The sequence below is a fragment of the Lygodium microphyllum genome, chromosome 12 (assembly GCF_053477565.2).
Source record: "Lygodium microphyllum isolate KBCC chromosome 12, Lygodium_microphyllum_v1.1.10, whole genome shotgun sequence".
Taxonomy (NCBI): Eukaryota; Viridiplantae; Streptophyta; class Polypodiopsida; order Schizaeales; family Lygodiaceae; genus Lygodium; species Lygodium microphyllum.
This window is the reverse complement of record NC_141146.1, coordinates 61,044,768-61,188,946: the sequence shown is the minus strand read 5'-3', so window position 1 is coordinate 61,188,946 and position 144,179 is coordinate 61,044,768. Positions and strand designations below refer to the sequence as shown.

The following is a 144,179-nucleotide window of genomic DNA, read 5'->3' as shown; positions in this document are numbered from 1 at the left end:
GGAGTATGATCCCAAAGTCTCAATGCGTATGTAGCTGCTCAAGACATAAACTGCTCCAAATACATGTAAGTGCTCCAATAGCATGCAACTGTCAAAGGTCAAGCAAGCATGTAAAATGCTCCCACTGGCACAAAAGGCGTACAAAGCGAGCTCAGAAGCTCAAATAACCCAAGAGAAAGCACCAGTGATAAGTGACCCTGTCAATGCATCAAGCGCATCCAAGAGAGCATGACATACATGAAGCACCGGTCGTATTAACCATGAAGCAATACATAAGCCCAAATAAGCTCTCGGTCAACTCTATGACATCCAAATAGCAACCAAGATCAGTGATCAAGTAAGCCGGGAATGCTCAAATACATCCAAATCCAAGCTCCAAATGTCGGTATGGCATACACGAACCAAATAGCATATGTCACGAACCAAAGCATGTAATGCAAAAGCCTAACTGTCAAGCAGAGACATGAGGCATAGGCGGTCCACGAGCATGCCAAGTTGGTCCAAATGCCAGTGAAGACGGAGCTAATGCGAAGCTCAAAAGCATCCCATAATCTCATACATATGCTCCAAGCCGTCCCCAAATGTCAGAGACATCATGCCAAAGCTCAAAGCATACATCCGGTATCGGTAGGTAAGTGCCAAAGCATGTAAAGTACCTTCAGCCCACTGTTATTCCAGCATGTATTTACTGTTCTAAACAGTAGATTTCAGCCCCAAATTCAAGCCAAAATCATGGTCAAACCAAATGCATACATCCCCAATACATCCGGGTAGGAAGTAGACCGCATACGGGCATCAAATAAGGTAACCGGAGTAGAGTATAAGCATCAAATGCCAATGCCAAGTGTGGCTACCCTGTTTCCAGCACTGTATAACAGTAAATACCAGTCCCAAATCAGCCAATATTTCAAGCCAAAATCATGGCATAATCATGTGCATACATTCCCAAGGCACTAGGCATCATGTAGACCGCATACGGGCATCAAATAGCACAACCGGAATGGAGTATAAGCAACAAATGCTAATGCCAATGGTGCTGCCCTGTTTCCAGCCTGTTATGACAGTTTATGACAGTCCCAAATCTGAAGAAATCAGCCCCGAATGATCAAGACCAATGCCCAAAGCTTGAATGACATCAAACATGAAGTCTATAGCCCTCTTGATCAAGGTAGAGAGCAAGAAGCAATGGCCAAGTGTGGAGCTGAAGTAGATGAGTGCTCACAGCCTGGAAAAAAATGATGCAATCTGCCCTGTTGGTGCTAAACTTGCTGCTACTCCACATGGACTGAAAAGGGGGTAATGGGGGGCTCAAGAAGGGCCTATCAAAGGCCTATGACAAGCCTCTTTGAGCCTTGATAGGTGTAAGGCACAATATGAGGGGAATAAGCTTCAAGGGTTTGAAGCCATGGCTGCCCTTGCTATTTCCAACCTCTAGACTGAAATAAAACCCTGAAAGAATGATCAAATACCTTAGTATCAATGCCTTGAAGGTGCCTCAATAGGCTGGGAAGGTGCTCGGGAAGCTGGGGAGTGACGGGAGCTTGGGGAGATCGGATATGGCTGCCGGGATGGAGACCCAATGCGTGAAGTGAGTCGATGCGAAGGTCGAGAAGCACCGAGTCGAGCTTGAGCAAGAGAATGCCAAGCTCTGATACTAGTTGAAAGGTGAGAAGGATCGAAGCTTGCACGTGAGCTATGGCGGGAGAGCAAGAGCAAGAAAAGAGAGAGATAAGAAATGGGAACTCCAACAGTCACAATGTGTGACCGGGCCTTCCTTTATTCAAACTGTCACTAAAAGAATAAAGAATAAAGTGACGTGACGGGCGCCCACCACCTGCAGTGTGCAGTGGCGGGTACTGTCAGTGTAGTAATACACGGGGCGGCACTATCAGTGTAGTAATACACGGGGAGGCACTGTCAGTGTAGTAATACACGGGGCGGCACGGCGGATGCGCCTTTACCCCCAACAACAAGGAGCGATTCACCTGGCTCTTGTTAAAACCTTGAGACTGCATGAATGTATCAAACTTATGATACCATTTTGAGGTCCCTGTTTCAGTCTATACAAACTCTTGTTCAGTTTATACACCATCTTCTCTTTCCTCTTTGCCACAAAAGCCTTAGGTTGTTGCATGTAGATGTCCTCATGTATATCACTATGTAAGAAAGTAGTCTTTCCATCCACCTGCATGAGTTTCATATCCTTGGATGCAACCAAGCCCAATATGGTTCTCAAAGTAGTCATTTTGACTGCAAAATACAAGATTTCATCAAAGTCAATTCCATGTTCTTGCTTGTGCCCCTTTGCAACAAGTCGTGCTTTGTACTTTAGCAAGGAACTAGAAGTGACTTTCATCTTATAAACCCACTTGCATGGTATAATCTTTTTCCCTTTAGGCAAATGCACCAAGTTCCAAGTACCATTCTTCTCAAGAGATTCCATCTTTGAGAGAATAGCCTTATACCACTTATTGCTGTCATGTTTGCCCAATGATTCCTTGAAACATGACAGTTCACCACAATTAGCCAACATGACATAGTCAGCAATATACTAAGTATCAAGGACAAACCTATCAGGTGGCCTTGAAGGTTGGGTTCAGCTACAAATCAAAGATTTAGCATTTGTGGAATGTGGATCGTGCAAATGTGCATTTACAGCTTGTTGTCCTAAAATTTCAACATGTTGTCCTAACTATGTGCTATCTTGTTGAGATTGTGAAACATCATGGGAAACACCTTTCTGACGATTTTCAACATGATTCCCTGCATTTTGAGAATCATTTACAGTAGGTATTTATTGCTATCCAATGGGCATTCTCTGTTGTCCTACATGTATATCTTCTCTGAATACAACCCTTCTGACCTCCTTTTGTCTTTTTGGACTATTTACACATGTGGTTTTCATGGAAGATAACATCATTGCTACGTGCTACTTTTCTTTTCTCGGGATCCTATAATCTATATTCCATTTTATCCTCATCACCATATCATAGGAAAATGCATTTATAGGACTTTGGCTCAAGCTTGCTACATTATTCCTTGAGGATATGCATAAATACCTCATTGGCAAACACTCTTATGAGCATACAAAGTGGCTTGCCTGAGCACACTTCTTGAGGGACTCCCCCCCCCCCCCGCCCAAAAAAAAAAAAAACTTGTTTAGATTGATTGATCAAGTGAATGTTCGTCATAATAGCCTTTGCCCAAAAACCATGGGGTAATGCAGCATGAGACAGCTTGGTGCCCAAAAACCATGGGGTAATGCAGCATGAGACAGCATAGTGCAGACCTTATCCTGAACGGTCTTATTTATACACTCTACAACTCCGTTTTGGGGCAGATTATAAGAAACAATGAGCTCCCTCTTTATCCCTTTATTGTCACAAAAGTCCTAAAAGCCTTTTGACACATATTCTCTACCATTGTTAGAGTGAAGACATAAGTGTCTTACCAATCATATTTTCAGCCGAATGCCAATAATTTCTTGAACTTATCCAAAGCCAATCATATTTTCAGCGAATGCCAATCATACACCCATGCTTTGCATGTAGCATCATCAACAAAAGTGATCAAGTACTTCTTTTCCCTAGAGACAACCCTAGCATTCAATATACATCTGAATGTACGAAATCTAAAGGAGAAGATTTCAATAAAAGAGGCTTTTTATGTGATATTTGAGCATGTTTACCATAGATGTAATGATCACAATGGTCAAAATCAGCATACTCAAACACAGCAAATAACCTAAATGAGAAAGCACTTTCATTCGAGTTTGACTCATGTGTCCCAACTCACCATGCCACAAAGAAACACTTGGCTGCTTGGTAATGACAACAACACAGTCACGCATGCTAGATACATGCAATGGATATAAGGTATCACTCTTAGAACCTCCAACAACAATGACCCTAGATCCATTACATATTTTCCATTTTCCATCCCCAAAAGTTGTATTATAGCCATCATCATCTAGCTGCCTGTGCTTATCAAGCTCTTATTGAGCTAGGGTACATGCCTCCCATGATGGAGGGTAAACACTAAACCATGCTGAAATTCCTCTTGCACACTATCAATGCTTGCAATATCACATGCATAGTGGTCCCCCAAGCAAAAAATACCATGTTTGCCACCACTGTAGTCAGTGAACCACTCACAGTGGGGTGTAACATGAAATGAAGCACTTGAATCCAAGATCCAAGTATACATGTCATCATCAAAATTTGCTACCAGAGAGTGTGGACTAAAGGAAGAAGTAAAGAGGATATCACCACTAATGTTACTCTCATGGCTAACTACATTGACTTCATCTTGACATTGCTCTTCTTCGTAGGTTGGCTATCCTTCTTCTCATCCTTATTGTCATCAGTCTTCTTACCCTTGGCTTTCTCTTTCTTCCACTTATAGTAATCATGCTTAAAAGTGATTTCTTGCCACAATGATGGCACTCTACATCTTTCCCATGAGACTTTTTGCATCCTTTATTTTCAAAATTGCCTTTCTATTGAGACCTGCCTCTAGTATGCAATGCACTAGAAGACATGTTGCATGCATTGTTCTATCATTTCAACTCTTTAATAAGCAAAAAGCTCTTCATATTAGAGTATAGCAACAATGCATTAGAGTTACTCATGGCTGTCCTGAATATATCCCAACTTTCAAGCAAAGTGCATAGTAAGAAAGTGGCCCTGAACTCATCATCAATATTAAACTTCAAAGCAACTAATATGCAAAAAGCAATATGTTGCATGCATTGTTCTGTCAATTTAGTTCTTCTAGCAAAAAGCTCTTCATATTAGAGTATAGCAACAATGCATTAGAGTTACTCATGGCTATCTTGAATGTACCCCAACTTTCAAGCAAAGTGCATAGCAAGAAAGTGGCCTTGAACTCATCAATATTAAACTTCAAAGCAACTAGATGGCTAAAAACAAGTTTAACTCATTGAGGTGTACATACATGGCTATACCCTCCATGTAGAGATCCATATACTTCTCTCACTAATAAACCTTGCTAGCAACATTCTTTTGAGCATACAACTCCTCAAGTCTCATCCACATAGTATAGGCAAAATCCAACTTCTCTATGTTGAACAACAAAGAGTCTACAAATTGAAAGCTCAATCGTAGAGCATGCAAGCTCATCTAGATTATCCCAATCCTCTGGCTCTATGTATGTTGGTCATATCCCCTTCGTCTTAATGGGCTTCACTTGTTTCTTTTGCACCAAGACATTGTAGCACTGCGTCTACCATGTGGCAAAGCTATGTGCACCCTTAAGCTTCTTGATATACAAAAAGTTGCTACTATCATTGCCATCAGCCATGATTGTAGCCCAAAATGACTTTAGTGAGATACAAAATCGAATTAGTGAGATGTTTCCAAAATCTTGACTTTGGTAGAACTAATTATTAATCATATTCCAGCATAACTAAGGCATTTGAGATCAGTAGCACAGTAACTGACAGCTCTATGCATAAACTATCTACATATAGGACCTGATGTTCATAGTGTATATCATCAAAATGTCTGCACAAACTGATCCATTTTAGGCCAAGGATAAGACACAAAGCATATGCAATCACTTCTGACGCATATGCTATTATGTCAATACCAAATCAATACCGTATTACTTTACTGGAAGAAGCATAAAACTCAACCAAGTTCTCTCACAAGTATAATACTTGCAACTTGCAAATTTTTTATACAGCCAAAGACAATGTTGGCAAGCTCCAAACCAAGCTCAAAACATCCCCAAGGTCATCTCCAAATGTTCAACATTCATGGTATACATGATTACAACATTAGCAACACCTGAGAGATAGCCCAAATGCATTACACATAGCATAAACCTCTATCAAGTGCCTTCAACCCTGTGTATCACAACCCATAAATCTCTGTCAAAACTTAGAAATGAAGTGCTTGAATCAGCCTAGAGACATCTCACAGTATGAGCATGACATTTCCAAAGTATCTAGCATCAAACATAGCCATTTGGGCAACAAATGAGCATAACCAAGGACCATGAAGCATCAAAACAAGGGGTTGCGCAGTTTTACATAGTTTGTAGACTATTCTTCATAGTCTACAAATGAAGATATGGTAGTCAATCTCAATACCAACTGTCAATAGTCGATGTTGAGGTTCATTGCCACTAATTAAGGGTATAATGAAGAAGGATAAGCCACGATTGAACTGGAGTAGAAGTGGGAGAGGATTGATCCAACAAGAAAGGGATTTGGGTAGCTACCATGAATTTACACATGCTGTTCTTGGGGTTTGGGAAGTAACAAGTAGTGGCCTATAAGCCTCAAACAAGGCTATATGAAGGTTAAGATAAGCCTAGACCAAGTCTAGAGCAAGCCCCCATTGCAAGCCAAGGGATAAAGGGCTGCAAGTCTTCATGTGTAGAACTAAGGTGAAAACTAACTTATAGACTAAGCTGAAAGCTCACTGTCCTAAGCTCAACATGAGCTCAAGGAAGTCTTGCAAAGCATTCACAAAGCTGGGGAAACGGAACTCCTAGTCCAACTCTAATACCAATTTGAAGTGCACGGATCAATAAGGCTACAATGGAGTTGTCAATGTCAATGTAGGTAGAGAGAGAGAGAGAGAGAGAGAGAGAGATAGATAGATAGATAGATAGATAGATAGAGAGAGAGAGAGAGAGAGAGATAGATAGATAGAGAGAGAGAGAGAGAGAGAGAGAGAGAGAGAGAGAGAGAGAGAGAGAGAGAGAGAGAGAGAGACGCAGAGATAGTATGTGGGTACAATGATAATGTACCAGTTGGGTTTTTCAGATAGGTATATGAATATGGTACAACCCCGAAGGGTACATTCATACCCAGTGTGGGTGCAAGCATGGTGGCCTTGAGTGATTGTGATTACATTCAGAGAAAATTTAGAACCTAAGATAACACCATTTTAGGGGGCCAAATGTGTGACTATGCTACAACATAGGAATTGATGGTTAGGTCTCCCTCGTTTCACCCGCTTAATTGAAGTTAATAGTGGCTAAATTTTTTAGGACATGCACCACCTTGTCATTGCATTGTTGTACAAGCATGTGCTCAAATGACCAATGCTGACAAAGTCCATGCTGATGCACTTCTATTTATCTATGGTATGTCTAAGGGTTGTAGTTTTCATTGCATTTTTATTCTTTTAGCTTTAGTGCACTAATAAGATAGGCAATCTTTGACATAACGGAGTACATCTTGCTTTAATCCTTGCCAAAGGTAACTCTTTCTTACCACACTTATGCTTTTTGCATGGCTCGAGTGACATGCTATTGGATTATCATGAGCTTCTCGCAAAATTAACCTCCTTAGTTCTAGATCCTTGGGAATGGTAAGTTTATGATTAAGATGCAAGTATCCATCATGAAGAAGATAGTTCTTGAAATTGGGCTTTTCTTTTTGAGACAAATCTTGTGAGAGTAGGGAAGATGCTATCTTTGATTTGATTATGAAGGGTAGCTTACTTTACAACGTTTATCATGAGATCATTGGTCATGGAGATTATATTAAGAAAAGTCTTTCATGTAAGGGTGTTCGCCACTACATTCTTCTTGCTTGGCCACCCAGTACTTAATCTCAAAGTCATACTCTTTAATTTTTTAAATCCATCTCCTCTATCTCATTTTAAGGCTTCCTTAGATGAAGTTTTTGTAGTTACTAATTAAAACTTTTGAACAAGAAGATAATGTCACCATAGCTAATGTTAACCTAGGCACAAGAAAAAGTGGAAAAGTGCAAGCCAGCAGAGCCATTTAGGTGGCCCAGAAGGAAATCTGACACAATGGAAGAAGTAGGAAGAGAAATGATCGAAAGTGCAAGGGCAACCTTAAAAGCTAAGGCAAAGGCAAAAGCACATTTTTAAATGCAAGGTACCCTAAAACTTTTTGTAAAAGAGCACCAGGCTTCCTCCTGTGTAAATTGTAAAAGTAGATAGGTAGTAGGAAGGTAGGAGGACAATGGGAAAGAGGGCCTAGGCCACTGCCGGCGGCGGCCATGTAAAAAAGGGGATCAGGGGATGACCGCCCAAAAGGGATTTAGGGTTTTGTATATAAACTCGAAAAGTGAATGAGGAGCTCATTCTTTGGTGTATGGCAAAGTGGACTCATCTTCTTCTCTCCTTCTCTTCTCTTATTGCTTGCTTGCATGTGCTTGAGAGAGGTAGTGTGAGTGTGTGAGGGTAAGGGATCTTGGAGGTGAAGCTCTTCATCATCTCCTCTGATCTTCTCTTCTCTTCTCTTCTTTTGTCTCGCACAAGCGACTATGGAAGATGGAGCTTGGAGGTGGAGGCTTGAGGATGCTTGAGCTTGCATCTCAAATCGTGGAGCTATCAATGTGCTTGAGAGAGGAGGCAACACATTTGGGTATCAAGGTAAGCTCACTACACCCCGATAGGATCAAATGTGTGTTGGCTAGGTGAGAGATAGCCATAAGTGTTCGCTTGAAACCCTTGAACAATAAGCGGTTCATGGGTCTTGGTGGTTGAGTGTGAGCTTGCCTCTATATTTTGGTTCTATTTTTCGGGACCAATGGATTCAAGCTTGAGCACTTGCACACCTCAAATCGAGCGACGAAGCAAGGGTTTCATCCTCGAACCAAAGCTCGAGATAGGTAGGAGGTTTTGGGTTTTTAATCTTTGTAACAAGTAATTATTTTGGTTTTTTGATGATTAGGCAAGTAGTAGGAATCATTTCAATATTTTGCTCTCGATTTTTGTTACATTAAGAGTAGGATAGGACTAAGAAGTTGAATGAAAAAACTTTAGAGTTTCTATTGTGAAACAAGTCCAAACAGGGAAAAAAATGGGGAAAAAGAGTGCCTAGAGGTGTTAGAATCGCACGGGGAGTGATCGAAAGATCAAGGTTGAGTCCAGCAAGGGTTTAAGACCTTGAGAAGCAAAGGGAGACCTCATTTTCAAGTTGAGAGAGAGAGAGAGAGAGAGAGAGAGAGAGAGAGAGAGAGAGAGAGAGAGAGAGAGAGAGAGAGAGAGAGAGAGAGAGAGAGAGAGAGAGAGAGAGAGAGAGAGAGAGAGAGAGAGAGAGAGAGAGAGAGAGAGAGAGAGAGAGAGAGAGAGAGAGAGCGCTTGTGAAAGACTTGGAGCTTTCGACGAATCAATTGTTGGGCAGCCATGAGTTTTTTACTTGGATCAGGTGTGTAGAAACCTTTCTGTGTATCTGTAACCCTTGGATTTTGGAGAATCTTACTTCTGGGCATGGCCAAAATCTTTGCCGTGAAGTAATTTCCATTGCCATTGTTTGCATTTCGACGGAATCGGACATGGTCCGTAGGGGTCCAATTCCCAAAATCAAATGCCTAGACACCCTACACTTGTCCAATTTTGAGAATCGGATGGCCAACCAATTTGACCTATTCGATAGGACTTAGTAAAATTGGACACTCGGACACCCCAACAATCTAACCATTGCCACACGTCCGATCTTGAGGATCGAACACTCAGATGTATGACCTCTTGAGACATTTAACGGAGAGAGCATGCCCATCTTGTTGCATGTCACGACTAGCGCGCAAACAAAGTAGGTCGGTATATCATTTCTTGGACCCAGCCTCAATAAAAAAGAAAAGCTGGAGGTGAAGGAGGAAGAAAGTGGCGCAAAGGTCACGCTAAAAACCAAGAGTGCCATGACGCTACTTGCCGAAAAAATGGTGACAGGCATAAAAGCAGAAACATCAGCTCTAAAGACGGCCAAAAAGGGAAATGCAAAGGTCGGCAGGGAATACCCCAACCTGAAGCACCAACTTGAGGCCATTGAAAAGGTCAAGGAGTGGGTGAAAGAAGCTTAGGTACAACTAAAGGATGCTCAGCCCATATTGGATAATGAGATCAATGATCTCTCAAGCGTAAGCACACCAGCCTCTCCTCCATGACCAAAGTCGAGGGACACAGTCGTACCACAATGAATGTTGCCAGCGATCGATTCAAGTGCTTCCACCTTTAGCCATTGCTGTATACACAGTCCCAGGACTGTCAAAACAGGGCAACACTTGACATTTACTGTTTGATGCTTCTTGGCATTGCTTGTTTGATGCCTATTGATGCCCGGTAATGCCCGGATGTTGTGGGATGCTATGTCTATGCTTTGGGACTGATTTGGAGTAAATTTGGGCATCGATTGAGCTTCATTTAATAGTAAATATCCTGATGTAGTATAGTAGGCTGAAGCTCATTTACTTGGTGTATGCATTGGTTCTTGGATACGAGATGCTTATTGGAGATTCGCATGATCATACCGATGTATTTGGAGATTGTCAAATGCTTCCTTTTTGGTTCCGGAATACTTTTGAGCTTGGATTAGGCTCTGACTTGGTTGTCATTTACTGGCATTTGGCTTCAGTTAGCATGCTTTGGACCGGTTTATGCCTATTGTCACTGCTTGACATTTAGGCTTCTTGCATTTATGCTTTGGTCAGATATGGATGCCACTTGGTTTGCCCATGCTTGACAGTCACTTGGAGCTTTGTCTTCAGATGTATTTGAGCATTTTGAACCTACTAGGCATTACATTTGGTTGTCAGTTACATGCTATTTGAGTGCTTTCAAGCTTATGCTTTACGGGTCTGAGATAGCTTGGGATTTATACTCCGATGTACCCTACTGGGATTTGGCATGTCTGATGCTATGTACTCGATGTATTAGAGTGTTGCTTGCTCTATTTGCATCTGACTTTACTTCCAATGGGAGCCTCTTGGTATATTCGGATGTACACAGAGTCTTACTTACACTTGAACTTGAGCTTGTGGGACAGTTACATGCATTTGCTCTCTTGAGAGCTTTATGTCTACAGTTAGTCTGGAGTGGGCTAATTTGATATGCCTATTGGGGTAGGCACCCATCTCTGTCACAGGTTTGTCAGTTTTGTATGCATCTTGGATGGTTATGCATTGAGCTTCTTGCTCTATCAATTGTGTTTGTGCTTGGTCTCTTCTCTTACCCTGAGACCCATTATATGCATGACTTCTAGACCTATGAGATGTCTCTTGCCTAACAGGATATTGGTTTGACAGTTCTTGGTATCTTTTTGCCCCTTGACACTCACTATTGGATGTATCTTGCTAACTGGCAATTGCAATGACATATGTATCAGTGATTGCTTCACTTTGGGACAGTTTTACATACTATCGTAATTTATCCCAACAAGTTGAAATCTGCAGATTTTTAGCACTTCTATGAGGGTAATGCTTACTGTTTGATGTTATCTTGGTCATATTTGATGGATAGGTGGTTCTCTTGGTAATATCCACTCTTTCAACTAGTTTTAACATTGGTTTTAGTGCAATTTTTGCTAATTACAGCAACCTGCAATTTTGCATTTTTGCTTTGATTTGGGACAGTATGGTTGGTCATCTCAAAGCCATAGCTCTCTTTAACATTGCCAAGTTGGATGGTACCAACTATGCGTATTGGAAGTCCTAGATATGGCAGGTTTTGGTACAGAAGTTGCAGATTAAACCCTTGTGTTTCAAGGGTGTTAAACCCGAGGATATGGATGATGACGTTTGGATGGAAGTTGATGAACTATGCAAGTCTACCATTATCTTGTCACTCTCAGAAGAGGTCCATCATAATGTTGTTGAAGATGAGAATCAGAGTTCATGGGACTTATGGAAGAAAATTCATGAGCTTTATACGTAGCAGAGTCCTGCATCACAGATGTATTGACTGAAGCAGTTAATGAATATTCGCATGAAGGAGGAGACATCCATATCATCTCATTTTAGTCAGTTTCATGCTATCATGAAGAATCTATTATCACAGCGTATTGAGTTCGAAGACAACTTGCACCCGTTGTTTTTGCTTGGCACCTTGCCTAAATCATTGGATGTCTTTCGTACTGCCATACGCACAAACAAGCTTGATGGGTTGAACATCAAATATGTTGAGAGTGCTTTATTGACTGAGGAAATCAACAGGAGAAACAATGATGGTTCCCGCTCTTCACATGCATTGACCGTTCGAGGTGGTAGACATGGCAGGCATGATAATGATCATAAGGGCAGGGACTCTGAGAAGTCCAGGTCCAAGTCACATGGTCGTAGTAAGTCCCGTGGATAGAAGTTTGATCTTACCTGTCATTATTGTGAAAAAGTAGGACATATTAGGCTGCAGTGCCATAAGATGCGCAATGATAAGTGCAAGGAAAAGGGAAAAGAGAAAGTGCAAGAAAAGTCTTCTGAGTGTAGTATTGTACCTGCAAAGTCCAGTGTGAAGATAGAAGAGGTTAATGTCATGCATGCCACTGATTCAGATGAAGATTACATACTTTTAGCTTCTTCATTTGATGCCTTACAGGCTTCTAAGATACATTCTATATATGCGTAGTATTGACTTTGATGAAGTCTTTTCACATGTGGTCAAGATGACCACCCTACGCTTAGTCTTTGCCTTGGTTGCACATCTTGACCTGGACTTGTACCAAATGGATGTCAAGATGGCTTTTTTACATGGAGACTTGCATGATGAGATTTACATAGAGCAGCCTAAGGGCTTTGCCGACCCTAGTAGGGAATATCTAGTGTGTAAGCTAAAGAAGAGTTTATATGGCTTGAAGCATGCACCTAGGGAATGGTACCATAAGTTTGATGCATTTATGCAATCACAGGGCTACAGCCGCCGCAGTGCTATGGATCCGTGCTTGTACACGAAGAAAGCTCGTGACGGTTCTTTACTAATTTTGGTACTCTATGTGGATGACATGCTTTTAGCAGGGACAGCTCATGAGGAGCTAGATGCTCTTAAGGCTCACCTCAAGAATAGCTTTGAGATGAAAGATCTAGGATAGGCCTCTCATATACTTGGTATGTGCATTACGCACGATAGATCTCAGACTACTCTATCTATCTCCCAGAGGGAGTATATTCATAAAGTCCTTGAGCGGATGTTAATCCTATTGGTTATCCATTACCTTCTCATGTGAAGGTTTCACAAGCTGATTGTTTGCAGAAAAGGGTCGAGATGGCCAAGATTCCCTATGCATTAGCCATGGGCAATCTTATGTATGCCATGATAGCCACCTGTCCAGATATTGCCTTTGCAGTCGGGATTGTGGCACGTTATATGGCTACATCTGGCAAGAAACATTGGGATGCCATGAAGTACTTGAAGGGCACAACACATATGTGTATTTGCTATGGCAGCTAGGATATAGGAGTCGTGGGTACACTAACTCTGATTATGCAAGACATGTAGATAGTAGGAAGTCCACTTCTGGCTATGTGTTCACTAATGTTGGAGGGGCTATCTCTTGGATGTCCAGGGCGTAGAAGTGTACAACCCTTTCTACTACAGAGGCCGAGTATATTGCAACCACAGAGGCTAATTGGTTAGGCCGTTTGATTGCAGACCTTGGTATAACAGATGCTATGCTTACACTACATTCAGATTCTATGAGTGCCATTGAGTTGGCCAAGAATCCAGTCTTCCCTGCGAAGACGAAACATATTGAGGTGAGATATCACTTCATTCGTGAGGTCATTGAGGATAGGTATGTTACCCTTGTCAAGATTTCGACTGAGCAAAATCATGCAGACGTGCTCACGAAGAGCCTCACTATAGAGCGCTTTGCCTTCCTTAGGAGATTGATGGGCGTTGGATGAGATGACGTCTTTTTCCTCATCCTGTTGTATTGTCTTTTCTTTTTCTCTCTCACTGGGGCAGATTTGCCTTTAAGTAGGAGGTTGTTGGGGGTAAAGGCACCTCTGCCTAGCTGCCCGTGTATTACTACACTTTACTACACTGACAATACCTGCCACTGCACATTGCAGGTGGCGGGCACCCGTCACAGTCACTTATTCTTTATTCTTTTAGTGACTGCTTGAATAAAGGAAGGCTTAGCCACACATTGTGGTTGTTGGAGTTCCCATGTTTGAGTTTTGCTCTCTCTTGCTCTTGCTCTCTATTCGCCATAGCTCTCACTGCTAAGCTTCTTCCTCCTGGGTTCTACTTCCCTTTCACTTATTTACATCACTAGATTAAGCTTATATTCCTATTTTTTATAATATTATCACAATGTTAATGGTTCAATTATGCATATATATGAGATATCACAGTACATATACATTCATATCCCCCCTCTCCCCCTTCTTCACACATATTTTATAATTACATCTTGATGTGTTAGTACTTTTATGCACACATGAGCAAACCACGAACGCATCCACTTATATTTGCACATTACTCTCTCTCTTCCTCATTTGATTAGGCTTACATATGGATTGAGGTTATGCATTTATTTACAATAGACTCTTGCAAGCAATTGCTTCACAATCTTCGTAAAATATAGCTCCATATTGCTTCATTACTTATAGCTATTATTCCTTTCAAGAATTCTTCATTTTAAACTCCAAACTTCAACAATCAAATATTTTAATATACCGATATAGTTCACATTGTATTGCATGAAGCTATTATAAAAACTACAAAAAAATACTAAATTCACAAATTGCAAGTTAGTGAACTACTATGCGCAAAGCAAAAGAATATATTTGTTGCAAATGTATCAATCCAACTATCCATTGGTGGAGGGTAAAATGGGTGTTCTCTAACAAACTCCTAGACTCCCTTATGAAAACTTGTTAGCTCAATCAAATATAGAAGCATGTGTTCCAAGAGGATGGTATTGAATAGATTTTTCTCAGTCAAATAGAGAAGCATGTGTTTGAAGTGGATAGTATCCATGGGATTTTCTTGAAATGTAAATGGATATGTAAAGGAGTTAGGTGGGTTACATTGTATCTTCTTTATGCTATTATCCACAAATAGTATCACTATAGGGCTAAAGTGTGGCCAATCAATATCATGAATTTTTTTTAGAAATTGTGGTTTCACCCAGGCTCCATATTGAATAATGAGTTACGAGAATAAATGCACTTGAGGCATAACTGTTCTACGATTTGCCATATTCTCTTTAGAAGAAGACTTAAAAAGTGTGGCGTATTCTAAAGAATACATGTGGAATTACTTACTAGAATCTGGATCCGTATGTCTCTTCTACCTTTTTTCTTTGAGTATTTTTGGTATAATGCCTTCTCATTGGAGGGGAAATCACCTTTAGGTAGTCGAAGAAGATGGGATATCTCTAGTACACCTTCTCATTCCATTGCTGCTCAATCTGGTGATCCTTATATATAAGCTACTCCTTCTTCAAGTGCACCTAAACTGTGCATTTCCCTGGCAAAGTTTGCAATATCCCCTTCTCCAATTACCCACACATGAACCTACCATTCTGATTTCTATTACATATAGAGAACACATCGACAAGATACCATTGCAAATATACTTCTATTATAGAAGGATATTAAGTTATGTTTGTAGAGAAATCTCCATGTCGCTAACTTGCATGACTTCTGGGACTTAATATCATCATTTGGTTCGAAATTCTATTTATCTTCTATGTGAACGAGAAGAACAAATCTTTTCCTCATTGAGAGAGAGAGAGAGAGAGAGAGAGAGAGAGAGAGAGAGAGAGAGAGAGAGAGAGAGAGCTTTGAATCACAACTTTCCTCCATCTTCTCTCTAAGGCAAAAAAAAAATCACAACTTACCTCCATCTCTTTGAGGGGACTTATGTAAATTTTTTTGGTTGGGAAGGGGTTGCTAATAACTCTATGTTCAGGGAAAAAAAGTTTTAGGGAGGACTTGTGAAAAAAAAAATTCATGAGAAAAAATTGCCAGCAACCCTCTGTTCGGTGATTTTTTTTTTCACAAATTCCCTTGAAGAAATGATGGAGGAGAGTTGTGGAAAAAAATTTCATCTCAAAAAGGGGTTGCAAGCAACCCTCTTCTCGATAAGTTGCTATAGGAACCCCCTTTCGACAAAAAAAAAAAGTCAAAGTAAGTCACGTAATCTCTCTCTCTCTCTCTCTCTCTCTCTCTCTCTCTCTCTCTCTCATTTATCTCGCTTTCTTATTCTCTCATTCGTCTCTATCTCTCTCCCCCCTCTTTTTATATTTTTATTTAGTAATTAACTTAAAAATAGTTAGTAATTATATTATTAACTAAGTAATAAATTAAGTAGTGCATGTGTATATGCACCTCTCTCTCTATGTGTATGTGTATGGGTTTGTACATGGCCCTTATCTTCATTTCTCACTATGTCTCTCTCTCTCTCTTTAGAGTCATTAGGACTCAATAGATATTTTATATATATATATATATATATATATATATATATATATATATATATATATAATCATTTTTGGATGTAAGAGAAGAGGAGAGGAAAGTTTTAAAATAATGTTTGATGAGAGAGAATAGAAAAAATACTTACTAGCTAGGAAGGTTTAATTATGTATATATTTATGATATATTTTAATATGAGACATATTAGTAGATTGAGACTTTTTGAATGAACTATATTGAAATGTTTAAACCTTATAAACTAAAAGCATTCCTTTCTTTTGGGATTTTTTTTCTCTTAATATGAAAAACTAATAATTAACATAATGTATAATGGCTATTGTCTTTTGCATTGTGTATTTGAAAAAATAAAGACCTTATCAAATATTTAAAAAAGTTTTATATTATTAAAATTATAGTCAAGATGTGACTTTTTTGTTTAATTGTACTTAGGCCAATAACTTTTAAATAGAGGAAGTTGATCGAGAGAGAGAGAGAGAGAGAGAGAGTGTGTGTGTGTGTGTGTGTGTGTGTGTGTGTTAATAAAAATCCAAAGCTATTAATGTGTAGGAAAGGCCCAAATGTAGCATTGTAATAGAAAGTTAAAAGATTTTTTTAAAGTCACACACACACACACACAAAGGTCCAAAGCTTATAATATAGAAGAAGTCCAAAGATAGTATTGTGGTTTTATAGGAGAGAGTTGCAATAAATTTTTAAAGCCATAAGAGAGAGAAAGAGAGAGAAAGAGAGAGAGAGAGAGAGAGAGAGAGAGAGAGAGATTTTGTGTGTGTTTTGATAAAAATTCAAAGCATTAATGTGTTAAGAAAGACCGAAATATAATATTGTAGTGTAGAGAGAGAGAGAGAGAGAGAGAGAGAGAGAGAGAGAGAGAGAGAGTGTGTGTGTGTATAAAGATCCAAGGCTATTAATATAGGAGCGGGTCTAATCTTACTACTATATTATTTTCGCAATAGGTTCGAAAAGCCGGCCCGAATCTCCAGAGGGCTTCCCGAACCTACCCCCTTTTCCGAACCTTCTTTTTTCAATCAAAACCCCTTTCCTCCCCCCTTTCTCACATATAATCTTTCATTTTCTCTTTCCTCTCCCTTTTTTCATTAAAGCCCCTCCCCTCCTCACCTCCCTTTTTAAAATTAAAACCCCATTCTCTCTCTCTCGCTTATAATCTCTATCTTTCTTTTTCCTCTTCCCTTTTTAATTAAATTCCTTCCCCCCTCTCTCTCTCTCTCTCATTCATAAGGCCTAGGTTCTCTCTCTCTCTCTCTCTCTCTCTCTCTCTCTCTCTCAAAGTGTGAAAAACTATATTTAAAAAGATTTAAATTGAAAAAGTTTTTTAAAATATTATTTATTTTAAAAAACTTTTTCAATTTAAATCTTTTTAAATATAGTTTTTCACACTTTGAGAGAGAGAGAGAGAGAGAAGAAGAAGAAGAAGACGAAGGGGAAGCAAGAGAAAAGAGAATAGTCTTTTTTAATTAAATATTTTTATTCACCCCCTCCCCCCTCTCTCTCATATATAGGGCCTAGGTCTCTCTCTCTCTCTCTCTCTCTCTCTCTCTCAAAGAGTTATATTAATTTTTTAATTAAATATTTTTATAAGATTTTTTAATTTAAAGTTTTTTTGATATAGTTTTTCACACACTTTAAGAGGGAGATAAAATAAGAAGAAGAAGGAGAAGCATTAAAAAAAGAAGAAGATGAAAGAGAAAAAGACGAAGAGAAAGGGAAAGAGAAAAGAGAATAGTTTTTTTAATTAAACATTTTAATATAGTTTTTTACTTAGAAATAGAGACACATAGAGGAAATATATCATTTGAAAGATAGAGAAAACCTAGGCCTTGAGAAGAAGAAGAAAAAAAATTATAAAAAGAAAAAGACAGAGAGAGGAAGGGTGAAAGTGGAAAGAGAATAGTCTTTTTTTAATTAAACATTTTTATTCTCCCCCTCCCCCCCTCTCATGTGTAGGGCCTAGGTTTTCTCTCTCTCTCTAAAATAGATTAAACTTTTTAATTTAAATTTTTAATTAAATATTTTAAAAAAATTAATTTAAAGTTTTTAAATATAATTTTTCACACACTATGAGAAGAAGAAGAAGAAGAAGGATTTAAAAGAAGAAGAAGAAGAAGAAAGAGAAAAAGACGGAGAGAGGGGGAAAGAGAAAAGGGAATAGTCTTTTTTATATTAAACCTTTTTTTGTAGGGAAGGGCCTAGGGGGGAGAGAGACAGAGAGAAAAGAATAAGAAGAAGAGAGAATTTGAACACAAAAAGAGAATTATAAAGAGGAAAAATAAAATTTAAAAAAAAGAAAATAAAAAAAGTTAAGAGAGAATAAAAAAAGAAAACAAGAGAATAGAGAAATAAAAGAGATGAGAGGGGGAGAGAGAGAAGATAAGCGGGGATAGAGAAAGAGAGAGAAAAAGAAGAAGAAAGATGAAAAGAGAAAGAGAGATGAGAAAAAAGAGAAAAGTCTTTTTTAAATTTAAATATTTTTTGGGGAGAGAGAGAGAGAGAGAGAGAGAGAGAATGTAAAATTTAAAAGAGAGAATGAGAGAAGAAAAAAATAAAAATTGAGAGAAAGGGGACAAGAAGAAAAGGGGGTAGAGAGAGAGAGAGAGAGAGAGGAGAATAAGAGAGAGAATTACATATAGGGAAAAGATAAAATTTACATACTTGAATTTGGGGGAGGGGAAAGAAAGTGAAAGAAGAATAAGAATAAGGAGAGAGAGAGAGAGAGAGAGAGAGAGAGAGAGAGAGAGAGAGAGAGAGAGAGAGAGAGAGAGAATATAAAATTTAAAAAGAGAGAATAAAAAATAGAGAGAGAGAGAGAGAATAAAATTTTTAAAAAGAGAATGAAGAGAGAGAGAGAGAGAAGAAAAAAAAAGAGAGGGAGAGAGAAGGAAAAGAGAGGAGAGAGGGGATAGAATAAAAGGAGAGAGAGAGAGAGAGAGAGAGAGAAGAAAAGTGGGGAGAGAAAAAAGGAGAGAGAGAGAGGACACCATGAGAGGAGAAAAACAAACTAAAATAGAAGGCAGAGAAAGAGAGAGAGAGAGATAGAGAGAGAAAATTAGACATAAGGAACTTTTGGGGAGGGGGTAGAGAGTAAACAAAATATTAGAAACTGAGAGGGAAAAGGAGAGAGAAAGATAAGAAATAGATTGTTGAGTAAAGTTGACGTGCGACAGCATGGCAACTTCGCTTGCCACTTCAGGTAGCAAAGCGGCCTAGCATTCCGTGCGCGCGAAGCGTGCGTGAAATGCTAGTGTGGTATTATAGGAGAGAGTGCGAGAAATTTTTGAAGCCAAGAGAGTGCTAGAAATTTTTGAAGCCAACCTTTGCTTCAAAAATTTCTAACACTCTCTCCTATAATACTACAATGCTACTTTTGGGCCTCTCTTACATTAATTTGAAAAAAGTACCTCTCTATCCAAACTACTTTTCACATTTCTTTCTTTTCTCTCTTATCAATGATTTTTAAAAATACACCTCTTTCTTGTCTCTCATTAATAATTGTTTTTATCTCATCTCTCTCTCTCTCTCATTCAAAAGTTATTTTTCTCTCTCTCCTCTTGCTCTTCTTCATTGAGTCCTAATACCCTTCCAATTGAAAGTCCTTACATTCAAAGTATCTAGAATGTATTTTTTATTTTAAAGACTAGGCAAAACTTTGATGAATTACTTTGACAAGGTAGATTAGAGTTCAATATATGTCTTTAGTTTTATAATATATACTAGACAAACCTACCTTGATTTGTCTCTCTATGTGTATGTGAGTATGTATGCATGCATACATGTGTGTGTCTCATTGAGAACTTGTTTCTATATCTCTCACTTATTTAAGAACTGTTATTATTAAAAATATATAATTTTCTCATTTTCTCTCATTAATATATATACATATATTTGTGTGCATGTATTTGTGTATATATTGAAAGTCCTAATCCACACACACACACACACACACACACACACGATGAGTTCAAAGAAGTATAACTATATTTTATAGCACGTGAATATTAATATTACAACAACATGATGTCAAGTTAGCAAAGACATGCATAATGAGAGATCAAGATGATGGTCTCTCTCTCTCTCTCTCTCTCTCTCTCTCTCTCTCTCATTAAGCATATTGATTGAGCATAAAATTTATACTTATTTTCACCAATATCCCTTCTTGCCACCACAATAAATAATTCACAAATGTGTAAGCTTCAATAATAAACTTTTATTTTTTAACCAATGTTTAATGAGGTTACTAGAGCCATGCATAAAGAAAAATGTTTAGTAAGTATTTGGAATGGATATAAATATATAGACATGTTTGTACACCAATCCATGCTTACCGAAGAGAACTTACATCTCATATTTGGAAAGAGAAAAAAAATTTCAACGTCGCCTATAGTATGACTAGCAAAGCAAAGACTGTGCTAATTCTTATAGCAAATGCATTTTGTTTTGTTGAGAAAATACAAACATACATTGCTTGGTTAGCTATCATCTTATGATAATCTTTTACTATTATTGTCTATCAATTTGTGGAACAATAGTACACTTGCCAGAGATCAATGTAATATAAATCTAGATCCGGATTGCTTGTAAAATTATTTTGTATTGTAAATGAGAGAGAGTAGAGTAGAGTAGTTTATTATCGTCCACGAAAGGCCAAATTATAACCCGTGGGATCTTTCCAGATATACAATGATTCTCCTCCCCATAGTATGAAAAGGTAGCTGCAATGGAAGAATGATCTATGCAGTGTGGTTCTCCTAAAAGAGTAACATGCGGGTGATAAGAGGCCTTAACTTTGATATAGGAGTAGTGGTTAGAAACTGGTGAGGTGGCCCCTATAAAGGCATATCAAAGTCAGCCCGTATGTGTGCATATGCTGGGCATGTCATAATCATGTGCTCCTCTGATTCTACACTTTGTAGTCCACACAGCTTACATAACCTTGTCTCTCTTGCCTATCCACTCCATGCACCTATCTCGATCAATACAATGTGTGATTGAGTTCGAAATCATGCAATACTCCGTTAAGATACCACTAAGAGTGGGTTGGCTATGTATGGCTGCGTGTGTGCCTCTGCCTGCATGTAGGATTCCCAACATGAAGGATAGATATGCATATTGTGATAAGCAAGTTTGTCATTTGCTCCCTTGCTTTGATGTTTTGCTTGATACACTCATAAGAGGTCTGATTGAAATGTGTCCATGCATATATCTTCGGATGCCATATCTAGATATCTATCCACTCCCCACCCTTTAAACCATTTTCGCATATCCAATCCTGTTGAAAGCACTTTCACTTTTTATGTTTTTTGAGGCGTGTGCTAACGTCTCATACCCATTTGGGGAGCCTGTTGCCATCCATTTGATGTACTTGGGTGGCATATCTCAATACTGGGATCATAGCATATACCTCAATTGGCCAACGATCGATTTTCAAAAGCATAAGTAAATATGTTGTGGTGCTTTTGATGCCCAAATGTCTACGAATAAAAGCTTTTTGCAGCTTCTCAATGTTATTCCATGCACACACACACACATAGAGAGAGAGAGAGAGAGAGAGAGAGAGAGAGAGAGAGAGAGAGAACTATTTGTTGCGACACATGCTATAATCTAATGTAAAATAAGTTTTGTCAAACCTAGAGTACTCACACAAATAGCTGTCTTGCAAATGAGAGAGAGAGAGAGAGAGAGAGAGAGAGAGAGAGAGAGAGAGAGAGAGAGAGAGAGAGAGAGAGAGAGAGAGAGAGAGAGAGAGAGAGAGAGAGAGAGAGCTCTATATATTAGTAAAGAGAGCTATTCGTTGCAACACATATCACAATCCAATGTAATACAAGTTCTATCAATTTGGAGTTGTACAAATGTTTTCATATTGCAAATATGAGAGAGAGAGAGAGAGAGAGAGAGAGAGAGAGAGAGAGAGAGAGAGAGAGAGAGAGAGAGAGAGAGAGAGAGAGAGAGAGAGAGAGAGAGCTCTATATATTAGTAAAGAGAGCTATTCGTTGCAACAACACATATCAAAATCCAATGTAATACAAGTTCTATCAATTTGGAGTTGTACAAATGTTTTCATATTGCAAATATGAGAGAGAGAGAGAGAGAGAGAGAGAGAGAGAGAGAGAGAGAGAGAGTATATTAACGTCTCTAAAAGGCCAATGTGGCCTATGAGACCAAAGCAGTACATACAATGATGGTGTGTTACTCATCTAGAATGAGAAAAAGATGAAAAACATGCCTATAAGACTGAAAAAGAATGAAATAGTGTCCTATAAAAGGGAAACAGGTTAGTGATCTGAAAGTGAGAGTAGAGAAAAGGAAAACTCTCCATCAATGATATGTTTGTTCTCTAGGGAGGTGTATCTCTACATGGCTGAGGCGTCTTGGTATCTGTCTCCTGTGGCGCTCAATGATGGCTTTAATTTGTCTGTGGTGTGGATGTCTAGGCCTTCGTCCGGGTGGACGTGGGTGCCTAGACTAGCTAAGTGCCACTGCTCTATCCAAAGGGACACCTACAAAAGATGAGGTCCAATGATGATGTACTCATGTAAGCTGTGTGGCAGTAGTACTGGTATCTGCCATACTCTGTCATGTATCAGTGAAAAAGTCAGTGACTACTCTCTATCTATGTGAGTCAAGCTGTGGGGGCCTCCTACTCCATAGAATTGTTGCTCTGCGCCTCTGGAGCTCCAAGAGGAAAAATCCCAAGCATCTCTGATCCTCAAACTGCATGATCCATCTCAGGGGTCCAAAGCCCTCTCGAAACAGACAGTGGTATCTACCTCGTATGTCATAATATACAGAGCATCGGCAGATGTAGTGTTCCTTTGTCTCTAGCTCTCTGTTGCATAGTGGGCATATGCGTTCTTCTATCTGTATACCCTCCCATCTGCCTGTCTCAATCCTCAGGTGGTGGGATGAGGTGCGGATCTGACCAATAACTGTGCGTAGTCCATGAGGCAGCTGTGTATCCATGTAATAGGGTTGGGTGATGAAACCATCCTCAGATACCTGAAGGAAGTGGGTTTGGTAGTGTGCCATCCTCGTGCCATGGGGGGAGGGGGGTCGGATCCAGGTCTTCTCCGTATTTACTTCAGTATGTCTGCTCTGATCACATGGTTTAGCTCTGATCGGCTTAGGTTAAGTGTAGGGCAATCCAAGCTATAGTCAAAGGGGGGTAGTCTGTCAATTTGCAACCCATGTAGACTCATCCATGTACTCATTTGAGCATACCAATAGTGTCTGTCACCGTCTGCTACTAGTTGTCTAGAAGAGGCCAGGGCTAGCCGTGGGTATCTGTCTTGGGGGAGCTCCCATAGTCTATGTATGAAAGTCACTGCCTGGACCAAGGCCTCAGCCACCATGGGTGATGCTCCCAACTCAGCTCTAATAATCTCGTGGGGTCGAGCTCTTCGCTCGTATCATACGTGAGATCATCATGACCAGTGGTCTTTCCATATGCTCCCATCCGTCATAATATTCCTTCTCTGGTCCATCCTGGTCTCCCAAAGGTTGTCTCCTCGTGTGAAAGAGACTCGGACCCCAAATAGCTGCCCCATATAGGAGTGTGGCTGTAACCAGGGTGTCAAAAAGCCACAATTTGGTGCGTGGCTCATGAAATTGTATGTGAGCACATTGCCTCTCCAATGCACCTAAGGCTACATATGCTTTTGCCAAACGAGCCTCTGATGTCTCTCTCCAAGAGAACTGTGGTCCCTTCAATGTGAACCCCAAATAGACATACTGCCTAACCATCTCCACTGGCTCTCCATCAAAAGTAAACTGGTGCTCAACTCTTGTCACCCAAGCAACTGAAGTGTTAAATACCATAACTTTAGTTTTCCCAAGGTTCACCTTAAGATCTCTATATCTGCAAAAGGCTGATAATGCATCCAAGTGTCTATTTAGTCCCTCAGGTGAGTCAGATATAAGTACAATATCATCGACATAAAGCAGTAATGGTATCAGCACTCCAGCTAGGCTGGCTCTAGCCCCACTAGTCCTATCCACATATTCTAAAATTTCATCTATATACAGCCCAAATAGTGTCGGTGAAAGTGGATAGCCTTGTTTCACCCCAATGGTGCTATTGACTGTATCTGAGATGCCCTCAGGTGTCGTACTCTGCCTGTCACCATCTCATACAAGGCATAGATACTCCACTGTATCTCTACGGGCACATCGATGTTTTGCATTCTTCTCATGAGTCTAACACGTGGCATTGTGTCAAAGGCCTTGGGGAAGTCCACAAGACAGCAATAGATCTTTTTCTTGAATGCCTTGCCTTCTTCGATGATTGCCCTCAATGTAAAGATATGGTCTAGAGTTGTATATCCCCTCCTGAAGCCAGCCTAGTCTTTTGATCTCAGGCCATGCATCTCGGCCCATTCACTCAATGCTTGTTCCACGATAGAGCCATATATATTGGCCAGCATGATAGTTCGGTAGTTACTAGGTAGCGTGGGGTCTCCACTCTTAAAGAGCGGCACAATAATATGGTCTGACCAACAGGTTGGAAATCCCTCACAAACTGCCCTATTAAAGATGTGAGCCAGCGTTGGTGCCATAATATCACAGGCATGCGTGAAGTATTCAACCACTAAACCATCATGATCTTGGGCTCTTCCATTTTTTAGTTTCCATATGGCATTCCTCACTTTTTTTTCTGTGAAAAATCTGCAATTTGCTGGTCTTGAGGTTGAGGGGAGTGGCATAGGCTCTTGGCCAAGAATATCATAGAGTGTGCAAGCATATCCATGCCAATCATCCGTCTAGTAATTTGTAGGGGTGGCTGGTTCTCGTGCATCTTTTTCCATGCTCTCTTGCTGTCCTGCCCCAAGAACATGGAATACATTTATGTTTCTCGTCTACTCAGGTATTCCCGCTTCTTTTTGTGTACCAACTGTTTGAAGAGTGTCCGAGCATGCTTAGGTGTACATATGCCAAGTGCCATCTCTCGCTGAAAACGTGCTTGTGTCTCTTTGCACTCATCATCATACCAACCATTCTGTGGGGCATTACCTCGTGGAGGTTTATCTGACGGTATAGTGTGTGGGAAAGCGTATGCTGCTGAAGTGTGTATTATCTCAGCCAACTGTCGTGTAAACTCATCCAGAGAGGCCTGTGTGTCTAGCTCCCTCAATGTATCTCGCACAATAGTGCTGTATATGTGTGAGGTTGCTTTCACAAAATTAGTGTGTGGTAATTTTGGTATGTGTGACTGTGCTTCATGTATATGCCCATATTGCATTGTGAAAGCTAGAATAGCATGGTCTGCTACTACTAATCCAATTGGTTTGTCTGAGATTTCAAAGCTTTTTATGTCAGGTAGCAAGTTGGGTGATCCAATCAAATAGTCCACTGTGCTTGACCCTTTCTTGTTATTCCAACATGTGAAGCCATTAGATCTTGGCCACTGTGGTAGCCCATTAAGGATGGCCAAACCATGTGCACTTCCCAATGCCAGTAGGCGTGTTCCATATTCTGTTATCTCTCTATATTGGGCTCATCTAACTAATCCCACTTCATCTAATGCAATATCTCTGAATATCTCATCACTAGTGTCAAAGAAAGCAGATTGGTTGTTTCCTGTGCATGCATTAAAGTCTCCTGCTAGTAGAACATCACCAATTCTCATGTATCCTATTATGTCCTCGTATAGTGATGTATACGGGGATGCCTCTTTAGGGAGCAAACTTAGAGTATACAGGGGGAAAATAGCATATGGCAATATATATGTCTTGAGTTCAGCTTGTACGTAGCCTGATCCACATGTATCTTGTTTCTACATCTCTATGTACCACTTGGACTGTATCTCGGAGCTCTTCCCTAAATAGAATTGCCACACCTCCTGATCCCCTCGTCCCTCCAGGCCGCCTAGGCTGAGGGCGATATACACTTTCCCATCTATATCCATATACATCAGGTAGACGATTGTCTTTACATTGATGTGTCTCAGTATACATAGCAATGTCTATTCCTTTGAAAGTATCCTCAAAATAACCTACATCTATCTTAAGGGAGCCATTGCAATTCCACAGTGTGAACTTCAAGGTCTTATAGGCAGCGCACCGTCATGCTGTCCTTTTCTCTGTGATGATGACTCTTCCATCTTTGTATACAGCCCATTTACCTGCTTTCCGTGCCTCTAGAACACGTGGCGTATTTTCCCTCATGTGGGCTAATTGGGCTGGGGTGAGGTCTTCATCTAGGTAGATATTTTCTCCTTTGAGAGCGATCCTCTTGGAGAGGAAGGCTCTCTTCTTTTCCAAGTCTCCAAATTTCAAGATGAGGACTTTTGTTTTTGTGTCAGCTTTCCCGACTCGCCAAGCCCCAATGATGGGTACATTTGTAGCCCCAATTTTGGTGGCAAGAGCTGTAGCATTTTCAATTGGGGAGCTTTTCTCATCTAGTCCAACCACTCTTACGTGGAGTGTGCGTGCCCGTCTTTTTGCCTCTTCTTCCAAGGTGGCATTCATAACTTCCACTTTGTTGCCATGCATTTCTTTGTTCTTTTTTGCCACATCTATCCATTCTGCATTTTCTTTGACGGTATTCTTAACATTCTCCATTTTCTTTTGGGTGCCTTCCACCACACTTGCATAGGTGTGTATATCCTTTTTTAAAACATCCATTTCTTTTTGTAGTTCTGGTGTGGTTTGTGATTCCTTTTGTGCGTCCAATTTCTTTTTGCATTCCTCTAGTTCTTCTTGTAGATTAGAGATCATTGAGTCTTTCTCTGCCATGTGTGCATCCAATGTTTGTTGCATCTCCTTTTTTAGTTCTTCCATCATTTCAGCTTGAACCCACTCTTGTATATCCTTTTCCATTTCCTTCCTCATGGTACGTATTTCAGCACGGAGTATGGTCAACATCTCCTCATATAGTGTTTCATTAATTTTGTGGGATGTCTTCCCATATCTACTCGACCTTGGAGAGACATTCCAATCTCGGGTTTTACGCCCATAGGTTTTGTATCTCGTGTTCTTTTGCGATGTATGAAACATTGTCTCCATGGTTGGTTTTGTGATTCCTTCATTGTCAGTTTCTTCCATCATGATTATAGTATGTGCTATAGCATAAAACTATTTACAATCTGAGTGGAGTAGTAAACCAGTAACATAAACTATCACTCTAGCATGAACTGTCAGTATATCATAAACTGTCAATGTGATTGCATCATAAGATATGACCGTAGCATGAACTATCAATGTAGCATAAAACTATCAATCTCACATAAAACTGTCACTGTAGCATGAAATGTTAATGTGCGTCAGTCTGAAATCATGCAGGTCTCCAATCCACATAGCATGCAAGGTTCACATCAGTTTGAGTACATCTGCAATCTCAGTACATTCACAGTGTCTGCATTCATGTCAGTTTGAGAGAGTCTACAGATTTCTTATACAGTCACAATCACGACCCAAAACTGTCCCATTAGTAATTACGTATCTCTGCAGATACTGCTCACAAGACCCACCAATGTTTATTGCAGGTACATCACGTCACTATTCATTTAGTGCTCATTCGTCATCACTGCTGCCACAGTACATTCGTCACTGGTGACACAGCACTCATTCGTCAGAGCATTACTGTCTTGCATCACGCTTGCATTACTGATGACCTGTCTTGCATCAGACTTGACAACTCGTCACACCAGAGCATACCCGTCATGTTAGAGCATCACACAGCAGCCGTCACGTCAGCATCACACGTCATGCTAGGCACACCTCCGTCATGTCAGTGTCACACAGAAACCATCACGTGTGTCAGCATTCGATCGTCACACGCCTGTTAGCATTCGTCCGTCACACGCCCGTCAGCACACGCTCACCGTCAGCATTCGTCAGCACACGCCCGTTAGCATTCGTCAGCACACGCCCATCACACGCCCTTCAACATTCGCGCGTGGATTGGGGGTATGCACACGTGGATTGTGGAGAGAGAGAGAGAGAGAGAGAGAGAGAGAGAGAGAGAGAGAGAGAGAGAGAGAGAGAGAGAGAGAGAGAGAGAGAGAGAGAGAGAGAGAGAGAGAGAGAGAGAGAGAGAGAGAGAGAGAATGAGCTACTTAGAGAGAGAGAGAGAGAGAGAGAGAGAGAGAGAGAGAGAGAGAGAGAGAGAGAGAGAGTGTGTGTGTGTGTGTGTGTGTGTGTGTGGGGGGGGGTGGGTGAAGGTAATGATGGCGGTGGTAGTGGTAGAGTTAGCAACGGCTGCGATGGTGGTGGTAGAAGAAGTGAAAGTGGAGATGGGTACATCTAAGGCTGGAATAAGTGAACTATGCAGATAAGAATAAAGGGGTTGCCCAAAAAAACTCACTCAAAAAACTCGCTCCTTGCTATTCCCGGAGAACGAGCAACTTACCTCCCATAGTGGCTTTCTCCTTCGCCCACTCCTGCACCTTGACCTTGGAGAAGATTTTGTGCACACCAAAGAGTTCATCCAACTGTTGCCTGTTGGTCTCCACTATATTGGAGTTGTCATCCACAAAGACTTACATGGCAAAATGGCCTTTTGTTGGCAACCTGAGTGTTTGCTGTTGGACAAGCCACTCTATGCAGTGGATCATATGATCGGTAACTAAAGCAAAAAGCAATGGGACCAAGGGGTACCCCTATTGTATGGGGTAAGTGAGCAATTTACATATACTTGGGCAATGGCATCGGTGAGTAGTGCCCTCACCATTTTAGCACATTGATGACCAAAACCAATTAGCTCTAGATTTTTTTAAAATAAAGTGCCAACTTACCTGGTTATAAGCCTTATCAAAGTCCATGTTCCATAGCATAGTCTTTTGCTGCTCGCTATTATCCTGTCCGTCCGCATCATTGTGAGGCCGGTTACACACCGGGCTATGGACGGCGGACAGGAGGTGCAAGCTGTTCAATTCTCGTCAGTTTCACAAGTCACTTTTTGGAGAGAGTGTTGTCGTCTTGTAGAGTGGGCGCGCCCGAATTTCGGGACGGGGAAGATCCCCCGCCCAGAAGTGTCCGCCACCCACAAAAATCGGGCCCAATGGCCTTTTGACACGTAGGGCAGCAGATGCCTCTTTTTCCACCCACAGCCCGGTGTGTATCCGGCCTGTTAATCCAGCCTTTAGGTAACACCAGCCCCGAATAAGCAAAAGATTGCTGCGTCAAGAATGTGCCACGTGGTAAGGAGGCTACACACACAGAGAGGCTTGGCCATCTGGTTCCCAGTCAGTGCAGGTGGCAATGGAGCTGCTCCTCAGCAGCAGCTTCTCGGCCCAGGCTTTGTACGCTCCAAGCATCGACTGCAGCAGCAGCAGCAGCAGCCTCAGCGTCGCCCCTTCCTGCACAGACTTGCCGACGTTTCTCCCCCTCAGGAAGCTCCCTCTTGCGTCTTCCCCCCGTAAGTTTGTTTTCCTCTCCACGCTCTTGCTTCGTGATCAAACATCGCAGGTGCTTCAAATCCATCTCCCTTCATTTGCAACTAGCGTGCAGTTTTCAGCACATTAAGCACAGTTTTCTCATAAAATTCTTGTCATATATCTTCCCAATTAGCATGCACTTGAACTGTTTATCGCCATGGCTGATTTCACTTGTCAATCCTAGCTTGGCCTCTTTTGGCAAGTCCTCTCGCAGACCTTTGCCTTCCCTACAGGATCGATATTTCTGATATTAGAATTGCAAGATCCCTCATAATACAATAATCTGTAATGTGGAGCATGGACTTACTTGTTTGCTCTCCTGCAAATGTCATCGCTCCAGTTTTGTACGATGTATTGACCGACACAACGCACTGGAGCACAAACATATTTAATTGCTATTTTGCAAAAGTAACTGCACGATTATCATATTACCATTCATTCTCGCTTGTTGATACAATAATTTGGAGCACCAAATCATTTGTTTGCTCTTCTGCAAAAGTATCTGCACAATGATGTATTGACTGATACAACAAACTGGAGCATGAACTCATGTGGTTGCCTTTGTGCAAAAATAACTGCACCTTTGTGTTATGTATCGATGGTTGCCTCGGAGCTACTTTGTAAACTCTATCTTTAGTTTTTAAAGAAGCCATGCTTAGAAAATTTCTCCATGTGTCTCTATGCTGTTTGAAGGATCACTTGCAATTACGATCCTCTCGGTTTTTAACAGACAGCCAATTGAAGAGAAGATTTCTCCTGAGAGGCATTGCAGTGGGTAGCTTCGTAACCTTTGCTACAACTGTTGTGGAGGCACCTACTCACGGGTTACAAGGTTTGGTTTATTTCTAACATCTTGAAATTTTTGGCTCACACAGGATTCATACTATCCATCACCAGTAATTGATGTATGCTTGTGACTAGGCATGGAAATGCTACCATATAAGCCAGATGGTTATGAATATTGGAAATGGAAGGGCCATAAAATTCACTATGTTGTACAAGGGGAAGGGCGACCTCTGATCCTCATACATGGTTTTGGAGCATCTGCTTTCCATTGGAGGTAAGACTCCGGCAGAATTGAAGAATGCTATGGTTCCTGATTGATTGTGGCAGGTGCTTGATTTGTCACAAGTCATAGTACCATTTTGTCATGATATGTTTTCTAGTAGGTGCTCAAAAACGTTGCTCATATGTGCGAGACAATCCAAGGCTACACTTTTGACTAAAGAGAGGGTGAGAGGCCTATCTTAAAGACCTCAAGGCTCACAGCCTGTGTGGATTGTACACACTCTTATGCTTCGGTATATGAATTCTATTTTCTGACCTATTTTCTCTGAGTTCATCTGTTCTTGTTCTTCTGCTCAGTTCACTGTGTAAACAACAGCTTCATTGTCTTGCTTCTGTTGCTTTATTTCTTACCCACATTCTATCACTAGTCCAAGTCTCTTGGTTCAGGTACTTCTGTGGTGTCTGACTGCTGTTTCAGGTCTTCTCTATCCTGCCTGACTGCTCCCCAGGTTATCAAATAGTTGCATTTCTTTCTGTTGTTCATATTTGGCTGGCTGGGCACAAGCATACAGTTGCTGGCTGGCCTGTTTGAACCTTTCCATGTGCTGCTATACCCTGCATTTTAAGACCTATGCATTCATCTCGATCAGCCCTTCATCTTCACTCAGCAACAGTTGTCGTGGTCTTTTTATGCAGTCACTTTGACATTTATGCAGTCATTTCCATCTTGCATACAGTCATCAACTTGTTGACCTATCAGCTTGTGTTTTCACATGTGGTGGTATTTCCAGCCTGATTTATTCCTAAGGGAAGGATCACACGTGTTGGTTGTTGTGCCTAAACTCACTACAATCACTTTACTTTCTGTTCCTCTTTCTTGCCTTGGTTTGAACTGGTATGCCTCGCTTGACCTATTGAACTTATTAACCATAAGTGCCCCAAGTATTATCTCTAAAACTCTTACTTATCTTCTCTTCATATCATCGATCTATGGATACTCTATGCTGTAACATCGATGACAAGCTTAATGGCCTCAACTATGTAACTTGGCAGTGATGAAAGCTTGGTTTGTGCAAAAGTGCCTTTGGCAATAGGTATTTTGTTTCAAGCTCTACCTTTTGTCCCTGATGACCCTCTCTTCTTCCACCTAGTTGGGACGAAGTTGACTTTGAGAAAGTAGTCATAGACTGGGACATAGATGATGCTGAAGTGTACTCGCTGCTCAATGATCCTTCCTTGTATTTCAAAGAAAGTCTGACTTGGAGTTACCTCATATGGAGTCTCTCTCAATGTATGATCGAAGCTCATGCACGAGGCTCCACCGACCATACAGGTTGTTACTGTCTACAACAATTCTGCAGACTACTATGCATTTGGAATCCATTGAGATGATTTAGTCATTCATCCTTTGTAACTGACACAAATCTAGGATCAACTTCTCAACTACAATCACCTAGTTGGTTGCCCACAACTTGTATGGATTGTACACATTCTCATGCTTTGGTATATGGATTCCATTTCTTGAGTTCATTATCTTTGAGTTCTTATGTTTAGTTCACATTGTATACAACAACCTCATTTTGTGGAGACCGTTAGGTTGTTGTGGGGACTTTCCCTACCAATTGCCTCTGGAATTTGATGATGTGATGAATGTCTTACAAGCTAAGATATCTACCTGTAAGGCAAGCATCTACCACTCCAGTCAATGTTCAACACATGACATCTATGTTACTGGAGCATGGATCTACTTTGAGATTATAGGAGAGGTTGCGATCTCATTATAGTGGCTCTCACAAGAGAGCCTTTGTTGTTTTAGAGAAGAGTGACATGAAGAAAAAGAAGAAGGGACAATGCTACTTCTGTGGAAAGAAGGGGCACCTTAGTCCTTTGTAACGTTTGCAAGAAGCTAGTGGTGTTGACAAGGCGAAAAAAGAAAAACAGTAAGGAATCCTTTGACTTTTTATCATCCTTAGATTTTGATATAGATTTTGGTCATGTAATGATGGCTGTGGTGACCATGGAATTAGTATTTTAGCCTTAGTGATACTATCATCCTTGACGACTCTATATTGTGTCATGAGGACATGAAATTTATTGCTTTGCTTAGCATTTGATTAAAAGTTTATTAAATGTGCTAATGTGACTTTCACACGTGAGGTGCATGTTAATTATTTCACAATGTGGGACCCAATACTTTGAGATATCATTTGATATTAAAGGCAAAAGTTGTAATAAGTTAGGCCTGACATGTACTAGGTGGCACTAGGTGTTAAAACTTAGGCTAGAACATGTGAGGTGCATGTCAATTATTTTACAATGTGGGACCAAGGACTTCGAGATATCGGTTGATATCGAAGGCAAAAGTTGTAATAAGTTAGGCCTGACAAGTACCAGGTGGTACCGGGTGTTAGAACTTAGCCTAGAACATTTAATTTGCCATTAGTATCAATGGTGACACTAGGGAATTGACATTGATTAATTAACGCTGGTTTCGGGCTAATGAGTGCCTAGAATCACTTGGGTGATAAATTGGCCTAGTCAATTTTATTATTGACTAGTTAGATTATTTTTCTAAGCACATAAATAATCATTTAATTATGGGTTGCACAATGTTGGGAATTCAGTTTACAAGGCTGCCACTTGACAAAACCTACCAATGCAAGTTTGGGAAAGCTGAATTGGGCTTGAAGGGAGAAGGAAATCTCATGTTTGTATTTTGGAGTTGTCGGGAAGAGAGGTTGGGCTGTTGCTGCCTGCTTTTGGGCCATTCCTTAGCTTTTGGAAATCATTTTGGTGAAGGCAGTGGCATATTCCTGACGAAGGGGAATTGCCGATTGTGGTTGATGATGATGTACTTTCTTTTGAAGATTACAGTCTCTGATGCTCCCTTTGCTCTTGGCGAATCCATTTGGGGTTGGAAAACAGAGTTAACAGCCCAATTTCACCAAATTCTTGCGACAAATCTTTGAGTTTTGTCTCTCTACAGCATTCTCTCTCTTTCTCTAGCATTTTTCCAGTTTTACTCCAAGTTTTACAGCAATCCAATGTTGGGGGTAAAGGCATCCATGCCTACACTGCCCTATATTTACTTCACATTGTGACCACACACTTGTACATTGCGGGTGGCAAGCACCTATCACTGTTATTATTCCTTATTCTTTCATTGACTATTGAATAAGGGAAGGCTGGTTACACATTGGACTATTGGAGTTTCCATATATGGTGTCTCTCTCTCTCTCTCTCTCGCTCTCTTGCTCCATCTAGTAGTTCTTGCTTTGCTCTTGCTTTTGCTTTTGTGCTTCCACTCGGGCTCTACTTTTCAAGAAGTATTAGAGTGGGCATTTGAGGAGCTTCTTCATCCTTTGCTATAGCTTGAATTCAAAGCTTCAGCTTAAGATTTCATGGCAACCTATGTTTCTTCCTCCTGAGGTATGCATCGAGTCTTCCCTTGTCTTGTCTTGTCCAGCTTGTTCCAGCTTGCTCCTAGCTTATTGAGTAGCTTGCTAGGGCTTAGTTGACCCTTGTTGAGTGCTTGTTGAGCTGAGAAGCAGCCATTCTATCCAATTTGAGTGGATATAGAATATATTATAGAAGTTGTGGATAGCTATAGTAGTTTGTTGGCCATAACTTTTGCATACGATAGTGGATTCAAGTGCTCTATAGCTAGAAATGAAGAGCACGACAAGAGCTATAGATCTGAGCACTCATAGAATTCATTTTGTGCAGTTTTTAGTTCTGTGTTTTACATAGAATAGAACAATTCTGGGTTGGACAGCAAGCATTTGGTTGGTTTATGCTCTATTGATGCTTATGGGAAATGTTTGAAATGCTTAAATGATTGCATTGACATTCACAAAAGGCTTTTGGGCTGATTAAAGCTTGATTAGCTTAGTCATTGAAGTGTTTATTGCTGTAATACTAGTTTAGGCAGTAAGCATGCAACAATGAGCTTCATTAACTTGATTAGCTCAGTCTCATTGAAGTGCTTATTGCTGTAATACTAGTTTAGGCAGTAAGTATGCAACAATGAGCTTCATGCCTTGAATGCCTATTGTGCGTATATTGTATTTTGGGTATGCTACATATCTACGGCGATGTTTGGCATTGATGTATAAGCCTAGATATGGTTATAATATGCTTTGGCACTTGGATTTGAGCTACATTTGATGTACTTGGACTTTGGTGAGTTGCTTTGAGTTTCCGTGTTTACTCACTTATAAGTATTGAAGCTTCACTAGACACTTATGCTCCCAGATGTATTTGTGATGTGCTTGAGCTTCTTGGATGCTTTGATGTATATGACTTGAGCTTTGCTGCTCACTTTGCATTCTGGATTCGCTTCCACTGGGAGATGCTTGTACTTACTCAGTAGAGTTTGGTTCTTTGAGATGGTGGGACTCTTGGTTCATGTATATGCTCTCTGGTATGCTATTGGATGTAATTACTCCCATGTGTGGGCTGATTTGATTCTATATGCTTTGAACACTGGCATTTACCTGTGTCTAGTAGTTTGCTAGTGATGTATATGCTTATGGGATATATGCATAGTTACCAGGAATGGGGAACAGGAATGGGAATGGCCCATGGGACCCCCTGGAACGGGGGGGATGCCCAAAGTTAGGGAATGGGAAGAGAGGGAATGACGTATATATATATACAGACAGACAGACAGACAGACAGATACATACATACATACATACATACAGACAGACAGACAGACGCGCGCACACACACACACACACACACACAGAAAATCAACACTTAAGTCTTAGAATCTAGAGAGAGATATCATATCAACCATAATTCGTGAAATTTGAGACATAATAATCAAGTTTCAACAATAATAAAGATTAAAAACATTGTAATCAGCAATGGATTATCGCATTCATGATTCAACATTGTAATCAACAATGTTGCATAAGTCCAATAAGTGTGCATTGCAAAGACACAAAATATGCACTAAACTTTAAAGTCTAAATATCCAAGTTACAAGAGCTCCAATTTCCCAGTCAATACTCTAAAGTTCCAAAAGGCTGTCCGCTAAGTGCTCTGATTCATGGAAGATGGCTCCACTGTGCTTGAATGTTCATCCTGCTGAACAACACCATTACCATCACCATCACCATCGTTGTCATCTTTTTCCCAATGTATAAAAGAATTAGCCTTTGCAACTGATGTACGAGCTAGCATGCTAAGATTGGAGCTCACATAAACTAGGTCATTAGTCTTCATTCTACCCAGACGATTTCTCTTCTTTGAGTGAATGTGATTGAATGAGCTCCATAGTGCTAGCAGATTAGTCAGCTCATGGTTGAGTCTGGACTTGTGGTTCAGTAGGTTGGGCACAGAGACATTTTAGGCATTTTATTTGCCATTGTTTATTGTGGATTGACATTATTTGCAGCCAGTCGGCCAACATTTAATGCCGGCCGACCTGTCATATTTTAAGCATTTATTTTGGCCTATTTATTGTCAGCCTCCCTTCTCCACATTCATTCATTCATCACTGGATAGTTTTTGGAGAGAGGGAGCAAGTGCCAGTGCCTTCACAGCTGGTGACTCACATTGTATCTGTACTGCCTCATGTCTTGGTATATGGATTCCATTTCCGGAGCATACATCTGAGTTCTCATGTGTATTGTGTTATCTCTTTCTTTTCTTTTGTCTTGTGTTCATAGTTTATTTCAGCGCATGTTTATGCTTCCATTGCTGCACCACTACTGACATGGTATCAGATTTCAGGATTTGTGTTTCTATTGTGTTTTCTTGTTGATTTCAGGACTGTTTTCCCTCTTGCTGATCAGGCGGATGCTGCTCCTACTAGGCGCCCTATTTTACCTACGTTTTTTGCTGATGTCAGCATCCATACAGTTTGCGCATCTGTTTCAGCCTGTGTTTTGATGTTTCAGCATTTCCTCCTGATTGGGCGCTTACATTATCAGGCCGTTTTTGATAGTTTTGACTGATTTTTAGACTTCTTACGCAGCTTTTGTCTTATTTTGATTAGATTTTGGGTTAAACTGTATGTGAACTCTTGTTTTTTGCAGTCTGTGCTCGTGGTTTGGCTGTGTTCCCTCTCCAATTACTTTCTTTTCTCTACTTCTTTTCTAAATCCTCTATAGATGGCTGCTCCATGCACATCCGCTGATGATACGTTACATGGAGATTCCCATGAGGCTCTTGCAGCTTTAGAGAGGGGTTCGGAGACGAAGAAGTCGAAGGCCCAGTGTTACCACTGTGGCAAGAAAGGTCATTTAAGGAAGGACTGCAAAGAGTTAGTGGTTTCTAGGAAGAAAAAGGAGCAGAAGACGAAGTGGGATGCGGACTCCTCCGACGGGTCATCATGTGCCTCAAATTCTGATTCCGATCCTTTGGCCCAAGCGAAGTCCAAGGCGCGGACGGGATTCTCTTCTTCGGATCGTGGGAAGGGCTTCATGGCCCCTTCCTTAGCTGCTTTCTAGTGATGGTGATGCGGTCATCCCTCACGACTCTCCAGTACTAGAGAGGAAGTGTGAGAGGGTGGAGAGATGGGGCAACTGTGCCTCATCTATATTTCTATACAAATGCACAGGATCTAGAGAGGGACATCCCTGACACATTGATCGAAGTCTAGCAGGTACGAATCCTGGAGCTAGGATTGACATTCAGGTTCATGATGGGTTGGTTTCTTGACAGAGAGCAAGTGGCTTTCTTTTAGAGCTCACATGAGGGGACACTTTGGCGATTTGGCCAAAGGCAGGGAATCCATGGTCATTTATATGCTACGGCATTGGTGACAGGATGGTCACATGTGCTACTTCAGCAGCATTGTTAATAGACATTGAGAGCTGCTATGATCTTCTCTATCTTCAGGAGCTGGTACGACCGACATCGACATCAAGTTCTCTCCGAGGCACCTTGGTGGTGGTTTGCGCACCCACTACTTGGGCATCCATGGTTCTACTATGATGGACATTGTTGTGTGTACTATGATGTGGCCTTATCATTGTATATTGTATTGTATCAAATCAACTATGATCCGAGAGAGGGTGTTAGCAAATTAGCCAGCTCATTGTTGAGTTTGGACTTGTGGTTCAGCAGGCTTGGCACAAAGACATATTAGGCATTTTATTTGCCATTGTTTATGGTGGATTGGCATTATTTGCAGCCAGTTGGCCAACATTTAATGCTGGTTGACATGTCATATTTTAGGCTTTTATTTTGGCCTATTTATTGTCTGTCTCCCTCCTCCACATTCATTCGTTCATCACTGGATAGTTCTTGGGGAGGTAGTAGGTTCCAGTGCCTCCATAGACGGTGATTCACATTGTATTTGTACTGTCTCATGTCTTGGTATATGGATTCCATTTCCCGAGCATACATCTGAGTTCTTATCTGTATTGTGTTATCTCTTTCTTTTCTTTTGTCTTGTGTTCAGCAGTTTATTTCAGCACACCATTTGGGTGGTGCGATTCACCTCATCCCAAAAATCTCTATCAGAGACATATGCATTACATGACACAGTAGTAGCAGTGGTAGCCCTAGTCCAATTTTCATACTCATTAGTAGCAAATATTTCCCTAATTGCACCTTTGTAATAATGCAATTGACTAAGCATAAGAAAGTTATATGCAAATCGTGTATTCGAGTATTTAAGAAGTTCTTTTGTCACTTCTCTTGCGAAACTCAGCATGCAAGTACTGATGATTACATATAAATGTGATAATCTTGTTGCCTTTCGCATCAAGAGATGCAATTCATGGCAAGTCCCCAATATCCTTCAATAAGTTATTAAAGCAATGTGCCATGCATGGACTAAAGGTGATACGTGGATACATTGCCATTAAAATGTTTATTGCTGCCCTATTTGTAGGTTCACCATCTGCCATAAATTGCACTATGTTTTCTGCCCCAATAGCCTGCATTGCCTTGCATCACTCGGATGCCAATACATCTGTACTCTTTCCAGTCTCTGAAGCATCATGACTACCAATGAAGTACACATCCCCACAAGAATATGCGACAACACCATGTATGGACCTATGGGATGTCACTCTGTCCATCTGCTATCAATGTCACTCCATTTCTTGCCCACATTGATTGCGAATATTTGCTGTTGCGATCTCTATGGTTGCTTTCTCCTTATGAAGTAATGTAGTCTTGATAGTTTTAAATGAAGGGGGCTTATATGTGGGTCCATACTTTGCAATCTTTGTCACCATGTTTAGAAAATAAGGTGGCCTGATTGATTTGAATGCAATATGGTCATGGTAAAAAAAGGGTGCCACTGCTATATCTATTTCCTCTTTTTTCTGTGGTTTCCATGAAGTGTGCAATGAACTCTGTCTAACACCACGACCTGCTGTCACTGATGGCCCACAAGAAGGCTGTGTAGCCACTAATCCTAGTGGGCTTTTGCATGAAGCACCATGCCCTACTAGCCTTGGAGTCCATGTTATTGGATCTACTGCTATATTTGGCGTCCTCGTGGCATGTGAATTCCCCATAGAAGGTGTAGAGTGAATCACAGCATGTAGGCGCGGATCCAGACGTACGACAGCACGTACGACAGCACGCAGGCGCAAACATGACAACAAGTTCCAATTTCTGCAATGCTGGAGTTTTAGACCACCAATGTCTATGATTGAGGTGTCAGGAGGGAGTGCCATGAGGTCAGGAAGATATCTCTAGAAGGAAGCGTAAGCTAAAATGGACTAGTTGAAGAGATCAAGAGGCTCCAAGGTGGGTAGGTGGAATCTGGCTACGAAGTCATGAGCTGACACTGAGTTGAACTCAAGTTGAGAGAGGAGCTGAGTTGAGCTTAGTTTGCTCGACTGAGCTCTGATACCATGTTGAAAATGCATGGATCTAGAGCATGCCTATGGTGGATGGAATACAAAGACAATGTTTATGATAACATAGATTAGATAGACCAATTGTTACTCAAGTGAATTAGGTTATTAGATGGAAGCTTGGACTCATAAACACAATCTTGAGTATGACACTGACTATGATTGAAAGGACAAAGTACAATTGTATTCCATCATTGAATGATAAGAAGGTACATCACTTTATAGGCTCATGATAGTTCTCTTTTTTTCCATTGTGCATATGGGATTCAGGACATCTCTTCCTAGAGCATACATCATTTGTCATTTCTCAACAACCCCCTTTGAGAGATAAGAAGAATCTTTCTTAGGATTTGAAGGGTTAAGGGCATTTACAATGCTTTATTTTCGCATGAGCCAAGCGTAGAAGTTCGGGTTGTACTCCATATTAGCATAGTGGTCCATGCCAAAAGGGCAAATGCCTATTTGAGTGATGTAGGTGAGGACATTCATTAGAAAATCACCGGAGTCTATTTTGCCGGCAATGTGTAACTCCTCTGTCAAAATGCAATCTAAGTAGGGGTGAGTCATGATGTGCTTTTTTAGGGGTTGGTTGCAAATGGTGGTCAACACCCTATAGGAGGTTGGGGCTGCGTAAGTTGGGTTGTATTCCGAGGTCTTGATTGTATGTCTTTGCTCAGGGTTGGTTATGATTTGGTAGCCCTCCTGCTCCCATTGAAGTTGGAGAGCATATCATTTTCGTAAGAAAGAGGAGCCATTGTTAGCAAGCTATTTCAACTCCTCAATTTTCTGATCGGTGGCAAGGACCGTGTCCTTGTCGTAAGATGTAATGAGGCGTTGCTTGTGTGCTTGTTCGCAGGAAATCTCAGTGACAATGAGTTTCTTAGCTGCTTGGGAAGCTTTAACGAACACAAATTCCGATTCTTCCCATGAGCAAGGTAGCATGTGTACCTCTGTTGCTAAAGGCTCGTCTAAAAGACCTAGGTCTAATCGGTCATAACTTTTAGCAAGTGTGGTAAATGTGGCATCCAAGCGCCGAAGGCAAATAATCAAGTCATCCCCCGTGTTTTCAGCTAAGTTTGAGGCCAAGGTAAGAATCGATTGTCGTTCATAGGAGGGTTTAAGGTGTGCCGAAGGCTGGGGTACCCGTATCCATGCATTGCCCTCGTAATAGCTTTGCATTTGCAATAAGGTCTTGGGGACCCATTGTGGCTTGACCGTTCGTTGGTGCAGTTTCTTCTTTGCCTTTTAGGTTTCGAGTATGAGTCCCTAGGCTTGCAAGGTCGTGTTTATATACTTCCAGGTGGCAATCCTTGATGTTTAGGCATCCAATTGAACTGTGGCTAGGGGCCTTAGCTTTGATCTTGGCGGTATGGTGGCGGTGTGGCTTGGTGGGTTGTGACAAGTCACGACCCCTCTCCTTAGGCTTGGTAGCGGGTTTCTCTACCAGTGGCTTTGTAGGCTTTGATGGAGCCGTGCTGCCCTTGCTGAAAGCCATGACTATTCGTACATTGCCAATAGCAAGGTGAATATGCTGAGACTCGTAGTCGACATTATTACCATGTGCTTGCTTTTTAAACGAGCATCCTAACAGTGATTCGTTTCGGGCATCTTTTGTATTTGGCAACACATAAAAAATTACGGATATGCTTTCAGACTCGATAGAGGTTGCGACTTTACACTTTCTTGAAAGTTCATATGATCGGCTCCCAAATGGGCTAAGTTTAGGGTTGGTGGATTGTAGTTGTGGGCGGCCAATTTGAGTCCAATGATTGTGAGTTAAGATATTAAAATCAGCTCCCTTATCGATCAATGCATCGAAGGTATGTTTGTTGGGCAGTGACCGTTATGCGTAGGTAAGCAGGTGCTACTGCCTCTTCATTCTTCTCATCAATTTCCGTTATTGTGGCAACTCAGACCTTCACAAGGGACTCTAGCATGGGAGGCTCATGCATTGGATGTGTGGGGGGGTAGTAGTTCTTTATGTGGCTATCGTTGAAGAAGCCTATGCCCTCTCTATCTAGGGTCTCGAGCTCTACATTGCCAATTTGGCTGATAGTGCGGACTTGGAGCCCTAATCCCCCTAAACTTCATCTTTTGTTTGTCAAACCAGCTCTTGCGTCGTGTCTTTTCGCAAATCAGCACATGGGTGGCTAGAAGTCGAGTCTTTGATAAGCATTCTTGCTCGATTAGGCACTCCATCCATGCCTCCTTTCCATCCCATCTCTTGGATGGCTACTCTCAGGAACAAAGAACTCTACAGGTAGAATGGCTTTAGTCTCGTAGGTTAACTTGAAGGGAGTGTCCTACCACTATTTTATAGGCTGTTCGATAGGCCCATAAGGCTGCCATTAGTTTGTTGTCCTGGTTGCTGTGCGAGGCAGCGACTACTTTGGTCACGACGTTCACTAAGATCTTATTAGTAGACTTGGCCTAGCCATTTCCTTTGAGGGTAGTAGGGTGAGGATTTTCGATGGATGATCAAAAAGGTCGACAAGAGGTGAGCAATCACTTCATTAATGAAGTTGTGCCTTGATCACTAACTAGTTCAATGGAGGAGAGGATGGTCACCTAAACTGTAAATCAGTTGCAACAGTTAGAAACAGGTCAAATCAATAGAGGGAAAGTCAAAATGCTGACCTGAGACAATATAAAACAGCAGCAGGAACAATGATCATGCAATCTTATACCATGTCAGAAATGGATCTAGTGATGGAAGCATGGAAAAAACTTCTATAATAGACTACTGAACACAAGAGACAAAGGAAAGAGAAACATTGCAAAAGAAAATAACATTGCACAAAGAACTTAGAAGCATAGAGATGCTCAAGGAATCCATATACCAAGATATGAGATAGTACAGAACCAATGTGAGTCAGTGGCTGTGAAGGCATTGGCACTTGCTCCTCTCCCTCCCCCAAAACCTGTGAGATGATGAATGACAAATAATGCATGATACCAATTGTGGTAGAGGAGTGCCTGAAATAAATAGGAAAAATTAATGCCATAAATGATGTCACATCAGCCAACATTAAATGTTAGTGGGCCAGTTATAAATGTCATAAACACCATCAAAATGACAAGTAAAAAATGCCTAAAATATCTAGAATGTGCCCAACCCTCTTTGGTATGCATAGACTCAACCATGAATTGACATATCTGCTAACACTCTCTCTCATGTCATGGGTGGTATGATACAATAGAATATACAATGATAATGGCCCATCATAGTATAGACAACAGAGACAACCAGAGTAGAACCATGGAGACCCAAGCAGTGGGTGCGCAAGCCACCACCAAGATGCCTCGAAGAGAACTTGATGTTAATGTCGATTGTATCAGATCCTAAAAAAAGAGAAGAATCAAGTAGCTCTCAATCTTTGTCAATAATGTTTCGCAGTAGCATATAAGAGCGTCTTGTCAAAAATGCCTCTCAACATACGTGACCATGGATTCCCCGCCACCTTTGGCCAAACCGCCAAAGTGTTCTCTCATGTGAGCTCAGACTAGGAGCCAATCTCTCTCATCGTCAAAGAATCAGCTCATCATGAACCTGGATGTCAATCCTAGCTTCAAGATTTAAAGCTGGCAATGGAGAGTTGTGAGGGATGATCACATCATTTGTATTGGCAACTTGGAAGGGAGGCCCTTGTAGCCATCACGAGGGCTACATAGCTGGGTCCTAAACCTGGACCTGGAGATGAGGAAGACTCCATGAGAAAGTCGTTACCCTTTGGCATTGTCTACGCATGCGCTTGTCATAAAGTTGTTATGTCCTGCAATCCTTTTGGAGGTGTCCCTTCTTGTTACAACAATAGCACGGAAACTTCTTCAGCTGCAGTATGGCACCCCTCTTTGAAACGGAAACATCTCAAGCACCAAGAGATAGCATCCTCATAGAAACCTGAAGTTGAACACAAGTCTCCAACATAAGACTTGTAGAAGAGGAAATAATGTTGACATGCTGATCATCAGGAAAAGATGTCGAAGGATACATGACGAGGGAGATACAAAGAAGATGAAGAAAGACATGGGATCTTTAGGGAGAAAAGTATGCAAAAAATACAGACTCACAAGGATTACACGAGTTCAAAGCAGTAAAGAAAGCACATAGAGTAAAGGTCAACTATAACTAGGCTGTAGTGATGAGAATACAACCAACGAATGCACATGAACCCTCTCTAAAGTTGAGCAGTGTATCACAAAAGGAAAATATAGATCGAACACAACCAAAAAGTAGTGTGAAATTGTTGCCCAAACCTACACAAAAGCGAAAAGGAAAAATGGATATGCTAATAAAAAAAACATAGACGATAGCTACATTAGATGCAATCCTCTTGTAGGAAAAAAGGTCGCCTCAGCCAACTGTCCCCAAAACGCAATTAAAAGAAGATTAGAAATAGGTCCCCATCCTTGAAACAGTGAGCCAATCTTGCTCACTATCAAAGAACTAGCTCATCATGAACTTTGATGTCAATCCCAACTCTAGGATTTGAACCTGCCAGACTTTCGTCGATGTGTCAGGGAAACCCCTCTTAGGAACCTGTGCACTTGTAAACTTGTATAGATGAGGTGTACCAACCCCATCTCACCACCCTCTCACACTTTCTCTCTAGCAATGGAGTTGTGATGGATGACCGCATATTCTGTACTAGTAACCTGGAAGGGAGGCCCTTGCAGCCATTGTTGGGGCCGCATAGCTGGAACCTAAACTTGGACCTACAAATGAGGAAGACTTGCCAAGAGAGTTGTCACCCTTCGGCACCATTCTTGCCTGCACTTGCTATAAAGCTGCTAATGTCCTGCAGTCCTTCCAAAGGTATCCCTTCTTGCTACAATAAAAGTGCAGAAACTTATCCTTCTTCCAAAGTATGGCACCTCTCTCTAAAACGGGAACTTCTAAAGCACCAAGAGATAGCATCCTCATAGAAACTTGAAGCTGAACACAAGTCTCCAACGTAACACTTGTAGATGAGGAAATAATGTTGGCATGCTAACCATCATGAGGAGATGCTAGAGGAGCCATGATGAGGGAGATACAAAGAAGATGAAGAAAGACACGGGATCTTGAGGGAGAAAAGTATGCCAAAAATACAAACTCACAAGGATTGCACTAGTTCACAGTTGTAAAGAAAGCACATAGAGAAAAGATCAATAGTAACCAAAGTGTAGTGATGAGAACATGACAACCGAATGCACATGAATTATCTCTAAAGTTGAGCAGTGTATCACAAAATGAAAATATAGACCAAACACAACCAAAAAATAGCCTAAAACCTGTTGCCCAGCCCTGCATAGAAGCAAAAAGGCAAAATGGAGATGCTGATCAAGAAAACGCAGACAACAACTACATTGAATGCAGTCATCTTGCAAGAAACAGGTTGCCTCAGCCTGCTGTCCCCAAAACGCAAGAAAAGAGGGTTGGAAATATGTCCCCACCCTTGAGATAGTCACAAATCTGTAAACTCATAGGATAAACAGAAAAACGTCGAGAAAATAGCAGAAAAAATAGGCTGAAAATTAGGAGAGGATGGTTGCCCAGACTATAAATCAGTTGCAGTAGTCAGATCAAGTCAATCAGTAGAGGAAAAGTCAAAATGTAGACCTGAGACAGTGTAAAACAGCAGCAAGAACTATGATCTTGCAATCTGATACCTTGTAGTGGATGTAGTGATGGAAGCATGGAAAACTACCATAATAGGCTGGTGATGAACACAAGAGACAAAGGAAAGAGGAACACTGCAAAAGAAAAGAACATTGCACAAAGAAATCAGAAGCAAAGAGATACTCCGGAAATGGAATCCATATACTAAGATATGAGACAATACAAAACCAATGTGAGTCATTGGTCGTGAAGGCACTAGTGTGAAGAAAACTGCTAGGGTTTGTACTGAGGAAACACAAAGTGTACGACCACAACAGAAACACAAAGAGATAGACACAGGCACAGAAAGCAAAACTCAAACTCAGAAACTCAAAGACAAACAGAAGAAGGGAGAGAAGAACACAACTCTGAAGTGAATGAATACTATGCATGCATGTAAGAGTGTACAGATGCTCAAGGGTAGAACACAAGGGTAGAACAAAGTGTCAGAGATTGACGTCGACTGGAGACGGATCCCAAGTTTGTGACCAACAGTCGGGGTGTAGGATGGAGAGGATGCAGCAAACACAGGTATCAAGATGACTTGGAGCACAAACGCAAGCTGGAGAGGTGTCGAAGAGGGCTGGTAGCTGTTGCTTGATGTGGAGGAGCTATTGCCTGATGGAAGAAGCTGTGACTTGGAAAGATGACACCAAACGCAAGCTGTAGATGCAGTCGCTAGTTGCCGCTAGGTGTTGAAGAGGTCCAAACACAATTGTAGGTCGCTTGATGAGGGAGATGGGCTGCCAGTTGTTGCCTACACACTAGAGAAGCAAACGCAACAGTAGTAGGTGTGGTAGCAATCATTGGTCTTGACAGCCACGTGTGTGGGAACTGATGGCTGAAATTTGCACTCAAGGGTGAGAAACTTGCACAGATGGGAATAAGACTGAATGGGGGCAGCTTGTCTATTTATAGATGTTAAAGGGTGCCCCAAAGAATTAGGGTTTTTGGGGACCACTAAAACTCTCTCGGACCACTCCCCTTTTTAGGGTTTTTCATTAATTAAGTGTGTTTTGAGGCCGTTTAAGAATGCTAATCAGCTGAAAAGCGTGTTTCAGCTCAAAAACTAGCACCTGCTCCTCTCCCTCCATCGGAACCTATCAAATGATGAATGATAGATGATGCATGATACCATGTGTGGTGGAGGAGTACCTGAAATAAGTGGTGGAGGAGTTGCTGCTAGGTGTTGAAAAGGTCCAAATACAATTGTAGGTCGCTTGATGAGGGAGATGGGCTGCCAGTTGTTGCCTACACATTAGAGAAGCAAACGCAACAGTAGTAGGTGTGGTAGCAATCATTGGGCTTGACAGCCACGTGTGTGGGGACTGATGGCTGAAATTTGCACTCAAGGGTGAGAAACTTGCACAGATGGGAATAAGACTGAATGGGGGCAGCTTGTCTATTTATAGATGTTAAAGGGTGCCCCAAAGAATTAGGGTTTTTGGGGGCCACTAAAACTCTCTCGGACCGCTCCCCTTTTTAGGATTTTTCATTAATTAAGTGTGTTTTGAGGCCGTTTAAGAATGCTAATCAGCTGAAAAGCGTGTTTTAGCTCAAGAACTAGCACCTGCTCCTCTCCCTCCATCGGAACCTGTCAAATGATGAATGATAGATGATGCATGATACCATGTGTGGTGGAGGAGTACTTGAAATAAGTACGTTAAAATAACGCCATAAATGATGTAAGATTGGCGAGCATTAAATGGTGGTTGGCCAATAATATATGTCATAAACACCATCAAAATGACAAGTAAAAAATGCCCAAAATATCTAGAATGTGCCCAGCCCTCTCTGGCATGCACAGATTCAACCATGAACTGACATATCTGTTAAGACCCTCTCTTAGATCATAGGTGATATGATACAATAGAATATACGATGATAATGGCCGATCATAGTACACACAACAAGGACTGCTAAAGTAGAACCATGGATACCCAAGTAGTGGGTCCGCAAGCCACCACCAAGGTGCCTTAGAGAGCATGGTGTCGATGTCGATTATATTAGCTCTTGAAAATAGAGAAGAATCATAGTAACTCTTAATATTTGTCAACAATGTCTCGCAATAGTATACAAGACCATCTTGTTAAAAATGCCTTTGAACATATGTGACCATGGAATTTGTGCCTTATGGCCATATTGCCGAAGTGTCCTCTTATGTAAGCTCAGACTAGTGCTAATCCCATTCACTGCCAAGGAACCAACTCATCATGAACTTAGGGCTAGATCTCAATGCCAGCTCCAGGATTTGAACTTGTTAGACTTTGGTCGATGCGTCAAGGAAACCCCTCTCTAGAACGTGTACACGTGTATACTTGTATAGATGTGGTGTACCGATCCCATCTCACCACCCTCTCACACTCCCTCTCTGGTACTGTACCACCCTCTTTGGAGAGTTGTGAGGGATGACCGCATCATTTGTACAAGTAACCTTGAAGGGAGGCCCTTGCAGCCATCGTCGGGGCCACATAGCTAGAGCCTAAACCTGGACCTAGGGATGAGGAAGACTTGCCAAGAGAGTCATTACCCTTCGGCACTGTCTGTGCCTGCGCTTGCTATAAATTTGCTAATGTCCTACTTTGCTTCCGAAGGTATCCCTTCTTGCTACAATAATAGTGCGGAATCTTCTCCTTCTTCCACGATATGGCACCCCTCTCTGAAACGGGAACATCTAAAGCACCAAGAGGTAGCATCCTCACAAAAACCTGAAGCTTAACACAACAAGTCTCCAACATAACACTTGTAGGTGAGGAAATAATGTTGGCATGTTACCATCAGGAGGAGATGCAGGAGGAGCCATGATGAGGGAGATACAAAGAAGATGAAGAAAGACACGGGATCTTGAGGGAGAAAAGTATGCAAAAAATATAGACTCACAAGGATTGCACGAGTTCAAAGCAGTAACGAAAGCACATAGAGAAAGATCAACAGTAACCAAATTATAGTGATGAGAACACGACAACTGGATGCATTTGAACCCTCTCTAAAGCTGAGTAGTGTATCACGAAAGGAAAATACAGACCAAACACAACTGAAAATAGCCTAAAACCTGTCTCCCAATGTTGCACAAAAGCAAAAAGACAAAACGGAGATGCTGACCAAGAAAACAGTAGCTACATTAAATGCAGTTGTCCTGCAAGAAAATAGGTCGCCTCAACCGTTGTCCCCAAAACACAAGAAAAAGAGGGTTAGAAACAGGTCCCTAGCCCTGAAACATCCCATAAATCTGTGAACGCAAAGGGTAGACAGCAAAATGCTGAGAAAACAACAGAAAAAACAGGCTGAAAATTACTAGAGGATGGTCTCAAGGCTGTAAATCCGTCGCAGCAGTTAGAAACATGTCAAATCAGCAGAGGAAAAGTCAAAATGTAGACCTGAGACAATGTAAAACAACAACAAGAACTATGAGCTTGCAATTTGATACCATGTTAGAAGTGGATGTAGTGACGGAAGGGTGGAAAATTGTAGTAATAGATTGCTGAACACAAGAGAAAAAGGAAAAAGAAACACTGCAAAAGAAAAAAACACTCCACAAAGAACTTAGAAGCAAAGAGATACTTGGGAAATGGAATCCATATACCAAGATATAAGACAATACAGAACCATGTGAGTCACCTGTTGTGAAAGCACTAGCACTAGCACCTGCTCCTCTCCCTCACCAGAACTTGTCAAATAATGAATGATGGATGATGCATGATACCATCTGTGGTGGAGGAGCGCCTGAAATAAATAGGCAAAAATAATGCCATAAATGATGTTAGGTGGGTGGTGAGCATTAAATGCTGGTTGGCCAGCAATAAATACCATCAAAATGACAAGTAAACAATGCCCAAAATATCTAGAATGTGCCCAACCCTCTCTAGCATGCACGGATTCAACCATGAACTGACATATTTGCTAATAGCTTTCACTCGGGCTCTCATGAATTGACATATGTGGTAATAGCTTTCACTCGGGCTCTCATGAATTGACATATGTGGTAATAGCTTTCACTCGGGCTCGATCTTTCATCCAACCATTGGAGGTGGATCTTTGTAGAACCCTAATTTACAGCCACCTTGGGAAGGGTGTTGAGATTTGAAGGCTCTAGAAATGAATTTTTAGATCTAAAATCAGTGTATTTCAAGAGGGTTCAAGATGCTAATCAATCAACATTGAATTTGGAGCTAATTTATTTCCCAAGGAGCCTAGGTCAATTTCCTAGCAATCAAATCAAGGGGCGAATTGATTTGAAGGCTTGGTGGTCATGTATGGCAGCAAGAGGCACTTGGATTAGTGGAGGAGGTTGAAGAATCTCAGTTGTAACCCAGCCATTCGCAATACAAGTTAAAGAAGTACCACAAGGGGTGCCAAGTTTTTGGGCCAATAGGCTGTTTAATGTCCAAGACAAGATTAAGTGGTAACATTTGCATTTTTAGTTTATGTGAATTTTAGACTTGCTATAATTAGTGTTAAATTAGGTTATTTACCACCCTATCTGAGAAGGAAGGCTGTTTTCAATTGTGAGAGAGGGTGGTGGAGGTAGGGCATGCTAGCTTGATCCATATGCAGGTGCTATGAAGATATGGTAGGGTTTTCTCAGAGAAAACAAAAAGTGTATGTTTACAACTTAAACACAATAACTTAGACAAAAAATGCAAAAAGGCAAAGTAGAGAAGAAAGGTGATTTGGAAGTAAAGAATGAATGCTGTAAATAAATGAATGCGTGAAGAAGCTGCTCAAAGGCAGAGTTTCCTAAAAACCAATGACTCCAGAGAGTGGGCTGAGGGAGTAGTTGGAGAGTGACGCCCACTAGAGAGAGATTCTGAGGGCTGTAATGACCCATTGGAGCAGGCAGGCAGCAAAATGCAATCTGTAAGGTGTGTGTTGGGCTGATAGAGACCTCAAGGAACAAGGTGGCAACAATATGAGCAGACCTGGGCCAATATGCAGCTGTGCTAACACTCAAGGCTAATCAGGGCGGCAGCTAGGAAGAGCAGGTCTGATGCTGAAAACTGTTGCGGAGTCTATCCAGATTGAGCAGAGGGTGCAGTAGGAGCTGAAAATGCTGGAAAAACAGGTGGCAGTGATGGTGCAGCAGGTGATGTCAACATATGGACTGTAAACACAGCTGTGTAGAACCTCCAAAGGGCAGGGCAGCATTAATATACAGGTCACCTGGGGCTGGAGAGAGTGGCAGCAGTCAAATGAGGGCTGGACAGCCATGTGATGAAGTGGGCTGATGGTTGGAATGAATGGGATGACTTGTAAAACAAGGGATGCAAGTGACCTAGCGCACACTCTATTTATAAATGAGGAACCAACCAAAAATAGGGGAGTTTGGTTATGGGACACTGAAACACGTTGGATGCATTTGAGTTTTGGGGCTGTTTAATGAGCTAATGAAGGTGTAATGTGCGATGTGCCTTTTTTAGCGGTGTAGCAGGCCCTAATTGTGGCTTTCTACATGCATCAATGAAGTCTAGCACACTCAAATCTTGGAGCAGGTTTGCCTTTCAGGTTGATGATGCAAAGTGAGATATAGAGCAATCTTTGGTCCTTGTCTGATCCCACATGAGGGGACACTTTGGCAATTTGGTTGAAGGTGGAGAATCCATGGATAACATTTCTACATTTGGAGGTTATTGAGCCCTGTTCACACGATCTGTCTGATGCAGTGTTAATGGTCCAAAGACTTGTGAGTGGTGGCAGTCTAGAGTAGCAAACACATATAAATTTGCCACGTGGTAGCTAGTGACAGGCTGGAAAGTCCAAATAGCAGGAGTAGATAGTCATACAGCAGTAAATGCAGGGTGGACAGCAATGGATAGCAATTGCCAACAGTTGGGGAGGGCTGGACAGCAGGTGCCAATAGTAAACATCAGGTAACAACAACTTGAACTGTGATATTCTCCATGTGGGGTGTGGACGACAGAATTTTGGCATCAACAATCTTCAAAGATGAGATTAATGCTGGGTAATGGGCAGCATGCCTATTTATAGATGAATGGTTCCTCCCGAATTAGGGTTTAGCTTATGGGACATAGACACTCTCTTGGATTGCATTTCTTTTTAATAAAAGTTTGGTAATTTTGAGTTTTGGGGCTGTCAATAAGAGCTAATGAAGTTTAGAATGCATTTTTAGCTCAACAAGGCCAAGTAGCTTGATAATGACTTGATACAGACACCTGTTCTCGGAAAATTAGAACCCAAATTGATCTAAGGCATTGTAAAGGCATATGTCCAACAGATTGAGTGGTAAACTGATGGCTCCATGCGAACCAAAGAAAAGTACAATCATTGCGTTCTAACTCCACCTTGGTAGAAAAGATCTCCAAGGCTATTTAGAGGTGATGACTTGGTCAAGACATTTGCTACATTTACATATTTATAGAAAGTTTGGGCCTTTCCAAGTGGGTTTGTGCTTATGGGACATAGAAACTCTCTAGGATCACGTTTCTTTTAAATAAACTAGGTTTCTTCATTAATTAAGCAAGTTTTGGGGGGACTATTTAAGTAAAGCTAATGCATTTTTAGCTCAACATCCCCTCTCAGGCCCAACAACGGTGCAACGAGAAAAATCTTTTACCCCAAGGCCTCCCACTCCAAAGTAGCTAGAGCATTGGACAAAGGGTGCACGTGGTTGTCCAGTGGCCTACTAAGACTACAGAGGTGATAGTTATCTTACCAAGGGAGCCCAAGTGATCATCCCAGAGAGGATAGGGCATCAGACAAAGAGTGCACGTCGGCTGCCCAGTGGCTTACCAAGCCCTACAAAGGCTGATGGAATCAGCTATGGACTTCTCTTTTATTTTTTTCGTTTTGAATTTGGGAATTTGATAGGTTTAGTATTAAGTGTGGATTCAAATTAGTTATTTGACCTATTGAGTATCTGTTCCCTAAACGGAAGGATGATAAAGGATGGTCAGACCCAAGACCCTAAAAAAACAAGCAAACTATCGCTACCATTACTGGGTGTTAGTGAAGAAGGAAAATGGCTATGGGTATGGCAAATATGTGAAGCAAGCAAGACAAGCAAGCAAGCTAAGGAAAAACTGCCTTGGAGACTGCTATGGGTAATGCCACGAATATGGTGGTTCCAGAGTCGACCACTCCAAAAGACCGAAAAGGGATAAATGTGCATAGATGTATGTTTATGTGAATAGAATGCCAATGCATGGGGTAATGCAAAGGGCGAGATGTCATGCCCACACGAGATGCAATGCAACGGTGCCACTTGGATAGTTCTCTTGCAGGGGAATTGTTGACTTGCCCAAGCGCCCTTTTACAATCAGGTCATCCTGACAGTGCGGATGAAGTTACAAATGTCCATAATACAATAAATGATAAATGTCTTAAAAACTGTAAGTACCATCATTGTCATATCAAGAGTAGAAGCCGCCCCCTCTCAAACTGGAAGGAAAAGTAAGAGGGAAGCACCCTCTCCCTTCAAGTTAAAGAAGTGGGGGAGGGTGTACCCAAACCGATCCTGGGTAACAGGTACTAAAGAACCGGCTGGTTGAATGCTTGGTCAAAATATCTGCAAAGTTGTTGGATGTAGGCACAAACTCTAGGCGGATGGTGCCTAGCTCAACCTGCTCTCTGGAAAAATGGAAGTGGGCTCCCACATGCCGCATCTGTGGTGTAATGATCGGATTCCTCGCCAGTGCAATGGCACTCTGGTTGTCACAGTAGACAACGGTGGGAGAGTCGCATGGGAAATGAAGTGTTGTCAGTAAACTCCTCAGGTAGATGGCCTCGGCGGTGCCATCGAAGAGTTCGGTACTCAGCCTCAGTCGTGGAAGCCGCAACTCTCTCTTGCTTACGGCTTGACCAAGAAATGGGAAACGTGCCCAATGTAAAGAGTTACTCGCCATGAGAATGCCGGGTGTCGAGATCTCTTGTCCAATCAAAATCAGTGTACCCCTGCAAACATAAACGAGAACCATATGCCAGGCCATAAGAATAAGTACAACGTAAATAACGCAACACACGAAGACATGCAATGCAATGTGACATCCTAGGTGTTGTGAAATACTAACTGAGTAAGCTAAATCTGGCCTAGTGTGAATTAGTCAAAGAAGTTTCCCTACAACAGAGCGATAGGTGTGTGCATCGAAGGACTGTCCGAGGGTATTCTTTGACAAGTGGACAGTAGAATCAAGAGGCGTGGCCACTGGATGTGTCTGATCCGAAGTGTACTGTTCCACTAGCTGAAGTGCATACTTCTGCTGTGACAAAAAAATGCATCCCTTGAAATGAACCCTCCATCCCAAAAAAAATAAGACAACAAACCAAGGTCTGTCATCTCAAAAGTAGCATTAAGCTTTGCCTTGATGTCTGCTAGGGCAGTAGAATCTAAGCCTATGATGAGTAAGTCGTCAACATATAGCAGGATATAGTTGACCCCCTCTACAATAGATCAAACATATAAGTTCAGTCATAAGGGGTAGAATGGTATCCATGAGTTCGTAAGAACTCATTTATCCTATGGAACCAAGATCGTGGTGCTTGCTTCAATCCATAAAGAGCTTTCTGCAGCGGAATACCTTATCCCTCGGGTTCCTTGAAGGAAAGCCCAGTGGCTGCTTTACATAGACTTCCTCCTCCAAATAACCATTCAAGAAGGCACTCTTGACATCCATCTGATATATCGGCCAACCATGATCAGTGGCTTGTGCGAGAAGCAATAGGAAAGATGTCAACTGTGCAGTAGCAGCAAAGGTCTTTTCATAATTAATGCCATGCTTCTATCGAAACCCTTGCACAACAAGGCGAGTCTTATACTTATCTAAAGTCCCATTAGCTTTTAGCTCGGTTATGAGAATCCACTTTGTCTTGATGACTTTCTTGTGGCTTGGGGGATACACCAATATCCAAGTCTCATTTCTGTCAATACTCTCTAGCTCCTTCTCCATGGCCTCTCGCCATTGAGGGTGATGAAGAGCGTCCTGCCATATATCCGGCTTAGAATGCACTATATAATTAGCTGTAAATAGCGACGTAAATAAAGCATGAGAAGCAAACCAAGCAGATCTTCTAGGTTCCTCCAGAGTGGAATCCGATGGTAGGATCCCCGAATCCCGCATGGTCTGCTGGTACCAGCGAGGTAACGGGTCTCGTGGAGGGGGCTTGGGAGATGAAGAATGTACAAGAATGTCAGAAGCGGGAAGTAGACTAGGCTCAGTATGCACGATCTCCGATGATATGGAAGGAAAAATAGGATCGGTATCCTGTGCAAAGGATTGCACGATATTCCTCTCGTCAAAAAGGATGTCCCTCCTAACAATCCCCTTGTTTGTCCGAGGATCAAACAAACAATAGGCTTTTGCTTTGGAGGAATATCTGACAAAAATAAGGAGATCAGCTCGGGGAGTGAGCTTTTCTATCTTATCATAAGGTGTGTGTGTGTAGGCACGACACCTAAAGACTCCAAAGTGGGAAATGACAGGTTAAGAGCAAAAAAGTGCTTCATACGGGGTCTTTTGAAGAAGAGCCATAGTCGGGCATTGGTTGAGGATGTACACCGAAGTGTTAATAACCTCGACCCAAAAGCCAAAAAATGTCTCATACGGGGTCTTCCGAAGAAGAGTCGCAGTCGGGCACTGGTTGAGGATGTACACCGAAGTGTTACTAACCTCGATCCAAAGGCGCTCAGGAAGCTTTTCTATGAACAACATAGAGTGTGCCATTTCTATGATTATCCGGTTCCTACGCTCTACGACTCCATTCTGAGAGGGGGAGTTAGTAGAGGTGAGCTGCCGAGAGATGCAATGCTTCAATAGAAACTCAAAAAACTCGTGAGAGATAAACTCACCACCGCTATTACTCCTCATGCAACCAATACGATGACCAATTTGGTTATGAACCAACAATACCCATGCAGAAAAATATGTGAAAGCATTTGACTTATGCTTGAGAAAGTACATCCACATGTATCTAGAATGATCATCCACTATCAAAAAGAAGTACAGTGTACCATTTAAGGCGGCAGTGGATGTCAGCCCACAAAGATCAACATGAATCAATCTAAGAGACTCCTCAGTACGATGTGTAGACTGTTGAGGGAATGGGGTACAGCGTTGCTTTTCGAGCTAACAAGCTTTATAGACATTGCAAGCTAGTTTTAGGCAGGGAAGGCCCTCAACTAGCTAACGATGGGATAATTTATAAAGAGAGTCATAACCAAGATGCCCTAAGTAAAAGTGCCAAAGGCGCTTATTGTTCATAGGCTCCCAAGATGTGGCTAATGCTTGAAAGTTGTGGAACATTGAGTTCTCGGTTGTCGGCTCGGGGTTATAAAGTGAGTCATGTGGTAAAGGCCATTAGGCTGTGCCTCATTGCGAGCAATCACTAAACCTGTCTGAAAGTCAAAGATATCGACTGTGGTCACTGTAAAGAAAGCTACTGAACAGATAACAAGTTCACCCCAAGTTGGGGGACATGGTAAACATTGTCCAGTGAAGTAAGATCCGGACCCTTGTCAGTGGCAAAAGTGATACTACCTTGAGTTTGAATCTTGATCGAGGAGTTGTTTCCTACGTAGACCCGCCCAGTTGCAAGGGCTCAGGTGGGAAAAATGTTCTCTATAGGAGTCATACGATGTGTAGCTCCACTGTCCATGATTCAAACAGGAGCTGAAGTGCTCGGTTGTGACGAGTGGGCCTCTGCGGTAACCTTGTCGGGAGGCAACTCACAGATGTGGATGAGACTTGCATCTGATGTCTCTATGGAGACGATATGGGCCTCTACAGACCAGTCAGACAATCCCTCTGGAGTTGAGAATGTTGTCGATTGAGATGGCTAATTGGTGGCAGTATGAGTCTGACCTTTAAACTGCCCCTTGCCATCACCTTGCCTCCCCTGCTGGGGGTTACTCGACTGAGGGGCCGGGGTCTAAGATTTAGATTTGGGTGATGTGACTCTGGCCTTTGAGCAACACTTCTCGTCAAAATGACGAGCCTTTTGACAAAATGTTGACAGTATCTATTCTTTTTGGGTACAGTCTGCCACCCTTGTTTGAGTTGTGATTGGGAGTTTCCTTGTGATTCCCTAGATTGATTTTGAGTGGAGGTTTGATTTTGTTTGCCCTTCTCTTGTTGCCACTTGTGAGAATGAGCAATAAGAGCCCCCTTTGAGAAAGAGTTCATATGAAATTGATCGAACAACTGTGCGTAACACAACAACTAACACTCAAATTTGTAGAAAGTAGGCATGGTATGCTTTAAAACTATACCTTCCACAAAATTGATGTATTTCTTGGGAAGTTTGTTAAAAAACAATGTGACTTGATCATCAGAGAACTTGGGACCTTGTAGTGGAGAATTTGGCAAGAAGTTGTTGATACTCAGCCAACTTGATTTTCAAGTAATCCCGATTAGTGATTTTAAAGAGTTGGAGCTCATAGTCAAGATTTATATGACGGGTCCTATCCCGAGCTGCATAGCGGTCAATCAAGTATGCCCATCGCTTTGACGCTAAGTCAAAATGCTGAAGCTGAGAATGAAACTTAGGCAATAAGCCCTGCATGAGCTCGACAATAGTGGAGGCATTTCTAGCCTTCCATGAGCGGACAACCTTGTATGGAACAAGTGCAGGATCGGGTTGGGATTCCAACCCTTGCACAAGATCCCATAGGTTATGGGAATCAAGGACATGTCTCATCAAGTTCGACCAAGTGGTAAAGTTTGACCTGTTAAAACGAGTCTTATCATTGAAAGCATGCTTGGTAAAAGATAAGCTGAAACCATGAGGTGTCGGGAAAGTGGGATAAGATGGAGGTGGAGGGTAAGATAGTGGTGGTGGATGTGTGATAGGAAGAATGAGGGAAAAAAGATGGGTAGGCAGAAATAGGCTGGGAGTGTCTAGTGAGCGCCGATTGATATGGAGGCATTGGAACATGAATGTTTCCATAAGGTGCCGTTGGAGGTGGAGGAACTGGGACATGAAAGCCCTGTCCAAAGCGTGGTTGGGGCTTAGTAGAATGACTAGAAGGTCCACTAGGTAATGCTATAGAACCAAGCTGTGGTACCAACTGATCTACACTCGGGAGAGACTAGGGGGGATATCCAGGCTGCAATGATCCCGAAAGTGGTGAGAAGTAGGTGGAAGACAACCCGATGGAGGAAAGGATGAGGTCCTAAAGGCTGTGTCTATGTTTCCATAACCCCTGGTGTGGTGTGATGTGCAACATAGAGGTGTTTGATAGGGGAATATAAATGGTGTAAAAGGAAGTGGTAAAGCAACGGAAGAATGTGGTGGGATGGGTGGTTTTTGAATTTGTGATGTGAAAGGTGTAGATGTATTTTGTTCATTTTTACCATTTAATGATTGAAAATGAAATGATGATGATAATGATGCACCATGCAATGTAGAAATAGGAACACCATATTCATTCTGATTTTGAGAAGTAAATTGAAAAGAAGGAAGGTTAGAAGAAGATGTACTTGACTTTTTCTTATATTCCTCACCACGTGTGTTAACATACAAGAATTGGTCCTGAAGAGAACCTTTTCCGTAGTCAACTGATTGTACTCTATTTTCCTCATGATTTCTACCAGTATATTGCAAAGCAAACGAGGTAAAAGACGAAGGAACAAAATATGAATCTAAAGTACCTTGCATCGGAGTGGATGAAAAGGATGAAAGAATGGAACATACTCCGGATCTCTTTCTCCAACAGGGGGGCCCATCCCTAATGGAGGTCTTGTGCAATATCATCAGATTTATGCGCAACATCTAAAGAGAGAAATTCATGCATACCTTCATTGAGTAGCTTCTTTTGAAAGGCAATCCTTCGATTGAGCTCCTCAAATCTTCTTTCATCTATAGTCCATGATCACATGATATTCTTCAGTGGAAAGCTTGTATAGCCTTTCTTCCGTGTTGTTAGAAGTGTCTTCCACCATGTCGGAACATTGTGGAGCAAGCTGTTCTGCCCACTCTTGCTTGGTTCTTGGCATAGGTTGTTTTGGAGACTGAATTGGTGTTGATGTGTTCGAAGTCATTTGAACCTATTGTTGTTCTTTCTTCTTGCGGAGAGCTTTTAGATCAAAGGCCTAGGTTTCTCAGAGAGTACCAAGCTTTGATACCATGTGAAGAAACTCTCTTACACAGAAACACAAATAACAATCGTACGATTGTTATTTGTGTTTTTGTGTCATTGTATTTCTTTACAAGATTGGTTTCCTAATTTAATTGGTTATTTTACAAGTTTATAGGCGCCTAAGCCTTGATTTCTGGGCAGCCAGTTTCGGTTGACCTACTTCTCATAGGTCATTCCAAATTTTTGTCTATAAAGGGGAGGGGTGCGGAAAGGGGGGATCTGGCCACACACATGTACTTGCAGATTCTTGGTGTGAAGAGGAGCTTGTGGAGAGTGTGAGCGAGTGCTCAACCGGTGTACTCCTTGATTCTGATAGTGGATACTTGTTCCTATTTACTTGTCTTTTTGTTTCATGTCTATATGTTGTGTGTTGTTTTCTTTCATTTTTTTCTGCCTTGTATTGCTTTTCTAAGATGGTATAAAATGTTCAGGTTGCTTGAAGGAGTTGTTCCCTAGATTGTGATGGGGATGATGTTTCTTAGTTTTCTTGGTTGGCTGTGTGACATGTATATCTGCATGCAACCTGTGTTTCATGTCTTGAGGCTTGCAGTTAGTAGGTGGCATTGTGATTTGACATGCCTTGGGGAATCCACTAGTGTTAGCAGTTGCAGGTTTGATGTTTTTGTTCATAGGCAGATGGTGTGATCTTTTTTTCTTTGGAGTTGGTTGTGATGGTTCACTTGCAGTTTATTGTGATGTTTTTTTAACTATGCAATTGGTTGGTGTGGTTGTGCTCTATTGGAGGAATGTTGGTGTCACAACAAGCTATCCATGGAGTTTGTGGCTAAAACTGGGGAATGGCAGCTAGTTTGAGTAAATCTTGACTTCAGAGAGGGTTTTTGCCATTGGACTTCTTCTTCATGGTGCTTTCCTACCAAGGTGCATCTAGCAAGAGTGCACGTTGTTGGAGTATTGATGGTGTATGTTGGGTATTCTTGTTCTTTGGCTGCTCACTTATGCTGTGAGAAAGGGTATTGAAGTGGTCATTTAGCAGGTTATGGGTGCCCAAGCCCAAATCCAGGGGTGGCTTACTTTTGAGTTTTGGCTGATTGAAATGGTGCTACGAGCAATGATTCTCTTGGGAATCTTTGGGACATTACCCATGCACATCATTGGAATGGAAGGTATTAAATGGACCCTCCATGAATTGGGTTTTAGCTTCTGCAGCCATCCCATTTGGAGATGCCTTGTGGTGCGAGGGGAAAGCTAGAGTTCGGTGAGTGATTAACTGTGGGCAATACTAAGAAATAGGAAGGTTGCAGCTTCCTAAGTTGTGGATACATCTCCATTGACTGCACATGAAATGATGGTTTGAGAGATGATTCTTACGGGAGCATGGGAAGAATGGCCATCAGGATGTAGCCCATGCATGTGCTCAGAATCGGGAGACATCAAACACATGCTTTCGATGAATGGGGTTTGCAGCAATTTCATTCAGATATGCTTCATGAGAAACAATCAGGGGAAAGATAGGGTTGCAGGAGTGTGGAAGTGTTTGTGGTGAGAGAGAGCATTACTGAGAGGAGTTTTGGAGAAATAAAACCAACACTCCAACCCCTTCAAGCTGCATGCCAGGAAGCTTACTGCCAGCTCATGCATACATGTTTGCAACCATCACTGCAATTGCATTTGGCAACCATAGGCTGCATGCCAAAGGACCATTTATGCAAGTATGTGACACTATTGAATTGGGCAGTGTGCCAAGTTGAGCGATGTGCTGATGGCGATGGTGAGCACTAGTACCATGCACTCAATTCTCCTATTTTTCAGCATAACTTAACCAAACAAAGTTAAATTTAAACTCCATTGTCGTGCTTGGTGAAGGCTTTCTGCCATGACCGTGGAGTTGCAGTACCTTGAGGCCCCTTTCATTGATGCAACTATAAGGAGATTGAACATGGCTGCTTTGAAGGCATCAGTTTGCAGCAACTAATAATCATTCCAAGCATGAGTACTGGACGAGTATCCACTTCCCTTGCTAGTAGCCTCCAATACCACCCTATTCAAGAGGAAAGTGAACCCTCAGGTTTTGGACCATCATGATCTTGTGACCTTCGAGTGTTTTGTGCAAGGTGTTAGCAGATTAGTCAGCTCAAGGGTGAGTCTGTGCTGCAAAGGCTGTGGCCTTTTCATAGTATTTTTCCTGGCATTTTCTGGTGCCCTTTTTAGGGCTAGGGAGTGTTAAATGCTGGCCGACTGCATTTATTGCTCCCCCCATTTTATGCCTATATATTGCTAGGGCTCCTCCTCTTCTTTTGTACTTCAGCCATCATTTGTGGATTCTTCTAAGGAGAGAGGAGCCGGTGCCAAGGTACCCACACAGCCAGTGACTCATTGTTGTATGCTGCTGTCTTGTGTTCGATATGGATTTCGTTTCCCGGGCATACATTTGAGTTCTCATCTATATTTGTGTTTATTCTTGTCTTGTGTTTCAGCAGTTTATTTCAGCATGTTGTTTATGCTTCCATTGCTGCACCACTTCTGACATGATATCAGTTTTCAGGTTTTGTATTTTTGCTGTATTTTATTGCTGTTTTCAGGTCTGATTTACCCCTTTGCTGCCCTAGCGACTACTGCCAACCTGATTGCACCAGATTTTGGCTTTCATACTTTGCGTTTTGATCAGCATATGCATCGCCTGCCTGTCCAACTCCTCTTGCTACCTGTGTTTTCCTCATCAGGCTGCTAGCGACAGTTCCCTACACCTGTTTAGGCAGTATGCAGCCTGCGTTTTGCTATTTACACCACGATTTTGGGCTGGGCGAGTGGCAGAACAGACCGTTTTTGCTGTTTATAGCAGATTTCCACTGCTTTTTTGACTTTGTGCACCAGATTTTGGCTTATTTTGATCAGTTTTTGGGTTATACTGTATATGAACTCTTGCTTTTTGCAGTCTGTGCTCGTGGTTTGGCTGTGTTCCTTCTCCCAATCCCTTCTTTTCTCTACTTCTTTTCTAAATCCTCTCTAGATGGCTCCTCCATGCACATCCATTGATGACAAGCTCCATGGACCTGATTATTACACGTGGAGTGCGGTGATGAAGGCTTGGTTTATTCAAAAGCGGTTATGGTGCATGGTTAACGGAGCTACGGCACGTCCTCGACAATCTTCTCCTGTTCCATCTGATTTTGATGAAGATAACCATGAGGAGGCTGTGCTTACATGGGATTCGGATGATGCCCGTGCTTATTCTCGGCGTTACTTCGGTGTATTTCCAAAGAAGTCCTATCAGCAGTCACCTCCTGAATGAGAGCTTCAAATGTATGGTCGAAGTTACAGTTGATGTATGAGGCTCCTTTCACCATGCGGGTCGTTACTCTCTATGGCCAGCTCGAGCAAAACTGAAGTTTGAATCCAAAGATATGACTCAATCCTTCCTACTTCGTGTTACCCAACTCCAGGACCAACTTTGTACTATGTAATCTGCCCTATCAGAGACACATCTTGTTGGTACGGTACTCTACAAGCTTCCTTGAGAATTTGATGGAGTGGGAAATGCTTTACGGGCGCAGGCATCTGCGACTCCTGTCAGTTTTCTTCACATGTCCCCCATGCTACTTCAGCATGAGGCTACTTTGCGACTACAGGGGAGGCTTTCGTCACATTATGGAGGTTCAGATGGGGCTTTTGCAGCTTCAGAGAGGGGTTCGTAGACGAAGAAGTTGAAGGCCCAGTGTTATCACTGTGGCAAGAAATGTCATTTAAGGAAGGATTGCAAAGAGTTAGCGGCTTCCAGGAAGAACTAGGAGCAGAAGACGATGCGGGATGCAGCCTCCTCCGATGAGTCATTTGCTTGAGATTCTGATCCCCATTCTCCCACCAAGGGGAAGTCCAAGGCGTGGAAGGGATCCTCTTCTTCGGATCGTGGGGAGGGCTTAGTGGCCCTTTCCTCAGTTGCTTTCTAGTGGTGGTGATGCGGACATCCCTCACGACTCTCCAGTGCTAGAGAGGGAGTGTGAGAGCGTGGTGAGATGGGGCAGTCGTGCCTCATCTATATGTCTATACAGATGCAGACAATCTAGAGAGGGACATCTTTGACGCATCGACCGAAGTCTGGCAGGTACACATCTTGGAGCTAGGATTGCCATCCAGGTTCATGATGGATTGGTTACTGGACAGAGAGCGGGAGGCTTTCGTCTGGAGCCCATATGAGGGGATGCTTTGGCGGTTTTGGCCGAAGGCGGGGATTCCATGGTCACATGTTCAGAGACATGTTTGGCAGATTGGTCTTGTATGTCCTGAGTGACATAGGTGGCATAACACAGAGAGCTGCTATGATTCTTCTCTATTTTCAGGTGGTGGTGTTATGCTCGACATCGACGTCAGATACTCTCCGAGGCATCTTGGTGGTGGGCTAGCCACTCATTGCTTGGATATCCATGGTTCTTCTGGTGGTTCTATGTTGTATAGTTTATGATACTCCATCATTGTACTATTGTATTGTATCAGATCACTCCTGATCTGAGAGAGGGTGTTAGCAGATTAGTCAGCTGAAGGGTGAGTCTGTGCTGCAGAGGCTGTGGCCTTTTTATAGTAATTTTTCTTACATTTTTTGGTGCCCTTTTTAGGGCTAGGGAGCATTTAATGCTGGTCGACGAGATTAAATGCTCGCCGACTGCATTTATTGCTCCCCCCATTTTATGCCTATATATTGCTAGGGCTCCTCCTCGTCTTCTGTACTTCAGCCATCATTTGTGGGTTCTTCTGAGGAGAGGAGCCGGTGTCAAGGTACCCACACAGCTAGTGTTTCACTATTGTATGCTGCTGTCTCGTGTTCGATATGGATTCGGTTTCCCGTGCATACATCTGAGTTCTCATCTGTATTTGTGTTTATTCTTGTCTTGTGTTTCAGCAGTTTATTTCAGCATGTTGTTTATGCTTCCATTGCTGCAACACTTCTGACATGGTAACAGTTTTCAGGTTTTGTGTCTTTGCTGTATTTTATTGCTGTTTTCAGGACTGGTTTACCCCTCTGCTGCCCTAGCGACTGCTGTCAACCTGATTGCACCAGATTTTGGCTTTCATACTTTGCGTTTTAATCAGTATATGCATCGCCTGCCTGTCCAACACCTCTTGCTGCCTGTGTTTTCCTCATCAGGCTGCTGGCGACAGTTCCCTACACCTGTTTAGGCAGTATGCAGCCTACGTTTTGCTATTTACAGCATGATTTTGGGCTGGGCGATTGACAGAATAGACGGTTTTTGCTGTTTCTAGCAGATTTCCACTGTTTTTTTGACTTTGTGCAACAGATTTTGGCTTATTTTGATCATTTTTTGGGTTATACTATATGTGAACTCTGGCTTTTTGCAGTCCGTGCTTGTGGTTTGGCTGTGTTCCTTCTCCCAATCCCTTCTTTTCTCTACTTCTTTTCTTAATCCTCTCCAGATGGCTCCTCCATGCACATCCACTGATGACAAGCTCTATGGACCTAATTATTACATGCGGAGTACGGTGATGAAGGCTCGGTTTATTCAGAAGCGGTTATGGTACCCTTGGTTAACTGAGCTATGGCACGTCCTCGACAACCTTCTCCTATTCCATCTGATTTTGATGAAGACAACCATGAGGAGATTGTGCTTACATGGGATTCAGATGATGCTCGTGCTTATTCGGCGTTACTTCGGTGTATTTCCAAAGAAGTCCTATTGGTGGTCACCTCCTGTACGATAGCTTCAGATGTATGGTCGAAGTTGCAGTTGATGTACGAGGCTTCTTTCACCATGCGGGCTGTTACTCTCTATGGCCAGCTCTAGCAAAACTGATCTTTGAATCCAAAGATACGATTCAATCCTTCCTACTTCGTATTACCCAACTCCAGGACCAACTTTGTACTATGGAGTGTGCCCTATCAGAGGCACATCTTGTTGGTACGGTACTCTACAAGCTTCCTTCGAGAATTTGATGGAGTGGCGAATGCTTTACGGGCGCAAACATCTAGGACTCATGTCGGTTTTCTTCACATGTCCTCCATGCTACTTGAGCACGAGGCTACTTTGCGACTACAGGGGAGGCTTTTGTCACATTATGGAGGTTCAGGTGAGGATTTTGGAGCTTCAGAGAGGGGTTTGCAGATGAAGAAGTCGAAGGCCCAGTGTTATCACTGTGGCAAGAAAGGTCATTTAAGGAAGGACTGCAAAGAGTTAGTGACTTCCAAGAAGAACTAGGAGCAGAAGAGGAAGCGGGATGCGACCTCCTCCGACGAGTCATCTGCTTCAGATCCTGATCCTGATCCTGATCCTCCCGCCAAGGTGAAGTCCAAGGGGCGGAAGGGATCCTTTTCTTTGGATCGTGGGAAGGGCTTAGTGCCCCCTTCCTCAGTTGCTCTCTAGTGGTGGTGATGCGGACATCCCTCACAACTCTCCAGTGCCAGAGAGGGAGTGTGAGGGGGTGGTGAGATGTGGCAGCCGTGCCTCATCTATATGTCTATACAGATGCACACGATCCAGAGAGGGAAATGCCTGACGTATTGACCGAAGTCTGGGATGTATAAATCTTGGAGCTAGGATTGCCATCCAGGTCATGATGGACTGGTTACTTGTCAGAGAGCGGGAGGCTTTCGTCTGGAGCCCAGATGAGGGGACACTTCGGCAGTTTTGGCCGAAGGCGGGGATTCCATGTTCACATGTTCAGAGACATGTTTGGCAGATTGGTCTTGTATGTCCTGAGTGACATAGGTGGCATAACACAGAGAGCTGCTATGATTCTTCTCTATTTTCAGGTGGTGGTGTTATGCTCGACATCGACGTCAGATACTCTCCGAGGCATCTTGGTGGTGGGCTAGCCACTCATTGCTTGGATATCCATGGCTCTTCTAGTGGTTCTATGTTGTATAGTTTATGATACTCCATCATTGTACTATTGTATTGTATCAGATCACTCCTGATCTGAGAGAGGGTGTTAGCAGATTAGTCAGCTGAAGGGTGAGTCTGTGCTGCAGAGGCTGTGGCCTTTTTATAGTAATTTTTCTTACATTTTTTGGTGCCCTTTTTAGGGCTAGGGAGCATTTAATGCTGGCCGACGAGATTAAATGCTCGCCGACTGCATTTATTGCTCCCCCCATTTTATGCCTATATATTGCTAGGGCTCCTCCTCGTCTTCTGTACTTCAGCCATCATTTGTGGGTTCTTCTGAGGAGAGGAGCCGGTGTCAAGGTACCCACACAGCTAGTGTTTCACTATTGTATGCTGCTGTCTCGTGTTCGATATGGATTCGGTTTCCCGTGCATACATCTGAGTTCTCATCTGTATTTGTGTTTATTCTTGTCTTGTGTTTCAGCAGTTTATTTCAGCATGTTGTTTTGCTTCCATTGCTGCACCTCTTTTGACATGGTATTAGTTTTCAGGTTTTGTTTTTCTGCTGTGTTTTGTTGCTGTTTTCAGCAGTGATTTACCCCTCTGCTGCCCTAGCGACTGTTGTCAACCTGATTGCACCAAATTTTGGCTTTCATACTCTGCTTTTTGATCAGCATATGCATTGCCTGCCTGTCCAACACCTCTTGCTGCCTGTGTTTTCCTCCTCAGGCTGCTGGCGACAGTTCCCTATACCTATTTAGGCAGTGTGCAGCCTGTGTTTTGCTATTTACAGCACGATTTTGGGCTGGGCTACTGGCAGAATAGACGGTTTTTGCTGTTTCTAGCAGATTTCCACTGTTTTTTTGACTTTGTGCAACAGATTTTGGCTTATTTTGATCAGTTTTTGGGTTATATTGTATATGAACTCTTGCTTTTTGCAGTCTGTGCTCGTGGTTTGGTTGTGTTCCTTCTCCCAATCCCTTCTTTTCTCTACTTCTTTTCTAAATCCTCTCCAGATGGCTCCTTGATGTACATCCACTCATGACAAGCTCCATGGACTTGATTATTACACGTGGAGTGCGGTGATGAAGGCTTGGTTTATTTAGAAGCGGTTATGGTATGTGGTTAATGGAGCGATGGCACGTCCTTGACAACCTTCTTCGGTTCCATCTGATTTTGATGAAGACAACCATGAGGAGGCTGTGCTTACATGGGATTCGGATGATGCCCATGCTTGTTCGGCATTACTTTGGTGTATTTTCAAAGAAGTCCTACGGGCGGTCGCCTCTTGTACAATAGCTTCAGATGTATGGTTGAAGTTACAGTTGATGTACGAGGCACCTTCCACCATGTGGGCCGTTACTCTCTATGGCCAGCTCCAGCAAAACTGAAGTTTGAATCCAAAGATACGATTCAATCCTTTGTACTTCGTGTTACCCAACTCCAAGACCAACTTCGTACTATGCAGTCTGCCCTATCAGAGGCACATCTTGTTGGTACGGTACTCTACAAGCTTCCTTGGGAATTTGATGGAGTGGGGAATGCTTTACGGGCGCAGACATCTACGACTCCTATCAGTTTTCTTTACATGTTCTCCATGCTACTTCAGCATGAGGCTACTTTGCGACTATAGGGGAGGCTTTCGTCACATTATGGAGGTTCAGGTGAGGCTTTTGCAGCTTCAGAGAGGGGTTCGCAGACGAAGAAGTCGAAGGCCTAGTGTTATCACTGTGGCAAGAAATGTCATTTAAGGATGGATTGCAAAGAGTTAGCGGCTTCTAGGAAGAACCAAGAGCAGAAGACGAAGCGGGATGTGGCCTCCTCCGACGAGTCATGTGCTTGAGATTTTGATCCCGATCCTCCCACCAAGGGGAAGTCCAAGGCGCGGAAGGGATCCTCTTCTTCGGATCGTGGGGAGGGCTTAGTGGTCCCTTCCTCAATTGCTTTCTAGTGGTGGTGATGCGGACATCCCTCACGACTCTCTAGTGCCAGAGAGGGAGTGTGAGAGGGTGGTGAGATGGGGCAGCCGTGCCTCATCTATATGTCTATACAGATGCAAACAATCCAGAGAGGAACATCTTTGACGCATCGACCAAAGTCTGGCAGGTACACATCCTGGAGCTTGGATTGCCATCCAGGTTCATGATGGACTGGTTACTTGACAGAGAGTGGGAGGTTTTCGTCTGGAGCCCAGATGAGGGGACGCTTTGGCAGTTTTGGCCGAAGGCGGGGATTCCATGGTCACATGTTTAGAGACATGTTTGGCAGATTGGTCTTGTATGTCCTGAGTGACATAGGTGACATAACACAGAGAGCTGCTAGGATTCTTCTCTATTTTCAGGGGGTGGCGTTATGCTCGACATCGACGTCAGATACTCTCCGAGGCATCTTGGTGGTGGGCTGGCCACTCACTGCTTGGATATCCATGGTTCTTCTGGTGGTTCTATGTTGTATAGTTTATGATACTCCATCATTGTACTATTGTATTGTATCAGATCACCCCTGATCTGAGAGAGGGTGTTAGCAGATTAGTCAGCTGAAGGGTGAGTCTGTGTTGCAGAGGCTGTGGCCTTTTTATAGTAATTTTTCTTGCATTTTCTGGTGCCCTTTTTAGGGCTAGGGAGCATTTAATGCTGGCCGAGTGCATTTATTGCTCCCCCCATTTTATGCCTATATATTGCTAGGGCTACTCCTCATCTTCTGTACTTCAGCCATTATTTGTGGATCCTTCTGAGGAGAGGAGCTGGTGCCAAGGTACCCACACAGCTAGTGTTTCACTATTGTATGCTGCTGTTTCGTGTTCGATATGGATTCCGTTTCCCGGGCATACATCTGAGTTCTCATTTGTATTTGTGTTTATTCTTGTCTTGTGTTTCAGCAGTTTATTTCAGCATGTTGTTTATGCTTCCATTGCTGCACCACTTCTGACACAAGGCACATGGTAGAGAGCAAGTTTTTGTGCTGATACCAATGAGATGTTTGTATAGATCCAACTTGCCTACATGACATGACACAAACCATTCAAGCATAGAAAGAAACATAGTATAGGCATGGACATGAAACTCAGCTCCCAACCATATTGCTAGATTCACCTAGTAGCCATAGAGCTAAATACGTTCATCCCCTAGAGCTGGCACAAGACAACCTATTGGACCAAGCTCCCATTGCAAGGCCGGATAGCATGTCATCAGTTCATAGTGTTTCAATGTATGGATTGAGATGCCCAAGAGCCTAGATTCCAAGTGGGTGGTCACACCCATTGTGGTACAAAAAGCCCTTGATTCCTTTATATTGGACTACATGACCATCCTAGCCTTTAGGGCATGCTCATACTACAAGACTGCTTAAACGTCCTAGAGTTAGGGTGCATTCACACATACCAACCTAACAGTCACCGGTCAATGACCAATGGTGCAGGTGCCCATCCAAGATGTCCAAATGTGTAACATTATTCCTCATTATCTCTGAAGTCCATTGTTATGTTTGGATTTTCTGTAGAAAGCAAGCTGTTTTAATCATAACCGTAAGTGCTGTTTCTTTCCTTCATGTTTGCTTTTACTGTTGAAATTTTATTGAGAGAAGAACAAATTGATAGTTGATCTAGTCATCATTGCTAATATTGGTTGGGTTGTTTCATCAAGGTCCAACTGTGTGAAAAAATTAAGAAAAGGAAGATGAAACACTCTTGTCATTGAACCAGATCTTCTGGCAACCCTTAAGAACACACTTTTAGACTGTTTGATTTATAAACCAACAAGGTTGTCTTGATTCAGCTACTTGTCAAGTATTGCTACAACATCCAACTCAACAAGAATCCTTCTCATTACTAGTGTGAGAGAATTACAGATCATTAGAAATGACCCTTGCTTCAATGGTACATGTCACTTCTGATGTGGATTGCTTGAGCTTACTTGAGACTGCTGAGCTTACTTGATTCACTTGTAGCACATTTTATGTGCCTTTGTTTTAAGCCAGCCTTCTGGTTTGATATGATTGAGCTTATTGGTTTGAAAAACTCGTCGTGATTCCATCTCTCTTAAATAATTGACAGATCATGATGTATCCAGTATGCATTATGGGTATCAATTTTCTCATGATGTTTCCAGTACTTTTAAGATCATGAACATTTTTGATATAGTCATTGTTATCATCCTACAATTTGGCTTCTGATTGTTTATGAGTGTTTTGCCATTGGCAGATACAATATTCCCCAGCTTGCCAAGAAGTTCAAGGTTTATGCCATGGATCTTCTAGGATTTGGATGGAGTGATAAAGCATTGATTGACTACAGTCCCACTGTTTGGAAAGATCAAGTTGCAGACTTCATCAGGGATGTGGTCAAAGATAAGGCTGTTCTTGTGGGAAATAGGTGAGATATGAGATTAACTGAAAATTTTTTAAACGATCTTGAAAGGAAAGTACATTAACAATAACAAACTTGTAAAGGAAACTAAATTGTAATGAAGGAGAAGTTGAAACCAGCCTTCAACATTTGAAAGGGCAGTAACTAACAAAGTGTCACATACAACATTTTAGGACTACTGAATCAGAAAGCAAAGAGAACACAATGAAACTAGATTGCTACTGTTCAAAGACACCCAACACCAGATTGGACCCCAAACCTTAACACCCCTTACAGTGTTTAATCTATTGAAGAAGCTTGATAACAAAGAATAACAGGCAAGCTGTCCCTTACTGTTAGTTTTTCAGCACTGCATACTGGTGAATATCTCTCATTCTTGACCAAAATTTTCCTTAGGCCTCACTGTTCTACTTTTGCAAGAGAATCAAAAGTCACTTAACATGCAGCCTGGATCTTACCATATTCACCTCAATGCCAATCCTATTCACATCACTGCCTATTCTATTCACCTCAATGCCAATCCTTGCTCTTTCCAGGACAAAAAATTCCCTTCTGCAGTAGTTCATCAGCTAGAAGAGAGAGGATCCATTCCATCAGCCAATGGCGTGTCCGCTTAGAACACCAATGTGTCTTTCGGGATCAGCAATGTGATCAATAGATTAGTAAATGCGATGATAATCCCTAATTGTCAGAGTCCTGGGTCAAACTGCCAAAAATGGCAGCAATGAAGAAAACATCAGCCCTTTCTTTTTCCAGAAAATCAACAGCTCTTTTTGTTGGCCAAAAAAAAAAAAAACTGATATCTGTTGATTTTTTAAAATGAAGCCAGTTTAACAGTAAAAGAAATCTCTCATTTTCATTTGAAAAAATGAAACTATGTTAAGAAGTAAAAGAAACTTTTCTCTATTTAAAAAACAGGGAGATATTTCCATGTGGCTGGCTGTGGGATCTGCTTTTGTTTTGCACAGCTTTTCCATTGCTTTGACAGCTTTTTAATTACAATGCAATGTATGACTGAATTCATCGAACATATTATTATTGTTTGAACAATAAAAACTGCTGTGTTCAGAGATTAAGGGCCAAGTTCATGAGCATGAGGTATTGTTCTCTTTGTACAGAAGTTGCAATGTGCATTTTGTGAACTTATATGAAATCCCCCTAACTCACACCTCTCTGTGACTAGGAGCAAGCACGGTGGACTATCTCCTAGGGCTCTTATCCCTCATTCCTGACATACAGTCTTTCAGAGTGTCCCCTTGTCCACTAGCACCGGCAGCCGACCATGCCTACCTACAAACATGATGTGATCCCTCTAGCGAGTAGCCACTCGAGATTCCCTAGATACCACTTCACTAGATTGACAATGAGTGCTTACTTGGATCATCTCTATTGGAGCTTGTAGGAGATGGATTCCCACATACCCCTGGTGGATTTTACAGCACAACTTGTCGGAGCACTTCACATCTCAACTGCCATGTATTTCCTCCACACACACACACACCCCCATTTCAGCCCTCTAGGCAAGAATGTCCCATAGAATAGGTGGTAATGACGCGGAGTGCAAGGAAACTCGTCTTTGTCTCCAACAAGATGAAGCACGAGGACCTACACACATAACTAGACATGCTCCATCTTTCGCCACCTAGAGCGATGGAAAAAGAAGGCATTTCTATCGAGATTGGAGCATGAGTTTTACTAGCTATTCTTGGGACAGGATAGCAAGGAGGCATGGAAGGCATTCTAGGAGCCTCAAGCCCATACATCCATCACTTCCCTAGACATGTGGCATGCATATGCTACCTCACCATATCAAGTACATGGGCAACCCCCATTGCCTTGACCACCAGAGGATAGACCTACATCATCTATCTTTTTCAATATAGAGAGGGTTTGCGACACCATTGATAGACTCTAGAATGTGTTGGGGTTAAAGGCGCCTCCGCCTAGCCGCCCGTGTATTACTACACTGACAGTCACCGCCACTGCACACTACAGGTGGCGGGCGCCCGTCACCGTCACTTTATTCTTTATTCTTTTAGTGACAATTTGAATAAAGGAAGGTCCGGTCACACATTGTGATTGTTGGAGTTCCAATTTCTTGTCTCTCTCTTTCTTGCTCTTGCTCTTCCGCCATAGCTCTCGCGTGCAAGCTTCCATCCGTCTCACCTTTCAATTGGTATTAGAGCTCGGCTTCCTGACTCTTGAGCTTGGCTCGTGGCATTCTTAGCTTCCCATCGACTCCCCACTCGCATTGGGTCTCCTTCCCGGCAGCCATAGCTCATTCTCTTGAGCTCCCATCACTCCTTGGCTTCCCGAGCTTCTTCCCGGCCTATTGAGGCACCATCAGGGCATTGACATTGAACTATTGCTTTATTATTTCAGAGATTTATTTCAGTCCACATGTCTAGGTAAACAGGGCAGTCATCATTGAAGCTTCCAATCTTCATATCTCTTTGCCACTGGTTGTGGGTTGCTAGAGGCTTGTTCCAAGGCCTCTTTGGCTCATGTTTGAGCCCTCCAATCTCTCCAGACCTGCTACGTGGACCAGTAGGAGCAGCAGCATCATCACGCTGATTTGCGCTTGATTCTGGACAGATCTCATTTAGCCATACACTAGTTACAGGGGCTCTAGCTCCAGCTTGGCATTAAGCACTTGTTTGGGCTCCATTTCAGGCTTTTTGCACATGTATTTATACTTGGCATTGATCCTTTGAGATTAGGCATTGGTTTGGTGGTTGAAAACAGTGTTTCAGGATTGTTATAAACAGTCTACAGACATTTGGTGCTAGTGCTACATTCACAGTTTATGCCTATGCTTGTTTGGGCATGACTACATAACCGGTTTGATGTCTATTGCATCCCGATTAATTAGGGGATTGAAGTTACATGTCATGCTATGATTTTGGCCTGATTGTGGGGCTGGAAATACACAGTTTATAACAGTAAATGCATGCTGAATACTCTTGGGCTGAATCTATCTTTCATGCTTTGACATATGCCTATTGGTTCCGGGTGCATGTCTTGGGTTATGCTATGATGTGAGCTTATTTCAGCCCGCACTTATTGATATCGGTTTATGCTTGACAGTGGTCAGTGCTTTGACAGTTATATGCTCTTTAGGTACATGCTTACCTGACACCTACAGCTTGATGCATTTGTCTTGGCATAGTATACCATGTACTTGTTGAGATTTAGTGCTCTTTGAAGACACGGCTTGGATTCTCATTTGCTATTTCAGAATTTTGTATTGGATGTCATTTTGGTTGTCAGAGATCTTTATTGGGATGTATATCTTGCTCATGGATGCTACCTATAGTTGCTTTGTAGCCGTCGTGCTCTTGGGATGCCATTGAGGCATTGTCTTGGTTACCTGTCTTTGGTACTTTGACTTGGTTTGATTGAGCTGTTGAGCTCGTTTATCCGCCTTTTGTGCCGGTGGGAGCATCTTGTATGCTTGACCGACATTGAGCAGGAGGTTTATGCTATTTGAGCATTTTGCAGATACTTGAGACTTTGGGATCTCTTACACTTAAATGTTGCATGGTTCATACACTCATATCTTAGAGTTGCTTTTGACCTGAGCTTGGGCTTTGCACTCTTGTGTAGTCAGGTCTTGCCAGTGTTATGTATACTTTGCCCTACTGTCCAGGGGGTATGCCTACTCACTGACGGATACTTTGGTGACATGTCTGGGTGTTTGCTCAGGGTCTTGATGACTGTTTGGTGCTGATTTATGCCTGTTTATGACTGGTCATGTCTTGGCTGTTATTTATTGACTTGGTGCAGTGATTTGGTCAGCAATTGACTCTCACAGTACCTTGCTGTCATTTATTACAGCAAGCATATAACGCCGGACTGACATGGATTTTTCATGCTGAAATATTCTGAAATGATGTACTTTCACTAGTACTTGGTGGACAACAGCTTTGGTTATACTTTTCTCGCCATTTTCTCTCGATTTTGGTGATTTTTTGGACATTTTCTGTAGTAAACAGCAAGCAGTTTTGAACTGTCTGCAGTCTTCTAGCCTGCATTATGGCGAGTTTGTTCATTGATCATGCTATTTTCAACATCACTAAGCTTGATGGTACGAATTACTCTTATTGGAAGAGCCAGATTTGGCAGGTGTTGGTGCAGAAATCGCAAACCAAACCATTGAGGATGAGCGGATAGCCGCCTGGAACTATGCCAGATGAGGAATGGTTTGAGCTTGATGAGTTATGCAAGTCCACTATTGTATTATCTCTCATAGAACAGGTTCATTACAATGTATTTGAGGAAGAACAGAGTGCATGGCAGTTGTGAGATAAAATCAAGAATCTCTATGACAAGAAAAGTCCAACGAGTCAAATGTATTGACTGAAGCAGCTTATGGATCTGCGCATGAAGAAGAATGTGACTCTGTCTGCTCACTTGAGCCAGTTCCATGCTATACTCAAAAACTTGACTTTGCAGGACATCACTTTTGTAGAGGATGTCACTCATTTTTTCTTACTTGGTACTCTTAATGAGTCATGGGATGTATTTCGCACTGCATTATGTGTCTCTGTTGCTATCTTGAAATTATCTAATGTTGAGAGTGTTCTTTTGTAGGAAGAGGTTAACCGTAAGAATTTGGATGCCTCTCGTGTGTTGCATGCTATGACAGTTAGAGGCAGGAATGATGGATATGGAAAGCATGGTAGTGGCAGTGGTTGTGGATGGGATTCTCAGAAATCTCGGTCCAAGTCTCGTGAGAAGTCACGTAGCAAATCCTGTTGCAGGAATGCAGATGTTACTTGTGACCATTGTGGAAAAAAGGGCCATATTAGGCCACAATGCCATGAACTGCGCAATGAAAGGCGCAAAGATAAGGGAAAAGACAAAGTGCAGGATAAGTCTTTTGATCACAGCATAGTGCCTGTAAAGTCCAGTGTTAAAATTGAAGAGATCAATGTTATGCAGCTTGAGGATGTTGATGATGATTATATCCTTGTAGCTTCTTCTAGCGCTTTGTAGATGACGGAGATACACTCTATGTATGCACAGTGTTGGCTCTTGGACTCAGTGCGTCCTTTTATGTGACACCTTGCCGAGAGTGGTTTCATTTATACCGTACTGTTTCGGGCTCTGTGCGCTTGGGTGATGACAGGTTTCTTGATATTGTGGGCATTGGTGATGTTAGGCTGCAGTTTCCTTCTGGCAGCAGTTTTATTATACAGGATGTAAGTCATGTACCTGCTTTGACACGCAGTCTCATGTTAGTGGGACAGCTTGATGACGCAGGTTATCATGTATCTTTTGGAGACTTTGCATGGAAGATCACTCGTGGCAGACTTGTGATTGCGAGAGGTGCCAAGGCTGACAGTCTCTATCCCTTGATTGTATCCGTTTTTTTCCTTGATCATGTTTTGTCTGTGGGTTCTATTCCACATGTATGTCTTTGGCATGCCCGTTTGGGCCATATGTCTTTGAAGGGAATGAAAATACTTTCTAGTTTGCAGTACTTACCGCCCCTTGATTATGCATGTTTTGATTCATGTGAGCATTGTCTTTATGCCAGGCAGACTAGGTCTATGCATAAGAAGTTTGGTAGGCCACGTATGAGTGAGCCCTTGGCATTGGTACATTTGGATGTCTGTGGACCCATGCCTTGTCAGTCTATGGGTGATGCAAAGTATTTTGTTATTTTCATAGATGATTTTTCACGAAAAGTTTGGGCTTATTTCATTAAGCTGAAATCCGATGTCTTGGCTGTGTTTCAGAGATGGCTTGCATTGGTTGAGAACCAGTCTGGGTATAGGCTAAAATGCCTAAGGACAGATAATGGGGGTGAGTATGTCTCACGTGCTTTTGAGCAGTTATGTGATGAGAGGGGTATTAAGCGTCAGTTGACCGCCCCCTACATTTCCCCCAAGAATGGTTTGGCTGAGCGGATGAATAGAACCATCCAAGAGCGTATACGTAGTATGCTTAGCCATACAGGCCTATCACAGAGCTTTTGGGCTGAGGCAATTAGTACAGCTGTGCATATCATAAACAGATCACCTTCTAGTGGTTGGATTTCCAGGTAGCAGAGAAGGTATGGACTGGAAAACCTCCCTCTTATGCGCATTTCCGTGTCTTTGGATGTGAGGCATTTTGCCATGTGCCCAGGAACAAGAGAAGTAAGCTGGATCCTAAGAGTGTAAAATGCATTTTCCTTGGTTATGGGGATGCAGGCGAGATGGGTTATCATCTCTGGGATCCGCAGGCGTGGAAAGTCATCCGCAATCATGATGTAGTCTTCCATGAAGACAAGATGCATAGGTAGCTTGAGAGAGTTGTTGAGATCCGCAGGGTCATATTTCAGGAGGAGCTGAGAGCTTCTGCACAGCCAGTTAGACAGCCTACAGCTGTAGTAGATGCTCATGGTTAGGGTGTTGGACAGGCAGTTGGGCAGAGAGCAGAGCCTACCGTGAGATGGTCTGCTAGAGACAGACGTCCACCTGATAGATTTCAGCCCTTGATGCATTATATCTTGGTTACAGATGCAGGAGAGCCTTTCACTTATGATGAGGCTATGCGCAGGGGTGACAGTCACTCTTGGGAGAGGGCTATGCAGTCTGAGATAGACTCCTTGCATATGAATGAGACCTAGAATTTGGTTTCCTTGCCTAAGGGCAAGAAGGCTTTGCCATACAAGTGGGTGTACAAGCTGAAAAGTACCCGTGGACACCCCAAGCCGGCATACAAGGCTAAATTGGTAGCAAAGGGTTTTAAGTAGGAGCATGGTGTGGACTTTAATGAGGTATTTTCTCCTGTGGTTAAGATGACCACCCTACGCTTAGTCTTGACTTTGGTTGCTTAGCTTGACTTGGATTTATACCAGATGGATGTCAAGACAGCTTTCTTACATGGGGACTTGCATGATGAGATTTATATGGAGCAGCCTAAGGGCTTTGCAGAACTTGGCAGGGAGCACCTAGTGTGCAAATTGAAGAAAAGTCTTTATGGCTTAAAGCAGGCACCTAGGGAGTGGTATCATAAGTTTGATGTCTTTATGCAGTCACAGGGCTACAACAGGAGTGCTATGGATCCGTGTCTTTACATGAAGAAAGCTCGTGATGGTTCTTTATTGGTTTTGGTATTCTATGTGGATGATATGTTGATAGCAGGGAAAGCTTATGATGAGCTAGATGCTCTTAAGGCTCAGCTCAAGAAGAGCTTTGAGATGAAAGATTTGGGATAGGCCTCTCACATACTTGGTATGCGTATTAGAGGCGACAGGCATCAGGGACTCCTCTACTTGTCACAGAGGGAGTACATTCATAAAGTCCTTGAGCACTTCCGAATGCAGGACGTAAAGCCTATTGGCTGTCCATTGTCTTCTTATGTGAAGGTATCACAGGCTGATTGTCCGCAAACAGATGAGCAGAGAGCCGAGATGGCCAAGATTCCCTGTGCATCAGCAGTGGGCAGTCTTATGTATGCCATGATAGCCACTCGTCCAGATATTGCCTTTGCAGTTGGTGTTGTGGCACGCTATATGGCTACACTTGGCAAGAAGCATTGGGATACCGTGAAGGGTATCATGAGGTATCTGAAGGGCATTGCAGATATGTGCATATGCTATGGCAGCCAGGATATAGGAGTCGTGGGGTACATTGACTATGATTATGCAGGACATACAGATAGTAGGAGTCCACTTCCGGCTATGTATTCACCTATGCTGGAGGTGCTGTTTCTTGGATGTCCAGGGTGTAGAAATGCACGGCCCTTTCTACTACAGAGGCCGAGTATGTTGCAGCCACTGAGGCTTGCAAGGAGGCCATTTGGTTGGGTCGTTTGGTTGCTGACCTTGGTACTGATGCTATCCCTACACTGCATTTGGATTCTATGAGTGCTATTCAGTTAGCCAAGAATCTGGTCTTCCATGCGAAGACGAAACACATTGAGGTGAGGTATTGCTTTATATGTGGGGTCGTTGAGGACAAGTCTGTTAACCTTGTCAAGATCTCGACTGACCAGAATCCTGTAGATCTGCTCATGAAAAGCCTCTCTACAGAGCGCTTTGCCTTCCTCAGGAGGTTGATGGGCGTGGGATGAGATAACGTCTTTCCTCATCCTGTTGTACATGTGTACATGTTGTAGTGTCTTTTTTCTTTTTTCTTTTCTCTTTTCACTCCTCACTAGGGCAGATTCGCCTTTAAGTGGGAGGTTGTTGGAGGTAAAGGCGCCTCCGCCTAGCTGCCCATGTATTACTACACTGACAGTCACTGCCACTGCACACTACAGGTGGCGGGCGCCCATCATCGTCACTTTATTCTTTATTCTTTTAGTGACAGTTTGAATAAAGGAAGGCCCAGTCACACATTGTGACTGTTGGAGTTCCCATTTCTTGTCTCTCTCTTTCTTGCTCTTGCTCTCCTGCCATAGCTCTCGCGTGCAAGCTTTGATCTATCTCACCTTTTAGAATGTCTGGGCAATAGAGCATCTATCACATGCTAGAGATATCCTAGCACCCGTTCCAGCCCACCTTTTTAGCAGGGCCTTGTGTGAAGGCTTCTGCTACATCATTGGGCATTCGAATTGGCACTAGTAGCATTGGTGACGGTGGTTACGATGACTTAGTTCGAATACACTAAGAATATTTCAGGGTTAGGATAGCCAGAGAAAGAGGCACATTGTTTTGAAGGACATAGTCTTGGAGAGAGAAGTGTTAAATGAATGAGTTTTGGAGAGAGTAGTGAAACTTGCTCGTGTTGTGTGTGTGTGTGTGTGAGAGAGAGAGAGAGAGAGAGAGAGAGAGAGAGAGAGAGAGAGAGAGAGAGAGATCTCTGTGAGTATTGAGTTGCGATTGTTAGTAAAGTCGAAAGAGAGGCAACCGGAGGCACATGGTAGCTCGAGGGAGAGAGACGAATAAGATGAAGTAGATGATGATGGACGAAGATGAAGCAGATGATGATGAACAAATTGTTTGTTAAACCGACGAATTGTCTGTTAGACTTGACAGACTGTCCATGGACATGTGGACTATCGGCACTTTCCAAAAACGATTGCATGGCACTAGGAGGTGTTGGGAATAAAGGGTCACCGTGCCTTTCATTGTGTTCAGGTGTGAACACACCCTTACACTTTGTACTTTATATATATATTCAAAACCTAAAATGTGGTACACTTAGTTATTGTACTGAATACTCATTGTGTCGTGCTCACTTAGTCATTTTGGGCAGAGGCTGTTATGACAGCCGTATGCTTGATTAGTCGATCACCAAATAGGTCTTTGGGAGGGGGAGTTCCCCAAGAAGTGTGGTCGGGCAAGCCACCTTCGTATGCACACTTGAAAGTGTTTGGCTGCGAGGCATTTGTGCACATATGCAAGGAAGAATGGAGCAAACTTGAGCCAAAGTCTTGTAAATGTATTTTCCTAGGATATGGTGATGAAGGTGAAATGGGGTGTAGATTATGGGATCTTGAGAAAAGAAAAGTAGTACGCAGCAATGATCCCATCTTTTGGGAAGATCGCATGCACAAACAGCCCGAAAGAACAGAGGAGGTCCGAAGGGTTATATTCCGGGAGGATGTACCAATAGGACAGCAAAAAATGCTAGTTAAACAACAGCAAATACCCGCTGAAAATGTCCCTGAAAATGCAGGGAATAATGCTATAAATAATTAGCAAGATCTTGCCCATGATGTCCCACAAATTCAGCAAGAACATGTGCACCTGGAACAACCTGAACCGGTTATACAACAAGCTGTACCTGTAGAACAGTAAGCTGTTAATGCAGATTTACAGGCTGAACAGCTAGCAAATATTGACCACTAGGTCCCTAGGTCGACTAGAGTGCAAAAACAGCCAAGTAGATTTGTTCCTAGAGTAAATTATGTGACTGATTATGTCATGTTAATAGATTGTGGTGAATTGTCATGCTCTTAGGAAGCAATGGATGGACATGATAGTAAGAAATGGCAAAAAGTAATGCTATCAGAAATGGAATCTCTCATGAAGAATGGCACTTGGGATTTGGTACACTTGCCAAAGGGACAAAAAGTGCTACCCTGCAAATGGGTTCACAAAATGAAAGTCACTTCTGGTTCTTTGCCCAAGTACAAGGCACGCTTGGTTGCTAAAGGGTATAAGCAAGAACATGAACATGGATTTGATTTTGATGAAATCTTTTCTCTTGTAGTCAAAATGACTACTTTGTGAACCATCTTGGGCTTGGTTGAATCTGAGGACATGGAACTCGTACAGATGAATGTAAAAACTGCCTTCTTACGTAGTGATCTGCATGAGGAAATCTATATGTAGCAGCCGGACGGTTTTGTTGCAAAGGGAAAAGAGCACATGGTATGTAAACTCAACAAAAGTTTGTATGGGCTGAAGTAGGCACCATGGGAACGGTATCACAAATTTGATACATTCATGCAATCTTAGGGATTTCACGTTCTCAAGTTGATCACTGCTTATATACTAAGAAGGCAGCAGAGGGCAACCTTATTCTCTTGGTATTGTATGTGGATGACATACTAATTGCAGGCAAGGATGTTCATGCCTTGGACTCCTTGAAGCAGAGTCTATACAATAGCTTTGATATGAAAGATCCTGGTGAGGCAAATCACATTCTTGGCATGCATATACTCAAAGATAGATCAAAGGGTCTTCTTTGTTTGTCACACCAGAAGTATATTACGAAAGTTCTGCAACGCTTCAATATGGAGGGGGGAAAAGCTATTAGTGTACCATTGCCTCCATATGTGAAACTTGGTGCAGACGACAACCCTACATCGTTGCATTGTCTACTACAGAGGTAGAATAACTGGCTATCACCGAGGCATGCAAAGAGGCTTTATGACTTTCACGTCTTGTGAGAGAGCTTGGGATTACAGAGGTTTCTATCCTCCATTTTGACAGTTAGAGTGGTATCATGCTAGCATAGAATCCTGCCTTTGATGCAAAGACAAAGCACATACAGGTGAAGTATTACTTCATCAGGGGTTTACTTGACAGCAAAGGCATCGAGCTTGTCAAGGTACATTACATATGATAATCCTACAGACCTTCTCACGAAAGGTCTCCCAGCTGAGCGGTTTGCTCATTGCCGCCAGATGATGGGGGTTGGATAGTATATGTGTCTTTCAGCTTTGTACATACATTGGCTTAGCTGATTCTTTCCTCTACCTTCAGGCACGTTGCCTTTAGATGGGAGGTCGTTGGGAATAAAGAGTCACCATGCCTTTTATTGAGTTCAGGTGTGAACGCACCCTTACACTTACTTTATATGTATTCAAAACCTAAAATGTGGTACACTTGGTCATTGTACCGAATACTCATTGTGTTGTGCTCATTCTCTCACTCTATTGCTCTCAACTCCCTTTACTCTTAGCTCAGCTCACAATCTCTCACTCTATTGCTCTCAACTCCCTTTACTCTTAGCTCAGCTTGCGACCATATCTTCGCAACAGGAGGGACGATTTGATTGAATGACGGGCTTATGTGGCATCTATGATGCTCTTGGTTGTTAACTTGTTCTTCTTGATCGTGAATGTGTCCTTCTTGTAAGTGGCATGCCTTGTTTTTTTGACTTTATCTTTTCTTTAGTCTTTTTTTAAAAAGGTAGGCATTGATTGAAAGTCAAATCACTTCAAGGTGTCTTATTTAAGATTGAAGTCAACCCCTTAAGCTACCCCCCGGCCTATTGCCCACCAAAAAAGAGCACTAAATACATAGTTATTTTTTCACTTTTGCAGACTGTCTCTAGTATGATCTGCTCTCCTCTTAGGTGCTCTTTGGTCTCCAATTTTCCAGCTCTCTCTTATTTTTTCAAATCTTCTTAACTTTTCTCTACTAATATCATGTTTTCTTGCGGTGTCTCTTCCTTTGATGCACCCGCTTTTATTGAACTCTAGCATATGGAGAATGCTTGTCCGATGTCTCTCGAATCCGAATACACGCATGTGCAGGATCCTAAAGTTTTTTTTTTAAAAGTCCGAAGGAAATTTGTCCATTGTGGTGATTCTTCAAGTTCAAGTAAAGAAAATGTAGCGATAGTTAGTTGATGTACTTCCCATTTTCCATTTGTGCCGGTAGCCATGAGAAAATTGCTCTTCAATTTCAACTTGATCTCTTTAAAGGAAAGAAGAAGGAATGCGATGAGACAAACATTGACTCATGGTTGACCAAATGGATGGCGCATTTTGATTTGTATAAGTTCGATGGTGCTCAACGCATCAGACATATACAAATCATGTTACAAGGGAAGGAGTATACTTGGTGGGCGAGCTTATGCCCTAAGCTGGCAACTTTGGCTAATTTTCAATCTATTTTTTGGAAACGTTTGTGACTGATGATCGGATTGAAAATTTCCAGATATTATCTGAGCTTGACATGGGGAAGAAGAGCTTAGATGCATACGCTCAGGAATTTAAAGATTTATTGCATAAAATGAAGTCCTTGGATGATCCTCAAGCACTGCTCTATATGTAATATCTTTTTGGATTGCCGCCAGACTATCAAAATGAGGTGCTTTGCAATCCTCTCCACTCACTTGAGGATGTCTACATGTATGCTAAGAACTTTGATAATACTTTGGCTGCAAGTAGGGGCAGCTAGTTGACTGGGGTTGCTATCGAGCTACCTCAATATTTAAGTCGAAGAAGTTATCTACCCTGGCAACAACTCGTTAGCCGAATTTGGAGTTGCATGAGAAAAAAGCGGCAAGGATTACTCGAAGGGCCATTGTTTTGCCTGCCATTAAACATGCCATTTTTGTGGTGATTGCGAGTGTTCCCATAACAAAAAGTGAAAGTTTACTTTTAAGACTTCGATAAATACTCTCGAGACTCCAGGTATTTCTTTTAAAATTTTATTCGAAGAATGTTTTGTTAATGTTAACAATAGCAATAGTAGTCCCATTAATAAAACTGTTTTGGGCATGTATGATGTTTTAAAGGTTAGGGTGCGTATAAATGGCCAAGATATCATAGTTCTATTTGATAATGGTTCTACTCATAATTTTATTTCTTCTTGCTTTATGTAGAGATTGCGACTCCACATGGTACCGTTGATTGAGTTTATTGTGTCCGATATAGAAGGGTCCTATGGTAGATCACTGGGATTGGATGGTGCTAGACTTTGATCTTTTGATCCAACTGTCCATTAGATCATGGATTTTTGACTTATGAGCATTGACGATGTCGATACCATTCTTGGTATGTGTTCTTTGAAAAATATTCATTGTATATTGATTAAAAAAATCATGTTCTTTCTTTTGAGCTTGACGGTTGTTTCCATGTGATCTAGGGCTGTTTACCCTCCAGGATTACAGAAAATAATATATATATGATTCAGCAATGGAGTTTAGTCAATGTTTTTTCGATCCAATTGTTATTACGTACATTTTTTTGTTGAAAAAGTTCAACCAATTGATTATCAATGTAATTTAATTTCTTTTAATAATAACCTTAATATAAATTCAATTAGAAATAAATATTTAGATCCGATGTCACATGATTATGTGACGCCTGTCCGTCTAAGTCATTAAATGGGTATCTGCCGTCTCACGTAGCCTTATACCATAGGATTGAAACTTGGCTTGCTGGTAGCCATACTGTCTCTTGGCAATCTTATGGGTTTAGCCCGAAAGAGGAGGATGAGATAGCCAGGTAGCTTCACGACTATTTAACTTGAGCAAGCCTCCATCAAAATTAATCTAAGGTTCCGACGCCATTAGATACAAATAGCTCCGGAGGATGTCCTGAAAACTGTGTTTTGAACGCTGTATATATACTATCAGTTTTTGGTCCTATCTTTTGGATTAACCGATGCTTCCATAACTTTTCAATAGATGATGAATGATTTATTTCCTTCGTATCTTCAAAAGTAAATAGTTGTTTTTTTTGACGACATCCTTATTCATAGTAAGTCATTGGAGGAGGATGGCAAACACTTGTATATTGTCTTACATCTCTTAAGACGAGCACATTTGTTTTCCAAACTATCTAAGTGTAAAATTTTTCGCATGGAGCTGTTATACCTTTGTCATGTTATCTTGATTGATGGTATTCGGATTGATTCTAAAAAGATATGAGTAGTGCTCGATTGGCCTATTCCAGGGACCATAAGGCAAGCAAAATCTTTTTAATATTTATGGGTTTTTTTCAAAAATTCATCAAGGACTATATTTATATTGTTAAACCCTTGATACATTTGCTCAAGTGTATCTAAAGCAAGAAGAAGCACATTAGTCTACTGGTTGTTTGGACTAGTGATTTTGATCAATGTTTTCAAACATTGATGTTTTCAAACATTAAAAGGACTTGTTAGTATTGCCCCGATCTTGTAGATTATCAATCCGAATAAACCTTTTGAGGTTCATATGGACGTTAGGGATTATTCTTTAGGTGTTGTCCTTTATTAGGATGACCGACCTCTTGCTTTTGAGAGTCATAAGCTTGCCGATGCTAAACACGTTAAACCACCCAAGAGAAGGCATTGTTGGCAGCCACCCACACGCTCAAAGTATGGCGTCATTATTTGTATGGTGTCGAGTTTATTAGTTGGATGGTACACCACTCAATCACTGAAATATCTATGTGATCAGCCTAATCTTTGTGGCCGCAAGGCGAGATGGGTGGAACTTTTGGAAGAGTTTGACTTCGAAATTTGCTATAGGAAGGGGACTGATTTTTATCTTTCTCATAAAGAGTATTGCAAAATCGATCTTCACTTCAGTAAGATCTGGCAACTAGTTTAAGAGAGATCTAGTTGCCCTAAAAGCTTAGGTGGTCTGGACGCTTGAAGGTTGGCTATTGGGAGAAAGACGGTGGAAAAGTATTTCATTTGCAATGGATTACTTTTTAAACAAGGCAAAGTGTGTGTGTCCGATGATCAGGATATTCACAATTCCATTTGATACGAGTGCCATGATGTGTCAAGTACTTGACACCCTGCCATACATTGGACTTTGGCCTTGGCCACCAATTATTTTTATTGGCTGTATGTTAAGACTATGGTTTAAGTCTTATGTGAGTGAGTGCTTGCAATGTGAGCTTAACAAAGTTGAATGACACAGACAGGTGGGGACGTTGTATCCTTTATAAGTCCCTGATAGAAAATGGAGTAGCATATCTATGGATTTTGTAGTAGGATTACCCCATACGAATCTAGGTCATGATGCAATCTAGGTTGTGGTCGGACGATTGATGAAAATGACTTGATTCATTTCTACAAACACGATCGTGAATAGCCATGAATTGGTTGGTCTCTTTGTTGAACAACTTTATAGGCTTTATGGTTTGTCCAATGGCATAGTTAGTGATTAGGATCCTAGTTTATTGGCCATTTCTAGCAAAAAATCTTTCAAAAAGTGGAAACTCGATTGTCCATGTTGTTCTAGGAACATTAAGAAACCGATGGGCAGACCAAACGAACAAATCAAACCATGGAGGATATGCTTCGTACATATGTCTCCTGCAGACAATGTGATTGGGAGCATTATCTTTATCAGCATTTGGCTTTTGGTTATAACCCCTTTATGCTTATGTACAGTTATGAGCCGAAACCACCAATCGCCACAAAGCTTAGGGGGTTGAAAATGCAGTCCGTAGTTAACTTTTTGCAAGATATGTAGAAGATGTTGATGATTGCTAGGAAAAGTGTTAAAACACGATCATGCCATGTTTTATGCTAACCAACATCGTACTCCTTGGGAGCTTCAGAAAGATACCTGGGTAGTCGATAGTCGACTTTTTGCAAGATATGCAGTAGATATTGACGATTGTTAGGAAAAGTATTAAAATAGCCTAGGATTATGCCACATTTTATACTAACCAACATTGTACTCCTAGGGAGGTTCAGAAAGGTATGTGGGTTTACCTTAAAGTCCCAAAGGATTCTGATTCAATGACTACCGGCAAGTGCTATAAATTGTCTTTGAGGTATTGCGGTTCTTTTCAAATTACCAAGAAGATAAGGAGCGTATCCTATGGGTTGGACTTCCTTCGGAAATCCAAGTCACCATGTGTTCCACATAAGTTGTTTGAAAGAACGATTGGGACAAGGTAAGCATATTGTTGATTGAGCAAGTCTTGCGGCTTGAGGATACTGCTCGTTATGTTGCACTTGAATCCGAATTGGTTCTTGACCTTGGACTAAATGATCTTGTTAGACATTTTATTTGGAGTATTTAGTCACGTGGAAAAACTGCCCAGAAGCAAAGACTACTTGGGAGTTAGTACGTTCATTGAAGAGTCATTTTTCTCAATTCATTCTTGAGGATAGCAATCATTTATAAGGGGAAAAGTGTTATATCCTTGGACATCTTGGGGCTCAATCATGTCTTGCACCTTGAAACTACATACTACATAAAATATTAATAGTGGGTATATCATGATAATAAACATGGCATGGTATTCATATATTACTCTTTCCACATGTTCTTTTGAAAGCCATTGATTACTCAAGCATGTGATTGCATTTAGATGTTTGATAGTGATGTACATATGGGTTGTGTCCCATCCATTAAGCCTCGTAGTGGCTTAGTGCGAATGCACTAAGGACACTTTAGGGTTAGGATAGTTGAGTTCTATAAATAGGAACTCCTAGGCTCGAGGGTGAGCTTGTTTGGCTCTACCGCAAGGAGGTGAGTTTGATGTCTAGTCTCTTTTATGGTGGGTTTGGCTTGTGTCGTGTCTCGTGTGCAAGTTGGATCCTCAGGAGGATGTTTCAGCTTCCTTGCTAGTTGGTTGGCTAATACTATAGTAGCAATCTTGAAAGCTAGAGACCCCATGGTTCTTACGAACTATAGGATGGTCATGGTTGGCTATGTGCTAGCCAAGATTTATGGATTGATACTAGAGCACGAGTCGAGCAAATGGGCAGAGAAGCACCAAATTGGGTACATGGACGTGTAGTGTTTAGGAGGGGCTATTCCACTCTTGATCATATCCTCACACTTCAAGCTAGTTTTTATGATAGTCAGTTTTCATGCTTCTGGTAGTTAGTTGCATACTTATGGGTTCGAGTCTTGATTGTCCCAGTCATCCATTGGATTGTGGTAGGTGTTAGGGCTCATATTGTGTGATCTGTTTAGTACTTTTATACCTTAGTACTTATATGCATGTAGACTTTCAGGATCAGCATGTGTAAAGCCACTTTATATTTCATATGATGTTCAATTGAAGTTCAGGAGCTTGTCGTATGATTCAAGAAGTTGTAGCCTTTCAGATTTTGTGTAATTAGGAATGCGAAATCTTTCAGGACAGGGCCAAAATATAGTCGTTGATGTTTTGCTCTATCTACCAATGTTAGTCTCCTGAATATTAATGATGTCTAATTCAAGTTATTTAATCAGGAATGGTCGAGATGAAAGTAAACTATGTATTATTTTTCAAGACAAGAATTCTGTATTAATGAATAAAATATGTATGAATATTGTTCTGGAATATTAAATGGCGAAAAGGATCATGAATTGATGCAGGAAGTTATCTGTAGTAATAGGGTATTTTTAGGTAGTCTAGTGTTTTTTTTGTGTTCTTGTTGTGGTCTTGAGAGGCCATAATATCTTTGTAGTTTTCCCTTATGGAGAAGGCTCTTGAGACAGATGGTATTACGGTTGCGAAGGTCTATCTCAGCATGAAAGGTATCAATGTTATTGATGCAACTTAGTTTATGAAAGGTAACTTTTGTCTCAAGAATCCCTCCATGGAGAAGGGCAAGGAGAAAGTTAAAGAATTGGCTATTTCCATGGTAGCTGAATCTCCAAAGATGCTTTTAGTAAAGGAAAAGAATGCGATAAGAAACTTCAAGCTTGGAGAGAAGAGTGTTAAGTTTGACATTTTGTTTAGTAAGAGAGGTTCTTAAAAAGTTGTCTTTTACTAGACAATTTGATACTTCCTTTGGAGGTGAAGATTATACAGAAAAATATAAAAATTAGGATGGTTAAAATGCATCTGAAGGATGCTGCTTTAAATTGGTGGCTCAAAGTTTTTCAAGAGAGAAAGGAACCTAAGTCTTGGAAAGAGTTTAAGGAGATGTCCAACAGGAAGTTTCTGCCTTCATCCTTTGAAGCTAATGTGCAGTAAGAATGGGATGAGCTAAAGCAAAGCTGTGGAGGCAATGTTGAAACATATATCAACAGGTTTATAGCTGTTTCTTTTAAATTTACATCTCTTAATAAAGTTTCTTCCTGTATGGAGATGAGAAAGTTTATCCATGGATTATATTCAACAGTACGGGGAGCTGTCAAGATGGCAAAGCCTGATACTTTAGAAGTAGCCCAAGATGCGGCCTTAGAAGCTGAAGGACTACATATGACATGGATGCTTGGTAAAGCCTCAAAAGAAGATGCGCAAAGAAAGAAGACCAAGATGTTTGACCTAAAGAAGTTAGATAAACAAGAATCAAAGTATAAGGATGGAGGTAGACCATCTCTGCCATCCAACAAGAAGCTAACATATTAGTCACTAGTAGAATATACAAGAGAAGGATGATGTTTCTCTTGTAGAGAAAAAAAACATATGGCTAGTTAATGTCCTAATAAGGCAAAGAAGGGAAACCAGCCCCAAAAGACACCTCAAGCAAAATTGCACCTAAGAAATCCTTTCAATAGGATGAAACTCTGTCAGAGAAAATAAAGCTTTTTATGACTTGGGGTGAGATTGCTAATTAACTTGTTTTCATTCATTTTGATATAGGGGCTATATATCATTATATCCATTCTCGGATTGTTGAAGCTCTACATCTACCAAAGGAGAAGTTTTGAACACTAGAATTGTCAAGTGCTGCTTTTCAAGGAATGGAGTGTGAAGTTATCCCATTCTGGGAAAACTACAAATTGAGATAGGAGATTATGTAGATCATGAGAGTTTTGTCATGGCAGATCTTGGTCATTGTGATATTGTATTAGGAATACCTTAGCATAGAACAATAGATCCAACCGTTGATTGGAATCAAAATAAATTTAGATTTCTTTTCAAGGGTAAAAATGTATCTTTTGATGTGGGAGTAGAAGGAAACTCTATTTCCATTTTATTTCATGTACATATTTGTAAAGCAATGAAAAAGTTTATTTCTTCGTACTTTATTTTTGTTAAAGATTCTAATAAAGAGTCTAGAATTGAAGAGTCTATCTCAGATATGAACAAGGATCAAATGAGTTTCTTAAAGGAGTATGAAGATTGTTTTGCAGATACTTTATCTGACGAGTTACCACCAGAGAGGCGAGAAGATCATCACATTTGATTTCATTCATAGAAGCTCATCTTCAAATAGGCTACTCTATTGTGTGAGTCCAACACAACAAGAGGAGATTATGAAGCAAGTGAATGAGCTCTTGGAGAAGGGTCTAATAAGACCCAATTCCTTACCTTTTTGCTCTCTAGTCCTCTTAGTGTAGAAGAAAGATGAATCTTGGTGCATGTGTGTGGACTACAAGTCCCTCAACAAAATTACAATTCGGAATAGGTTTCCCATTTCAAGAATTAATGATGTCATGGATAGATTGGATGGATCCAAAGTATTTAGACGGATTGACTTGAAGAGCGGCTACTATTAGATAAGGATTGGTCCTAAAGATATTTATAAAACAATATTCAGCACAACTTTTGGTTTGCTTGAGTTTCTTGTTTTAACAGTTGGTCTCACCAATGCTCTTGCAACTGTTAATAGAATGATGAAAATAATCTTTAGAGTACATTAAAAGTTTACATGTACTTTCTTTGATGATATTTTGCTTCATTTAAAAGATAAAGAAGAGCATAAGCAATACTTGAAAATAGTATTTCAAGATTTCTGTAAATAGAAACTTTATGTGAATGGCAAAAATAATGAATTTTTTCTAAAAAAGATTCACTACTTGGACAATATTATATCCAAAGATGGGATTTGGATGGAATCAAAGTCAAGGCTACTGTAGAATGACCACAATTGACTAGTGTTTATAAAGTTCGAAGTTTCTTGGGATTATACTTTTATTACAAGAGATTCATTAAATGGTTTACAGTAGTTGTTAGACCATTGCGTGATTTAACCAAGAAAGCAGTAACATTCCAATGGACCAAATGAGAGAAGAAAGCTTTTGAAGCTCTAAAGTTCTATATGAGCAAAGAACTTGTTTTGATTATATCTAATTTGTTGATTTTTTTTTTATTTTTTTTTGTGGAATTTGATGCTTTAGGAGATTACATTGGTGCAGTCTTAAACCAGGAAGGGCATGCAGTTGCTTATGTAAGCAGAAGTTTGTAAAATGTAGAAAATAGTACTACTACCTACGAAAAGCAATTAATGGCCATCATTCAAGCCTTAAAAATTTAGAGATACTATATTTTGGGTGGAGAATTTCTCATTAAGACAAACCATGACAATCTCAGACATTTTCTTAACCAACTTAACCTTTTTGAGAAGCATAATCGATGGGCCAACTATTTAGCTTAATTTAACTTTCAAATACTACATATTCCTAGGAAGCAAAACAAGGTAGTTGATGCCTTGTCAAGAAGACCTTAGATTCATATGGTGTCCATGATTCATCATATAGATTTCACTAGTATGAGGGATGTGTGCTTTTGATAAATATTTTAAAATCATATAGGAGAGTTTATAACTTGGTAAAACGGTAAACTTTTATGTTATTAAAGATGGATTTCTTTTGATGGGGAATAAGTTATGTGTTATTAAAGATTTTAGGCCTAAAGTAATGAAAGAATATTATGTGGCTCCTTAGATGGCTCATCGTGGTATTTTGGACACAATCAAGGCACTTGAAATGTATTTCTTTTGGCCAAGTCTTTGACGAGACATTGAGCAATCTATCAAAGAATGTCTTGTGTGCCAAAAGATTAAGTTTGATTGCCAAAAGCGTGCAGGTCTTTTGCAACTATTATCAATTTTGAGCCAACCTTGGAAAACATTGCTATGGATTTTATTTTTGGCTTGCCAAAATCAACAAATGGCAATGATGGTATATAGACTATTATTAATAGGTTTAGTAAATTGGTTCATTTCATTCTAGTCAAGAAGACTATCAAGTTTCAAATATATGGCTAGAATATTCATTCAACAAATCTTTAAGTATCATGGGTTACCACAATCCATCGTGGGTGATGGAGATCCACGAACCACTAGTCTCTTTTGATGAGTTTTTTTTGAAAGTTTAGATACAAAGCTTATATTTTTTCTTCTTATTATCCTCAAATAGATGGTCAAAGTGAGATTTCATAATATTGGATATGTTGAAGTGCTATTGCCATGAAGCCATCTAACAATGGAAAAAGTATTTACCTTTGGTAGAATATGCCTATAACAACACAATTTATGCTTTTACAGGTAAAGCTGCTAGAGTTGGATATTTCCTGGACAGGTAGGAGCAGTAGAAGCTGCTGGTTCACAAGCGACAGGTGTGGGTGGAGTGCCATGTAAGAGTTGACGCGGCACAGTCGTCCAGCTGTAGTAGTCAGCTAGTTCACAACACTCAGATAGTAGTGGGTTGCATTAAGGCTGCATTTAATGCAACTCACTTGCATTATTTTTTCATGTTTTTCTTGGCCTATTTATAGGCCTTGATTTCAGTATTCTTTCTCAATTGGTTCTCATAGATTTCAGGCTGTAGACCATAGAGATTGCTCTTGGGGTTGACTGAGACTAAGATCTTCGAGATGGAGACATATGTAGATATTCTCTGTGCACTTGTGTATATCTCTGCATCCTTATACAACATTTCTCATTGCAGATTTTCTGCATTTCACTGTCTCTTTCTCTCGCTCTTTTCTCTCTGTTTACTCTTTGTCTTGGTCATTCGCTTGCGCATTGCTTCGCTCTGACAAAAGCATCATTTGAGATCATATATGAAGAATCACTCTTATTTTCTATTCTCAAAACAAAGGAGGAGATATTCCATATTGATGAGTTTGTGTGTGATATGGATACAGCTTTCACCCAAGTTAGACAAGCTATTCAAAAATCTCAAGAAAAACAAAAGAAAGCAATAGATAAGCATCGAAGGAATTGATTTTACAAGAAAGAGGTTGGGTGTGGTTGAAATTTGACAAAGCTCATCTAAGAAGCTCTAACTGGGATATAACAAACCTTTTGTATATCAATTGTTACCAAGATATATTGGCTCAATGATTCCAAATTAATTTGATACTCATATACTTTAAAAGGCGATTTGTATTATTTAAGTGTTTCAAGATATGATTAAATGTTCATCTTTCTATTAAAGGGTTGCCAATGGCCAGGATGCCTTATAATTATACTTAGGTCGTCATTGATGAGATGCCTAGGAGAAATTAAAAGTTTAGTTGGGCGGTCAGATTGACCAGAAAGCTCAAATGACTAAGACTTTTACATTCGGATAGTTACATTGACTAAAAGCCTATATAATGAGTGATTTTAGAAAGTGAAATTAGATACTCATGATCGAGGAAACAAACCATGAACCGGTGAACCTATATAATGAAGCTCTCCAGAAGCTAAATTTGGCGACTTCTAAAATTTAGGAGGTTACTATTTTGAAAGTTGCTCAAATGGAAATTTTGTTCACGTCAAAGACTACGGAATTTGACGAGGAATAATTTTATCTTCAGCAGCTATCTTAAATTCTTAACCATTTGAGAGATTTTTAGAGTTTAAGGTTTGAAAGCTTCTTTCTCTAGAAAAGTGACATGTGGCATCTAAAAGAGGATACATGCCATTAAGTGTTTCTACACATGTCATTTTCAGCAAACACTTGTTATTTGTAGCCTCTTCTTTCACTTTTGAGCACCCAAAACCCACACCTATATATTGGAGGTTTCTCTTTTCATTTGGAATAAGCTCTCATATTGAAATTTCAGCCATATGCTTTAATTTTCAGAATTGTAGCAAATCAATCGTTTTGTATATAGTTCAGGCACCTGGTGCCCGTGGTTTGTTTCAATAAATTCTTGTAAAGGGGAAGGGGCCTGAACGTGGTGTCGAATCTTCTCTCTCTCTCCTCTAATTTTCATAGTGATAATTGATCGAGTTGGTTAAGTTCAACGTATTGTCATTCTCATATTCTTCCCCATGCTTATACGCAGGAGGACAAAGTTGATGCCACGAATTATTTGTTGTGGAGTTTTATGGTTGGCAACCTTCTTGTGGCGAAGGACTTGTGGGACTATGTCATAGGTGAGTTTGTAGTGACCAGGAGGTACTACACGTTCGACACCTCAATGTGATGTTCGAGAACAGGCTACTGGGGCTGGTGCTGGTGTTGGTGCTACCGAGGATCAGAGGAAATGGGATTCAAAGGATGTGAAAGCACTTTCTTTGACTGCTTTGTCAGTAAAAAGGACAATTATCCCACACATTCGGTCTTGTAGGACCTCAAAATTAACATGGGATATACTTTGAGTGTATATTTGTAGCACACAATGAGGCTAGAATATCCTATCTCTGTAGAGAGTTGACCAATGTGAACATGGATGAGAGTGATAGCATAACAGATCACCTTACTCACATAGACGATTTGCATGAGAAGTTACTTAATGTTGATGAGGTCATTCAGGATGCTAAATTACATTGAACTCTCTTCGAAAGGCATATCTTGGTTTCCACACCTCTTTGATATTGTCTTTTTGGTTTTGGGGGGGGGGGGGGGGGGGGCGAGATATAGTAGCTCCTTACATTTGTGGAGTTGGAAGGCCTCTTGTTGCAAGAGGAACAAACTCAGAAGAATATTGCATTGCGTTGACGTGGCTATGATTTCCAAGTTCAAAGGCAAAGGAAAAGTTAGGCAAAATGCAAAAAATCAGCAAAGGGCGATGCTAGACAACCATCAAATAAGGCTGACCAAGACACGGAAAAGTCTAAAAAGAAGGGAAAATGCTATTATTGCAAGAAGCCTGGCCACTATATTGCTGAATGGAGAAAGAGAGTGGCCAAAGATAAGAAAAAGGGCCATGATTTGGCTATGCAAGGGACATCAGTTAGCAAATCTATTGATGGTGATACTTCAGCCAACTTTGTGGAGGACGATGCATTTCTCACATGCAATTATGATTCTCCAATGGTTGATTCAGGCCTTAATGTTGCTGAAATGCAACAACAAACATGGTAATTTGACAATGGGACATCAAAGCATATCACTTGTAGGAAGTGTTTGTTTATCTCTTTGCATTCAACCCCTATCGGAAAGTGTGTTACATGTGTGAAAAAAAATTATAATGTATGTGGCATTGGGACAATCACTATTAGTGCTACAAATGGTTCTAATTTCATGCTTCTAGATATCTTGTTCGTGCCTAGCATTACAAAGAACTTGTTGTCTATTTGTGCTTTTAATAAGCATGGCTTTCAAGTCATCTTTAAGGATGACAAATGCATTGTTAGAGATAGAGAGATGGATGTGAGGGATGCGTTTTGGGCAAAATGCACATGTTTGCCTTAAAAAAGGATGGTGCAATGCATGCTGTTTGAAAAATGCAGCTTATTCACTTTGATATTTGTGGTCCAATGAGAATAGGTGCACATAGGGGCCATCTTTACTTTGTTATATTTATTGATGACTACTCTTGGTATACATGGATGTATGGGTTGAAGGCAAATCTAATGCATTCATGCATTTTAAACATCTCATTGCAAAGCTTGGGGTTGCAACTGGCTTAAAAGTGTAGACACTTTGCATGGATGGAGGGGAGGAGTACATGTCTTGTGCTTTTGAGACATATTTGCTTGATCATGGCATTACACATCAAGCAATCGTTAGAATGACCCCTTAGCAAAATGATGTTGCTGAATAGAAGAATTGGACTCTTATGGAGATAACTCATCGTATATGTTGAAAAGCAAGGGGCTGCCTCACAAATTTTGGCTAGAAGGCCTTTAGTATGCAGATCATGTGTTGGATCGTGCACCCACTAAAGCATTGAAGATGATTATACCATTCAAAGCTTGGTATGGCAAGAAACCTGAAGTTGACTACTTTCTGGTGTTTGCTTGCATAGCCTATGCACATGTTTTAAAAGAGCTTCGTGGGAAGCTTGATGACAAAGTTGCAAAATGCATATTTATTGCCTATAGTTTGGAGAGCAAGGGCTATCGCTTGTACGACCCATGCACGAATAAAGTTTTGTCTTTAGGGATGTCATATTTGCTGAAAATGTTGCATTTTCATATGATCAATTTCAAATGCTAGCCACCCATGACATTGGAGATGTCTTTGAGCATCTTTTGCCACTTTCCTTGGAGTCGATGCCTAGTGTAAATGGTAGGGCAGACTTAATACAACAAGTTGTTGTTGCACACCATATGCTCTTGAACTACACGGTATTGATGATGGTTTGCCACATACAGAAGAAGATGCAATACATCGTGAAAGGGTTGGTGTAAATGCAGCCAAAATAATCTCGAGATGGCTGTTACAAACTCTCTAGAAGAGTAAAATGGATGCTCCTTTATGTTAGCACACTAGAAGGGTTGCTAGGGATGCAACACATGATGCAGGAGGGGCACATGTGGCTAACTTTGCAGAAGTAGATGATTGTGATGAGCATGTATTCATGATCTCACTGTCGGATGATGATGAGGCTACTTTCTTGGATGAAACTCATAAAGTTGTACATTGGATATAGGCCATGCAAGATGAGGTAGACTCTATTGCTACGAACTCTACATGGAATCTTGTGGATTTATCACCTAGCAAAAAGGCCATTGGCACAAAATGGGGTTTTTAAACTCAAATGCAAGGTTGATAGTACTATTGGTAGGACAAAGCACGGTTGGTAGCAAAAGGCTATGCACAAAAGAAGGGCATTGATTATGAGAAAAAAATTGCTCCTAGCAAGTATATGCACAATCCACGGACCGTACATTGGCAAGCTATTGAGTGGATCTTCAGATACTTGCAAGGTATTCAGTCATATGCATCATTATTTCCTAGGGGGGAGACTTGCAATTACAAGCTTACAATGATTCAAATTGGGCTGGTGATGTAGACATTAGGCAATCTACTTGTGGACTCTATTTCTTTTTGGGTCATTCATGCATTTCATGGCTAAGTAAGAAACAACCTATAGTGGCTACCTCATCTTGTGAGGTTGAGTACAAGGTAGTCTTCACGGCAAGAATGGAATGCATATGGTTGTGTAGATTGTTAGTTGATCTACATTTACCATTGGAGGGTCCTATATCCATTCTTTCTAATAGTCAAAATACTATTACGGTGGCATGAAATCTTGTGTTACAGCTTGCATGAAAAACATTGACGTGCATTGCCATTATGTTAGAGAGAGATGCTATGTGGGAGAGATTAGCTTGATTCATGTACTCACATAAGAAAATGTTGCAGACACTTTTAGTTTGAGGCTTTTTGAAAGTCCTTAAACTTATAATCCTTTGGTGATTGATTATCCTTGTACTTCATCACATTGGCACTGCAAGGGGGTGCTAGAATTTATTAATTTTGGATAGGGCCCATGTAATTCATGTGATGTGAATACTTTAATAAGTGTCACTTTAGTGTGTGTGTATACCTAGTATCTTCACATTTAAAAGTAGTGACACTAGGGACTAGAGTTAGTTAGCTCAACTCTAGTTAGTTGGTGGAGGGTTGGTTAGGTCAAAACCTTTGGCCTAACTTAGCTTGTATCTTCACTCTATCTTTTCAATTCAGCAACTATACTCTCTTGCTTCAACTCACTCACTGTCATTGTCTCGTTTCTCTCTTCTCCATATTTGATTTTGGTTTCTCACAAAGCGCGAGGACGAGACTCCCAATAGGTCCATCCTAAGCAAGGTGGACTCCGTTAGCCAAGAGCTTTCTTTCAAGTAACGATAGATAGGAATTTATAAGACGACCCACTAGATAATCAAGTAGGACCTTGACTTGTGTCGTTTTAGGGGACCAGAATGAGACTATATCCTATGAATAGAAGGGTTGATGTGTTGCACTGCCCTTCATTTTTCATTCTCTTTGAACCAAGTGCAACATGGTCCGCTTCAGTTCGGGTGATCTAAAGCAAAGTAGACGCTCAAAGACTGATGCTAGATGAACCAATCGGTGACCTTAGTCTACTCTAAGAACCCGGATTCAAGTCGATGCCTGTGGATTACGGCCGGAACCTTCCATTGTGAAGTGGACTCAAGCAAATATAGGTGACAACCTCGTATTATTCTAAGGAGTATTGGGCAGTACCACTTAGAAATATCTCTTGATGGGCCACTAAAATCGTATCATGGAGGGCTTCTCAGTTAAGCATGTTACACATGGTATTAGAATGAAACAAAATGAATAAGTTAGCAATAATCTATGCACGTGTTGGCTTAACATTGTGACTTGTAAGTTTAGGAGTGAAAGGGTCGAAGCTATTCTAAAGAAATAGCCTAAATGATATGATCTTGATTATTAGGTATCTTTTAGCAAAATGGATGTTGAGCTCCGAGAAAAAAATTCCCTCTTAAAGCAACTGAAGCGGCTTGAGTTTACGGGGAAAGGATCCAATGTTGAGACTGATGTTGAAGTGTGGATTGAAACCCTTTAAGACTATTTTGATACAACAGGAGTAAGCACAACTAACAAGGCAATTATTGCCAAGCTTAAGCTGATAGTTGAGGCATGCTTGTGGTGAAAAGAGTGGTGCCATAATAATGCTGCCATCAAAACCCTTGTAAGCTAAAAAGATATCAAGAAGGCTATAAGGTGGAGATACTTGCCGCCTTCTTGTCGTACTATTAAAATATGCGCCACCAATGAGTACTAGCTAATAGGTGGCTGGATTTTGCCATGGATTAAATCAACCTTTGGATTCTTGTCTTGTCACAACTCTATAAAAACAGAATTTGTATCATTTTTCATTAATTTGTCTATATAATGATTTATTAATTTTATTTCCTTTGCACTAATTAGATATAAAGAAAAGTGCATTGGAGTTGGCCACTGATGAGTGGTCACAGGTTATGGTGGACCCACACGGTGGGTTAGAGAAAAGATAGTTCACACTTCCACCTATATGACCCGATTGGGCGCCTGTGACTAGAACTCACGCATATCAAGGTTAGACTCGCACACAGAAAGGATTGATGCCTTGAAGTGTGGGCTAGATCCACCAGAATAGACAGTTACAATCAACAAGATGGCATGATCATGAAATGCTTGTATAATGTGCATGTGTGGGCTGAAAGCTTGAAATGCACATTTCTTTGCATAGGAAAGCCACATGAAGATTCGGATACCATTTTTGCGATGTACACGGAAAAAGCTTTCATATGATACCCATATTGGGGGGGTCCCTAAATTCTAGGAGATCCCTAAATTTTAGGAGGTCCCTAAATTTTAGGAGCCTCGAATTAGCCTAAAAATACTAGTCCTAAAAAATAGGGATGTCATTCTAAAAATAGTAAGTTCTGTACTCTGACTGTGCTTACTAAATTTGGTTGTTTCTATTCTTGACAGTATTCAACCCAAAAAGGAAGGCCATAGAGAAGAGACAAGTGTCAAGACACTTGTCACACAAGTTTCCAAGTGTCCGACCACTTGTCACATCTCATGACATATGGCTGGACACTTGTCTTGTGCTACTCCACTTTCCCCTTTTGTACTAGCTCTCCCCTCTCCTATAAATAAGAGCTCGTTTTTCTTCATTCAAGATAATTTTTCTTTGCTGTAAACTCATGTACAGCACCCACAGATAGCCAGAAACTGGCCCCATCCATCCCCATCATCATCCCCCACTTCTCCATTATCAAATTCCTCCATATTCTCTCTTCTATCACTATTATTTTACAAGACAGCAAGCCTGTAAATTCATTACAGCACCTTCTTCTTGAGCTCTTTCTTCCATTTTAGCTACAAGAAGCAAGCTCTATCCATGTACTGCTGATCAACGATGGAGAAAGGCTGAATTCCCCTTTTTCTTCTCTCATACTGTAAAGAAATCAGTTCTTATCATTGCATAATAGATAATGCATGTGTGTTTGTACATCTTTGCATGATCTTGTGAGAGTGAGAATTACTTCTTCTCACTCTCAGGTTGATTGTAACTGAGCTCTTCCCTAAGGGACTTGGGTTGAGCAGAAATACATTCCTTCGGGGGGGGTTGCCCATCTTCAACCCTCAATCTTGTCTCCATTACTTTTACATTTTCATGGCTGTAATTTTGTGAGTAATTTTCACTTTCAGCTTTAAGTGTTCAGTCTCTTTTATATTAAGTTTCGAAAACAAGCGAATATCATAATTGTTAAGCATACTACGTTGTTCGGGGCATTTACATGTCTAGAGTCTCTAAGGTCGATTGACTTGCAAGATGCTCTTATACAAGCCAAACCCTTGATTGGGCCAAATGGAGACCAGCTTTTTAAAGAGCTATCTCTTAGGGAGCACCAAGGAAGACTCATGATTGAAAAGACCAAGGAAAAAAGTATCATGAGTGTAGTGAGATAGGATAAAGAGGAGGAATTGACAACAAAGCAAAGCCATAGAAGTTTAGTACTTGGTTTCCCTCAAGAATCGGATAATGATGAGGACCTAGAGCCCATTAAAATCCTGGAAGATGATTAAAACCCTAAAAAAGATATTTTCAAGATATAATAAGCCTCATACTTGTAATAAATATTACTCAGCAATGGCCATTGTACCCATTTCATTAAGTTATCTTGAAGTTTGAGTACTCGTTTGTAATCTGAATAAGGCAATAGTAGGTGGGTCTAACCAACAGGTCCTATGATACCACTTACCTAGAATACAATGAACCCTAAGCTCTTTCAAGATGAGAACATCTTTGTTTCTTTAAGAGGGAGAGGATATAATATTCTCCCCGGTCCTCCACATGTGAACAGAAGCTAGTGGAGGAGGGGAATAATATTAAGGTAGTAAACCTTAGGTGAAATTGATGCCACCCTTTACTGCCACCATGCAATGCAGTGCTCCACCACAACCACTCAATCACCCTACCCGCACGTAGATCTCCCCGCTATGCCACCATACAATCACACACCCAATGATCATGAAAAAGAGACAAGTTAAAGAGAGAGTGGAGCCTTGATAGTTCGAGAAGACTTATATAAATCCTTAATTATTAAGACTCTGGCATTGGTTTTTTGGAGGGGGTTGTAACATTGCAAAGAGAGAGAGAGAGAGAGAGAGAGAGAGAGAGAGAGAGAGAGAGATTAATGTCTACATAAGGCCAATGTGGCCTATGAGACAAAATCCAGAGTATATCCATGTCTAATGTCATCTCATTAGCAAGGTAAAGATAACATTACAAATAAGTGGGTGGCCTACGAAACAATACTGAAAATATAATGAAAATAACTATACGATGGGACTATACTAGGGTTGAACCATGTGTAGTGTTGTTTCATCAATAGAAAAGAAAAGGAAAGAAAATGCGAACCGGATCTGATAGAGCCATGTACAAAACTGTGGTGGAGACTATGGGCTGTAGTTGATCTCAAGATCTGCACATGATCTCAGCTATGATGCCGGTCCCTAGCTGCTTCACTGATATGCCTGGTGGTGAGTCTTTGGTGTCTCGTGATAATGGCTCTAATCTGACGGTGGTGTGGCCTCCTCGGACGTGGTCCTGGTAAACGGGATTGTCATGCTCGACGAAGGGAAATGACTCTATCCAATGTGACTCCACGGCATGGCCTGTAAGGTGTCTAGCGGGGTGGCTCTGTCTCTGCTAGGTTGGTAGTGTTAATAGGGTCGGCTCTGTAGAAGACGACCGTCACTGCTCTCTGTGTGTGTCCTTCTGCATTAGCTAGCCTCCTGTCTCGCAGTAGTGCAATTCTGTGTCTCTCGAGCTCCAGGAGGAAAATACCTAGGCATCTTTGATCCTCATACTCCATGATGCGACGAAGAGATCCAAATCCATCATGGAAGAGGCAATGGTACCGTCCTCGTACACTGTGCATCTGCATATGTAGTGCTCCGCTGTCTCAGGCTCTCGACCACAAAGCTAACAAATTCTATCCTCTGCTAGGGTATTTGTCCATCTGCCTGTCTCCATCTAAAGCCTATGTGAGGAGGTCCGAGCTGTCCGATAGCAATCTGTACGCTATGGGAGAGATGGGTGTCCATATATGTTGGTTGAATAGCGAAACCATCATCAGAGAGACATAAGAAATGACTCCTGTAGAACTCCATCCTCAATCCTAGAGGGAGTGGTGGATGGATCCATGTCCTTGCTGTCTCAATCCTAAAGATATCAGCTCGATCACCTGGTTCAGCTCTGATTGGCTGAGAGAAAGTGCAGGGCAGTCAATGCTATAATCCAAAGATGGAAGACGGTCAATATCCAAACCATGTAGGCTCATCCAAATAGCCATGTGTGAAAACCAACAGTTCTTCTCGCCTCTTGCTGCTAGTTGTCTAGATGAGGTTAGTGCCAATCCAGAGTATCTATGGCGTGGAAGTTTCCATAGTCTGTGCCAAAAGGTCACTACCCCGAGGAGTGCCTCTATAACTATAGATGTTGCCCCTAGCTCTGCTCTGACAATGGGATGTGGGGTGGAGGGCTTACTCCTAATCATGCGTGCTATCATCATGATCAATGGCCTTTCCATGCTATCCCAATGATCATAATAATCCCTCTCTACTCCAATCTGATCAATGAGTGGGCTAAGACGCTTGTGGTACAAGCTGCAACCCCATACCTCTACTCCATATAGTAATGTAGGTGTGACTAGGGTGTCAAACAACCAGAGTTTGTTGCAGGGCTTCTGGAATTGCATGTGAGCACATTGACTCTCGAGTGCCCCTAGTGCTGCATATCCACGTGTGAGACGTGCCTCTGATGCCTCTCTCAATGAAAAACGTGGGCCAAAGAAGGTGACTCCCAAATAGACGTATTCCCAAACATGCTCCAATATGTCTTCCCCAAATGTGAACTGGTACATAGATCTAGTCACCCATGCTGCTGAAGTATTGAAAACTATGGATTTGGTCTTTCCAAGGTTCACTGTGAGGTCTTTATCTCTACAGAAGATGTGCAAAGCGTCTAGATGGCACTGCAATCCCTCCGTTGAATCTGAAATGAGAACAATATCATCTGCATACAGTAATATTGGTATTAGCACCCCTGTCAAGCTAGCTCCAGCTCCTCCTCCTCAATCTATGTAATCAGACACTTCATCTATGTATAGACCAAGCAATGTAGGTGAAAGTGGACATCCTTGTTTCACTCCTATGGTATTGTCAATCCTCTCTGAAAGCCCCCCAAGTACTCGTACATGACTTGTCACTGCCTCATATAATGCATAGACACCCCATCGTATACCCTCTGGTACTACCATGTCCTGCAATCTCTGCATGATGCGTGTACGAGGCACTGTATCAAAAGCTTTGCGAAAGTCTACAAAGCAACAATAGATCCTCTTATCTCGGGCTTGATCCTCCTCAATAATGGCTCTAAGTGTGAGATATGGTCCAGCGTGGTATATCCTCGTCTGAAACCTGCCTGTCCTTGTGCTCTCTTGCCTTGCATTTCAGCCCACTTATTGAGTTCATGCTCCAATATAGATCCATATATCTTGGCCAAAGTATGATTGATCATGATAGTCCTGTAGTTGCTAGGAATCAGGGGATCACCACTTTTAAACAGCGGGATTATAGTATTGTCTGACCAACTCATAGGGAAACCTTCACATACTGCTCTATTGAACATATGTGCTAATATGGGTGCTAATATGTCACAAGCATGTGAGAAATGTTTTGCTACTAGTCCATCCTCATCATGTGCCCTCCCATTTTGTAATCTATAAATTGCATCCCTAACCATTTTTCATGTTAAGAAAGACCACTGTGTTGGTCTACAAGCTTGTGGGGGCTGCATAGGTGGTTGCTATCTTGGCAGGCCATAGAGCTGTCTCCCATAGTCAAGCCAAGCATCTGGTAATGTAATCTGTATGGGGGGCTGTCTTTCATGAAATATCTTCCATGCACTCTTGCTATCCCGCCCCAAAAATAACTGATATATCTCTGCTTCTGCTTTTGCTAAGTAGTCTTGTTTCTTCTTCCGCACAAGGCATTTGAAGAACGCCTTTGCTTGGCGATGTGTCTGAGTGCCTAGCTCCACTTCTTTCTGTAAGCGAGCTCGGGTGACTCTACACTCATCATCATACCAGCTATTTCGGGGAGCAGTAGATCGTGTGGGTCTACATTGGGGCAAGGTGTGTGGGAATGCATACATGGCTGATCCATGTATGGCCTTTGCTAAATCCCTTGTACATTCTTCCAATGATCTACTCAAGTCCAATGTATGTAAATTGGTCTGCAGAGAACCAGAGTAGATATGTGAGGTGTCTTTTGTAAAGTAGTATTTGGGATGTCTAAGGAGGCATGGTGTTTCATGTTTCATATGTACACAAGAGAGCATGAATGTCAAAATAGCATGATCTGGTGCTATGCCAATTGGTCTCTTAGATATCTCAAAGTTTTGGATGTTTGGTATCAAAGCTGGTGAGCCCATCAAGTAGTCCACAGTACTTGCCCCTCCTTTGTGATTCCAGCATGTCAAATTGTCAGATCTTGGCCATTGTGGCAGGCCATTAAAGATGGCTAGTCTATGTCCACTTCCCAAAGTCAATAGGTGTGTCACATAGGTACCCACTTCTTTATCCTGGGCTCTCCTGCGTAGGCCTATTTCATCTATGTCGATCTCTTTGAACATGGCATTATCATGCATATAAAAGTCACTTTGTCTATCTCCAGTGCGTGCATTGAAATCTCCTACCTATAATATGTCCCCGATGCTAGCATATCTCATGATATCGTCATAAAGTACATCAAAGGGAGATCCATCTCGTGTGGCATAGGTAGAATTTGCAAGAGGAAAGTAGCATATTGCGATGAATATATCCCATGGTCTTCCTGCATGTATCCTAATCCATAAATATCGTGTATCATCATCTCTTTTCATTACTTGCACTATCCCTTTGAGGTCTTTCCGCTATAGTATGGCCACACCTCAGAACCCCTAGTGCTTCCTTATTTTCTAGCTGCTGGACGAAATACACTTTCCCACTTGTATTCCGCACGTTTGGTAGTTGGCTACCTTTACATTGGTGTGTTTCTATGTAGATTGCTATATCTATGTTTCGGAAGCTATTTTCAAAGTAACCAGCGTCCAAGAGTAGGGCTCCATTACAATTCCATAATGACATCTGAAGTGTCTCATAGGCCTTGTATCGTCATGAAGTCCTTTTGTCGGTTATGATGACTCGTCCATCCCTACAAACAACCCACTTTCTCTCTTTGCGAGCCTCCAATACCTTGGGCATGTGTTCTCTGCCATGTGCTATTTGTGCTAGGGTAAGGTCCTCATCCAAATAGATCTTCTCACCCTTGAGGGCTCTCCTCTTGGAGAGGAAGGCCTTTTTTTTCTCTATGTCCCCGAAGCGAAAAATTAGAGCCTTGGACTTAGAGTCCTCTTTCCCCACTCTCCAAGCACTGACGATGGGTACGTCTGAAGCCCCAATTTTTGTCAGCAAGTGTCTTAGCATCTTCCTGTGGCTGCTCTTCTCCTCCCATCCTACTACCCATACGTGTAAACACCTAGCCCGTCTCCTAGCCTCTTCTTCCAAGGTAGCATTCATTACTTCAGTCTTGTTCACAGATGTTCCCTTATTCTTTTTTACTACCTCAATCCATGGGTTGGCTTCTTCTATTTACTTCTATGTTGTCTTTGCTACTTCTGCCCATGAGTGAACCTCCCTTTCACATGCCTTCAAAGCCTCTTTCTCTTTTTGTAGTTCTTCTTGCACATTCATTTCTTTTTTCTTAAATGTATTCAAGATTTCAGATTTGTAGGCATCTACCACTTTCAGCATTTCAGTTTTCAGCTTATGCATTTCGGACAGCATTTGTGCTTGTAAGTCATTCTTAATCTTTATTTGCATGTCTTGCATTTTTGCCCTCTGATTTACTATCAGTTTGGCTTTGACCTGCTCTCGTATTTCTTTCTCCAATTCTTGTTTCATAATTCGTAGTTCAGAGCGAATCATGAGATGAATTTCTTCGTATTTCTTTTCATTCATGGTGCGTGAGGTCTTTCCATGCCTATCAGATGCAGGGGAGACGGTCCAATTACGGATCCTTCAGCCATACTTCTTGTACCGTGTGTTCTTAGAAGGGGTGTTGAACATTGCTTCCATTGACGGTTGTGTTAGTTCTTGATTAGATTCGTCTCCCAGATATTCATTTTCCACGGTTTGATGCTTGCATTTGTCTACATTATCCATCTCTCACACAGTGTGTGCAAAGCCACTCAGCTTGTACTTTGAACTGTCAAAATCAGAGCAAATTCTGTGATTCCTGCAAATTTCCAGGGTTTCCCTAAACCCTCACTAAATTTTTGCAAGCCCAGTAATCTTTTGCGAACCCAAATGCCTTCACACTGTTTATAGTCACTGCAGAAATACAAATTGCAGTCCTAGTCAGTGCATTACTGCATACTCCATGACATGATCAAAATCAAAGTCAATGCATCATTGCCTAGTCCATAGGCCAGTGCATCAATACGTTCACCCAGGTCTGCATTCATGTCATTCTGAGTACATTCGTGTCCCTGCAAGACAGTGGCTGTCTCCCTGTGCAGAGACGTGACCTTGCAGAGCAGCTCCTTCAGATTAGCACTCACGCCAGTCTTGCCAGACTACTGTCACTGCTGTTGCTCCCACCAGACTGCTGCCTCTTGTAGGACGCACATGACAATCACGCCAGCTCTTGTCACTCGCGCCAAACACGTCCGTCACGCCAAGCACGTCTCGTCACGCAGCATCCCGTCACTCACGCCAGACACGTCTCCTCATCATCCCGTCACTCATGCCAGCATCCTGTCACTCACGCCAGTATCCCCATCAGTATTTCGTCAGCGATCACGATAGCTCAGGCGATCTCATCACAGCATCCCCGTCAATGATCATTGAAAAAATCCCAATAGCTCAGGCGATCCCGTCAGCATCCCCGTTAGTGATCCCATCACAACATCCCCGTCAGGCGATCCCGTAAAAGAGAGAGAGAGAGAGAGGATTGTGAGATAGAGAGAAAAGAAAGATACATCTCTAAAAGGCCAGAATGGCCTATGAGACCATAACTAATACAACTAAATCATCATCTCTCATCAGAGAAGAAAACAAAATTATGTCTAGGTCTACATTATAAATTGAAATGGAAAATGAGAGAGAGAAATTGAGAGGGATAGAGAGGGAGAGATAGAGAAAGGCAGATAGTGCAAGGGAAAAGATTTCTTCAACTCTTTGGCAACTGTTCCGGCCTTCCCCAATACACCTATTCTTTTGTAGCTATTTTCACAAAGCCATACTCTTAGTCATTATCCATCATCTCCTTGAAGCAAGCTCAAGTCGATTGGTGAAGATCTATTAGGTGAAGATTAAGAAGGGGATTTTGTATGTGAAGCTCGACCTTCAAACAAGAGGTAACATGGCACCCAAGAAAAGCACTTCAAACTCCAAGCACACGACTATGGCTAGAACAACTATTCCACCCATATCACAAGTTTTCTAGGTGTCTTTTATAAAGTTGGACCTTCTTTTTCTAAAGCAAATGCTGAGAAGGATAAGTGATCTAGTAGTTGAAGATAAGCTACAATTTAGTAAATGTAAAAATTAGACTAGTATAATTAGTAGCACGAGTTGCTTGGATAACATGATTTAGTTGAAGAGGAACCTTGTTGTGGATTGTATTTTATTTGCGAACTATTCTAGGACATTGTTTTGGTTTGTTGAATTGGTCTTTTTAAGATAAGGTTTACTCACTTGGGAAATAGATGGCATCCCTAGCCAAGATAATTGGTTGATGAAATATTCAAAGTGATCTTTTGGATTGATGTTATTGAAAATGAATATTTCCCTAGTAGCTGATGATGATAGGTTGATTGCCTTGGATTGTATTATTAAAAGGTTAAAAGAAAGGATTGCACTAGACCCCCCTCAAGGCTAGTTGCAAAATCCTACACCAAAGGGGTCGGTTTTACTACTTGGGAGAGCTCAGATTGGCCTTGATGGCAAGAGGTCACTTTGTAGGGAGGACGATAGATAGGAGGTAGTAAGGGTACCAGGGGAGCTTTGGCTAGTAAATTTTTTATACGCCTAGGAATTGACTAATCCCTGTGTGATCCAAGATGGTATTTTTAGGAAGCCTTGATACTTGTTAAGGTGGAGTCTTGGTGGGATTGAACCTTTGGGTTATTACTTCCATATGGACAGAAGGAGAAATTATAATACTCCTGTATGGGTAGAAGAAGAATTCGTAATAAGAAAATGAATAAAGGAACTGTTTGGAATTGCTTCTGTTTTATCTTGTTTGAGTGTTGTGATATAAATTACGTGAATGAATCCAATGTCTTAAAAGGTTAATTAAGGAAGTTGCCTTTATGTGCTGAAACATAAGGGTGGTAAGTAATTAGACAACTAAAGATGATGCAAAGAGGAAAGCAGGAGGGCAAGACCCCCAGCGGGTCCATCCCAAAGTAGGGCGGTCTTGGTTAGCCGAGAGTTTTCTTGCAAGTAATGATAGATAGGAATTTATACGATGATCCACTAGATAATGAAGTAGGACCCTTTGACTCATGTAACTTTAGGGGACCAAAATGAGACCATGTCCCACGGATAGAAGGGTTGACGTGCTGCACTCCCCTTGGTTTCTTATTCTCTTTGAAACAATTATGACACAATCTTCCTCAGTTTGGGTGATCTAGCACAAAGTGGATGCTCAAAGACCGATGCTAGATCAACCAATAGATGACCTTAATCTACTCTAAGGACTTGGATTCAGGTCGATCCTTGTGGGTTACGGCTGGAACCTTCCGTCATGAAGTGGAGTCAAGTGAACCTAGGTGACAAACCTTGTGTTATTCTAAGGAGTATTAGGCGGCACCACTCAGGAATATCTCTTGATGGGCCACTAAAATGGTGTCACTGAGGTCTTGTCAGTTGGGCACCTCACGTTTGACATTGTATTTGGTTGTGAATGTCAATGTTCATGAAATTGAGAGAATTTTGAGATGACTGAAAGTGATAGAATCTAGGGGAAGACATGTCTGCATCCGCTTGCACCTGCTTTTGTTGCCTTTGCATTGCATTTAAACTACACTGGACTACCATCTGATTTTCCATTTCATTAGAGATTCTGTGATATCTATCGATGTGGAAATCAAGTATTGTTGGTTGGGGAAGTCTTTGCTGAATTGTAATACTGCAGAGAATTGTTGCTGAAAGCCTTGTGAAGTATCGTAACCTTGCCCATGAGTGCCATCCATTAACAGCAGGGCAGATATGCTCACGTGCTCGAAGTGCCCAATAATTGACCCTGATACAAAATCAAATCCTAAAATCTTGGTTGGCCCTCTGTATGATGGTTTTAAGAATGAATGAATGAAAGTTATCATCGATATCTTCAAAAGGTCATAAGACCTATGAGATTATTTTAAGTAATGAAAATCTAGAATTAGCTTGTCTGGCATAAAAATTTCTTCCCTCGTTATCTCTAGTAGATGTGGTGAGTCCATTGTCTTTTTGGCAGCTTGTGTGTCTCTGAAATTTACCTTGGTCTAGAGTTGGTGCGAGGAGTGTGAGTGACATGGTCATTATGGAAAGAGGGAGGGAGCGAGTAAGGTAGGGTTTGGAGAGAGAACAGCAGGCGAAAAGAGAGACTAAGCTAATACTTTTTGTGCTTTGTAGTGTTGGTGGATTTACTGTGTTATACAGTGCTGCAAGTTATCCTGATCTAGTCTCTGGTGTTGCTCTTCTAAATGCTTCTGGGCAGTTTGATACTCCTGAAACTGAGAGTAAGAAGGAAGTTTTACAAGAGACCGCTGTGCAAAGGCTTATATGGACTCCTCTGAGGGATTGGGGTCGAAAAATTGCAATAGTGTTTGCATTTTGGCAAGCTAAGCAGCCTGGACGTATTCGATCTGTTCTGAACAATGTAAGTTGCTAGAACAGAAGCATTAAATTAGTTATTCTATAGAACCAGTTATTATAGCATCTTTTGCGACACCAAATGTTCTATATGAAGAAAGGAACACCAACCTTTTATTAACACATAAATCAAGAAGAGAAGTGTGTCTTGATTCTTGTTGATGCTATTTCTCATCATACCTTACATATCTGAAAAAGTTCACCATCGTTGATGATCACTGGGGAATGTTGTTGCTGTTACTTACCATACCTTATATGTCTGAAAAGTGTTTTGTTGTTGTTGATAATTGGGGAATGCCTTACATATGGTCATGGCTATCTACAGGTGTACATAGATAAGGTAAATGTTGATGATTATCTTGTGGATTCCATAGTACACCCCACAAAAGATCCCAATGCAGGAGAGGTTTATTACAGGTGAGGTGCTTCATATAACAATGGATCGATATTATATTTTGTTTTGGATAAGTGCACTAACAAGGTTGTAATGTTCACTTACATAGGTTAATGAGCCAAGTTCTTTTCAACCGTTCGAACATTACTTTGAATCAACTTCTGGCAAAACTTTCATGTCCCCTCTTACTTTTGTGGGGAGATTTAGATCCTTGGATGGGAGCATCAAAAGTGGAAATGATCAAATCTTTGTACCCTGAAAGCTCAGTTGTCAGGTTGCAGGCTGGCCACTGTCCTCATGATGAATCTCCTGAATTGGTGAACGATGCTTTAATCAAGTGGATGTCATCTTTCAGCTGATCTGTTCAATGTAATATTGCTTATGGTTTTGGCAAGTGATTGCTTCATCCAGGTTTGGAATTAGTACCACCAGTTCACTCTCGCTTCCAAAGTTCAGTAGCCACATGTTAAAACCTTCTTTGTCACCATGTAAATCACTTTTCCAAGTAGCGCAGTTCTTAACCTTGAATAATTTCCTTGCATGATGCTCTAGCAAACTTTCAGTGAGTGTTGGAAGGACTAAGAAGAGAGCACTTGAGTCTTAGGTGGGAAATACTCTGTCAGAACTAGCAGCTGATGCTCTGTGGGTTGGGTGGGGCGTGCCAGCCTGGGAAGCGCTTTGGGTGTCTATTGTTCCTCTAGCATGCAGGGTAAGAGGCAACGTGAACAGGGCCCTGATGGGGGGGAGTCTCCAAATCTCAGAGGGCCAACAATGGAGATATGGAACTAGATTCCTGTGCTAATCTTGCTAAAGGAAAGTTGGATCTACTGGTTGTCTTTCAAGCTATGGCTTTGGACATGCAAAGGTTGGTTGATGCCAAGCAAGGAGCGGTTGCTGGAAGTAATAAGAGCATGCACAAAGCATGCATGTTGCTCCCCATTGAATCTCTTTGCTCTAGGTGTTATGACTTTGTTACAGCTTGTGTGTTCTTCCTCGTCATGACCCATGTCGGTATGTATCAGGCTCACTGCAGTTTACATTATTTCAGATTCTGGAAAAATAAATTTTCCAGGTTTTGGTGGGTTCCTCTGTTGAGAAAGATTGGATTGTCTCTTGTTTAGTGGGTTGTGAAGGAAACTTTGTGCATATGATGCCCTGGTTGTCTGGCTTTTCTCCTAATGATGTGCCCTAACTAGCACACAATTTTTGAGGCAAAATTCAAAGCTCTTGCAAGTGCTTTTGCAATATTCCTTTATGTTCCTCCTCGTGCATCTAATACAAGAGGGGTGATGTAGATCACATAGTTTGTGGGATAGGAGGGTGGAACCTCCTGGGGTTCTGGAGACTTAACAAATGCTACATGCTTGGAGAAGGGTGGTGGATTCTCTTGGATTCGAAGTACAAGAGGGTGATGGAGGTACTTCCATACTTGGACAACTCCATATTATTTGCTTTTAAGGTGGTTTGTTTAATGAGAGCCTGTAAGGGCCCTCCGCTGTTCAAATTGAATGTTTCTTTTTGGAAACAATGTGATTCTATTAACAAGGTTAGAAAAGTTTAGAGTGAGCATGTAGAGAGAGTTGACGACCTTGTTACGAGGGGAAATGTGTATGAAGGGTGTTACTGCAGTGTCTAAGAGTTATGGGCTCAATAAGGCTGTTGTGGGACGGAGGCAATATGATCTTCTTTCAACATGTTGAAGCCATATCGTGATGCTCTTCTCACTTCTAGCAATTGCATTGTTGCAGAACACTGAAGATCATCTGAAAAGTTAGGAAGATGACAAAGTTTCAAGTGCTAAGGTTCAGTCAAGAGCTAAAACGGATTTGGATTTTGAAGCTTTTAACAAAATTTATTTCATGCTTGAAGTAGGAGTAGTTGACTGTGATTCAGAATGTGGAGGGTCATTTGGTTGGAGATGAAGAAGGGATAGCGAAAGTCTTTCACAAACATCTCTCGTCAGTAGTTGGCACTGCACATGTTGTAAGGGAAGACCGTTAGTAGCTATTAGGTTTTCTTAATGATGTGTGTCCTAAAATTGACAGTGATATCTCTCCCCCTTCGGAGAGCCCCTTTAGCAAGATGAGGATGAGTTTGCAGAGAAAAATGTGAAGAAAGGTAAAGTCCTAGGACTCAACGACTTTCCACAAAATTTAATGGCAAAATATCTTTGCAACCCTTTTGAACACAATTCTAGAACTGGGCTCTATGTCCTGTTTCTTGACTGTAAGGGGTCTGAAGCAAGGGGTCGTTAAGTTGGTGCTGAAGGTTCTTGAAAGGCGCAAACCAAATTAATGGCATCCTTGCATGATGCTCAATGCTCCATATAAGGTAATGGCTAAATTGCTTACTTTATGTGTTAAGTTTATTCTTCCCCTGTCAGCAAATATAAAGCAATATGGCTCTGTGTATAGCATAAAAATAGAGGTTGCTATATCAAATATGCTTCTAGATATTGATTATACATCGGAAGTTAGAACAGGGAGGGAATTAACTTCTCGTCAATATGGACCTTAACAAGGTGTCTGACAGAAGTAGCTGGGTATCTTATTTTGAGGGCCTCATAGATTGATGGTTTTGGAAAGTAATTATGTAGGATGGTGGCAGCTTTTTTAGTGATATGTGTAGGCAGTTATTTCAATAATTGTTACTACACACAATCTAAGAGATCTGTGTGACAAGGCTGTCGTCTCACTCCACTTTTATTTTCTTTTGTGACTCAACCAGACTTGGTCAGATCGAAAAGAAGGCCCAAAGGCCGTCCACTTTTGTTCACTCTTGTGTTTCAACCATCACTTGTTCAGCTTGAAGAGAAGGCCTAATTGGATGTTATTAAGGGGTTATCTCTTCCTTATGGGAGTGTCTTTTGTGCCCGGATGTTCACTGTTGATAATTCTAAAATTATCAAAGTGGATCATTCTTCTTTGCTACAGTTTTTGAGTGTCTATGATGAAGTTGAAACACCTTTTTTTTGCGCTACTTCCCTGGACCAAGATGTCTCTCTCGGAATTGGTGCAGTATCTTGTAATGATATTTGCTGGTTCTATCTTCCCTTTTCTAAATCTAATTGGGTGCAGTTCGAGAAGCTTCTTTGCAAATTTGTGTGGTCTTTCAGTGATGAATGCATGTGTCATGTTATCCCTCAGGACCAACTCACTGAGATGAAGGAAAATGGTGGAGCTGGTCTTGATTCTATTAAGTTGAAAACTGATAGGCTTTGTCTCAATCTTCTTAAGATGTTCAGTGAAGATCAGCCTTGGATCATTGTTGTGAAGCACTCTATTCAGTTGTCTCCTCTCCCACGTGGTAAATGGGAGGAATTGTCATGGGATAGGATGAAGTCTTCAGAAGTCACTCAATTGTTGATTAATACCTGGAAGCTAGTTCTTGCAGGTTACAGGTGGGTTGAAAGTAATGATGGCAAAAGGGGATTGTTCCTGAATGCAGGTTGTTTTGGCTGCAGGGTGCTGGATTTAAAGATGTTTTCTGTCCAGTTGATGTTGATCCTAAACTTTGCTCTCCTTATAAAAGTGGCATTGGGTGGAGGATAGATATATGAGATCTCAAGAAAACAACATTCAAAGAGGAGACATGGAATGTTGGGAAAACTAAATTCAAAGAGTTTGAGGGATATGAATTTCAATTTAATTTGTGTTCGGATAAGGCTGTGTGGTTGTAGAGGGTCATAGGGATGGCTAAAGATAATTAGCCCACTTATAGTGTCTATGATAAAAGGCTTCCTAAACAGCAGGGTGTTGAGAAACTACTACTTCAGTTCACACATTTCATTTAGGGTTTCACACTGACAGCCCCAAAAAGGGCTGGTGTCCACATTTTGGCCACTTTCTCAGTGGGTACCCACCTAGTGGTGCACCATGCTAGACAGCTTATGCCTTGAAATAGGCAGTCACTTCATTTATTCTTCACCACCACACACCACTCTCTTCAATCATTTTTCACCACCTTCTTCGGTCATCACCACTACTTCCCTTCCCTTCACCAGCCCCTTCCGCTGCCCTCACACCCTTTAAGGAGGACATTGTGGTTCATGGCTCGTGGCTGCCTTCACCCTTTCTCTTGTGCTTCAAGCGCCTTGTTCCATCATCAAGCCTTGGGTTTGGAGCATCTTTCACCTAGCGTCACCATCATCTACTTGGTATGAGCACCCTTCTCCATGAGGCTCCACCTTCACCTGAGTTTTTCAGTATGGAGATCTCCTTGCAGAGTGTCATCATCTCCAACTTGGCATTAGCATCCTAGCCTTTGGCGACAATCTACATCACCGAGCGTTAGTGATTTCATCACTTTTTATCACATGGGTGCGGGGACTTGTGTTTTTGCAACTTGGCTCCTCCATCACCTGGCAACACTCGTCTGCCACAAAGGTTGCTGGGACTTGCGTTTTGCAGCTTGGCTCATCCTCCATCACCTGGTGTCATTTGTTTATCACTGGGGCTGCCAAGACTTGCATTTTTGCAGCTTGGCTCTTCCATCACTTGGCATCATTTGTCTGTCATAGAGGTTGTTGGGACCTACGTTTTTGAAGCCTAGCTCATCTTCCATCATTTGGTGTCATCATTATCCACCTGGCATCAGTATTGGGGTTGCTCTCTCCCTATGTTTGACAGCTCCAACACTATGGGATTTGCGTTTTGTTGCCCATGTCATTCCCTAGCATTAGAGGACCGCGGTTTACTTCCTCGACAGTTGGTGATCATCTTCCACATCTTCAACAACATTAGAGGACTCCGGTTAGTTCCCTCGACAACTGTCTTTCACCTTTCAATGATTACTTCGATAGCCCATTGCCCAGAGGACTGATTTCACTCCCTTCACTATGGAGATTTCCCACATGTGCTATCACTTGATTCAGACAAGACAATGCAATTATCTTTTGAGCTTTGGCTTTGCTGTATCAACTTTTCTTCTCATAACATGATCCAATGCATCATCACTGTGTTCTTGTGTTTCAAAGTTCCTTCTCTCTTAGTGTTGCCGTACACACTCTGTGTTACTCCGCACATACCCTACTGTCTCTCTGCATTGTCGCTTATTTTGACATGATATTAGAGCATACCTATTATTTTTGACATAGGGCAATGGTAATGGAAAGCATCTTGGTTTCTAAAGAGAAGTGATCTTGAAGAATGGAATAGTAGATGAATTCTTAGGACATTGGAGAGTTGGAAGTTTGTTGAGCCTTGGGGTACCTTTTGTACTTGGAAGAAGAGAGTAAAAGATGCTCGAAATGTTACTCCAATCTTATAAGCTTAATGTTCTTTTGTGGAGGGTTGTTATTAAGAATCTTTCCATAAAGGAGGTGTTTTGCAAGTATAGGGACGATAGGGAAGTTTATCCTCTTTGTGTTTCTCGTAAGAGGGGTCAACTAAGATCTCTATCATGTTTTATGAAACTACATGGGTCAAATATTTTTTGTTCACAATTATGAAAATTTGAAAGTAATTTGGTTTCCACGATTTTGTTAACTGGAAGCAAGTGACAAAGGAAACCTAACTACTGAGTCAAGGAAAATGTGGGGCATGAGAGAGTAAGATCTAGTTGGTCAAGCATGACATTCTATTTGCTAGAAGGAACGCATTTCATTTATTGTTTTCTAATTTCACCTCTATTATTTTGGTTGAAGTTGTTTTATAATCCTTTTTTGGATGATGTAAATATTTCACTACTTAATATAAATGCTCTCATATTAAAGAAAGCTCAGGTGAGTGTTGTCCTTAAGGTGGCTTCTTCAAGTTTTATATAAGAAATCTTGACTCTTATTAACTTCTCATTGTAAGAAGCAAACATTTGAGAAACAAAGATACTACTATGTGTTTCAGCCACCCTCTTTGGGGGTTGGAATCGCACGTGTTAACAATTTATAGTTGACAGAGCCTAAGATTAGAGTCATTGCTTTGTAATTTAGAGTGCGTTCTATATTATGAATGCGAAAACTAACCTAATATAAAGTGTAGTCTACATTATGAATGAGAAAGCTAACCTAGTTATGCTTCAAACCTTAGACAAGCATGATGGTGTATTTCTCGCAACCAATTAATACTTGGAGATGTGCAGTCCAAATATTAATCACAACGCTAATACTACTTACTGTAAATAATGTAACATATATCCAACCACAAGAAGAAAAAGTATACTTAAGTAGAGTTAAGAGAAGACTAATCATGCAATGATTCAAATGAGGTATTTAAGGTGTGGAAATGATAACCGTGCAACTTGTATGGAAATGATAGGCATTTAAGGTTTTGCTATTTGTTCAAAGGTCTCCAATGAAGTAGATGCTAAAGTTCTAAATGTCAATAATACCAATCACAAGGTGGTAAAGCTACAAACATATGAACATTTGAAAAATTTGAGAGATTGCATGTTTGGCCCTTTAATTGCAACTAGCATGTAATAAAACAAATTGAAAAAGAGTTATCCTCCCTCAAAAAACTTGAAGTGTATTAAGAAGAGTTTTGAGAAATTGGGTGAGACATTCTACACTTAGCTTATTAGATAAACATAATGAACATGCACTTAGCTTATTAGATGAACATAATGAACATGAAGAAGAAATAATGAATATATCGACATAAAAAGTTAACAATGTGCATGATTTACCATGACAAAAAAGGCTTAATCAATGTAAGAACAAATGAAAGTCTTTAATTTAAATGAATAATCCAATGTGCATGTCATTCCATGAATTTTCTCGACTTTAGCAAAACCCTCTTTGACAGAGATTATGGATAGAAATATGGAAATTCAAAAATTTAATGATTTATTATGACATCGATATGCACCGAGGAATGCTCAATAGTTTAGAGTTCGAGGCCTTCAATCATGTTTTCCATTTTGAAATAGTGATTATCAAGGTTCATTGGGGTAGGATGCATCCTCAACCTAAATGGGACTTGAGGGGGATATTTGTGAGCGGAATATCCCCTTAATAGTCCCTAGAAGGGTACTCAAGTAGTCAACCAAAAAACCTTTGGTTTCATGCACGTTGCCATCCAATCTCTCTTTTGAGAATGTCACACTTTGTTAGAAATGGAAAATTTGGCTCTAGTTGGTAAGGGAAGTATTGGATGTTCATTATATTAGTAGTTTAATGCTTATGTAAGAAGGGTCACTTTGGAACCAATTGAAGATGATAGTAGCTAACGCCATGATTTGTAGAGAATAGTAGTCTTTAGAACTTTCAAAATCTCAAGGAACAATACTCTTACTACACTATCCCCTAATCAATATTACTTGAGTTCTATACTATTGAAGATGCTTATAACGGTCCTCTTTAGAATTTCTTTAATTAGAAAGTATTTGGTGTATTGAGTCCATCCATCCACGCAGACTAATAATCAAGATTAGACTCGCTCATTTCCACATACTCACTGAATGTTTTATTTAGTTTTTGAAATAGTTTATACAATCACATTGTAAGACATAAAATCAACTTCCTTTTGTATCCTAATACACAAGGTTTCCTGATACATTCTTTTAGGCACATAATAAATGATTCTCCCTCAAGAGTGGCCAAAAACCTAACTTGCATGGATGGGACCTTCTAACCTTGCAGGGTTAGGCTGCAAGTGATTGCACTCTCTTTAACACCTATAGGAGATCTATGACACCTACGGGAGATCTATGAACTTTGAGCCTCGCTAAGCTCCATCGCACATCAAAGCACATCAAAATCTGCCCTACATTATGGGAGTACTACCACTTGGTTCTTTGTGCTACAAAGTACTCAATTTGTCTCTTATTCACACTCACATCCCATGAGATGGAGAAACCCATTCCATAAAATGAGAAGCTAGTTTCCCTTGAGATGCTTATGAGTCATCCACTTAGGGATTCCAACAATCCCTTAAATTAACTATTTTTCATTGTTTGGTTATCACAAATATGGATTTGAGGGCTAATCATAGCATCTAGAGACAAAAGTAGCCAGTTGAAAACTTCCTACCATAACCCTTGGGATGAAACCTTGAAAAAGTCAATGAAAAATTTAAGAGAAAATGTAAGGATAGAGGTGCACATATCATAAGATGTTTCCCTAGTTTAGCTCATGCTAATTCTTGCTATGCTTTCATAATTTTTGGGTCGTCTTAGCTATTTATAATAATTATATGCTTTGATTGTTTAGGATATTTACTATTCTTAATTGTTTTCACAGAGGTATTTACATCATCAAGAGGATGATTTTAATATCGATGACAACTTATTTACTCAAAGGATCTAATTTGACGTAATATAAAATTCTACAATAATCAAATTTTGAGTTTCATGCATTTACGCATACTTTCTATTAGTTTCATAATTTAACTTCTCATTTTAATATTTTGAAAATTTTAATGTTAATGAGTTTAAAGTATTATCTATCTCTTATGCTTTTCATTGACCATACATAAATTTACGGGATGTCTAATGTTTCTTTAATGAAACTTTCTCTAATGAAATCTTACATTTAACAAGTGTCGAAGTAAAAATTAATAACTTGGAATATATGCATAACTTTATATAACGTTGGCATTATGGGTAGAATAAATATTTGAAATATAGTTGACTCTACAAAGATTTGGTTTGAATCCTAGCTATGAAAGGAAGTTGCAATGAATTAGAGGTGGCAAATTGTTTGTGGTGGTGTTGAGGGTCCTTGAGACTTGAGTTTGAGTTCATCTCTTTTTCTTCTTTTCTTGGTGTTCTTTTTACCAATGGGGTAAGTAGGGGTTACCTGGTATAATTTCGGCGATTGTTAAGCTACTGGTAGACAAAATCATCTTTGGTTGTGAGGCTTTCAGCCATGTTTTGGAGGGCAAGTACAATATGCTCAATCCTAAGTCACTGAAATGCATCTTTCTTGGTTATGGAAATACAAGTGAGATGGGCTATGTCCTATGGGATTTCCAATCTTCTTGGAAGGTCACCTGCAGCCATGATGTTATTTTCCATAAAGAGAAAATACATAAGCAGCATGAACATGTAGTTGAGGTACATAGGGTGATATTTCAAGAGCAACATCCTGCTCCCATATAGCCAGCTAGATAGCATGTAGAGTTGATGCTCTGGTGGTCCATGACCATGATTGTGGGAGCCTTCACTTAACCACCAAGACCCACGGACCGCTTATTGCTTCAAGCATTCCAAGCCGAGCACTAATGGCTACCTCTCAGATAGCCGACGCGCCATCCATATCTACGAGTGTAGTGAGCTTACCTCCATGCCGTTCGAGTTACCTCCTCTCCCGGGCACTCCGATAGCTCCACGATCCAAGTGCAAGCTTCGAGCAAGCTTCATCCTCAAGCTCCATGCTCCAAGCTCCATAGCCACGAGCAAGACAAGAGAAGATAAGAGAAGAGAAGAAGAGAGGAGAAGATGGAGAGCTTCTCCTCTCCGGTCCCTCACCCTCACATACTCACTCCCTCACACTCTCACACTCCCTCTCTCAAGCACAAGCTCAAGCAAGCAAGCAAGCAAGAAGAAGAAGAAGAAGAAGAAGAAGAAGAGAGCCACTTTTTGCCACACACAAGAATGAGCTTCTCATTCACTTTTCAACTTTATATACAAAACCCTAAATCCCTTTTGGGCGGTCATCCCCTTTTTTCCTTTTTTACATGGCCGACCGTAGCCTAGGCCCTTTTTCCCATTGTCCTTCTATCTTCCTAGCTTTGTTTGCACTGCCCATTTACATTTACAATTTGCACGGGTGAGAGCCCGGCGCTCCTTGAATTAAACCATGATGCACTTCCGCTCTTTTACAAAAGTTTTGACTTGCGCTTTTCATTGTGCGCCTTTGTCTTCCGTTTCTCTTTGCCTTGGCCTTTGTCTTTGTCTTCTGTTTTAGCTTTCCATATTTTCCACCGCCTGGCACTCTTTTCCAAGATTTCAAGGTGCACCTTGGTATTTTAAAATGCACATTTTCCCTTTTGCCGTTGCCTTGGACTTTTTAAGGTTGCCCTTGCGCTTTTGGCATTTTCTCCTCTTCTTTCTTCAATCAAGCTACCTTTTTTCCCCCTTTGCCCTGCATCTTTTTTATTTCCTTTTGCTTTCTTCGTGTTGGGGTTAACATTACCCCCCTCCTAGATGAGTGTCAGTCCCATGGCACGCTGCGTCGAAGGTAGCATGCAGAGCTTGCATCAAAGACGTGGGTGGAAGGGTTGTTGTGGGTTGCCTTGGAGGAGTTCTTATGTTGGTGCGAAGAAAGGGCGTTGGTGGCACTGTGCTGTTCCGATTGACTGGTGATATGATTGTTGTAGGTGGTGATAGGGCTATTCTTTGTTGGGAATAGCCACTCATGGCTGGCATAGGGTTTGGTGTGCGTGGGATGCTCCTGGTGGATCCTGCTCGTGATGATTTGCTGGTGGTTTGCATGATGAAGTAAAGGATAAGAGTTCAGAGTTGAGTGTTGATGTAGAGCTAACGGCGCTTTTGTTGGACTCTGTAATACCTGCAATAGGAAAATCTCTTAGGTGGTCTCTCCCTAAGGGGTAGTGCTAGTCTTCGTAGTGTGCACAAGACATATTTGGATTAGTTTGGGAGACAAGTCGAACTCTAAGCAAGCCTGGAGTATTGTCCTGCACTTGAGGACCCAAACTGTGTATAGACTTTGGTGCAGATATTATGTGAGTGCTCGTGCATACTTAGATATTACATAGGTAGAAGACTGCAGCCTGATTTCTCATGAGTCGTGTGGATGAAGCAAAGTGGTTTATGACAGAAAGAAGTACGCGTGAAGTTGGGTGCAACATCATGTGCATTGTGATTACACGATGTAGTAGGATAGAACCCATGGATATTGTACTATCCTTAGGTGGTAGACATGGGGCCGGTGCGATGAGGACGGTGTACTGTGCATTGCCATTCGTGGGGTGCATGTCCCAATTGCTTGCCATGGTTTTAAGGCAGAGTGTAAGAGGGAATTGTGTGAATGGTTCAGGGTGATAGGTCTAACCACAGGCGAGACAAGCTCCCTAGGGCTGTCCTGCCCTTGATGTGCCCTGAACTATTTTGGGTGATGCTAGGGGGCTAGGGGACTAGGGACAGAGCTAGCCAACCAAGGTCACTGGATGCACCTAATTTGAGGACCCCTAAGTGCGGTGCTGTGATCGTGGGTGCTTTTTTATTTTGTTCGTTCTCTTTTTTTTTTGGGCCACAGTACAACCATTGTAATATGCGGAAGCTATGAGCCTTTCAATGGGTCGGGACATGTCAAGCCTCGGAGGCTCAGGAAATGGATATGACCGTGATGATTTTGCCCTAGCCTCGTTGTTAGGGGAGCCGTTGTTGCGATAACGGTGCGATTGCAGTGACACCCATCGTGAGCTCATTGTAGAGCTTGGCCCAAGAAGAGAGTGTAGCCCATGACTATGCGTTGGGTCGTGCGATGTGGGTACTCGCAAGGGTGTTTGTTCGTGTTCAGCAGCGTGGCTTTGTTGCGGTTCGTGCACAGTTGCTGGTTTTGTGGTGACCCAGGTGTTGAACACGTTTGCACGAAGACCTGTGTTACCCTGCATCCACTTGTCACTTCGTGAGAGCACATGTTTGATTTCGTTAAGTAATTCAACAGATGCAGTTATGTTAAGACATGACTTTTTGAAATGCTATGATATTAATTGCAATGCCCATGCGATTGCTTGTCAAAGACGTGACATAGATTAGCGATAGGCAGAAGAAGTTGTACAAGTGGGGAGTTGCCCTTTTACCCATCAAAAGACAAAGGTATGTCCCGCTAACTTGTCAAGCTACTTGTACATCATAGGGGCTTAGTCGATTTGTACTAGGCGAGGTGAATCCGATTGGTTAGGCAACTGGGGTGGTGCTGGTGCGGGACTCCCGTGAGGTCGGGTAGGGCACATGTCGGGGTCGGGACATGAATGGTGTGGTCCCGGGTCGCCATCGTTTCCAAAATGCCTTTGAATAATTCATTGAACTATTCCCTGTCCCAGGCCGCCTTTTCTGCCCTTGAGCATCTGTTGGGGGTTTGTGCAACTGGTGTTGCCACGTCTTGCGCGCTTCGTTGAGCTTCGACTTTCCTGGTCCGAGATTCTCCGGCCTTCGTCCGGGGCGGTGTCGCTTAGGTCCTCATCTCTTTGCATATCTTTTGAGAGTGGGCACGTAGTGCACCGGCGAAGGGGCGTGTGTTGCATGTTTTCGTCGTCCGTGAAGAGCATCTCTGCAAGCCAGCTACCCGTGGTTCTCCATGTTTTCCTTGTGGGGGGCCTGCAAGATGCAACCCAAGGGTTAGGCCTTGATACGGAATAAGATCGTTCGCATGGGAGGGATTTCAGTGTGGGTTATCAAACGCATATGACTAGAAGAGGAGGGGTGGAACGTGCTGTGCCCGTTGTAGCGGAATGGCCCCCGTAATGATGTTGACTTAACCTTCCGCCATTAGCAGATCTCGGCTCACGCCGAGTTACATCGGCTGGTGGTCATGGATTTGGGGCAGGGCTCATCCTCGGAAGGATAGAATGGAAAGGGAAAGGTGTATAGGAAGGGACTGCACCCTGCTTACATCATCAAAGATGTTGGTCAGGGCTTTCTACGGTGGCAATGCGGGGTGCATGCCCTTTGGCCGAAGGTGGAGACCGTCATGTGAGAGGGCGACCGGACGAGTTTAGCCTGTTGGCCCCAACTCTTCTGTCTGTGCTTGACTATTATTGCTTGTGTGTGTTGATAGTGTCTATATAGGGTGCCACAAAAATCATTGTTTATATATATACATATTTACGAATCCATGTCACTTCACGAGGATAGAAACCAATTGTAAAACTCAGGATTGTATTGAAGCGTGGCACATGCATCTAGTATTCATGGCAGCTTAGTCAATACTGATAGATATTTTGCCACATCGAGTAGCATGGAACCTTGCCCAAGTCTACTGGCAACATGTAACTCCTCCTCAGTGAGAACCTTATCAAACAGAGAGTTTTATTGGCTAGGTTCAGCCAAGTCCGTACCCCGAATGGCAGTCAGCACACTCGAAGGGAGGTTGGTGCCACATAGGTGGGGTCTCTTTGAGACCGCCACTTGGCCAATCGCTCCTCAGAGACTGTCATGATCTGAGCTCCTAGTTTGGCCATTGCAACGCAGTTTTCACACCAACGCTGTTCAAACTGACTTTGGCCCTCTGACAGTCGCTTTAGTTGCTCTATCTCTAAGAGATTTGGTTGGCAGAGCACATCATTGAATGTGACAATTAAGCGCAGTTCGTCAGCTTCCTCGTCCGAGATGAGTAACATGCATTCATACAGGAGCCTGTTATAGTGCTCATCAAGATGTTCTTGCTCCTCCGAGGATAAGGAAAATGGCAAGTACTCTCCGAGCTGCTCTTTAGGGAATGCGCGCATGTCTGCCAGGACATAGACACGTGCGAACACCTTGAGCTTGGCATCCAGCTTAGTTAAGAATTCGGTGACACTTCTATGTTCAACGAGGGCTTGCTCCGTTGCTATTTATGCAAGGTTCTAGGAGTTCGCTTAGGCTTTAGCGTAGCTGGGGGCTTAGGCCTAGATGAGTAGGATCGGTCAACGCTAGGATGTTTGACGCTCTTGGGGTTTCTGTGTTTCTCCTGAGGCTTCATTATTGCGTCATGGTTTTCCCTGGATGTGACTGGTATAGGTTTGTCACCCTGTTATGACAGCGTCATATCCACTCTTGACTGGTCAATGCAAGTTCTATTGTCGATGGATTGAGTGTTGCAAGCAGCCATTGATGGTAATGACTGCTTTGATTTTTCAGAGCACACAGATGTGTCTAAGGTTTCATCGCTGTTAGGGGAGGCGTCAATGGGTTCATTGGTGGGTGGACTCGATGCTTTATTCATCAACTCTTAAAGCTCTTCGTCTCAATGTTCTTGGGGTCCTCAACCACCTGCAACTGTTGTTGTTTCCACTATTTTCTCCTCTTTTTCCTGGTCAGTGAAGGTGCATCTCTCAACATCTCAGGACCTTAGACTAGGTCAACCGTTGTTGTGCTTGGTTGGGCCTTAGCATTTCCTTTCTCTAGTGTGTCCTCATGGAACATCGCTGTGGCCTGCTGAATAGCCTTGCTAGGTTGAGTGGTTCGATGCGCCATCTCCTTGGCCACATCTTTGAGAGGTTTCTCCTCAAGCCTAGGCTTTAGGTGCTTTGGAAGGGCTGGAGTTGTCAAGGATACTGGTTGCGGCACCTCCTCCGCAGGTGAATTGCTAAAGACACGTTCCACAAGGGGCGTAGTCACGGCCAAGGGTTGTGACTACTGTGATCCCTAATTGGAAGTAGTATCGTCTAGTCCACTGGGTTGGCTACTCTTGGTGGATCGTAGTGTCGAGTCCCTGGGGCGATCAAAAGTGGTCGTGTCTTTTGTTGCCCTTTGAGCATTCACTTGTGTAGATCGATCATGAGTTGATCTAGCCACATTGGGTTGCACGAGCATATCCTTGGGCCGAGAGCTACGGCTAGTGTCATGTTTTCCCTCTTGGACATTTGGAAGCTTTGATGGAGACAGAGATTGGGAGTGAGCAACCGCCATTGACGATTGTTGTTGTGCTTCCTAGGTCCGTTTGGGAAGAGAGGATGTAGGAGATCTAGGACTCTTAGGCGGACTTGGCACCGGCTGAATGGTTTGCTCGTGATTGTTAGATGATTCTATCATTAGCTTTGTCGAGCAACCAGCCTTATCATGAGCGATGTTGTGCCTGTGGTGCTCATTATCCTCTTGGGAAGTCAGAGGCTCTTCGGGCACTAATGGCTTTTGTGCATGTATTAAGTATGCTAGGCTAAGGCTCTTTCTTTCGAACACTCATGTCTGGTTTCTTGCCTCGAGACCTAGAGTTTCTCTTAGATTTCCTCCTGTGCTTCGTTGCTTTTGATGTAATCTTGCCTTCAGCTAATAGAAATGGTTTAGCCGGGGATTTTGGTACCCAAATCCATTGGTTACCTACGTAATACCCTTGGGCATGTAGCAACGCTTTGGATATCCATCACGGTGTTGTGCTGGCCCTCCACTGATGCCTTCGCCTATAAGGCTTGGGCTTCCTCTGGGGTCTTCTACAGTATTTGTAAGTCCTAAGCCAATCCTTGGCATTGTCTCTTGACCTTCTTGGTTCAAGCATGGCCTCACTCACTGGTTCTTGTTGTTCGACCTGTGCTTGTATCAACTCTTCCAACAAGTCCTTGCTCTCGTTAGTGGGATTGACTATTACGTCAGTACCTTCCTTGCCTTTCTCTCGAGGTTTGATGAGATCACCCTTGCTAAAGGTTGAGACTATCCTCACACCCGGTAGTGTCAGGTGTATCCTCTATGCTACATAGTCAGCTTCACACTTCGTTGTCTTTTTGAAGGGCCTTCCTAGGAGGATTTCCTTTCCACAATTCTCGCTATTTGGAGGAACATAGAACAGGACCGGCAAGCTTTCCGTTTCAATAGTTACAAGGATTCTGCACTTTCCTAGAAGTGTTTGTGGGTGTTCCCCATAAGGATTAAGAGTTGCATCAGTCGGTTAGTAGAGTCCATGCTTCATAAGTCAAGATATTGAAATCAGCTCCTTCATCAATGAGAGCATCAATACTATGCTCTCTTTTTGCAGTGAGTTTGACCCTAAGATAAGCAGGTGGCACTATGTCTTCATCTTCCAGGTCTTGCTTTACAGCTTCAAGCCTTTTGATACATGCCTTTGAGTCCCTAACTGCACAGTCAGATGTGGATTCTCTGCTGAGGTCTTGGGTCGTCTGTGCAACGCTGCTCAAGGTACATTTATCATTAGGACTGTCATTTCTAGTCATCCCCGCATTGATAGCTTGATGATGTTGCATTCTGCTTCGACTAGAGGCAGTTTGAACACAATGTACATGTGTTCTTGTGGTGTGGCATTTTTTCCCTTGATGGCTAGATTGGCCCGTTGAGGTTCTAGGGTCTTTGTTTGTCTTTGTTTGGGTATGGGCTTCTATTTGCTGCTTTGCAAGTGAAGATCTATGCTTGTGTAGAGCCATTACTACACTAGGGCCTAATCCGGAGGACCTGTTGTGGCGCGCATTTTTTCTCCAACCTACCTAGGGGAGGTGCGGAGGGGGCAGCCCCCTATGCGGGGGTCTCGGGGGCAGTCCCCTCCCCAGCCCGTAGGGCCGTTGTAGTAACCACCATGTGCAGTTTGGAGGATCGTTGAGCCAAATCTTGAACTACTTGCTCTCAGTTTCAACCCAGCGATGGATCTGTGATGTGCCTTTCGCTCTATGTAGCTTGTGGGGTCAATTTCGAGGTTCAGAGTTTTTCTAATTTGTTGCCTCGTTCGTTTTTAGGTCCAATTAGGCTTCACCACACTCAGCGGTTTGCGTCTAAGTCCTTGGTATCGCAACTGCCTACTTCTAGCTGCTAAGCGGCTGTGCCCTATGATTTTTGCATATTCCATGTGCCAGAATCAAGTTCTTAGCGTCCCAAGGGCTTTCGACAGTTTGTGTTGCTGAGTTCTAACCGGGTCAGGTCAATTTTCTGAGAATTTGATGAAAATTTACACTCGGCCCAATTGGTCCGAATTGCAGGGGCTGAGTGCCCGACTCAGCCCGTCTAAGGGCCGAATAGAAGGGGATGTACGTAACTGTCCAAATGCCAAATTCGGCTAGTCCGAACCTAGATGTCCAAGGGCCAAGTGGGCCGAGGCCGAGTCTGGAGGGCCGAATGGGCTGAGGCTGAATTCCAAGGTAGTCCGAGTACTCAATTCAGACGGGCAGAGCGTGGGCGTCAAAATGATAGTGGCCGAATGGTTTGAGGACCAAGTGGTCGAGGGTCGAGTCGAGTGGTCAGGAGGGCCGAGTCGAGTGGTCCGAGTGTAGTGGGCCGAGGGCCGAATGGCCGAGAGGTCCGAGGGCCAATTCTAGGACTCGACCCAGAATCGCCATCACTTGAACACGCCGAGCGTGGCGCATTTTTTCACCGAGCTTCACAAAATTCGTCATGCCGGGTGTTGGAGGCCTTCCCCTTAGTCAAGCAGCTCCAGATCCATCATACTCATGTAGGGGAAGGTGTAGAATTACTTGGGTTGGGTAAATATCTCCCGGATGACAAGATCGAAGCAAATCCACTCACAAAGCTTTCCTCTTCTCTCCTGCTCTCCTAAAACCCTACAATGCACAATGTGGCCTTTCTTGCTACTTTTGGCTCTTATACCCCTTCCCGGGTATGGTATTGATGCCCCCTATCACTCACTTGGCGACCTTAGGCATCACAAGCGAGCTTTTTACCATTTTTTGCACGATTTTTGCCTTGTTTTTGCCCTGTTTTGCAACAGTAAACCCTAATGCTTATTTCTTTGTTTTCTCCTACTCTAATGCATCCAAATCACAAAGTAAATACCTACAATACTCCATCTCACAACATAAATCTAAAAAAAAACAAAAACCTACTTGCCAAGGAGGTCGAACACCATCTTCAACCCCCTCCCTTCCTACCTATCTCAAGCATCGGTTCAGGGAAAACCCTTACTTCGATTCTTGATTCAAAGTGCGCAAGCACTCAAGGCTTGAATCCGTTGGTCCCGGCAACATAACCAAAATGTGGGAGCCTTCGCTCAACTACCAAGACCCACAGACCGCTTATTGCTTCAAGTGTTCCAAGCCGAGCACTAATGGCTACCTCTCACATAGCCGACGTGCCATCCATATCTACGGGTGTGGTGAGCTTACATCCATATCTACGCACCATCCATATCTATGGGTGTAGTGAGCTTACCTCCATGCCATTCGAGTTACCTCCTCTCCCGTGCACTCCGATAGCTCCACGATCCAAGTGCAAGCTTCATCCTTAAGCTCCACGCTCCAAGCTCCATAGCCGCGAGCAAGACAAGAGAAGAGAAGAGAAGAGAAGAAGAGAGGAGAAGATGGAGAGCTTCTCCTCTCCGGTCCCTCACCCTCACACACTCACTCCCTCACACTCACACTCCCTCTCTCAAGCACAAGCTCAAGCAAGGAAGCAAGAAGAAGAAGAAGAAGAGGAGAGCCACTTTTTGCCACACACAAGAATGAGATTCTCATTCACTTTTCATTTTTATATACAAAACCCTAAATCCCTTTTGGGCAGAGTCATCCCCTTTTTCCCTTTTTTACATGGTCGGTCGTAGCCTAGGCCCTTTTTCCCATTGTCCTTCTATCTTCCTAGCTTTCTTTCCACTTCCCATCTACATTTACAATTCGCACGGGTGAGAGCTCGGCACTCCTTGAATTAAACCATGATGCGCTTTCGCTCTTTTACAAAAGTTTTGACTTACGCTTTTCCTTGTGCGCCTTTGTCTTCCGTTTCTCTTTGCCCTGGCCTTTGTCTTTGTCTTCTATTTTAGCTTTCCAGATTTTCCACCGCCTGGCACTCTTATACAAGATTTCAGGGTGCGTCTTGGTATTTTAAAATGCACATTTCCCCTTTTGCAGTTTCCTTGGACTTTTTAAGGTTGCCCTTGCGCTTTGGGCCTTTTCTCCTCTTCTTTCTTTAGTCGAGCTACCTTTTTTCCGCCTTTGCCCTGCGTCTTTTTTATTTCCTTTTGCTTTCTTCGTGTTGGGGTTAACAATGATGTTAGATAGGATGTATAGGCCCAACAACCTACTTTGAAATGTTCTATTAGAGATTGACGTCCTTCTAAGTGGTTTGAACCTTCCATGGACTACTTATGGTAATAGATACTCATGAGCATCTTACTTATGATGAGGCCATGCATAGAGGTGAAAGTCACACTTGGGAGAGGCCATGTAGTCAGAGTATGAGTCACTGCAAATAAATCATATGTGGGATTTGATTTCTTAGCTTAGTGGAAAGCGTACTTTACCATGCAAGTGAATATACAAGTTTAAAAGTACCCTTGGACACCCCAAGACAACATATAAGGCTGGATTGGTTACTAAGGATTTTAAGCAGAAGCATAATGTTGACTTTGATGAGATCTTTTCTCCTTTAGTCAAGATGACTACTCTATGCTTGGTATAAGCTTTGGTTGCTTAGTTAGATTTGGACCTTTATCAAATGGATATAAAATCACTCTTTTTACATGCGGACTTGCATGATGAGATTTATATACAATAGCCTAAGGGCTTTAAGGAAATAGATAGGGAACACCTAGTCTGCAAGTTGAGGAAGAGTCTTTATGTTCTTAAGTAGGCGCCTAGAAAATGGTGCTTTCATGCATTCACAAGGATATACTCGCAGTGATATAGATATGTGTTTATATATGAAGAAGGCATGTGATGGAAGCTTTATGATTTAAATACTCTATGGTGGATGATATATTGATTGCTAGGAGAGCTCATGATGAGCTAGATGCTTTGAACATGTTATGGTGGCTAGGATACATTGACTCGGGTTGTGAAATACAATGACTTTGATTATGCAAGATATATAGATAGTAGGAAGTCCTCCTCTAGCTATGCCTTCACCTTTGCTGAAGTTGATGTTTCTTAGATGTCCAAGGTGCAAAAATGCACAACCCTATCTACTACAGAGGTAGAGTATGCTGTAGCCATTGAGACTTGTAAGGAGGCTCTCTGGTTAGGCCATTGTATTATTTATTTGTACATATGAATGCACCCTTGTGGGTTAAAAAGAAAATCATAAACCCTAAAGTACAAACACATTATTTATCTTTGTGTAGCAACACATTGTTGGCACACATCAAATTGTAGAGTCTCTCTTCCTCTCAAGTTGTCGCTTTCATCCCTGCACTTCATGCCTGCATATTGCTCACATTTGTTGTTGCCATTCTCTTACCTCCACCTTCACCTCATTTTACAAGGCTACGTACACGGGAAACTTCATCGCAAAAGTGGAATGTGTATGACTGCATAGATCGTTGTACAAAGGTAGAGTATGTTGCAATCACACTGAGACTTGTAAGGAGGCTCTTTGTTAGGCATGGCAAACCTTGATATTACGGATGTAGTCCCTACACTGCATTCAGATTCAATTGGCCAAGAATATGGTATTCCATGCAAAGAGAAAGCACATTGTGTTACACTACCAATTTATCAAGAGGTCGTTGAGGACAAGTCCATTGAGCTTGTCAAGATCCTAACTCACCAAAATCTTGTAGATCGGCTCACTAAAAGTCTCTCAGTGAAACATTTTTCCTTTCTTAGAGGAATATGATGGGTATACAATGAGATGTCTTTCCTCATCCTATTGTACTTTATGTACATTTGTACTTTGTCACTTTTTTCTTGTTCTCTCCTCATCACTAGAGGCACATTCCCTTTAAGTAGAAGGTTGTTGGGGGTAAATGCACCTATGTCTATGCTGCACATATATTCACAACACTTATAATACCTATATAGTTGTACATTGTAGATGGTGGGTGCCCATCACTGTCACTTCATTCTTTATTTTCGTTCCTTCTAGTAGCTATAATTAGTGCCATCCAATTTGTCAAACTTTAAAGATAGCATTTTCATTTGATCCACCAGTTATCATGTCAACAAATGAAAGCATAATACAATAATACATGCTACAGTAAATGATTACAAATCAACCCCAAATCATAGCCAAGACAAGGTCTAAAGGAAAGAAAACACTAAAGTGTAGGGCTGTCCACTAATTGCCAGTAATGAATTGTTAAGTCAAAGCATTTTCGCTCATAAAGAATACATAAACATGCAATTACAACATTGTTGTAGTAAATGTAGCAACGAATCCAAGATCAAATGTGGGTAATTGATCAGGAAAATCGAAGCTTACACTGTTAGGTATATCCTACAACAAATGGAATATATAGGAGCAACTAGCAATGAAGATGTATACAATCAGTACCAAGATCTGTCACAACCTCTATGTGTCAATAAACCATACATCTAGTAGAGGCATAGATAGCATGCATGTAGTAGGTCTCTGAGGTAATAGAAGAGAATTGCCAAATGCATAACCAACTAAACAAAAGGTAATGTAGCTCAATACATAGCTAAGGAACATGTATACAACTTTGACATCATGTTGATAGAGATAGGTGCTCACATCCAAGACATGTAATTAAATTAGCCCATTGAAGAGTAAATGCATCCAATAAGTATTAAGAGAGCATGCACATAGCTCAATGAGTTCCACTGTCTCAATAAAAGAAGCTCAAGCTCAACTATATGAATCTAAAGCTCAATGAAAATATCCACATGTTAGGTAACTCCTAACGGAAAAAATTTGAGTACTAACTAAGCAAGAAAAGCTCAATAGATCATATACATGATATCCGAGCATCCAAGATACATAAAGCATAAGCTGGGAGCATAATACCTAATACAATCTTCAAAGAAAAGCATATAACCATAGCTAAGATGAATACCAACAAGCTTAAAATTGAAGCTCAAAAGCTCTCAAGGGCTAAGCATGTACCTCAAGGCTAATCATCACTACATCCCAATGCGTTGTTGGATATGCTCAATACTCCACCCTTATAAGGTGTGACCAATGATCCATGGCACTCTAAGTTGAAAAGCCCCCATTATGAGGAGAAGCCATGTGTGAGGAGAGACATTGATTGGGTCCTGACTTGTATGTCACATGAGGTCTATGTGACTATATGGTAAAAAGGTGACCTTTGTGGATCTAGCCTTTGGATTAGATAGAGTTATGCTAGTAATAACTCAAGGCACAATACATCAAGTTGTGGAGTGTGGGATTGATCAAGGACCCCCTATTTTGGAGTCTCGGGGCTAGCAACCCCCCTAGTAGCGACCATAAATGAAATATATCATAGCTTATTAGGGGAGGTACATAATATGATAAAAGAAAGACCCCTCCAAAGTCATCATGAATCTATCTTTCACCCAGTTGGAGTTCTTCCTATTTCCCTTGAATCGCTATCTAAGCTTCATAGTGTGGAAGTGCATGGGTGGACAGACCCATCTTTGTATTAGTTTGTTTGAAATTAAAGCAGTTTCTATTCTTCTCATATTTGTTGTATATTCTTTACTCCTTGCTCAAATTGTGTTTATTGCACCGTGTAATTTCTACATGGTATCATAGCCCAAGAGACTCTAAGAAGTGAAGCATAGATGAGAGGCAAGGGATTCAATAGCAAAGAGGAAAAATGTCATCTATTGCATTAAGTAGCAATGCTAGTGCATTGGGTGGTGCTGCTACTACTATACTAACAATTCAAACAGTAAGGATTCATCCCCCAACATTTAGTGAAGGAAACTTAGATGGTATGAACTACACTTTGTGGAAGTTTAAAATTACAAGTATCCTTGATTCTTATGAGCTTCTAGAGACGGTGCTAGGGAGTGATTGAGAACCACAATCAACCCCCAACCCATCAAATTCGAGTCTCATGATTCCTCCAAATGCAAATCTTATTAGAGGCTTGGAACCTATTGAGGAGTTAGTACAAAATGTGAAATCAAATAAGGATTCAAAACTTGGAGAATCGACTAGCAACAAAGAATTCAGTGAAGGAGAGACAACTAAAGCATTCGTCACTTAAATCAAGATCTGTGCAACTAGATAGCTGGTAGTGGAATACAAAAGACTAGTGAGGAGCTAGCTCAAAAGTATCTTCAAATTAATCCACCAAATTTTGATGGACTAATAACCACCCTAAATACTCAAATGAGACCCTACGGTTTGACATTTGAGAAATTTTGTGCACTACTATGGAGGAGGAGTTGTGACTTAAAGCTCAAGAAATTAGCAGTAGTGGAGATGTTGCATTCTCTACCAATGTGAAAGGCAAAGGTGGTTTCTCTATCAAGGGTGATAAAAAGAAGAAGGGTGATAAGAAAAAGTTTTAAGGAGAGTGTTTCTATTGCAAGAAGAAAGAATATGCAATTTTGCAGATTGTCATGAAAAGGCAGATGAAAGAAATGGGATCGTGATGACTAAAGGAAAGAAGACAGCCAATACAACTAAAGGAGAGTTAGAGTTATTCATGGTAACCATTGAGGAAGCATGTTCCTCAACCCAAGAAATATATACCATTGACTCATAGGTATTGGATAGTGGTATCTCCTATCACATGATCAACAAGAAAGGTCTATATAGTTCTATGAAGCCTCTGCAAAAATCGATCATTGTGATGGTTGGAAATATTGCAAAATGGCCTATTGAGAGCAGAAGTACTATTTCTTTTGTTGCTGCAAATGGTGAACTTAAAAATCTTTCAAATGTATTATATATTCTAGAGATTGAAAGTAAACTCCTATTAGTTACTTCTATAAAACTGACCTTGGCCATGAGGTGAGATTCATTAAGACAAGTGTAAAAATTAATGATAGTGCTAGCAAAGTTGTCGAAAGCAAAGGAGAAAGAAGAAACAACCTGTATGAGCTAAGTGCTCTTACAGCCACTGCTGGTGTCGATACAAGTAAACTTTGGCATGAAAGATTTGGTCACATTGGTTTTGTAGTGTTAAAGAATATACATAAGAAAGGTATGATTGCTCACCTATCTATAGTAATTGAAATGAAGAAACCGTGTGAAGCTTGTATAATGGGCAAGCAATAGAGAAATATATTTCCAAAAGAAAGCAAGAACAAAGTGAAGACTCCTCTACAATTGGTGCATGTTGACTTGTGTGGTAAAATGCCTACACATACCTTGGAAAGATCTCATTTTATGTTGGTCATTGTCATCTATAGTAGAAAGATATGGGTGTACTTCCTTCATGATGATAAGCAAGTAATCATTGTCGTCTATAGTAGAAAGATGTGGGTGTACTTTCTTCGTGAGATAAGGCTCAAGCTTTTGGTAAGTTTAAAGAATTGATAAAACTTATTGAGAATGAAACAAGGCAGTGCGAAGAAGTTTAGAACAGATGGTGGTGGTGAGTTCAACTCAAAGGAGTTTGAAGACTTTTGCAAGAGCAAAGGGATTAAGTGCCAATTGACAACATCTCATACACCTTAGTGGAATGCTGTTGTTGAACATTGAAATCGCACCATTGTGGAATTGGCAAGGTGCATACTTATTAAGGGCAAAGGGATTGCCTAACCAGTTTTGGGCAAAAGCTATTAATACTGCAATCTACATTCTCAATCAAAGTTATGTAAAGGCTCTTAAGGGAAAAACTCCTCATGAGGCCTATTCTGGTAACAAACCATGTATCTCACACTTTAGAACTTTTGAATGTAAATGCTATGCACATGTTCCAAAGGATAAGAGAAACAAGTTAAATCCAAAAAGCACAAAATGTATCTTCTTGGGTTATAGCCATGAGAAAAAGGTTTATTATTCGTATTACCAAGGACAAAGAAGATTATAGGGAGCTATGATGTGGTGTTCAAGGAGGAGCCACATACAATGGAGAATGAGAATATAAGTTCTTCCACTTTATCATCGAGTGAAGAAGTAGTCCACTATGAATCTATCCCAAGAGTTGTCCTGACCCTCAAGGAGGAGGAAGCATCATCTTCAGATAATGAGGAAAAAGTTTATCAATCTCTACGATCACGCCATCGAAAAAGTCATTGCGCGATGGGTGAAGCAACTCTATGATTGCAGTAATCCTATGTCTACCACTAGTGAGAAAAAGGGAGATGGACCAAGGAGGCCTCTAAGAATAGAGGAGCAAAGAAATGCTTTTGCTCGAATAGTTAATATGGGCTTGATGGGCTGAGATTATGAGAGAAGTAAAGGAGCCAGTAGACTTGGAAAAAGCACTTGCCAATTAAGCATAGAGAGTTGCTATGCAACCAAAGTATGAAAGCATAATGAAGAATGATACTTTGGGAGCTAGTGGATCAACTAGAAAATAGGAAGATTATTAGCATTAAGTGGGTCTGGGTAAAGTACAAGGCTTATGGCAGCTTAGAAAAGTACAAAGCCAGATTAGTTGCACAAGGATTTTCATAGGTTGAAGAATTTGATTTTCAAGAATCATTTGCTCCAACTACTAGAATCACCACTGTCTGCACAGTACTTGCAAGGCTTGCTCATAAGAAGCAGCCAGTTTACCGAATGGATGTTAAATCAATATTCTTGAATGGAGACCTCAAGGAGGAGGTGTATGTGTGTGGCTCAACCATCGGGGTTTGAGATTCCCCATTCTGAGAACAAAGTTTGTAAGCTGAAGAAGGCATTTTATGGGTTGAAACAAGCCCCTAGAGTAAAAGTCTCTAGTGATTGTCCTATATGTGGATGACCTTCTTATTACAGATTACTATGAAGATATGATCCATCAAACTCGAAAGGCTTTGAGCTCTGAGTTGGAAATGATAGACTTGGGATTGTTGCACTATTGTTTGGGAATTGAAGTCTTACTTGGTAGCACCTTCATCTCTTAAAATAAGTGTGCATGGGAGATCTTAAAAGCATTTGGCATGACCGAGTGTAAGGAGATAGCAATACATATGAAGATCAATGTAAAGTTATCCCTTGAGGATACATTATTACTAGTAGACATTGGGAGGTATACAAGGTTGGTTGGTAGCCTCGTATACTTGTGTAACACCAAGCCATATATTAGTTTTGCTATTAGTGTTTTGAGAAGGTTCTCAAACAAACCACAGGAAATTCATTAGAAAGTTGGGATGCCAATGCTTAGATACTTGAAGGGAACTCTTGACTATGGTGTCACATACAATTCCAGAAGTGCTCTTATGGGGAACTATGACTCAAAATGGGTTGGTGATAGTGATTGTAGGAAATCATTTTCTAGATATTATATCTCTTTAGGTTTAGGAATCTTCTCTTGGATCAATAAGAAGTAACCAACTATGGCATAAGTAGAGTACAAGATAGCTTGTTTTGTTACATGTGAATTGGTATGGTTAAGGAGGATCCTATGGCATATGGGAGTATAGGTTGAAGATCCATCAGTGCTAAGATGTGACAGCCAAAGTTGCATCAACATTGCCAAACGTCCAATTTTTCATGCACACCAAACACATCGAGATCCAATATCGCTATATGTGTGACTTGATTGAGGATATGATAGTAGCATTGGTCTATTATCCAATGGAGGAGAATGGAGCAAATATCTTTAGCAAAGCTCTTATGAAGGATGTGCTTCAAGTTCATCTTCAGAAACTTGACATTGGGTCAAGGATGTAGTTCACTTACATATGGACATTAGGGGGGGGGGGGGGGGGGGGTATTAGATATGCTCAATGCCCTAGCCTTGTAAGGTGCCACCAACATCCATGGTGCTCTAAGTTATAAGCCTCCCATTATGAGGAGAAGCCATGTGTGAGCACAATGGTCATGACTTGTATATCAGACGAGGTCTATGTGACCAGGCGGCAAAGGGATTCCTTAGAATATTCCTTGGCTCCGACTAGGGAAGGTTCATAATATGGTCAAAGAGGCCAACTAGACTACCTTCTCCAACTATAAAAGGAAGACCCCTCCAAAGCCATCGTCAATCTCTCTTTCATGTAGCCAAATTTTTTCCAACTACCCTTGAGTTCTTTGCCTCTATCATGTGTTTAGATTACCGTCTGAGCTTCGCAGTGGAATGCATGGGTGGACAAAGTCATCTTTGTATCAATTCGTTTGAAATTGAATTTTATTCATGTCTTCATTTAATTCTCACAAGAATTCATTGTTGAAACTTTGTAGATGGTAGGATGGTTTTAGGTTCCATCCATGAAAATCAATGAGCTTGAGTTGTTTTCTTTCCTAATTAATGATCCTAGGAACAAATATAAGATCATATTTAATGTGGAACATTGTTAACAAGTATGAGTTGCAACCTACTAGTTAGGGTGTAGGATATCTTAAATTTTGGGCAATGAAAAATTTGATGATATATTAGTAAGGATGACTTGGCCAATAAACTAGTCGAGTGATGTGGTCTACAACTTTATGCTAAATATGTAGTGGGCCCGCTTACTTGACCATATGCTTGAACTTCATCCAAGACTATAAACCCAATTTGAAAATAGGTACAACAAGCTATTGGGTGAAGGGGCCACAAAAAGTTGGAACGGTAACACTCATACCACAGGTAGTAGAACTTAGCCTAGAAACCAATAGAAAGAAGGAAAATATAAGGGACCTACATGAACTCCTATTGTTTTACAAGGATGAAAAAGATCTAAACTTAATACAATGTTCCTCTACCTCAGACATAGATGAAGGAAATATTTGAACTCAAATGGGATAAAGCAAAAGTGCTCCATGGAAAATAGGAGCTCTAGATAAGATTAGATAATGCTTAGGAGGCCTATAGAAATTTCATAGTTTAGACCAATCTACAGATGCAATACCTCCAGGCATAGTTAATGGAACATGACTTGTGTTAGAGTTTAAAAACTAAGGGATAGAAGGCTATAGAAGAGACAAGATGAAGTGCAAGCCCAAGTAGCAAACCTCACTATCCAATTATATCAGGAAAAGGCCAAAACAACTATCTATGAAAAAGAAGTCCAAGAGAATGAACAAGCCCATAGACAACACAAAGCAGCTTGCATTGTTTGCAATAATAGATTGTCAATGCAAGTTTGACTAGAGCCATTATCCAAACTAAAAATGAAGTAAGAAAAACCTATGAAGAGGCATTAAGAAAGCAGACCAATGAATTAGAAACATCATTATATAGAGAAGGTCTACTTAAGGTGCATGCTGATGTCTTCAAGGATATGATCTCACAACAATAGGAGCTCTATAGAAAGGCCATATGGATAGTTTCCATCTATAGCACCACTAAGGATGTAGTTTATTGAAGGCACAATTGAGCTTGGCCAACAAAACTCTAAATAATTTAAGTTTATGCCAAGCATCTAATCTTTTGATCCTAGCCCCAATAAGAGAGGCTCTTATGCATCATTTGAACAGTATATGCTATGGAGATTAGGAGTTCGAAGATGTAGGACTCATAGAACTAGACCCTTCTAAGCCAAAACAATTCATACCCATAAAGTCACTAGAGATCATCTCCTCCATGACAAACAATGTGGAACCACAAGTATTTGAGGATCCAAGGGAGAATACTTGTGACGTGTTTCAAGGTTCACAACTAGTGTTATGGAGATAGCATTAGAGATACCACAGTGTAGCATGGAACCATTGAGTTCATTATGGGCCCCTACTTAGAAGGTGTCCAACCATCCTCTTGAATACCAAGGATGTGATGCAATAGGAATATTTATAAGAACAAATGAAAAGATTCTAAGATAAAGTAGGAGAGGAGGCTATAAATTTTTACTTCAAAGTTCTAGAAGAAAATGAACTTTGAAAGGCTCTACCCCCAAGCACAATATAGATATTGATCAGGGAAGGGAAGAGTATTGTGAAGAAATGGAAATATAACTGGATGAAGACTCTCTTTGGGAAGCTTGCCATTTTCAAAAAGATAAGCCTTGAAGTGAGAATTTGACCTAAAGCCACCAAAAGTATGGAAAGCTAGCTCAAATGGCAATACACTATCATAAAGTCTGATGATATTGTAAGGTTGGTGTTTTGCTATGCAAGGAGCCATGAAAGAGCTTATGTATTGCATTGCTCTTATCCTCAATAACATATTCATAACTAATTTTAATGCAGAATTTAAAGCGCAATAGTGGCATGAGAGCCATAAAAGTGGCATTTTTGGCAATATGCTGATCACATGCATCAAGGAGCTGGAGTTTTTCCACTTGGATTTTGATGTTGAGAATCAAATACCAAGTGTCAATTTGTCGATTTGATGGCCACAAGGTCTAGTGTTTTAAAGCAATCACCTAATCCAGAAGCCTGAAAGCAAATGATAGAGACCAAGTTAATATTGTTTGATGCCATGAAGCTATTCCTCCAATCGGATCGTGGATCTGAAGTTGTTTTGCCCCTCCGTTTGGCTCAAAACCACTTCTCAATAATGTAAATTCAATGGGATCGAATCGGTTATTTGGTAAGTTACATGTTAGTGAGGCTTCAAAGAAGCCTAATCTTAAAGAAACATCACGAATCGGGGGGGGAGGGGGCACTATTTTTTTGGATGCCCCATTTTTTATCAAAAAATGGCATTTTGTGTCTCTCTGAATCATGCCTTCTCCTAGCTCTAAGATCCTTGATTTTTTTTTACATTTAGGAAATTACACCTAGTATAGCCTCTTTGAGGAGTAGTTTGGGTAAAGGATATGGAGGCTATCCAGAATCCCATAAGCACAAAGTAGAAAAGTGGACATATCCTAAAGCTATAAAGCATTGTACTTTCCTTTCATTTTGAGTGCAATATGATGGTACTGTTGTCCTTTCCTAAGTCATTGTCCCAACCACACAAGATTGTGTTTATGAGTCCAAGTCTCAATCTTGGAACCTAATTCACTTATGTGACATTGTATCTTCAACTCTATGTCTTCAAGCCACCATAGCCATGCTCAGATCCATGCATTTCATCCTCCAGCTCCTTTCCACTTCTATCTAGCTCAGCTTAAGCTCATGACTGCATTTTCAACTTCATTTTCATCTTCCACCTTATGGTAGCCATAGCCAAATGCACCTACCCACCTTGGAGCCTTTGGATCTCTTCAACCAAGCCATCTTAGCTGAATTTTTCTTCTGGGCATATTGATGGGACCTCAAATGGGCCGGCACTGGCTATGGCACTAGTCGGACCTCATGCTCATAATAGACAAACACACCCACACGGCCTCGCGGGCCAAGAGCGTCTATCTGCTGCTAAAAGGACGAATTGTCCTAAAGCCTAATCTATGCGTTTATAGTTTTGTAGTCCAACATTTCCCTTTCTATAAACTCCATAGAGGGAGAACCCATACACATTGGCAATAAATGCTACGATAATCACATACATGGGAGGCAACCTGTCGGTGGAATCACCACGGCCCCACTGCAGCTCTCCTACATCGCAGGGATTGGCCCCTTGCTGCGATGCTCAACATATAGAACAAACGAACAAACTCCACTCTTTCATTTTGAAAGTATTCCAGGAGATACCATGTGTCCTTACCAAATGATTCCCCAAGAAACAAACGTCTATCCTACGGCTTAGGTTGCCTTTCCACACTCAAGCGTGGGTCATCGTCATCGAAAACAGGTGTTATGCATCCAATTCTTTGTATTCTGATACCATGGTTGACATGCACATGCAAAGGTGGATGATCCTAAAGTGCTCAAACATAATTTTCAATCAGAAACGTGTTGTGCACAACCAGGCTTTCACTAACTCATTGCGACGATATAAGAATAGCACTGAGACAACACTCGTGCTACTATCCTCTTAATTAAAATACAACAAACTCTATATCATGATATACATCAAAAAATCAGCAACAATCAGCACGCAAATCGCACCATTCAAACCTCCAATCCCCCACGTTTAGGTATTGCTTTCGTTGCATAGGTGTAGAGCTTCATTTTGATGTATGAAAAGCGATAAATCACAAACTTTGACAAGGAGATAGGGCAAACTGAGGCTAAACCTCATGTTTTTCCACTACCTCACATCCACAAACAATCATTATATTTTTCCTTATTTTTGTGAGGCGTATTTCAATTTTTTCCCTTATTTTTTCCATTTTCTTGATTTATTTGTCAATAAAATATGCTATTTTTTATTTTTCTTGTTCCAATCACTTCAGCATATTAACATTCAATTTATCCTCCATTTTTCCTCCATAGGAACACATTTCACCCATCCGAAATAACAAAACTACCACTTTACCGCTTAAAAACCGCATTTCGAGTTTTACGGGAATTAAATAGCACATGTAAATCATTGCAAAATCATAATTTTCTGATAAACAGTAATATCATGATGCAACCAGCACTCAAACAAATTTTCATTCAATAAGAACATCATTACCATCATAATCTATCAAAAAACTTCATTTTCCTTCATAGAAATGATCATACCATGTTTTTACGAAACTCGAGACACATTAAATGACTGCGTGACCAGTGGACGGAGTCTCCATTGCTCTCAATCCAATGATGCACATCAATCTTCAACATCTCCATCACCGTTTTCTTCAATCTCCCTCCTGATTCCTTCTTCAAGATAGTGCGCATGAACAGCCCATAGAGAGGAGAGAGAGAGAGAGGAGAGAGAAAGACTAGATTCTGATCTCCTCATTCTGTCAGCCATATCTCGCGCGAAGACCGACAATATGATCAAGGAAGAAGGAGAAGTTGGTGGCCAATGTCTGTTAGATAGGTTACTTGCAGCCCAAAATTCGATTGTTGGGGGGGGGGGGGGGGGGGGGGGGTGTTAAGGTCCCAAAGGGCACCCCCGTTTAATCTCTCAATGTCCACCTTTTCATTCTTAGCCAATTTTTGGCCTCTTCTGCGTCCGGACTCTGTTTCAACCTCTGAAAAATCATGCGCGTCCATCTTGGCATCCCACACTAATTGGCAACTCCCGGCATCCCACACGGTAGTTGAAGAAATTATTAAAAATCCACAAGTGTCGCTCGGTCACCTTTTAAAAGCCGTCTTTCACTTGGTGCTTAAAATCGTCCTAGCTACAGCCGCCACCTTCGATATTGAATATTTTTTTCCTAAATTCCGGATTTTTTTGGCAAATTTTAGGCACATCCCGGGCTCAAAACTCCGCTCTCATTGGCGACCACGGGATAGGGTGACTCAACCCGTCGAATCCCACAACAGATCTGCACAAAACAACCAAAGGAAGCATCAAGCTGATACAAAATAGATACATATTAAAACACAGCACAGTGCTCACCCTACCCCTGACAAAACCAAGGCATGAAATCCACAAGGAGTAGGCCTAGCATAATCTGATAGAAGGTCCCAAGCTAGTCACTAACCGACTGCTCCAACACAGCCAAACTAAAAAGAACTATCAAAGAGGTCGCCCTAAGTGGTGGTCTGAACTACCGACCTAACTAAGGACAACACACCCCAAAAGCTCCTACTAGGTGAGGACTCCTATAGCCTGATCAAGAAGTATTGTCTTTTAGCACATTTCTTCTTTCAGGTTTTTATTTTTCCCCCCATACTTGGGCATGCAAAAAGGAGGGAGCTGAGTGTAGTGACCCAAGGAGAATAGGGCATCAGCCTCGGGTCCTGTCTTGGTACCCAAGAACCTACCAAGCCCTCGCGAGGCGACACTTAATCCTTTTCTAATGCTCCCTTTTATTTTCGCTCCAACCTTCCTTACTTTCTTCTTTTCCAGTGAGACGCCACCCCTAGGAAGACAAGGCATCGGCCCCGGGTCTGACTCGTCCCCAGGAACCTACCAGGACTTTGCAAGGCGATGAGAAAATGCTTATAAATTTTCATTTCTTTCCTTTTCCATGTTTTTTAGGGGTTAAAACCCCCTTTTTACACACCTTTATATATATTTATGGTCTTTGAGATATTGGGGTTTTGTTTTCTCTATCTATCATCATCATTTTCCTTCGGCAAGCTTCTCTAACTACCTCACAACTAATAAGAACTCCTAGAACGGCTGCCTAGCAGGCTAATAGAACAGGGTCACTAGAACGACCTTCTAAAACAGGTCTTTCGATGCCTGGCAATGTCTTTACACAGGAGGCAATGACTACTCAACCCTCCCTTAGACAAACCTAACCTAAACCTGGGACTTCATACCTTGGACGCTAGTCCCCAATAAAAAAAGAAAAAAATTTCCTACAAGTACACATGCACATATAGCATACAAACACATTACTCGTAAAGGAGAGATATCACCTAGACAGGGCCATGAGAATTCTCCACGCGACATAGGCTCCTTCCAAGCTTTTATTTGGACCTGTCTAGCACAGGACTAAAACAAGAAACCATTAACCGCACCTGTACTAAACAGACAATTGGCCCTCTTGGCCTAATGAAATAAACCATTTAAAACCTCACAAAACTGGCCCTCTTGGCCTAACGAGATCAAGCAGAAAAGCACTTACACATCCCTCCCCGAAATAGTACAGATATACAATAATATGCTCCTTTTCAAGAAGGAAAAATAGGGCTCACAGCCCTAAGCTAAATGCATAAGATTATGGCCCATCCCTCCTGCATATATAGCAAGAGGCGTACGCATAACATGTTGTCTAATCAGCCTATGGGTCCAGGATAACAACAGTAGATGGGTCTCGGCTACTCTTTGCATCACCCATATCAACCATCGCCTGCCATATATTGCATGCTCTGATAACATTCCCCACAAGCGACCGGGTCCTGTCTCATTATTGATAGCAATATCCAAACTAGAACCACAGTTGAAGAAAATGTCTTCTTCATAAGCAAGATTTGCCAGTGAATCCGCAAATTGATTCGAATAACGTGGAATTAGCTGAAGAGACACTCTCTCAAACTCCTTAAGTAGGGTCATGGCAGTTCGATGATACATACAAAGGATGGGATTCCGCACCGTGTATGTCCCATCTAGCTGATTCAAGATCAACTGGGAATCCCCTTTTACTAACAACCGCCAAATACCACCTTGCTTGGCAATATACAGTCCCATAATCAAGGCTTTATACTCTGCCATGTTGTTAGTGAATCCTACCCCGAGATAAGTAGCTAACTTCATCATGACTCTACGTCAGGGATCTCGGATTACTACTCCAATACTCCCTTTTTTTATTAGGGCCCCTAGATGCTCCGTCAAAATATAATGTGTACATCCACAATGGGTTTGCACAGCCTTCCATCACGAACTCCTCTATTCGTAATTATGATAATCAAAATTTGGCATGTTTAGAGGATGAACTGACGGCTCCATCCCACTTTCTTCATTAAACTCAACATGCATACTTGTCAACATTTGTAAGTAGTGATGGTAGAAGACTTTGATCTCCCACACAAAGGTTCCATCTTCTTGCTCAATCACTTTGTATCCTTTGCTCCACCAGATAAGTTTCCCCTGATGGTATCTCTGTTCTAGATATGGGTGCTCCAAATAAGGAATTAACCGCCCCATCAACCAGCTTTAAGCTCTTTTCAGGTCTCAAATCAGCCCCAGCATGGACCTACAATGCATTTCTCTGTGTTAGCATACTTAGAAATAATAAGGTTTAATCTTATTAAGATTAACCTTATTTTTAAAATCTACTCCTTGCAGATCAACTATTAGAGCCGTAGACCTATTTTTTCCTATCCTGACAATCTTGTAGGGGCCATCCCATCTAGGTTCCAACTTCCCTGGAAATAGCTCCCTACGCGCGTTGTAGTACAAAATTAATTGCCCTTTTTTAAAGATATACTTCTTTGCGTTAAGGTCATGAAACTGCTTCATCCGACATTTAGCTACCTCCTGGTGTAATAAGCTCTGCAATTTCAGCTCATCCAGGTGGGCTATGGTCGTGAACCGTACAAAGAGTGCATCCTCATCTCCCAAAGAGTGATTAATTACAAACCGTATGGTTGGCAACTCGATTTCGAGGGGTAACACACACTTTTCCCCATAAACTAATTTAAATGAAGTATGGCCAGTAGCTCGCTTGAACGTTGTATTGTACGCCCATACTGCCATATACAACTTCCTATCCCGGTCTCGTTTCTTCTCCGAGACTATTTTAGACAAGATACCCACAAGCCTCTTATTAGTACTTTCAACTTGCCCGTTGGCTTGTGGATTATAGGGGGTCATTTTGTTGTGCTTGATTTGCCAAGCTTTAGTCAGGCTTTTGATCACTTTATTCAAAAAGTGGGTTCCAGGTCCGACACTAGTTCCTTCGGTGGACCGAAACGGCAGATAATCTGCTCTAAAAGGAAACTTGCAGTCTCTTTTGCATTGTCTTGCCTCGTCGCCCGCGCTTCTGACCATTTTGTAAAATAATCAGTTGCTACTATAATGTACCTCTTTTGAGTAGTAGACGACGAGGTGATAGGACCCACAAAGTCAATACCCCACTTCTCAAATGGAAGGATAGCCATAATAGGCGTAAGTGGGTGTTTCCTATTCTCTCTACTGTCATGTCTTTGACAAGTATCACATCTCTTAACGTACTCAAAAGAATCTTGGAAGATGGATGGCCACCAATATCTAGCTCTTAAAGCTTTCTGTGCCATCAACCGTCCAGCGAAGTGCCCTCCACATGAAGAGTCATGGCACTCTTCCAAGATGAAAGGAACCTTATTAGGCATCACACATCAGCGATAGATATCATCAACACGCTGCTGATATAGCATTACATATGCATATATGATGCTTGACAAAATCATATTCAAAACTCACTATCTCATCCTTAGAACTAACAACCATTTAAATGAACTTCAATAACGGGCAAGTGTGTAAAGATAAAGTAAAGACCTAGAAATGAAATGAAATAGATATTTTTCTTTCAATATAATGTGCATTCACTCTCACACATTCAAATCGAGGAGGAACAAAGGAAAGAGACACATATAGAATCCATAAATTTGCACACATAAATACATCATATTTTCTGCATCCACACTTTTTGGAATTGATTGTACATGTAGGAGAATCTGATAGGTAGATTCACCCTCATTTATACTTCTAGATTCACATGCATATTTTATTAGTATTCAACTTTTGAATGTTCAAAGAAAATGTTTATATTTTCACAAAATAGAGGTTTAAATACTTTAAAAATTGATGCCTTTTTTTTTTGCTCTAATTTAATTTTCACTTCAAAGCCTGTTGTCTGATTTTCCTCTTTTCAAATTTTGATAAACCAGCTCCAGTCTGTTCTGTTGATAGATAATGCATGATAGCAGCATACCAAGATGAAATAGAAGCTGTATCAATTTTAAACATTTCTTCAATATCCCTTCCTTCAGCCAAAGTCTCTTTCGGCTCCCCGAAATCCACAAGGCATTCCACAATCCCCTGCAACCTCGATGGCT

General features: G+C 41.5%; 1 protein-coding gene across 1 annotated transcript; it reads left to right on the top strand.

The window, feature by feature from the left end:
- The first annotated feature begins 29,279 nt into the window (after positions 1-29,279).
- LOC148027815 (alpha/beta-Hydrolases superfamily protein) lies at positions 29,280-109,061 on the top strand. The gene is made up of 7 exons (XM_087689518.1): positions 29,280-29,533; positions 30,283-30,384; positions 30,474-30,612; positions 69,109-69,279; positions 107,897-108,143; positions 108,462-108,553; positions 108,640-109,061. Exons 1-7 carry the CDS (start codon positions 29,377-29,379, stop codon positions 108,887-108,889), a joined length of 1,158 nt encoding a protein of 385 aa, XP_087545644.1. The 5' UTR covers positions 29,280-29,376; the 3' UTR covers positions 108,890-109,061.
- Positions 109,062-144,179: the final 35,118 nt, after the last annotated feature.

Coding starts and splice junctions, on each gene's coding strand:
- LOC148027815 (XM_087689518.1), top strand. CDS start 29,377: ATGGAGCTGCTCCTCAGCAGCAGCTTCTCGGCCCAGGCTTTGTACGCT. Junction 30,385..30,473: donor ACCTACTCACGGGTTACAAG/GTTTGGTTTATT, acceptor GCTTGTGACTAG/GCATGGAAATGCTACCATAT. Junction 108,144..108,461: donor TTCGATCTGTTCTGAACAAT/GTAAGTTGCTAG, acceptor GGCTATCTACAG/GTGTACATAGATAAGGTAAA.